General features: G+C 31.9%; 20 protein-coding genes, 1 long non-coding RNA gene and 1 pseudogene across 21 annotated transcripts; 8 read left to right on the top strand and 14 right to left on the bottom strand.

Annotated features, from left to right (window-relative positions):
* Positions 1-6,438: 6,438 nt before the first annotated feature.
* LOC124914569 (malate dehydrogenase-like) lies at positions 6,439-8,664 on the top strand. The gene is made up of 7 exons (XM_047455149.1): positions 6,439-6,598; positions 6,973-7,131; positions 7,236-7,411; positions 7,503-7,780; positions 7,860-7,995; positions 8,092-8,203; positions 8,297-8,664. The coding sequence occupies exons 1-7, from the start codon at positions 6,556-6,558 to the stop codon at positions 8,389-8,391; spliced, it is 999 nt and encodes a 332-aa protein (XP_047311105.1). The 5' UTR covers positions 6,439-6,555; the 3' UTR covers positions 8,392-8,664.
* Positions 8,665-9,316: 652 nt separating this feature from the next.
* On the bottom strand, positions 9,317-12,382 carry LOC124914077 (inorganic phosphate transporter 1-4-like). Its single transcript, XM_047454556.1, has 2 exons — positions 12,270-12,382; positions 9,317-11,064 (listed from the first exon to the last, which is right to left on the bottom strand). Exon 2 carries the CDS (start codon positions 11,050-11,052, stop codon positions 9,439-9,441), a length of 1,614 nt encoding a protein of 537 aa, XP_047310512.1. The 5' UTR covers positions 11,053-11,064; positions 12,270-12,382; the 3' UTR covers positions 9,317-9,438.
* An 11,254-nt stretch (positions 12,383-23,636) lies between these two features.
* On the bottom strand, positions 23,637-25,657 carry LOC124916436. The gene is made up of 5 exons (XM_047457151.1): positions 25,601-25,657; positions 25,225-25,557; positions 25,118-25,159; positions 24,770-24,997; positions 23,637-24,260 (listed from the first exon to the last, which is right to left on the bottom strand). Exons 1-5 carry the CDS (start codon positions 25,655-25,657, stop codon positions 23,637-23,639), a joined length of 1,284 nt encoding a protein of 427 aa, XP_047313107.1.
* A 1,385-nt stretch (positions 25,658-27,042) lies between these two features.
* On the top strand, positions 27,043-28,630 carry LOC124915152 (activating signal cointegrator 1). Its single transcript, XM_047455817.1, has 5 exons — positions 27,043-27,293; positions 27,547-27,690; positions 27,764-27,882; positions 27,962-28,021; positions 28,114-28,630. The coding sequence occupies exons 1-5, from the start codon at positions 27,164-27,166 to the stop codon at positions 28,468-28,470; spliced, it is 810 nt and encodes a 269-aa protein (XP_047311773.1). The 5' UTR covers positions 27,043-27,163; the 3' UTR covers positions 28,471-28,630.
* A 5,014-nt stretch (positions 28,631-33,644) lies between these two features.
* LOC124916434 (ethylene-responsive transcription factor 14-like) lies at positions 33,645-34,031 on the bottom strand. Its single transcript, XM_047457149.1, has one exon. The coding sequence runs from the start codon at positions 34,029-34,031 to the stop codon at positions 33,645-33,647; it is 387 nt and encodes a 128-aa protein (XP_047313105.1).
* Positions 34,032-35,854: 1,823 nt separating this feature from the next.
* LOC124915700 (1-aminocyclopropane-1-carboxylate oxidase homolog 3-like) lies at positions 35,855-37,321 on the bottom strand. Its single transcript, XM_047456464.1, has 3 exons — positions 36,755-37,321; positions 36,335-36,656; positions 35,855-36,107 (listed from the first exon to the last, which is right to left on the bottom strand). Exons 1-3 carry the CDS (start codon positions 37,297-37,299, stop codon positions 35,856-35,858), a joined length of 1,119 nt encoding a protein of 372 aa, XP_047312420.1. The 5' UTR covers positions 37,300-37,321; the 3' UTR covers position 35,855.
* Positions 37,322-38,673: 1,352 nt separating this feature from the next.
* On the bottom strand, positions 38,674-40,193 carry LOC124914105 (1-aminocyclopropane-1-carboxylate oxidase homolog 1-like). Its single transcript, XM_047454584.1, has 3 exons — positions 39,588-40,193; positions 39,194-39,515; positions 38,674-39,101 (listed from the first exon to the last, which is right to left on the bottom strand). Exons 1-3 carry the CDS (start codon positions 40,139-40,141, stop codon positions 38,850-38,852), a joined length of 1,128 nt encoding a protein of 375 aa, XP_047310540.1. The 5' UTR covers positions 40,142-40,193; the 3' UTR covers positions 38,674-38,849.
* Positions 40,194-42,302: 2,109 nt separating this feature from the next.
* On the bottom strand, positions 42,303-47,117 carry LOC124914106 (1-aminocyclopropane-1-carboxylate oxidase homolog 1-like). The gene is made up of 4 exons (XM_047454585.1): positions 46,761-47,117; positions 43,035-43,243; positions 42,638-42,959; positions 42,303-42,556 (listed from the first exon to the last, which is right to left on the bottom strand). The coding sequence occupies exons 1-4, from the start codon at positions 47,076-47,078 to the stop codon at positions 42,305-42,307; spliced, it is 1,101 nt and encodes a 366-aa protein (XP_047310541.1). The 5' UTR covers positions 47,079-47,117; the 3' UTR covers positions 42,303-42,304.
* Positions 47,118-49,531: 2,414 nt separating this feature from the next.
* On the bottom strand, positions 49,532-56,079 carry LOC124916433 (annotated as a pseudogene).
* A 246-nt stretch (positions 56,080-56,325) lies between these two features.
* On the bottom strand, positions 56,326-57,227 carry LOC124914642 (enoyl-CoA delta isomerase 2, peroxisomal-like). The gene has a single exon (XM_047455235.1). The coding sequence runs from the start codon at positions 57,159-57,161 to the stop codon at positions 56,439-56,441; it is 723 nt and encodes a 240-aa protein (XP_047311191.1). The 5' UTR covers positions 57,162-57,227; the 3' UTR covers positions 56,326-56,438.
* A 9,499-nt stretch (positions 57,228-66,726) lies between these two features.
* LOC124915426 (enoyl-CoA delta isomerase 2, peroxisomal-like) lies at positions 66,727-67,452 on the bottom strand. Its single transcript, XM_047456140.1, has one exon. It carries the CDS (start codon positions 67,450-67,452, stop codon positions 66,727-66,729), a length of 726 nt encoding a protein of 241 aa, XP_047312096.1.
* Positions 67,453-76,195: 8,743 nt separating this feature from the next.
* On the top strand, positions 76,196-76,739 carry LOC124916726 (uncharacterized protein At4g14450, chloroplastic-like). Its single transcript, XM_047457479.1, has one exon. It carries the CDS (start codon positions 76,248-76,250, stop codon positions 76,560-76,562), a length of 315 nt encoding a protein of 104 aa, XP_047313435.1. The 5' UTR covers positions 76,196-76,247; the 3' UTR covers positions 76,563-76,739.
* A 4,487-nt stretch (positions 76,740-81,226) lies between these two features.
* Positions 81,227-83,691, top strand: LOC124914629 (protein PSK SIMULATOR 3). Its single transcript, XM_047455220.1, has one exon. It carries the CDS (start codon positions 81,835-81,837, stop codon positions 83,551-83,553), a length of 1,719 nt encoding a protein of 572 aa, XP_047311176.1. The 5' UTR covers positions 81,227-81,834; the 3' UTR covers positions 83,554-83,691.
* Positions 83,692-84,573: 882 nt separating this feature from the next.
* LOC124914631 (AT-hook motif nuclear-localized protein 19-like) lies at positions 84,574-85,597 on the top strand. Its single transcript, XM_047455221.1, has one exon. The coding sequence runs from the start codon at positions 84,743-84,745 to the stop codon at positions 85,586-85,588; it is 846 nt and encodes a 281-aa protein (XP_047311177.1). The 5' UTR covers positions 84,574-84,742; the 3' UTR covers positions 85,589-85,597.
* Positions 85,598-91,442: 5,845 nt separating this feature from the next.
* Positions 91,443-92,628, bottom strand: LOC124916432 (histone acetyltransferase HAC12). Its single transcript, XM_047457147.1, has 3 exons — positions 92,435-92,628; positions 91,810-91,927; positions 91,443-91,703 (listed from the first exon to the last, which is right to left on the bottom strand). Exons 1-3 carry the CDS (start codon positions 92,626-92,628, stop codon positions 91,449-91,451), a joined length of 567 nt encoding a protein of 188 aa, XP_047313103.1. The 3' UTR covers positions 91,443-91,448.
* Positions 92,629-96,511: 3,883 nt separating this feature from the next.
* On the top strand, positions 96,512-100,795 carry LOC124914506 (probable sucrose-phosphate synthase 2). The gene is made up of 11 exons (XM_047455071.1): positions 96,512-96,858; positions 96,939-97,183; positions 97,261-97,324; positions 97,442-98,140; positions 98,227-98,478; positions 98,612-98,788; positions 98,856-98,909; positions 98,997-99,059; positions 99,144-100,127; positions 100,188-100,315; positions 100,383-100,795. Exons 1-11 carry the CDS (start codon positions 96,574-96,576, stop codon positions 100,675-100,677), a joined length of 3,246 nt encoding a protein of 1,081 aa, XP_047311027.1. The 5' UTR covers positions 96,512-96,573; the 3' UTR covers positions 100,678-100,795.
* A 392-nt stretch (positions 100,796-101,187) lies between these two features.
* LOC124914086 (O-fucosyltransferase 1) lies at positions 101,188-105,890 on the top strand. The gene is made up of 9 exons (XM_047454565.1): positions 101,188-101,396; positions 101,489-101,669; positions 102,383-102,461; positions 102,556-102,626; positions 103,210-103,298; positions 104,117-104,240; positions 104,337-104,620; positions 104,730-104,859; positions 104,945-105,890. Exons 1-9 carry the CDS (start codon positions 101,389-101,391, stop codon positions 105,533-105,535), a joined length of 1,557 nt encoding a protein of 518 aa, XP_047310521.1. The 5' UTR covers positions 101,188-101,388; the 3' UTR covers positions 105,536-105,890.
* Positions 105,891-106,000: 110 nt separating this feature from the next.
* On the bottom strand, positions 106,001-107,729 carry LOC124914087 (ER lumen protein-retaining receptor-like). The gene is made up of 6 exons (XM_047454566.1): positions 107,488-107,729; positions 106,936-107,201; positions 106,740-106,855; positions 106,572-106,645; positions 106,418-106,481; positions 106,001-106,303 (listed from the first exon to the last, which is right to left on the bottom strand). The coding sequence occupies exons 1-6, from the start codon at positions 107,576-107,578 to the stop codon at positions 106,267-106,269; spliced, it is 648 nt and encodes a 215-aa protein (XP_047310522.1). The 5' UTR covers positions 107,579-107,729; the 3' UTR covers positions 106,001-106,266.
* Positions 107,730-108,509: 780 nt separating this feature from the next.
* On the bottom strand, positions 108,510-109,631 carry LOC124916431. The gene is made up of 3 exons (XM_047457146.1): positions 109,013-109,631; positions 108,687-108,918; positions 108,510-108,615 (listed from the first exon to the last, which is right to left on the bottom strand). The coding sequence occupies exons 1-3, from the start codon at positions 109,629-109,631 to the stop codon at positions 108,510-108,512; spliced, it is 957 nt and encodes a 318-aa protein (XP_047313102.1).
* Positions 109,632-123,200: 13,569 nt separating this feature from the next.
* On the top strand, positions 123,201-124,618 carry LOC124915075 (PLASMODESMATA CALLOSE-BINDING PROTEIN 3-like). The gene is made up of 3 exons (XM_047455724.1): positions 123,201-123,562; positions 123,660-123,693; positions 124,165-124,618. The coding sequence occupies exons 1-3, from the start codon at positions 123,268-123,270 to the stop codon at positions 124,376-124,378; spliced, it is 543 nt and encodes a 180-aa protein (XP_047311680.1). The 5' UTR covers positions 123,201-123,267; the 3' UTR covers positions 124,379-124,618.
* LOC124915074 (purple acid phosphatase 15-like) lies at positions 124,533-127,196 on the bottom strand. The gene is made up of 5 exons (XM_047455723.1): positions 126,408-127,196; positions 126,098-126,289; positions 125,666-125,999; positions 125,370-125,587; positions 124,533-125,299 (listed from the first exon to the last, which is right to left on the bottom strand). Exons 1-5 carry the CDS (start codon positions 126,655-126,657, stop codon positions 124,650-124,652), a joined length of 1,644 nt encoding a protein of 547 aa, XP_047311679.1. The 5' UTR covers positions 126,658-127,196; the 3' UTR covers positions 124,533-124,649.
* A 6,668-nt stretch (positions 127,197-133,864) lies between these two features.
* On the bottom strand, positions 133,865-134,335 carry LOC124913900. Its single transcript, XR_007096790.1, has 2 exons — positions 134,128-134,335; positions 133,865-134,049 (listed from the first exon to the last, which is right to left on the bottom strand). It is a non-coding gene; the product is annotated as an uncharacterized LOC124913900 (long non-coding RNA).
* Positions 134,336-142,287: the final 7,952 nt, after the last annotated feature.

The following is a 142,287-nucleotide window of genomic DNA, read 5'->3' as shown; positions in this document are numbered from 1 at the left end:
AGCGAGCAGAGCATGCAGAGAGGTCCGTTATACAACTTTACAAGGTAAGCCAATCTACGGTCACAATACAATACACTCTCCACGTGGCAAAATCGTGTAGCCTCAAAGTTTCTTGTCCTTTTCAGCAGTCAATTGGTGCAGCAGCAGAGAATAATAATAATAATAATAATAATGAGATACTATTATTTACTCTATAAGACCTTTAGATAACGACCTCTATATGTTCTTTTCTCCTCTTCTTAGAGCCAGCCAGCCAGCCAGCCAGTCAGCAAGGTCTTTCTTTCTTTTCTTTTCTTTCGGATGTTTACCCAAACTAAAATTTTAACTTATAATAATAATTAGACTTGTATGTCTCAAACCACATCCACATTATTAATTAGTTACTAAAATTGTTTTAACCTATTCACTTCATAATTTTTTTAAATCTTCAATTCAAAACAATATGACTTAAAACATAAATTATTAATTCAAGAGTGCACGTATAAATGTTTTTTTTTTAGTCTCCCTAAAACAAAATTAATAAATCTTACTTTCTAATTTAATAAGATACAAATTAATAAAAATAATAGTAATTCCAAAACATAAGGAAATTTGATCATTTTTTTATTTGAAAATAAAATTACATATTCATTTATATTTTATAGATCAACACAATATATATATATATATAGTCAAAACTTCAACTAATTAACAAAATTATATATATATATATAATAATAATAATAATAAGTTATAATATATATATTTTTAGGTGCATTTTTTCAGGTTTATATGATAACCCTACAATACAAATGAGTAAGATATTATATAATATATTCTAATTCACTCAGAGATTAAAAGTATGTAATATCAATATAGGTTGAATCACATGAAAAATATTTATAAATATGAATATATATAGTTTGAATCATATGAAAATTAACCAAATGCTAATGTCTAAAACTTTTTTTTGATTATAAAAATTCAATCCAATCTTATTAGTTTGATGACAAGAAAGGCATGCCAAAATGGCGACATAGTCTAAAATATTTTTAGAATATATCTTAAGTTGTGATGAATCAAAATAGGACATTAACAATTATTTACTTACCTACCAATCAAACTTTTGTTAAGCATTTCAACACTTGTTTTAGTGAAACACTCAATTTCAATTGTAAAATCTTTTAGGCTAACAGATTTAACCTAGACGGATAGATATACTTATATCAATTTGCTTACTTTAGAGCTACGGATATTTCATCACCTTGTTTTCATAAATTAAAACTTAGAGATCGAGCTTGTCTGTTTTCTACATCAGTTGTTCCTAAAATTCCTTGATTAATTATAAAAATTCCTAATTAATCAAGTTTATAGTCCTTCAAACTAAAAATTCATTAATAATATATAAATTTGAGAAGTTATAAAATTTAGATTATAATATATGTAATATATATATATATATATATATATATTATTCTCACAAAATAAATATATAATAATTTTTATTTTATAATTTAAGATTTGTAAAAACCAAAAATAAAAACTCATATCAAAATTACATAAAATTTAGTTTGTTAAATTTATTATTTCTTTTTGCAATTTAAGATGGATTCACAACAAAATATTATTCCAAGTTTTAGTTATATAGTTAAACAAAATATAAAATAGTTTATATTTTTGTTTTAAAATTTAATATACATACACATTTTTTTTTTAATAATTAATGACTTATTTAATATTTATATATTTATTTAAATAAATAAATAATAACCATATGAAAATTAACCAAATGCTAATGTCTAAAACTTGACATCTTCACCCATCTGAATGGCCCTAACAGGAAGATATCTTTACAAAATTATAACCTAGACATGACCGTTCTTAAAGGATCAGATAATACAATTAAAATCTCATCAGTATTTTATGCTACATTTACATTTAGTTTAAAAACTAAATTGAAACAGACAATAGAACATAAAATAACATTACATTAAATGAAACGTTTAAGCTACATTTTTAAATTATTTTTTTTTTAATTAAAAGAGTGTTAAAAAAATAATGAGGCCCGAATGAAAATTAATTTTTTTGATATTTCTTCTTGCATGTGAACAAAAACTATGAAACAACCTTTCAAACTATTATAAGATGAAATAATATTTGAAATATATTTTAATTATGCATATATTAATAAATTTAATAAAATTTGTTTATTGATCAAATTCAACTAAATCTTTTATGTGTTTGTAATTTAAGATAGTTAAAAAATATATAAATAAAATTAACTTTAATAAAAATGTAACTATAGTTTTTTCAGTTTTATTTTTATATATAAAATAAAATTATTTTACAATTTAACAAAAAAATATATATATAATATAATATATATAATAGTTAAACATCCAAACCATTCTAACACTTAAGTTTTTATATAATAATTACTTATTTATAATATATATTTAATTTTTCTAATTTTATTTAAATTAAGTTATCAAATATGTTGAAATTGTGATTTATTTTTAATAAGACTAATAATTCTAATTTATGTAAAAATATAATATATTTATAATTGTTAAAATTAATAATAATTTGAAATAAAATTATTTTAAACAAAAAAATATTGTAAAATTTTAATCAAATTAAAATTCAAATATATATATATAATAAATTTTATTTAAAATAAATATTTAAATATTTATTTAATAAATATAGAACTAAAACCTAAATAATATAAAATATTCTATTAAGATTAATAATTATATATAATATATATATAAAAAAAATAACCAATATTAATACTATGAGCTTTTCACAAAATAAATAATACTTTTAGTCTATTTGAAAACTATATTCATAATTATTTTTGAAAATTATAAAAATAAAAAGTGAAATTAAATTTTAAATAATTATATATATTATTGTGTTCATAAACATAACAATATTTAAATTTGTTTGTGTAAATTACTTCAAGTTTGCTGAGTTCACCAATAGTAGTTGTCAATCAATGTCCATACACAAGCAATTTGATTGTGCAGCCATTGCATAAATAAATCTGGATAAAAAATTCATGTCATATAATTCAGTCCAAAAACATATAATTTAATCAGTCTCAAAAATCCATTTTCATATAATTCAGTCCAAAAATAAATTATTTTCCCAAAATTATGCCCACTATTGCTATCAAAATAATAGTTATGCAAAAAAATAAATAAATAAATAAATAAATAATAAATAATAAATAAAAAAAATTGTACTTGTTTTTTTGGGTAAATAATAATAATAAGGGTAAATTATTTGGGTGGTCATTAAATTACTTCAATCGCTTACTTTTAGTCTTTAAACTATTTTTTAAAAACAAATCGCCCTTAAACTTTCAAAAATGGTCACTAATGGCCCTTCTGTCTATTTTTCGTTAAACATAACGGTTTTAACTAAAAGCTCTCCAACAATTATGATAGTTTATTTTTGGCCCTAAAACTATTTTGATAGTTGATTTTTAACCCTTAAATTATTTCTCTCCAAAACTATCAATATATTCAACCTTGACTATTTTTTATTTTGTTTAAGGACCAAATTTGAAAATAATTTATTCGATTGTAATCTATCAATGTTGTTTTTGACAATTATAATAGAGTTTTAAACAATTGTAAATTCCTACTTTATTTTTTTTCTTTATACAATAAAATAAAAATTGTAAATGTAATTAAACAATTGCAACATCAATATTAGACAAATAATACTCATTAAAAAGTACTAAAAACATTTATAATCATCTTTTTACATGCTGCGACAAAATATTGCAGTTAAAAAGACAAAAAAAAATTGCTCTAGTAGTTTATAATATTCATATACTAAGCCCTAAAATATTGATTTTTCCATCGTCATCTGCTTTATCCTCTACTTTTGGCTAGTCACTGCAGTTAAAAAGAAAAAGACTATAGTTAAAAAAACAAAAGTTCTACCATATAATGTAAATACATTCAATCAATTAAACAAATCTACTTACATATTGGGTCTCCACCTTTTTAATGCTCATCATTCCTCTTTATACACCTTACAAGTTTTAGCATTGTGCCCTTAGTAATCCTGATAATTCCCACAATCCACAATTACATATCATCACTATTTGCATCTTCACTACTTGTATCATCACTATTTGCATCATCACTAGTTTCCAAATCACAGTTTTCTTCATCATTCTCATTTTCCTCATGTACTTCTTGTACAATACTATTTGAGCCATGTGTACTATTTCTTACTGAAATTGTTGCAATATCCCTTGAATCTTGTGCACTCTTTCTTACTGAAATTGTTGTAATACACTTTGAGCCTTGTACATCCTTTGTACTCCTTTTTACCGGAGTTGTTGCAGTACGACTTTGGCCCCTTTTCGCTCTTTTAACTAGAGTTAGTTCAATTGACAGTTCATTTTCAATCCAACAGTAAACCTCAATCAATCTTCCTTTGTTTACCCACGTACACATATTCATAACATCAACATCGTTTACAATGTTCCTTATGTTACATTTTAAAGGATCATCTGGTTCCACATACGAGAAGAACATATTATTGTTGTCATACCCTAAGTCTTTAACCATTGTTGAATTTTAATTAGAGAAAAATGCTAAACATCTTATCAAGTATATTATATAAACTAGTAACTCGATATTATTTAAACAAGCAGTCTCAAGTTTAAGTGCACTTCGAACTGAAATAGTTTCAGCACAAAACTGAAGTTGTTTATAAGTTACTACAGTAATAACTAGTTCAAATGATCTTTTACCTAACTAGAAGAATCATTACATCATATAAGAAATGTACTATTTTCTTTCCTCAGCAATATATTTAAAAATAATATATCTTAAGGAAGAAAACTAAGAACTAGGTATATAACAACAAATACTTACCGTAAATCGCAATTTCTAGGTCTAATCATCCAAGCCATTGCTCTGATACTATGAACTTTATCCCTCTATAAGACCATTCTCTCGCACTAATCGCAACTTAGGGTTTCTCTACTTCTCTAGTAGACCCTTATCTCTACATATCTATGGAAAAAAAGAAAGATGATATTAGGTAGGTAAGTTGTCGTAGAGAAGATGTAAAGTCAAGAATGATGGTTGAAAATGAAGAGTCATTATGATAATTGAAAATGAAGATTTTAATTAAAGACGTTATGTTGTAACGGAAAAATTCACACAAGGGCTTTTAGAGACCATTTCTGATAGTTTGAGGGTCATTGGTAACTTTTCAGAAAGTTTAAGGGATAATTTATTTTAAAAAATAATTTGAGTGTTAAAGGTAAGCGATGAAAGTAATTTGAGGACACCCAGGTAATTTGCCCTAATAATAATAATAATCTGGTTAGTCTTACTACTGAATCTATAATTAAGATGATTAATTTATCCTAAATTCACATTTATATATGTAATTTGTTAAGAATATCAATTTTAGTAAAAATGAAAATTTAATTTTGATTAATTTAGACTTATGGTGACTTAGTAATTGGAAAGGTTAAGTGGTGGAAGGGAGCATTACAGTAATTAACAACCAAAATAGTACTACCAACACAGTCATCAGTCTAAGAGCTCGTTTGATAATTTTTAGAAGATTTTATTTTTGAGATTTTATCTATTTTTTAAAAATTATTTCTATATTAATCATTTTAAGTTTCAAATTAAAATACTAATATTTTATTTATATTAAATTTATATTTTAAATACAAAAATATTTTATAATTAAAATCAAAATAACTTATTCTTTTATTAATTATTTTTTTACCAAATTCTCTCAAATAACAAAAAAATAAACCAGCTCTAAGTCTATATATGGGTCAATTATTTATTTTGTATATATAGAACCAAATAACAATAAATATATATTTTTTAATTTATAGCAATGAATGTTTAATTTTATTAATTATGACGTTTTATTTTTATACAGGATTTAGATGCGATTCTAATATTTGGTTGAGTGTGAATTGTATCATTTAAGGAAGATTATAATACAACAAAACTAACAATAAGAAAATATTTACTTTCAACTATATTTTTCAAGTAATTATTACAGAAAAATGAAAATATCTAGTATTGGTCTAAATTATTTATTTATTTAATTATAATGTGAGATTTCTAATATATATTACCATATAACTCAGTAGAGTTTTTAAATGACATATCCACTTAATAGAAAATACATACACTTTATCCTCATTTTATTTTTTTAAAGGATAAATCATTTTTCATATACTTTATCCATATAATATTACAACAAAATTTATTTTTAAAAGTGGATATACATTGTGATTACCAAAACCATGTCCTTTTTTCTTTTTAAATCAAAACCACGTCTGTTATAGCAAAAAAAAACATATAAAAAACCATGTCCCGCGTCCCAAGGCAGGCCTAGCGAGCGTCTTATAAAATTCAAAGCGACGTCGTCTTGGTTTGACCTGAAGAATCTACAGCTATATATTATTGTATATCTTGTAGCACTGAAATCGCATCCTCACCACACACACTAACCGTTGTTAAGTCCGTCGTTTTTCACTTCTCCGATCTCCTCTCTTGATCTCCGGCGATGGCGAAGGAACCAATGCGCGTACTTGTTACCGGCGCTGCAGGTATGCTTTCCTCTCATCGTAGCCAATACTAGCTAATTTAATCTCAGATCGCCTTCGGATCTGCTTGATCTGTGCTTCTAGATCTCAGTTAGAATGATCGATTCTACTATTTTTATCTGCTTCTAGATCTCAGTTAGACTGATCGATTCTACTATTTTTATGCGTTTCTAGATCTCAGTTACTATTTGTAGATCTAGGCTATCTAGCTATTATTATTATGCTTTGTGTTCTTGCTCGTGGTTTAGATGAATGGACAAGTCTTAGATCTCTTTTTGCAAATTATTTGCTATCAAAATGACATTCTCAGAAGATTAGGATGATAGATCATGTAAATGTTAACAAGCAATGCATTGATTAACACATGTTTTATGCAGGACAAATTGGATATGCTCTTGTTCCGATGATTGCAAGAGGAATCATGCTGGGTGCTGACCAGCCAGTGATTCTTCATATGCTTGATATTGCACCAGCTGCAGAAGCTTTGAATGGAGTGAAAATGGAATTGGTGGATGCTGCATTTCCACTTCTTAAAGGTAATCTAGATATGTCTTGCTCATTGCATTTCCTGAAGAGATTTTACCGATGTTGATATTAAACTAAGCAAAAAGTTTGTTTTCCATTTCATTTATTGTTTCAGGAGTTGTTGCTACAACTGATGCGGTTGAGGCATGCACTGGAGTGAATATTGCAGTCATGGTTGGTGGATTCCCAAGGAAGGAAGGCATGGAAAGGAAAGATGTAATGACAAAGAATGTATCTATCTATAAAGCTCAAGCTTCTGCACTAGAGCAATATGCTGCTCCAAATTGCAAGGTATGAATAAGAGTTTGAACTTTTGACCTCCCTTTTGGGAATTAGATGATGATGATCTCTAATCAACAATGCATTATTGTTAATCTATCAGGTGCTGGTTGTTGCTAACCCAGCTAACACAAATGCATTGATTCTGAAAGAATTTGCACCATCAATCCCTGCTAAGAACGTAACTTGCTTGACAAGGTTGGATCACAACAGGGCTCTTGGACAAATCTCAGAGAGATTGAATGTTGCAGTTAGTGATGTGAAGAATGCCATCATTTGGGGAAATCACTCGTCAACACAATATCCTGATGTTAACCATGCAACTGTTAAGACAGCAGCTGGATGGAAGCCTGTCCGTGAACTTATTGCTGATGATGACTGGTATGAATAACAAATCAAACAATTACTTTAAAGAAATGAATCAATCCACCACTCAAAAACATGTTTTTTTTTGTTATAGGTTGAATGGAGAATTCGTTTCTACTGTCCAGCAACGTGGAGCTGCAATTATCAAGGCTAGAAAGTTCTCAAGTGCCTTGTCTGCTGCTAGTTCTGCTTGTGACCACATTCGTGACTGGGTCCTTGGAACAGCTGAGGTTAATTTTACATCATCCCTTTATAATTATTATTATTTGTGAGTTTCTTTGAGAAAAAAATGAGATTTACATCCTGTAGATGCATTATTATTGCAGGGGACATGGGTCTCAATGGGTGTATACTCTGATGGATCATATGATGTGCCAGCTGGTCTGATCTATTCTTTTCCCGTCACCTGTAAGGATGGAGAATGGTCCATTTTTCAAGGTATCATCCATCTACCACCCATATCCTATTTATTAGTGATGAAACAAAGTATTTGTTGCTTGTTATTAAACATATTATGTTTAATTTGTTCAGGTCTTTCCATTGATGAGTATTCAAGGAAGAAATTGGATTTAACAGCTGAAGAACTCACTGAGGAGAAGGCTCTTGCATACTCTTGCCTCTCTTGAACTTTGTTCGAGTAATTGGGTCCTCTTTTTAGCCTGAGTTTTGAATAATGCTATTGTCTGACCGATTGAGGACTGGTCATGGCAGGCAATGCAACTTTTTTTTTTTTTCCGTAAAATGTAATGGGATCATGGTCATGGTCTTTTACTGGACAAGTTTATAGTTGTGTTTAATTGAATATCATCATCATAAGCTGGTATTATGAGGCAACATATTTTCAAGTCACTTATTTTCCCATTTGCTATTAATAATAATGTTATACCAATCTTGGTTCATAGTATTATTACAAATTTCCAAAATTATACTCTGCCTACCAAATAACATTTTGTCTATTCAAATTACCCTAATTTAGTAATCAATGATAAACCTTAAAAAATATCATTTTAATTGTCAAAGACTATTCAAAATAACATTACTATAAAACGGTTGAGATTTGAAGTGTTTTTACTCCATACCTTAATTGTTGGTCTTGTTAAATATCAATGTCAAGTTTGAAAATTTTAATAATTTATTAAATATTTATTTTCCAGACATTTAACTAATTCGTGCATTCCTCCAGCATTTCAGGCGTTGATATCTGAAAGTGTCAAATAAGTTATATCTAATAGTTTCAAATTTAAAAGAAAAAGAGTTTCCAACCCTAAACCCTATATTAATCTCTTATTATGACTTTGCGCGGATGGAGAGGGATTCGAACCCCGCTATCCGAACAACCGGTCTTAAAACTTAACCTACAATACAAATGATATGATAAAAGTGGGGGATAAATTGTGTTAGTTTTTCAAAGAAAGATTCATTCCAACTATTGCATCAATAATTTAAAATTTTCAACCCAACCCTTATTTGACAATCAAGCAACACTGAAATTTGTAATGAATGATAGTAAGTAGATAACACATTTTTATATATTATTACTTGCAAAATGTCACAAAAATAAGTAACTAGTATCATATTATATATAACTTAACCGTTCAGACAAAAACTACTTAGGAAATAGGGCGTCATCTTAAGATGTATAAAATAAAGCCTTCAAGTATAACATATAACCATTAGACTGGAACTGTCCTGTTGTCACTCCTAGAGTCCATTTCCAATTCATTGTCATCGTTATTCTCCTGTGCCACTTCCTCTAAAGACCTTCCCTTAGCTTCCGGCACCAAAAACGTGAATATGAATCCCAACAAGTTTACAAATCCTAAAATGATAAGAGCGTTTTTCACTCCAATCCCAGCAGGGTACCCTTTATCTGCCTTCGCCTTGTCCTTGTTCTGCGCAAGGTACAAGAACCCGAACGCGCCAATTATAGCTCCAGCCTTCCCCGAAGCAGCCGATATCCCATGACAAGTGGATCTCAGCCTTGCCGGGAAAATCTCTGCTGGAACCACGAACGTTGTTGCATTGGGACCGAAGTTTGCGAAGAAGAAGGTCAAGGAGTACATCACCACAAAACCAATCCGATTGTCCCTGTGTGTCCAGTGATCGTATGGAATAGCGAGGGCAAACATGAACACCGTCATGAAGAAGAATCCCATCAATTGGATTGTAAATCTACCAATCCTGTCTATAAATAACACTGTGAACCAGTACCCGGGGACTGTGCTGCATAGCGCAATAAGCGTCTGAGCCCTGGCGATGCGGAAAACCTCTTCTATGGCGTTCATATTCCTCGAGTCTGGGATCCACCCGATTGCTGAGAAAATATCCTTTTGGAATAGATTCTGGCTGTAGAAAGCTATGTCCAACAAGAACCAAGTACTTGTAGTTCCAAGCAAATGAAGTCCGTGGCGATGAAGGAACTCCTTTGAAAACAACCCGAACTCCTTCTTAGTACTCTGCGCCAATTGAGTAGCTCTAGCCGGATCCTCTTCCAAGTCCACTTGCAACACCTTCGACATGTCAGCAGCCGCCTGTTTCGCGTTCTTGGCAACTAAAGCCGTGTAACGAGCAGTTTCAGGCATCTTCATCCGCCAGTAATAAGTCATGGCAGCTGGAATTGCACCGAACATGAGAATTATACGCCACACGAAATCAGCCTCCGGAACAACCGATGCAGCGGCGTTAACGATGTAAGCAGGCGCAGGGAATGATGTTTTAAACGCGACAGAGACTATACAAGCCACAGCACCGCCGGCCAAGATCCCAAATCCCTGCATGGCAAAGACTGCAGCGATGAAAGCACCCCGAGTCTTCTTGTTAGCGTATTCAGACATGATTGTGGCTGAAAGGGGATAATCACCTCCAATCCCAAATCCTAACCAAAACCTGAAGAAACAGAGAGTGGCCATGACTCCTTTAGGAGTATTCCCGAAGGAGAGTCCAGATGCGATGGAGCAAATGACCATGATCATCAAGGTCATACCATAGACCCTCTTCCGACCCATTTTGTCTCCAAGCCAGCCGAAGAAGAGCTGACCAGTCAAAGTCCCACAGAAGGCCACACCATTGACTGCAGCTGCTACATTAGGAGGTAGAGTCCCTGGCTTGGCATCGCCTTCATGGTGATAGTAGAGACGACCGAGTAACTTGGTAACAAGCGAGATGCAAAACAAGTCGTATGCATCTGTGAAAAAACCCATTCCCGCAATTATAATAGCTGTGAAATGATACCATTGTGTTTTCGCAATATCAAGAGCATTCAAAACTTGCAATTGTTCTTTAGCCATTCTTTTTCAAACCTGCAAAGCAAAAGTTAATGGATTCAAGAAGAGGAAGATGAAGAAGAGATAACATATAAACAATAAAAGTCAAATTGAATATTCAAATATGTTCTCATAATAATTGTGACTAAGATGTGTTGACTAACAAGTTCCAACATAAGCATGTGTACAAATTTAATATTCAAATCTGGCCATAATATTATTGAGGGATGGTACGATAAGATTGAGTATTTTTTATTTTTTATTTTTGTAAAAGGACTTAAAAAAAATTAAAATATAATGATAAATAAATTATTATTTTTAAATAAAATGTATTAATGAATTTTTTGAAAAAAAAGAAATAAAATGACTATTGATTAGAGTTTAATTTTTATAAAAAAATCTAAGCCAAACAAACTGGTCTATGATAACTCATTTCCTAGCTAGTTTCTTTATGGTCAAATAAAATATGATATAATATATAAATATATAGTCAAGCTTTCTACACACAGTTACAGCCAGCCAGCCCAGCTAACTTTGAAGCTTTAAATTTTCCTTTTAGATATGTAACGTGTGATAGTATTAATTAAATTGAGAGTGGAGGAGATACATATTAAGAAATTAATTATAATAGGAAACCAAATTGAAAAGGTCTTTCCTAAAGAGGATATATAGTAGTAGTATCTTCTATTTATTTATTTTTATAGTATGTGTTGAATACTTTCATTTTTAATACAATAATATATATACTTAAATAAAATAAATTGCCTCACTCAATATAATTTTTAAAAAAAAGTATTAAATTTAAAATCAAATATAAATAAGAAAGTTAATTTTCTCCTCTACTCAATTGAACACAACAAAACTCAAAGAAGCTTTTTGCTTGTGCATGGGGAATAATTAAGCGACCGTTACCGTTCGTATTCAGATAATCAAAAAAAGTAAATCTAATGCGAAAACTAGGTTTTAATTTGGGCTTCAAATCCAATTTCAATTAGAGAAATTATGTACGATCGAGGCCGCCGAATCGACAATTCACAAAGTGAAGTCGATGGATTCGTCTGAATCAAACGTTGCAAGTATTGCATTCATTCATTCATTCAAAAACGAATCTGGATCTGAATTCTGAACCGCAAGCAATATATATGCATCATGATGATTCATTCATTCATGTATATAAACTTATAATAATTACAATGTTATGGAAATGGAAAAAGCAAAACGAGATAATGATATTATCTTACCGAAACAGTGATCGATCGATCGAGTCGCACCTGCCGGGAAGATAAGAATAAGAAGAAGACGACGAAGAAGAAGAAAAGAGAGCAGTGCAAGGAAGCGAAGGGGGTAGAGATTGGTATTTATGTACAGAGAGGAGAGTTCCTCTGCATTGGATATCAAATGGAATATTCCTTTCTTCTTTCCTTCCCCGTCCGATATAAAAGGTAATCCTATCATCCGTCAGATTACAACACATCTCTACACGTGTCAACATCATGTACCCCCAAAGTCTCTAACCTTTTTGCCCTAGTCAACGGCTGCTGCCTCTAGAGATTATGAAATGTATTTGTGGTACTATTTCACTAGATGGACCCCATTGCGTTACGTTTTTCTTTACACTCACCCACCTTTATTTTTTATTTTTTTTATACTATTATTTAATTAGAGTTATTTTAATATTTTATAATTATATGTCTCATCTCATTTAGTATTTACTTTAATATGGAAGTAAAATTATAGATTTTTCAGTGTGAAAGTACAAATTATCTGGGGAAGAATATGCTTTGGAATATTTGTTAAAAATGTATTTATATATGCCAATTTAATTTGATTTCATTCACGTAATAAATATTGATATTTACTATATTTATTTCAAATTTACATGTACATAATCACAAACTCTACATTTGTTAAAATGATTAATTTTTTTAATTAAATCATTTTCTTTTGATTCACTTTCTATTTTTTTTATATAATAATATATAATTTTCACTTAATAGGAATTATATTCAAATGTCTCTAAATTCTCACACGAGATGTCACCTTGATGATGACTCTAAATTTGTTGTTGAACATTAGAATTCTCAAAATAAATAAAAAAGAGTCATCCAAATTATTTTATTTTTAAATTTTTACTATTTTAATTTTCAGCTGTTTGTCACAATGAAAACAAAGATGGGTGACAATTCTTCTTCCAAAATAAAATTGGTCCTTGCATAATATTAAATTAAATATATATATAATTTTCTAAGAAAAATAACGTACTAGAGAAACAAATTACTATATTTGAGTGTTAATGAGCAATTAATAACATCCATCTACTTAAAATGGGGAGGTTTGATCTGAATAAAATCAAGTTTGAATTATTTGTTCTATTGAAGTCTTTTTTAACAAAAATAAAATAAAATTGCAAATATTAGTACAAGAGAAAAACCTAAACAAATGACTTTAAAGTCTACATTTAGAAATAAATGAGTCTAAGATTGAATTCATTTCTTGTCAATTTATACATATTGCAATATATAGGAAGTCAAGCCTCTACAAGATTTAAAAAAAAATAAAAATCAAACTTTGAAACTAAATGAAGAATGATAGAGAATAGGTAGACTTGATAACCAAATTACAAAATGACAATTACTAACAATTTAATAGTGATCATTCCTTTTATTTTTAAGTAGATTTTCAACTAACCAAGTTTGAAAAGCTATAATATGTTTTAAATCGAAAATTGTAGTAATAATGTTCACCAACTCATAAGTATCAATAACATATTTAAAATCAAGTTTCATTTCATATCTATTTCATTGATAATTTAATCATGAAGATCTCAATCTTACTATAGTGATACAAATAAATTATTGTTTATAATAAAAAGTATATATTCCAATCAAATATAATATTTAATTTCACCTCGGTGGTGCATCATGCATTCATGTCGTGTGAATTTGCTATGTTGTTTGTAGTTGTCATTTTAATTTAAAGGAATCCAATTATACTACATGCTTCCAAACTCTTCACATTTATTTTTGCCACTATTAGGTATCTTATTCTTTATATATGACTGTCAATGTTTATGTACCTTTTTTATATTACCATTTTTGTTATCATATCATAGCTGTGTGACATCCCTCATATATTATTTTGATATATTTGTTTTGTTGTTGTTTCAGTTCTTTTTATTTTCTCAAACTTTTTTTAAACTTGTTAATTTGTCTATTTTGTTGTGTTAATTTATCTCAAGGTGTCTTCTACAAGGACACATAATTCTTGAAACTTACCTTTTTAAAATAACATTTAAATGCGAGCACAACAAAAAAAAATGTTTTTTTTTCATTCTCACTAAGAGCTTGTTTGATCTTAAGTTATTTTTTAATATGGGATTATTTGAAAACATCTTGTATGATAATTTTTTTTTTAAAATTATTTAGATTGAATTATTAATATATTTTTATATTTAGAATTTAAATTTAACAAAAATACAAATATTTCAATTAATAGATTAAATGATTTTTTTTATTTCTGAAAATGAAAGTAATGTTATAAAATTTTATATAAAACAAACCCTCAAAAACTACCAATCAAAATTAAATAGAAGAGAAGTTAAATCACACTTTAGATAGAAATTATATATAAAAAAAATCTCTACTTTTTAATTTTTATCTTTATTTATCTGGGCGCTTTTATGAACTATTTTTTTATTTACCTCACTCTTACTTTAACTAACTCAAGGTATTATAGGTGAAAATTAAACCTAAATTTTTTTATCACTAGGTAAGACTTTTGTCATAGAAAAAAAATACAATATTGTTAATCAGAAAAATTAAATTATCTTATTATTAAGTTTAAACCGATCGATAAATAATTAGATACAAATAAACAAATATAGAAGGACTTAGATCTATGTTATTTAAAGTATAACTATGGATAGAGAATGATTAATGAATTATTTGTGTTTGTATACTACACTCAATATATATATATATATGCACATGCTTATTTTCTATATTAATGAAAGGATATTTCCCTTGTAGAAAAAAAAAAATGTATATGTTTTACACAACTGTTCTAAATTCAATGTATAGTATTAGTCATATTGGAGAGTTGACGTAATTCGCATCCTAGCCAAAAAAAAAAGGATCATGATGATATATATTGAATAAAAAACTATCCTTTCAAATAAAATATTGAATAAAAAAATAGTATAGTTGACATCTATGTATAATTTAATGATCAATAATAAAAGACAGTTGGGAATAATATTAAAAAATGTAATGACACTAATAATACATCCTAATAATATAATATATTATTGGCATGCAGATTGCAGACCTACTTTGAGTTGATAAAGTAGAAAATAGAAGCCTACAATTGATTTTGTGTATAAAGTATAAACTATAAAAATATTAGCTTAGATATTTTTAAATTCTTTTATCTACTAACAAGTAACAAATACATCATAATCTCGGCCAGGTTTGTTTACGAGTTATTTGGATCATAAAAAAAAAAGATTATTTAGATGAAGAGACATTAAATATAATGAAAAATAATATATCTTAAAATGAAATATATATATATATATATATATATATATATATATATATGATATTTTAGTAAAAATTTTATTAACTCTCTCCATCTTTTTATTAGACATTTGATTTTATAACCCAATCTAAAAAAGGTCTAATTTCAAATAATACAAAATGAAACACTGAAATCTATATAAAAAAAAAAAGAATTCTAAATTGTCTAATAAAAAGATCGAAGGAGTTAAATTAAAACTTGTTAAACCTAATAATTTGAGATATAATTTATAATAAGTTGAGAAATTAAAAATAAGTTTATTTTTTTTATAAATCTAACCATAATATTTTGATATTGTCTCTTCTTATGAATTACATAACTGAATTCATTAACTAAAATGATAACCGGTAATTTCTGACTTGACACAAAAATACGACACAAACCGAACACAAACAAATCAGGTTAATGTTATGTATTTTTTGGTTAGAGTCGAAATCAGATCGACATGTTTAACTTGGTTAGTAAATAGGTAAATCGGGTCGACCTTAAATGGTCCAAAGTAGACTCGTCAACCCGTTTATAAATTTCTTTTGTAAGTTTTGTGTTTGTGCTTTCTTACTCATTTATTTATAGAGTTTTATGTAAGCGGATTCGTGATTTAGCTTTATTTTTGTTTTATGTTGATATAATTTTATTTATAAATAGAGAGTTATGATAATAATTACATCGAGTTAATTCGGGTTGTTTTTTAGTAGATTCAAATCAATCGGGTCGGGTCTGATCGAGTCAATTACAAATAAACATGTTAGGTTTAAATTATATATTTTAACCCAAATTACTAAACATGTCAAGTTTAAGTTAATATTGTTCAATCCGTTAACATGTCATCCGAACTCGACCTTAATTGTCACCCTAACTAAAATATCCTCTATTTAAAAAAAAATAATTCATTATATCTCAAAAGTTATCCCCACTCAATTTTTTTTTTAAAAATAAACTAAATTTAATTCAATGAACCCAAATCAAATAACCTCTAATGCAATAGAATGACAGATCCACTACCTCTATATTGATTTGACAATGATTACCTTGTCATTGAGTACAAGTAATGTCAAAAATAAGCAAGGCTTGCTTTTGAATTCCCACTCTGCTTATCTCAATATATAGTCGATTCTAATACTCAAATTGTAAAGCTAGCTAGCTAGCTTCCTAGTAGATAAAGTGGTGATCACTTTACTTTATTCTTTTGCTCATTGATTCTATTTTGATGCTCAACTAGATTCTATTCACTCGATCTGCTCTGTTTGAGCACATCTCATTTCTCTTCTATCCATCTTCAGATAACATTGAAACATTAAAATAAAAACACTATATATGTTTATGAGTTAAATGTGACAAGTTTGTTTTGTATGCTTGATTTGAGATATAACTCTTCATTTTCCTTAGAGTTGAAATTGTTGAATAGAGAAATTAACAAAAGAACAAAAGAACGCTTATATTATAAATTGGTCCCCAATGAGAAATTGAATATAATGAATTATGTTCATTCAAATAAAAAAACATATAATTAGGTCCAGAGTTTAAAGTCAAAAGTCTTCTTTCTTTGGTTCTAACCTATTCCTCACCTACATACAGTGGATAACTACCCAACCATTTATTGTTTTTCTTAAATTCAAATTCAAATTCAAAATAAAAATAAAATATTTGGGTTTTGTGTAAATGATTGTATTAATTAATATTTGTTGTGTTTTTATTTGATTTGAAAAAAAAAACTTAAATGATTTATGATAAATATTATTTCTTTTCGATGTTTGAATAAATTAAGACTTAACAAATCCGAAGAGAGCTCTATAGTATAAATAACTTAATATGTCAATCTCATCCAATATAGTTTATGAGAGAAAATAGAAGGTTCTATTGAAAGTTAAAATGATCATCATTCAATTCATATTATAATGAAGGGAATTATTAAATAAATTTTTATTAAATATTGTAAAGGCTTAATCAATATTTATTTATTTATTTATGGTTTAATATCATAATGAATAAAAACAAACAGCTAACTAGTTGGGAAAAGGTAAGCAGACTGCAAGACATTAACACTGTCCATACACAAAGTCATCATTGTTCAGTTTAATTGCGATAGGTATGGCATATATATTGTTTGGTAGAAGTATTTAAGTAACTTTGAGACAAAAAATTAAATAAAATTAAATAGGAGATAGGAATGGTTTTTATTTTTTATTTTTTTAAATATATATATATATATATATTAGTTAAAAATACTTAAAAAATATTAATATATATAAATAAAATAAAAATAAAATGAATTTTTATTTTTTATTATTATTTGAATAATTAAAAGTGGAATAAGGCTTAATAAACCTATTAATAAAGGTGTATTTTTGGCCTAATAATATATATATATATATATATATATATATGAAAAAATTAATATTTATTATGACCTGGCTAGATTTTATTCAACTTATAAACTTATATTCATATTATTATGCTACCTTTGATTGTCCTCAATTTATTGGTAAATTTGATTAAGCTTGTTCTCACCTTTTATTTTTTATATATTAAAATTATATTATATATATTTTTAATATTAAATCCCTTTAATTTATTTTAAATAATTTTAATATATTATTAATTTAATCTTAAATATTAATAAATTACTTAAATTAAAAATAATTTATTTTATATGAATATATTAGCTTCTATACATTTGTATATTATTTATTTTTGTTAGTATATTATTTTTTTATTGTCTAATTTTTATGTATTGTTTAATTTATTTTATATAAAAATTTAAATTTTATTTTTTAAATTATTTTTAACTATTATAAAACTAAGAAAATATATAATATTATTAAAAAAATTAAATTGTATTATTAAATTAATAATTAATAAAATTATATAAATAAGAAAAAAAATAAAAAGTGAAAAAGAGGAGATATGATAAAAAATAATGAGAGAAAAGTAATTGAGATTATAAACTTAAACGATGTAATTTATAAGTAGAATGAGAGATTATAAGTAAAACGAGAGAAATTGAAAGAAAATTGTGTTTGATTATAATTTATTTCGTTAATTTGTTTGTTAAATTAGTGTATCATTTATTACTCAAACACTTCTGATATGAGACTTATAATTCTATTAAAAATTATTAAATGTAAAATTGAAATTAATTTATTTCACTTATATATGAATTATTTTATAGGGAAATTTGATAATATGACCCTAATAACCTAACTATTTTGTTTTTTAACCTCAATAAATTTGGTTTTGTTTTTTAACCTTTTTTTATAATTTTTTCCAATTATACCCCTGATAACCTTTTCATTTTTTAATTTTTTTTTTTTTTTTTTTTCTTTCTTTTTCTTTCTTTCTTTTCTTTTCTTTTCCCTCTCTCCTCTCATTCACTCCCCTCCCGTTGGTCCCCCACCACCCCCCATCCCCCACATGTCCCCCATTTCCCAAACATTCCCTTCTTCCCCAATCACCTTTCTTCTTCCTTTCCACCGCGACCCCACCACCCTCCCTTCCCCCAACTGCCAGCCACCGTAGTCAACTGCCGCCACGCCAACGACACAGCTCCGCGACGCCTGAGACCCAACTAAGACCCCGCGACGACGAGACCATCTAAATGGGTACGTTCATTTCTATCAATCTCATTTCATTCAAGTTATGGTTGAATGTCTGTCAATGTTATGGTTGAAATGCTGGGAAATGCTGGGAAATGATACGTAAACGAAATGCTGTCAAAGTCGGTCCACGCCCCACGCCCCACGCCCCACGCCCTACCCTCACGCCCCACGCCCTACTCCCACGCCCCACGCCCTACCCTCACGCCCCACGCCCAACTCCCAACCCCTACTCCCACGCCCCAACCCCCACGCCCACGCCCCACGCCCAAGCCCCACGCCCCACGCCCAACCCCCACGCCCCACGCCCACTCCCCACGCCCCACGCCAAAGACCCACGCCCCACGCCCAACCCCCACGCCCCACGCCCACACCCCACGCCAAAGACCCACGCCCCACGCCCAACCCCCACGCCCCACGCCCAACCCCCACGCCCCACGCCCACTCCTCACGCCCCACGCCCAACCCCCACGCCCCACGCCCACTCCTCACGCCCCACGCCCAAGCCCCACGCCCCACGCCCAACCCCCACGCCCCACGCCCACTCCTCACGCCCCACGCCCAACCCCCACGCCCCACGCCCACTCCTCACGCCCCACGCCCAACCCCCACGCCCCACGCCCACTCCTCACGCCCCACGCCCAAGCCCCACGCCCCACGCCCAACCCCCACGCCCCACGCCCACAACCCACGCCCACTACCCACGCCCAACGCCCAAGCCCCCACGCCCACTCCCCACGCCCCACGCCAAATACCCACGCCCCACGCCCATCCCCCACGCCCCACACCCACTCCCCACGCCCCACCCCCACGCCCAAGTCTCACGCCCCACCCCCACGCCCACACCCCACGCCCAAGTCTCACACCCCTCGCCTAAGACCCACGCCCCACGCCCCAGGCCCCACGCTCAACCCCCACGCCCCACGCCCAAGCCCAACGATCCATTTATGGTAGGTTTTCTTTTGTACACTAACATTTAAATTTCTATCAATTGCAGATTCCAATTTATATGTTAGCTGTTTTGTCCTATATGATGGTGAGTGGCTGAAAGATGATGAAGGTGTTAGTTCTTTTGAAGCAAATTCTTTAGTAGGTGTGCATCTATCCCGAAATACTACATATGAAGAATTAACTGAAATCGTCTATGATGCTATTCGCGTGGACAAAGTGAGATATGATTTAGTGTTGAAAGTGAAGTATAATTGTCTTTTTAAAAGAGCTCCTCCTGCTGTTATCCGATGTGATAAAGATGTGATGTTCTATGTGCAACATATTTCGACTTCACACCAAGAGCAAAACACTCCTCTTTGTGTATCTTTACTAGAGAAGTCACAACCTTCACACCCAACGGATGAAATCCAAAGAGAGGAGGTTTCTGAATTTGAGCATGAAGATCCACTCCCCCAAAATGACATACACGATGCAGTAAATGAAGAACAACAAGTCCCATTTCTTCATCCGAGTGAATTGGTTGCTAGTACCCCCCCTTTTGAACCCAGGCCAGCCACTTCCCCTATGAGGAAAACATCCATTAATGTTGAGGAACCAATCCCGGTTGAAACACATGCTCAATTAACCCTTGAAAACGGATTGGAAGTGGGTACGTTTTATGAGAACAAAAAAGAACTTCAATTGAGGGTGCATAGATATGCGATGGCTAATCATTTTGAATTCAAAATCGAAAAGTCAACAAAAGTTCTTTGGTTTGTGAAATGTGTGAATGAGAATTGCAAGTGGAGGTTGCGTGCCGTGAAAGGGAAATTTCAAGAGATGTTTGAGATTCGAAAATTACTAAATGTACACACATGCTCAATTTTGACGAGGCAAGAGAATGTGAGGCAAGCACCATCATGGGTAATTGCGGAGTGCATCAAACGTAAGTATATGGACCATCACCATGACCACATGCCTAAGAAAATAATGGAAGACATGCAGACAAATTATGGGTTTAAGCTGAAATATAATAAGGCTTGGAAGTCTAGGGAACAAGCATTAATGGCAGTGCGAGGAACAGTGGAGGAATCATATGGAAAATTGCCATCATATTTGTTCATGTTGGCGAAGAGTAACCCAGGTACCATAACTGACATTCAGACGGATGAGCATGGTCAATTCAGATATATGTTCATGTCTCTAGGCTGCTCAATCAGAGGTTTCAAGTATTGTCGTCCAGTATTGTCCGTCGATGCCAGTTTTCTTAAACACAAGATTGGAGGTCAATTATTGATTGCGATTGCATTGGATGCGAATGAACAACTATTTCCCCTTGCTTTTGGCGTTGTTGATTCGGAGAATAATAACTCTTGGACATATTTTATGCAACAATTAAAAGTGGCAATTGGATTAGTCCCGGATCTCGTCTTCGTATCTGATAGACACCCAAGTATTGCCAATGCTTTGTCCGCTGTTTTTCCAGAAGCACATCACGCGGCATGCACATACCACATCAAAATGAATATTATGGCCAAATTCAAAACCGATAACTGCCATGATGAGTTTGATATGGCTTCACGCGCATATACAGTTCCAAAGTTTCAACTCCATTTTGACAAGATCAAGACCAAGGACCCTCGTATTGCTGTCTATCTGGAAGAGATAGGATTGGAGAGATGGAGTCGTGCATTTTTTCCTGGTTTTCGATACAATCAAATGACAAGCAATTACGCTGAGAGCTTTAATAGTCAGTGCAGAAATGCTAGGAAATATCCCATATCAACATTGGCTGAGTATTTACGAATCACACTACAAGAATGGTTTCATGATAGAAGAGAAAAAGCTTCTAACCACACAGAACATTTATCTCAATATTATGAAAAGTACTTACGTGAACAAGCCGAGAAGGCCAGATTCTACACTGTTAATCCGCTTAACAGATTCGAGTTTCATGTGAATGACGGTGAACATGATTTTCAAGTTGATCTCCAAACTCGAACTTGTACTTGTAGGGTATTTGATCTATCTGGTCTTCCTTGTAAACATGCCCTTGCTGCTGCCCGTTCTCGGAAAACTATTCCTTATGAGTACTGCTCAAGGTTAGAGAATTATTGCATTGTTTAATTCTAAGATTGAATTTATATAACTTAAATGTTTTTTTTCAGGTTTTTCACAACTGAAGCGTGGTGTATGGCATATGTAGATACATGTTATCCAGTTTGCGATGAAGGTTCTTGGGATATTCCAGAAAATATCAAGGAACGAGTTTGTCTAAAACCCCCAATCAAGGTTAAGAAGGGTAGGCCAACAACAAAGCGTAGGCCATCACAAGGTGAGCCTCGTAAGCCACAGAGACGGTGCAACTCATGTGGCGGTCGAGGCCATAACAGGGCAACATGCAAAGCAGTGATGCCTGCACCATCTACTTCAAGACAACAAGTGGCACAACCTTCACAACCGTCACAATTGGCACAACCTTCACAATCTTCATCTTTGCCACATTCTCTAGACAATATTTCTTTTGGTTAAATTGTATCTTTTTGTTAAATTGTAAGTTTTTGCACCAACTGAATTAGTGACTATTCCATATGATGTTTTATATATATATGTAGGTGGTAGTTTTGTCTAGGTGGTATATGTGCAGGTGACTTTTTTTCTGTTGTAACATATCTGATGTGCAGGTGCCCAAAGGCAATAAGTGGGGCTTGGGCGTAGGGCGTGGGCCTTTGGGCGTGGGGCGTGGGTCTTTGGCGTGGGGCGTGGGTCTTTGGCGTGGGGTGTGGGGGTTGGGCGTGGGCCATTGTGCGTAGGGCCTTTGGGCGTGGGTCTATGGCGTGGGGCGTAGGGGCTTGGGCGTGGGGGGGGTGTGGGCGTGGGGGTAGGGCGTGGGGCGTGGGGCTTAGGCGTGGGGGTTGGGCGTGGGGCGTGGGGGTTGGGCGTGGGCCTTTGGGCGTGGGGGTGGGGGTGGGGGTGGGGCGTGGGTCTATGGCGTGGGGCGTAGGGGCTTGGGCGTGGGGGGGGGTGTGGGCGTGGGGGTAGGGCGTGGGGCGTGGGGCTTAGGCGTGGGGCGTGGGGGTGGGGGTGGGGCGTGGGTCTATGGCGTGGGGCGTAGGGGCTTGGGCGTGGGGGGGGTGTGGGCGTGGGGGTAGGGCGTGGGGCGTGGGGCTTAGGCGTGGGGGTAAGGCGTTGGGCGTGGGGGTTGGGCGTGGGATTGGTCGTGGGGCGTGGGGGTTGGGCGTGGGGCGTGGGGCTTGGGCGTGGGGCGTGGGGGCTTGGGCGTGGGGCGTGGGGCTTGGGCGTGGGGCGTGGGGGTTGGGCGTGGGGCGTGGGGCGTGGGGAGTGGGCGTTGGAGCTTTACATATTATTACTTGAATTAATTTAAGGTTTTGTTATACATATTACTGGAAAATCTCATTCATTTGAATCTAACAAAGACAACAATAATTAACTAATTTTAGAATGAAATTTGAAGCAAACAAAATAACTATTTATATTGAATTTAGATCAAGGGTCTACAATTTGATGGAATAACCTTACTGCCCATTTGTTTCTCCAAAAATTCATATTTTCAGTGACCACATTTGATATATCCAATGAGGCAGTAAGGTATTCCAAATGCATAATAGTAAAAACCCCACAGTCCCCACTTTTGGTTGTCTTTGGGACTATGGGGTGTGGTATTATGGAATATGGCATCGCATCCAATTTGATCTGTGGAAACCTTTGTTTATCGCTCGTGCTGAACCCCTGTTCAAGCAAGTACGGCACCATTACACACATTGGTTCCAAGAATGTGTCATATTCATCCTTTGGGAACATATTCTGTTCGCAGTCATATACATATATGCACCAATCTTGAAGATGAATCTTGCACAGGACCCAGTGCTTCTGCTTTATGTTCAAGGGTACGTATATCATATCAACAATATTCCAAGGATTACTTCCTTCACCAATTACGTATTCCATGAGATCGTCGAATTTGTAGCCTGCAGGATTCGGGGTGAACACTTCATAGCGATTACTCATCTTCTGAGATAAATTGGAGTCAGCAATTGAGAAATTTCTTGGATATGTCTTAGGGAACTCCTCAGCCCTTCGTTTCAGTAGATGACAGATTTCATCTATCTCCTGCGAAAAAAATTATAGATTAAGCAAAATTATTAGGTGGGGGTTGGGCGTGGGGGTTGGGCGTGGGCCGTGGGGATTGGGCGTGGGTAGTGGGCGTTGGGCGTGGGGGTTAGGCGTGAGGCGTGGGGGTTGGGCGTGGGGGTTGGGCGTTGGGCGTGGGGGTTGGGCGTGGGCCGTGGGGATTGGGCGTGGGTAGTGGGCGTTGGGCGTGGGGGTTAGGCGTGAGGCGTGGGGGTTGGGCGTGGGGGTTGGGCGTTGGGCGTGGGGGTTGGGCGTTGGGCGTGGGGGTTGGGCGTTGGGCGTGGGGGTTGGGCGTGGGGGTTGGGCGTTGGGCGTGGGGGTTGGGCGTGAGGCGTGGGGGTTGGGCGTTGGGCGTGGGGTGAGAGGCTTGGGCGTGGGGGTTGGGCGTTGGGCGTGGGGGTAGGGCGTTGGGCGTGGGAGTAGGGCGTGGGGTGTGGGGGTAGGGCGTGGGGTTGGGCGTTTAAAAAATAGAGAACAGAAATACTTACCGTATTGTGTAACCATTGTTGAGGCTTGAGCAATCTGTTGAATAAAGAACGATCTGCAGAGCAAGTCGTCAACTCCTTGAAATCCTTTGCATCACTCTTTAACCATTTCTTCAACTCCTTCATCTTTTCCTCGTCAATTCGTAACAAAGGATTAACCTTAACCGGATCATTTAGTTTAAACCCTTTCCCACCAGGGTCGGTGTATTCCCCCAATTGTTTCGACTTCTTCTTTCTCCGAAAACTTTTACCAACAAATTGTGAGGGAGTCAATTGTTTCACCTCATTCTCCTTCTCCTTCTGCTTATTCTTCTCCTTCTTCTTCTTCTCCTCCTCAGTCTCCACAATCACCTCCTCTTTCTTCTCCTTTGGAACATGGGGCAAATCTTCTTCCTGTACAATCAAAAAATTAGATTAATATACATAGTGGAATTGGAATGTAGGGCGTGGTGCAATACCTTGTCATTCTTCTCAGCTTCCTTCTCAACCTCCTTCTCCTTCTCCACCTCCGCCTCCTTTTCCTTGTCTTTGTTCTCCTCCACCTCCTTATTCTTCTCTACCTCCTTATTCTCCCCCTCCTCCTTGTTCTCCTCCACCTCCTTATTCCCCTCTACCTCCACCTCCTCCTCCTTATTCTCCTCTACCTCCTTATTCTCCCCCTCCTCCTTGTTCTCCTCCACCTCCTTATTCTCCTTGTTCTCCTTATTCTCATGCACGTCATCATTCTTCTCCTCTGAGCCATCAAAAACCAATTTGCGAGAGGTTTTTGGCGTGGGGGGCGAATCATCATTCTGCACAATGAAAAATAAGATTAATATATATACATTGTGGAACGTGGGGATTCGCACGTTCTATACCATACCTTGTCATCCTCCTCAGTCTTCTCGTCATTCTCCTTAGTCTCCTCGTCCTCCTCCTCAGTCTCCTCGTCCTCCTCCTCAGTCTCCTCGTCCTCCTCCTCAGTCTCCTCGTCCTTCTCCAAAGTCTCCTCCTCCTCAGTCTCCTCGTCCTCGTACTCGTCCTCCTCCTCCTCATCGTTCTGCAAAATCAAAAATGAAATGAGATTAATATACATTTTGAGGTCTTGGGTGTGGGCGTGGGTGTGGGCGTGGGGGTTGGGACTTGGGCGTGGGGGCTTGGGTGTTGGGCGTGGGCGTTGGAGTTGGGCGTGGGGTTGGGCGTTGGGCGTGGGGTTGGGCGTGGGCGTGGGGTTGGGCGTGGGGCTTGGGCGTAGGGCGTGGGCGTGGGGTTGGGCGTGGGCGTTGGAGTTGGGCGTGGGGTTGGGCGTTGGGCGTGGGGTTGGGCGTGGGCGTGGGGTTGGGCGTGGGGATTGGGCGTAGGGCGTAGGGCGTGGGCGTGGGGCTTGGGCGTAGGGCGTGGGCGTGGGGTTGGGCGTGGGGTTGGGCGTTGGGCGTGGGTCTTTGGCGTGGGGCGTGGGGAGTGGGCGTGGGGCGTGGGGGTTGGGCGTGGGATAATTAAATTTTAATTGTTTTGATCTAGAAAAATTTAGCAATTTGTTTGGGCTAAAACTAATGAGGCTGATTTTGATCCTTTAGTTCTTGCTACAGGTTTCATGTACTTCACTCTTTTTTTTTTCTTTTTTTTTTCTTTTGGTTGACCTTTCTATATTTAGTTATCTGATTTTATAATTTTATATAAAAATAATAATGAATAATCGGTGTAGGATATAAGGAAAGCTTCTTATTTTTATTTTTAAGTTTGAATCTGCAATTTCTGTTATTGAAAAAGCCTCTTTTTTTTTTCTTTTTCTTTTTTTAAATGGCCAGTAAAATCATAATTGTATAAACAAATAGAGAATATCCATTATTTTTTTTCTTGGAAAATTTGCCATAAATTAGAATTACATGAAATGAAGTCTTGATTAAATAAATACAAAATATAGATTGAATTTGAATGTATTAGCTTATAAGATTTGAAATGAAATAATTCATTAGTAGAATAATTAATTTATGTTTAATTTTTTATTTTCTTATATATATTTATATATTTTATTATTTGTTTTTTTAATTATTACTCTGAAACAAAAGTATATAAATAAACAAGTTACCGTTTGTTATTAATAGAGAGAAAAGTGGAAAAAATTACTAATAAAATTATTAACGAAGAGAGAAATAAACATTAAAGTTTAATAAACCCTAATATCTTTACACATATTATTCGATGACAGTTTAATTTAAATTGAATCAATCCTAGTCAAAATAAAAATCGGATTGTTTGAGAACAACAGGGCAAAATATAAAAGTGGAGCATTCATTCCAAATTTCCAACATTAGTTAAATCCAAAATTAAAACGACACAGACGATCTGAATCTCGGAATCGACCCTTTTCCGGCTTGGAGGCGGCGCAGTATTTGGAACCAGCAGAAACCCAGATAGATGGCGAATAGGAGTAGAAGCGGAGATAACTACAGGAACCCCTGTTTGACGATGCATCAGCCATGGGCGTCTCTTCTCGTTTACGGCATCAAGCGCATCGAAGGAAGATCTTGGCCCTCTCCTATCACAGGTACTAATTCATAAATACATAATATAGTTAGGATCGATCAGAGGAAGAAGAACAAGTCTTTGTGGATTTGTTTTAGGGGAAATCTTGTACGTGTTCTTAATTCCAATGAAATTGAACTTCCTTCCTCGTTTATGTGTCTAATGAACGATCAAGATTCAATTTTTGACTTTTGTCAGTCGAATTGCAATCATATCAACAAGCTTATTGTTAATATTCAATAACATTGTAGTACTGTGTTAATCTCTTTATGAAGGACGTCTCTGGATTCATGCTGCTGGTGCGGTGCCAACACCAGAGACAATCAAGGCCATGGAGGATTTTTACAGAGAGATCTATGCGGTTGATGGCATTACAGATCTCAAGTTTCCCCAACATTACCCCACTTCCAGACTCTTAGGTACTTCAAGTTCCAATAATCTTCAACAACATTTCAGTTTGCAGACTTTAAGACTGATTTTGTTTTTATTCAGGTTGTGTTGATGTTGTTGGCTGTGTCACCGGTGAAGAGCTCGCCTGTTGGGAGGAAGTCCCCGAAGGGGTTAGGCTCGAAGCCCTAACATCTTTCTGCTGGTTATGCCAGACACCACAGGTTCTTATTATTCTCTGTTTCTTGTCTTCAACCCGAACAAGAATTTGCATTCATTAGTTTCTGTTTTTTACTGATGCAGAAACTACCTATTCCATTTGAGATGCGGGGAGCTCAAGGTGTTTATAACTTGGAAAGAAGGGTACGCACAATTAGTACTACCAAAGTATATAGTGTTGAATTCAATACCAATACCAATACCAATTGTATTTGATTATTTATTTGAACAAACAGATATTTGAGGCAGCTGTTAGAGGTCTTCGCTTGGTTGAACCACCAATGCAGATCAAGTTCCTTCTTCCGGACCCACAAAATCGATTTTCCTTGAAGCCAGGATCCATAGCTTCCAGGTCTAACAACCTATCCCAGAACGAGAAAGCACCAAACTTGAGTGCAGCCATAGCCGGTGCTCGAGCTGCTTCCACACAGTTCTCCAAGAATAGCAACTTTCATTCAAATTCTGCAAAGGAATCAGATAGATGGGCGCCTGTTTCTTCTTCGACAAGAAGTTACAGGGAAGATGCACCGGTTTCCTCCAGGATATGGAGAATCAAGGAAGAAGCTAATAAGACGGGTCAAAACCTCCATTGACAGATGAGAAGTAAAAAATTAGCTCTGTATTATATATATTAGTGTTTCTGTTTCTAGAATTTTTTCATTGTTGTTCTCTAACTAAGCAAAAGCAAAGCTTGAATGCTAAGTTTACATTCATTTTGTTCATATAAATATGCTAATTATAAGGATTGCTGTGCTTAATTGGAGTGGAAACTGCAGCCTATTTTCTGCCTTCAACTTTTTCCAGATCTTCACAAGATAGTTAGTTGGTTATCATTTTTTATTTATAATATTTCTAAAAATAAAAAATAAAAATTATTACATGAAGTTAGGGTTGATTTTGTTTGAATTTATTAGTTTAGTAGTTTAATTTGCACACTTATACCTAGTTTTAAAAAAATATATCATCTCAAATATAAAATAAAATAAAATATTGAACTTTTATTCTTGAATAACTTTATATTTAGCCACTAAAATATTAATTGCTTACATACTTATTGTACTAGTCTAATTATTTGTAAGATAGTAGGTTATAAAGAATGTTAAGTATAGATATGTTTTTTATTAATGAGTTTGATTGGTTAAATAAAAAAAAAATTGCAATAAAAGGTTTATTTTGTGGTTATAAGCTATAACTGATATTGGTTTAAGAGGTTTGATTATATCAGTTTAATTGTTTTTTTTATAAGTTAGTTATAGATATTTATTTTGAAAGCCTGGGATAGAATTCTAACTTTTTGGTATTTTGGATATCGTAATGTAATGTGTGACATATGTAAATATTAACAAATTTGGTATTATTAATTTTTTTCTCATAACATGGAAAATCAATGAAAATATTGGCAAACTATTTTTATTGACTTTATCTCTTTATGAAAAAACTGAATTAAAATTTGCATTTCCTAAAAGTGCTACAATGATTAATTCAAATTTTGTCTTTTAACATAACCTGTTTTTATGTACTCATGTTCAAAAACTTTAAAAGATTCAGATTATATTTTTGATATATTTAATATAACCAAAATATAATATTTTCTTTTAATATTATACAGAATATGAGTTTAAGTAATAAAAAATATCAATGGACAAAATTTTCTAAGGTAATTACTTTTATTATAGCGACGTAAATATAAATAGTTATGTACAGTGAGTAATATTATAAATAACATTTATTTAATACACAATATTTTAATTTTGACCATTACCAAAACATCTCTCAATTGAATCACATGTCTATTTATACTTAAAATATTAATTATATTTGAAAAAGACTTGTGATATAGAGGTGCCCAAGTTCATTTCATCAATATATAAATATAAAGAGAGAGAGAAAGAAATAATATTTAGGCATATCATGATATGAGATCTAAATTAATTAATCTAATTATATATATATGCTTTGAATAATGACATTATTATAAATATATTGACCCATACCGCATTATAGAAGCTACTACTCCCATGATCTCTTCAATCTTCTAATAGATCTTATGAAATATGATTCCCTATGTACGACACATTCTCCAAAATGTATAATTATAATTGTTATTTCATAACAAAAGTTTAATTACATGAATGTAGCTCGGAAAACAACAAATAATATATAAAAGCAAAACGAACATGGATACAAATTTCAAATGAATTTGATTTGATGTGACATCCTCAATAAATTAATTCAAAAATGACTCATTAATTAATATTGAAGACGACTCAAAAAAATATAAAGTGAGGATACACGAACATTTTAAAACAATGAATACTAGATTCAATTAATGTTTTATGAATACAACCATTTTTTCCCAATATGATCCATGCCTCTTATAACCCAACTATATTACTAGCTAAGGATCACTCAATATTGACATAGCCTCTCAATTAAACATGAGATTCATTTTTAAGGAAACACCTGTTACAAGAAACATCTCGAGCCCCATATATATAGTATCTCAATTTTGGAGAAGAGAAACCTCCTCTTTGATACATTACAAAATTCCTCCAAGGTGACTTTTGTCCAATAGAAAGGCCATTATGAACTGTTTTGTGTTGATGATGAATCTAATGCTATCCTCACTTAGCATCGCTCATATTAAACATTGTTGGGTAACTAAATATTTAACATACAAGAGAGTTATAATCAATGTTCGTAGACAAAATAAGTAGATTAATATATTTTGTGATATGAGACCTATTTATAATTAATTAATACTATAAGAAAGGAAATACATGAAATGAACATTTGCATAGTTAATTAGACATAAATAAACTTATGTTGAATTAGAAAGTCAGTCAAACATAAAATCCAACCACTTTTTAAGAAAGACAAAATATGTATTTTAAAATACAAATAATAATTCCACCTAAGGATAGAAATAGAATATATAGAACGTAATTATTGTCTCTATTATAAGTGAAATTTAAAATAATAATAATAATAATAATAATACATATTTTAATTTGTTAATGCATGTACCTTCATTATTCGACATTAATGATCGATGGTTCTGGAGTACGTATGATAGCGTCAAGTGGCTGCAAAGTAATAAGTTTAATATATATATATTTTTGTACAGTACATATGGGTTTCTAGAATTAACATTATTTCAGTTTACCAAAGAAAAAGTAGTCTCTCTTCTTAGACTAGTGCGTATATAATTAATTAATTAATTAATTAATTAATCATTTGATGCCCTACCCTAAAGGAATTAAACAAAATAAAATTAAAATTGAGACTGCCCACAGAAACATCCATCCAGTACCTGACCATGTTCACACTGATTTTTGGCCTCGCATTATAATGCTCGCATCAGTAATATCAATATATTATTAATGTTGTTAAGCGCCAAAAATATAACAAACTGCTGAGGATTAATTAATAGGATATTTTTCAAAGAATTAAAGGATAACTAACCCATAGTCATGACTCCGCAATTAATAACATAATTAAGCATTTATTAAAGGATTCTTTAAAAAAAGAAAAAATAATTTATTAAAAAATAAAAAGGAGTGGGGAAGCAATTTTGTCGCATTCCTTTTATTCATTAGGTCTGATGGGCGGTGCCTATTCATGTTAATTTCTTTAATAAATTATAAATAAATCCATTATTGAAAGTGTAGGCATATCTACGTTTGGTCCTATTTGAAATGCACTTTTTATTTATTTTATCTCTGGATCATATTTTATTTTATTTTTTGAAAAATGTCTATGTATAATATTATATCTCAAATCATATATATTGTCAGTTACTTATTTTTGAAATATTATATAAAAATATGGTTAACTATGTTATTATTTTTAGTCAGGGTTGGACGTCAATGTTATAAAACTTGATTAGTAATGTAATTAAAATGCGAAAATATAAAAATGAAAAATGATGTATCATATAAAGAACCAACTAAGACAGTTATTTAAAATATTAGCAGTTAGGAGAAATTAAAACCTACCATTTTATCTGTTGACAAAATTAGGAAACAAAGGATAGAAAAGATTCTATTTTCTTTGGTCGTGAGGACAAGAATTGAAATAACCAGGTCCTAGAATATTATATATACTATTCTTCTCATTTTCTTTATCATTCATATTATTATTTAGTTTTATTGTTAGAAAATATGTGCTTTTTTTTCTTTTTCTTTTATTTTTTAGAAGTGGTCAAAATAATAAAATATATGTTGCCACTCCAGTACTATGTATTTTAGGAAAATAGACAATTTACTCTGTATAAAAAAAAATACATAGGTTACCTTTAGCCAAATTTTAGGTGATCGAGGCACTGGCGTGACAAAACAATAAGTGATCTAAGCATTCTTTTTCCTCCAATTATGAAGAAGGAATATCAGATGATGTAGTTGGCTTCTGACTACATGAGTTAATCTGTTATTTTTTAAATTTCAAAGAAAAAGTTATTATTGTCTAATAAAGAAATAGATAAGAAATTAGTTTATTATTAATTTGATGACAGATAACTAGTCATAAAAACTAAGAAGCTAGATTGAGAGCCTTTTAAAGGATTAACTTATTATCAATTTCATATTTGATTGTGTATATATAGTTCCAATTGCAATAAATTTATATTATATATATTATACATACAGTAAATGGAAAATTGAAATATTTAGGGACATCACTAATAAGAATATTAAAAAATCATTAAAGTTAGGAGAGAAATGTAACACTAATTTATGAGTAACGTCTCCAACTTGAATTTTAAAAGAATCATCAATGTTTTTGGGTAGAGTTTACATACTCATTTGAATTACTATTGACCTAAAGTTGTTATGTTACACTGTCCGGAGAATAAATATAGATATTTTTTCAAGTATTCTTTAAATAAGGTTAAATGGTTTATTTTCTAAAATATTGGAAACTCTAGGTGTACATGTTATAGTTGTAGAAGTGAGAGAAACACATTGACACCATTAAATATCTCATAGTTCCATTATGAAAGAAGCATTCAATTAAACTTCCAAATTGGAAAGTCAAACTTTTAACACTAAATAAAAATATATTAAAATGTAAAATAAAGTGACATTAATTTTCATCAATCATAGTTGTTGAAATATATTAAACCCACCATTTTAAATAGACTCAAATGTGATAGAATCTAATCTAGTATTCATATATACTTCAATAAAATAAAAAATATTAATAAATTGAAAAACTAAGATTTCTGTAATCATATGATTGAGATATATATATAATGCTCCCTTTATCACAGAAAATGGTTGTCAAGTTGCAAACTTTATACGAAGTCGATCTGCTGCTTAAAAAGTATTAATTTCTTATGATAATAAATATTTTAATAATAATTACAAAATTGTCAAGAGACATCAAATTAAAAAAATCAAAATAGAAATCTTGTCAGCCTATAGCATACATATTGTTTGATTTAAAGTATTAAATTACATATGTACTTTAGGTTTTAAAATATTAATATTTAAATTTTCTTCAACCAGCCACAATTAACGTAAGGGTTATATAACTGATATTAATTAATTAGTAATTTAACCCGCATATCATCTCCTTAAATGCACAGTGTGTGTGTGAGAGAAAGACAAGAGTAACTCCAAACAAGACCTTTTTCATGATATTCATGACATGATGAAAGTAGTAGACAAGAACACTTAAATATAAATTATTAATTATTCGTTCTGTCAGACAAACGGGGTTGATTGATTAGAAGATATAGATATAGTTGATGATGATGATGATATGATCATGATCTTCTTCTGTTGTTGTTGTTGTTGTTATCATGATCATCATCGGACTGAAGAAGGTCCTCGAGAACCTTGTCATCCAAGTACTCAAACTCAAAGACTTGTCTCCGGGCGGTTCCACCTGAAGAGGAAGCGCCGCTTCTGGTGCCCAAAGAAGGATACTCATGGGGGAAGTTGAGAACGGCCAAGTGGCCTCTCATCCTGTATGCTGCCCTGTCATATGCTCGGGCAGCCTCCTCTGCAGTGTTAAAAGTGCCGAGCCAAACTCTAGCACCCTGATTGTTGGAGTCTCGAATCTCTGCTGCAAACTTCCCCCACGGCCGCCTTCTAACTCCCCTGAATTTCACCTCTCTATCTCCTCCTCCTCCGGCATCACCTCCTTCCATGTTGGCGATGAAGTTGTAGTTGTAGTAGTGTAAATAAGTAAGTAAAGAAGGAGAGTTTTTTTTTTTTTTTTCTCGTTATAGTTTGTTGTTTGTTTGTTTGTTTGTATGGGATTTAGGGAGTTGGAAATGATGTGGGCTTATATATATAGAGCCACATAAGCTTTTACCAATGTATATTGCCACGTGGAGATCAACTTAGGAGCGTCAAAAAAACACACGTGGTTGAGAACCTTCGATTAAGACTCGGATTCTTGGGTCCAATGCACCTGGTCACTGGTCACGGTCAAACTGATGGCTTTGGAAACTCTCCCTCTCTCTCTCTATAATCTAATGATTTTTTTTGGAAGTTAAAAGTGTTGGTTATTCGCTATGCAATCCGTGGGGTCCAGTCCCTTTCTCTTCTTAAAAAAAGAAGACTTATTCTTCACCTCATATATCAACTGTCATCGCCCATTGCATCATTTCAGCACCAATGATGTCATGTTTTGTACTGTTTTTTTTTTTATAATATTTCTTGAAAAATTAAACATTATAATTGGTACTATTCCATCTTCTGCTTTATCATTAATTCGTCCTTGCAAACTTAAAAATGACTTTTTCTATGATGTCTGTAATTTCAAGACATAATAAATGGTTCATTTTTAGTCCTTTTTTAAAATCCACGTGATTTAACTCATAAATATCTATGTTAGGGATTCCTGTTCACCTCACACGGTAAAATACTCATATTTTGATTTTTTTTTAAAATTATTTTGCCATTCCCTTTAACCTAGTTAGTTGTAGATTCTGAAAAAAGAAACGAGTTACTTAGTATTATTAGTTAAAAAACAAATGATACAGATCTATTTTGAAAAGGAGAGTATGCTGTTTTGTTCATTTCTAATATAACTAGAGTAAAACTTCAAAGAAATGTATATTTTTGAACTAAGTTCACACCATTTCTAACTAATTAACTTAGTAGAAATAGAAATTGAAAATATTAAAGTAATATAATGTTTTTTTTAAAAGAAATTAATTTTCAGTAATTCAAAAGAAAAGTTACATATGAAAAATGTGTTTATTCATAATGTATATATTAGCCTTACAAAAATTATATTAAGAATTTAATTGGCTAAGATGATTTTTGTCTTGATGTTATTGACATTTATTTAGTCCATTCTTTTTTCCCAATTAGAACCTATGGATCGCCCCTTAGATGTTGATGGAATTGGATAGGAGAGGTGGATAATTAAGACTTCTTCAAATCTTCTCATTAATTATTTTTCTTTTTCTTAATTCCCCCCTTTTTGTTTTAACTCCAATATTGGTTATGAAGAAGTAAGAGTAGTGTGATCGTTTCAGTGGAAATGTGGAATGTATTGAAGCAATACTTAATTATACATTATTTTATCAATACTATCAAAATATTATATATTTAAACTCATTAGGTGTACATTCCTTTATAATAATATAATTATGCGGATTTATTATTATTTAATGTAATATTTTGTCTTTAACAATTCTTATCATTTTTCAATATACATAAATATTTTAAAAAATTATTATCATAACAATTTTATATAATTTTCACTTAAATTTTTTAACTTAAAATGAATATTATGACTGTGACTTAGTCATTTATCCTCCTCCTCCCGTGTTACAGATAAATAATATAAGAGAATATGTATAACGAGAAAATTTAAGATAGAAATGTTTTTAAAACATAAAATATATTCAATCATATTTCTTAAGTATCGATCACTTATAATAAATAAAATTATAAAAGTATAATACAGTTTATTAATAATGTGTAATTGAGTTTTATCTCTTCATCTTCTTCTTTCTTTAGATCCTAAAGTGCAAGAGAGCAGAAGTACCATCAAGTCCTTTCTCTCCAAAGAACTTAACGTAATCTCTGACCGTGGTTGCCCTGTATTTTGGAGGCTCATCTTCTGATAGCAATTCTTTTATCGGCTCATAAACCTTCTCCGTCGGTGTCATCCCCGTCGTAAAGAAACTCGCCACCGATACCCTCGGCCCCACCCTGTTCGCCACAACTCTGTGCTCCACACTTCTGAACTTGTCATTTGTTATCAGCTGCATGCACCCACCAAACCAAATGTACAATCTTTTTTTTTTGTTTGATTGTAATTTCAAACTGATCAACCGCAAATATATATATATATATATATATATATATATATATATATATATATATATATATATATATATATATATATATATATATATATATATATATATATATATATATATATATATATATATATATATATATATATATATATACTAGAAAGTTAATTAACCTGGAGAAGATCGCCAATGTTGATTACGAGAGCTTCAGGGTTAGGAGGAACGTCGACCCATTGGCCCTCATGAAGGACCTGGAGGCCTCCTATATGGTCCTGCAGTAGGACGGTGAAGAAATCATTGTCTGCGTGCTTTGTGGTGCCAACGGTGAGATCTGGCTCTGGGCAAGCCGGATAGTAGTGTCCTAGAATAGCCAGACCCTCTGCACAATCCATGTCCTTCAGATGCCTTGGACCCAGGCCAAGAGCTTCCGACATTAACTCGATCACATCCATTCCCAATGTCATCACATGCTTCGAATACTCCATCAATATATCTCTTATTTATACATATCCAATCATAGCTTTATTATTTTAGTCTTAGACATTAACATAGATAATAATAATAATTAATCATATCCATTCAAGATATAATACCTGCAAACTTGAGGTAAATCCTCTGGCTTAGGAGGAACAGGGGCCATGTTGCAATAGAAAGTATCCCTCCACTGAGCCGCCGGAGCACTGTACAGGTCGAAATTTGAGTTATATATAAGCACCTTCTTCACGTCTCTAGTGTACAATTTCTTCTTCTCTTCTTCATCTTGCTCGAAGAATCCGAGGGTTCCTTCCAGCATCTGCTTCAGGACGCTCGTCGGAACTCCGTGGTTAATCACCTGGAAGAATCCCCATGACTCGGAAGCCTGACGGACTTGGTCAACGATTTGTCGTCGCCGGGATGGATCTTGGCGAGATCCGGCGAGGTCTATGGTGGGGAAGACGAATCGGTGGGTGTTAACGGCAGCAGTAACAACAGTTGGGTGGATGAAGATTCTAGGGACTTTGGGAATTCCTGAATCGACGAGACCCTTCACTCCAAGCTTGGTCTCATCGAAAATCTTTAATTCACTAGTCCGGTCGACATAATAGTTTACTTCATCACCGGCGGTGGCAACACCGCCAATTGTTCTTGAACCCATCATTTTTATTTGTTCGTATCTTTGATTTATTTCTTGCCAATTGTTCTTGAACCCACCATTTTTATTTGTTCGTATCTTTGATTTATTTCTTCTTAGATAATATACCAGTAATTTAAGAACCATAAAAAGCTCTGAGGGAAAAGTCATATATTTTTTAGCTAGAAGTCAACACTCACCTTCCAAAGTTGGAATTTTCAGACACATTTCGTCTAAACACTCATCTATCATTTTAAAAACAGAATAAAAGATGGCTTATCTCTTAAATCTCTTGTTAAGAGACTAAAAATTACATTTCAATTTCTACTAAAATATCATAAGTTTTAGCCTTAGGGTGATGTCTTCCAAAAAAAAAAACAAAAAAAAATAGAAGGAATAACTGATAATGACAACATTAATAAGAAATGTCTTTATTTGAAGAAGGAATGATAATACTTTTTAATTGAATTAGATAACATAGAAGGAGGCCCAACATTATCGTGAAGATTTTTTTCATTCTAAATTTTGATCATGGTGGAACATAAAGAAGTAACACCAATTATACATAATATTTACAGGCCCAACATCATCGTGAAAGAGTTTTTTTCATTCTAAATTTTGATCATGGTAGAACGTAAAGAAGTAACACCAATTATACATCATATTTATAAACATTAATTATTATCACGTAGGGTATAGTTATAATTTGTAGGTTAAGTTATCTCCATACTATTGGTGTTGAAAGAGTCGTGGAATTTTAAGATTTTTCTTAGATCTCAGTATTTGGCTAGAGTGTTATATGATGAGATTTTGTCGGATAGGTATACAAAAATGATGTATTTATGATGAGTAGTATGTACTGATGAAAGATGAATAAGTGTCTTACATTCTTCTGCATTTCGTGAATTAAATAGTATTTAAAATTTTCTTTTAAGAGTATATTTGGAATATGACTAAAATTTGATAGTTGTTGAGCAATTTAAAATTCATTAATATCATCTTTATGTAAGACAACTTCAAACTTGAATAAATCATGTGCTTTTAATATAAATCCTATTAGTTCAATTTTTGTTTACCAAATTAGCTACTATGAGGGAATAAGACATGTAGAATTAGTGATCATTTCATTGAAGTGTACTAGAAACATTAATTATTTTGGTGAACTCTCATATCAAGATAGGTTTGACAAAATGATAAGAAATGCAATTTGATAGTGGGAATACCTCACAAAGAGACAGTCTTCCCAACACATTTTTCAACTTCCCAATTGAGAGGACTTTGAGTTTATACACCTTCTTCCTTAACTAAGAGGTTCTACTATTTCAGTGTAGCCATTATTACTCATCTAAATTTTGTAACAAGTTGGCATTTTAAGTATAAACACAATTAACTATAGAATAATTGATACTCTCTTAATTGAATAGATCCACGAAGCAATAGGCTGATTATTTATTTTTGAAATTTTTTTTTTTATAATATTATCAAATGACATAATTATACATTAAACTTTATCAAACATATATATATAGTGTAAGCTTTTCAAATAATTCACATGAATTTATTTATTATGAGAGCATTTAAATCCTAAAGTGCAAGAGAGCAGAAGTACCATCAAGTCCTTTCGCTTTGTAGAAGGTAGCATAGTCCCTGACCGTGGTTGGCCTGTATTTTGCAGGTTCCTCTTCTGATAGCAATTCCTTTATCGGCTCATAAATCTTCTCCGTCGGTATAAACCCCGTCGTAAAGAAACTCGCCACCGATACTCTCGGCCCCAGCTTGTTCGCCACCACCCTGTGCTCCACACTTTTGAACTTGTCATTTGTTATCAGCTGCACCCACCAAACAAACCAATCCAAAGGTGCAATCTTTTTTTTATTAATTTCAAACTCAAGCGCAAATACTACAAAGTAAGAAAATGAACCTGCAGAAGATCGCCAATGTTGATGACGAGAGCTTGAGGGTTGGGAGGAACGTTAACCCAATGACCCTTATGAAGGACCTGAAGTCCACCCATATGGTCTTGCAGGAGGACGGTGAAGAAATCACTGTCTTCATGTTTTGGGGCGCCAATGGTGAGATCTGGCTCTGGGCAACCCGGATAATAGTGTCCTAGAATAGTAATACCCTCTGCACAATCCATGTCCTTCAGATGGTTTCGACTCAGACCCAGAGATTCTGACATTAACTCGAACACATCCAATCCTAATTTCATCACATGATCCGAATATTCCACCATAATATCTCTACAATATCCAATCACAGACATAAATAATTATTATTAATAAATAATCATATCCAATTATATGTATATATACCTGCAAACATGAGGCAGATCCTCTGGTTTAGGAGGAACAGGGGCCATGTTACAATAGAAAGTATCCCTCCACTGCGCCGCCGTAGAAGTGTACAGATCAAAATTGGTGTTATACCCAAAGGACTTCTTCACGTCTCTCGTGTACAATTTCTTCCTATCTTCTTCATCTTGGTTGTAGAATCTGTGGACGCCGTCCAGCATCTGGTTCAGGACGCTCGTGGGAATTCCGTGGTTAATCACCTGGAAGAATCCCCATGACTCGGAAGCCTGACGGACTTGGTCCACGATTTCACGTCGCCGGGATGGATCTTGGTGAGATCCGGTGAGGTCTATGGTGGGGAAGACGAAGCGGGTGTCGTCACCAGCAGTAGCTGCTGCAGTTGGGAATTGGAGTAAGGATTGTGGTGGGTGGATAAAGATTCTCGGGACTTTGGGAATTCCTGAATCGGCCAAACCCTTCACTCCAAGCTTGGTCTCATCGAAAGCCTTCAATTCACTATTCCGGTCATATTTTACTTCACCACCGGCAACATCAAATTTGTTGGAACCCGCCATTCTTTTTCTCTCTCTCTCTCTCTATAAACTGATAAACAGACAAAGGATACTGATTGTTTGATTTTAATAATTTCCTTTTTCTCTCATCAAGTTAGTGCATCAAAGTTTTGATCTTTGAATATATCATTTGAGGAAATCTAAAATGATTTTGAAAATATAGGTTACATCCAATTTATTGTGAAATATATCTTTTTATGTAAAAATATGATTTACACTTTAATTTTATATTTGACAAAGTTAATTTTAAAAATTAGAAAACATAAGATTTAATCCTAATTAGTTGAAACATGTTAGAAAATATTTTGTTGTTATTGTTAAATGAAGATTGAGAAAAAAAACAAATGAAAGGAAGGGAAATAATTTTTTTTATTAAAAATTAAAATAAAGTAAGTTGGAGAAACTCACAAATTAAATAAAAGGGGTGAACTTTCACTTAAGAAAAACTACTATTAATTAATTGTATTGATCTCTTATCTTACTAAAGCTATTATGTATGTGTCAAGCCCTTAAACAAAGTACAACAGTCACATATAACCTTTGAATAAACTGCCAAAAATTAAATAAATAAATTGGTTAGGATAAGCTAAAAGACTAATTGTCATTGATTTGTTGAATAGTCATTGATTTGTTGAATATCCTCGTATTAATGATTACAAATTAAGGGTTCTATTGGTATTTAATTTAGTAATAGTTTCATTTGAAATGTGTAAAATTGTTTTTATAATATTAAAATAACTTGGAATTATAAAATTATAATTTAAAGAAATTATATTATTGATGAAAATATGATAAAATTACTTAAAAAATTCTTGTGTCTTCGTATTTTTAGTGAGTTTATTTAATTGAATAACAGTTTTCGGTAAAATTGATATCAATACTTGTCGGTTAACTGTTTTGTAAAATAAAAAGCAAAACCATATTTTAATCGAACTAGTTAACAACCGGTTGAACACCACTAGTTTCCACTAAGCTTTTTTTTATCGAACAACTATTAATGTTGTCAGTTAAAAAAATTAATTGATTTACTGCAGGATTAAATACAAAAACAAAATTGAGTCTCGAAACCGAGAAAGAGTTATTCTAATTAGATTTCATTGAAATAATTATTATCTCAAATGTTTATGAGATTGATGGTGTGAAAAAATTAGTCTTTACGTCACTATTGGACTCTTGGTTGTGTCATATATTATTTTAGTGAGACTAAATTTTGAAAGATGGATAAGTGGATTGTAAATATCTATGTAATTAGTGGTTGTGTGGTTGAGATCTTCTTAATTCACTAAGGGCGTTCTCGTGAGATTCTTTTGGTATTATGAAAAAAAATTGTATTATGATAAGTCGTTGTCGTATGTGAAATTAATGGATTGCTTACTTTTGCATTTTTAAAGGTGACTATTATCTGAAGTATTTTGTGAATTATAATTAAGATTTACTAGATGATGCCTAAATTATTTGTTAGTTGCTGTGAAATTTAAATTAAGGCGACTGATATGACATGAATAAATTATTTGTTGATTACCATCTCGATTATTTTCTGGTACACTATCTAGTTCGAGTGAAATCGTTGAATTTTCAATAATTATTGTTGTACGATGTGGATCATTCATGATACTATTATTATGACGTATTCTAATATTAGTTCTGGTAACTAGTGGAATAAGTTGTTACGTTATAAAAAATTATTATCTCAATAAACAAGAGCTGGATAAGACGCTCATAATCCTAATGAACCAACTTAAAAATGCATATACAATTTCTCAAATATACAATAAGTTGATTACCATGAGATGAGGATATGGTCCATGAAAAAGAACCAAACTTTATAGACCAAACCGAAAAAGGAAAATTAAATCAAAATCAATAGGACAGAATTACGAGTCTATATAAATATGAATGTCAATCTTAGAGCAACGATGCTCTCATAAAGATATAGGCTTTTAATTTATTTATTTTGTATCAAGTCACATGTTTTAATCTCATAGTTTTTGTTTTAGCTTCTACTATTTTGGGCTATTTCTAAGAATTTTATTACGGTTTTATAAAAAAACAAATCTTATTAATTGAAAAAGTAAATTATTTGAGATTTACATGAATAATTGAGTATTATCAAATGACATTAACTATATATTTAGAATAAAATCACTGGAATAAGATGGGCGCATTTCAGATCCTAAAGTGCAAGAGAGCTGAAGTACCATCAAGTCCTTTCTTTGTGTAGAAGGTAGTGTAGTCGCTGACCGTGGTTTCCCTGTATTTTGGAGGCTCATCTTCTGATAGCAATTGCTTTATCGGCTCATAAACCTTCCCCGTCGGTGTCATCCCCGTCGTAAAGAAACTCGCCACCGACACCCTCGGCCCCACCCTGTTCGCCACAACTCTGTGTTCCACACTTCTGAACTTGTCATTTGTTATCAGCTGCACCCACAAACCAAAGGTCCGATCTTTTTGTATTAATTTCAAACTCATGCGCAAATACTACAAAGTAAGAAAATGAACCTGCAGAAGATCGCCAATGTTGATGACGAGAGCTTCAGGGTTGGGAGGAACATTGACCCAATGACCCTTATGAAGGACCTGAAGGCCACCCATATGGTCTTGCAGGAGAACGGTGAAGAAATCGTTGTCTGCGTGCTTTGGGGCGCCCACGGTGAGATCTGGCTCTGGGCAAGCCGGATAGTAGTGTCCTAGAATAGCAAGACCCTCTGCACAATCCATGTCCTTCAGATGACTTCGACTCAGACCTAGACCTTCTGACATTGACTCGAACACATCCAATCCTAATTGCATCACATGATCCGAATACACCACCATAATATCTCTACATCCATTACCAATCACAGAGACATAAATAATTATTATTAATAATCATATCCAATTATATATATATATATACCTGCAAACTTGAGGCAGATCCTCTGGTTTAGGAGGAACAGGGGCCATGTTGCAATAGAAACTATCCCTCCACTGAGCCGCCGGAGCACTGTACAGATCGAAATTTGTGTTATGCCTAAAGGTCTTCTTCACGTCTCTCGTGTACAATTTCTTCCGATCTTCTTCATCTTGGTCGTAGAATCTGTGGACGCCGTCCAGCATCTGCTTAAGTGATGCAGCGTGCGTGGCTAGGATGAATCTTTATCAAGATTCGTTGATTCTTACGAATACCGAAAGTCGATAGATATTGAGGAAACCTCGTTTTCTGATTAATAATCTTCTTCTCCTACAATGGAATACCTTCAGGGTATTTATAGGACTTACACGTATTAAATTAGGAATTACGTCTAATTACAATTTAATTACACTAATTTAGGATATTCCTTCCATAACAAGAATATCCCTACTTAATTTAGAATATCCCTTGTAATCTCTTCCTTAATTAGAATATATATTATAATCCTTTCCTTGATTAGAATATATCTTCCAATCCCTTCCTTAATTAGATTATCTTCCAATCTCTTCGACTCGCACCGCATCATTCCCCCCAGGGTAGAAAAGATTCGTCCTCGAATCTGGAACCGCATCATCCTCATCAGAAGAAGACTCACCCACAAAAGGAACAAGATGCTTCACATTGAACACATCAGAGGTACGCACATGGCTGGGAAGGCGTAAACGATAAGCATTGGGGTTGATCTTCTCCACAATCTCAACAGGACCAATCTTCTTAGCAGCAAGCTTGCTATATTCATGAGCTGGAAAACGATCCTTAGTCAGAATAGCCCACACAAAGTCACCAACTTCAAAATCAACAGCACGCCTTCTCGAATCAGCCTTCTCCTTGTACTTGGCAGTAGCAGCAACCAAGCGGTCATGAGTGGTCTGATGAACCTGAGCCAACTGACCAACAAAATCCGCAGTAGTGGAATGAGGACGCACCTTGCTGGGCAGCGCTAACAAATCAAGAGGAGCACGCGGAGACAGCCCGTAAATCACATGGAAAGGACTGAAACCAGTGGAGCGATTAACAGCATGATTGTGAGCAAACTTCCCAATGAAAGGGCGAAGAGCCTGGTTCATCATACGCATAAAGGTGCTAGGAGCATTCGACAGACCACACGGCATAACCAGCCACTCATATAAGCCCTCACGAGTCTTAAAGGCAGTCTTCCACTCATCACCCATGCGAATACGAATCTGATGGTATCCACTCTTGAGATCCAGTTTGCTAAACACAGAAGCACCACCCAACTGATCCAACAAGTCATCCAACCGGGGAATAGGAAACCGATAACGCACTGTAATCTTGTTGATAACACGACTATCAATGCACATACGCCAAGACCCATCCTTTTTTGGGGAAAGAAGGGCCGGGACAGCACAGGGACTAAGGCTCTCTCGAATGTGTCCCTTAGCCAGCAAGTCCTCCACCTGTCTACGCAACTCTTCATGTTCTTTGGGACTCATGCGGTAATGAGGACGGTTGGGTAGGGCAGCACCTGGAACCAAGTCAATGTGATGCTGGATATCACGCAAAGGAGGCAAGGCACAAGGCAGATTCTCAGGAAAAACATCTGCAAACTCCTGTAACAGCGGCTGCACTGGAATAGGCACCTTAGAACTAGCACCACAGGTAATCAGCGAACAAAATAGAGCAAACACCATGCCCGATTCGACCATGGCGGTCTGAAAAGGACCCCGAGACAACAAGGTGGTAGGGGGGGACGCATGATGAGTGGGGGCAGCACCCTTCTTGGGCTGATTTGGCATCAACACAATTTTGGTACCATGAAATAAGAACGTGTAGGTATTAGCACGCCCATCATGTATAACAGAATGATCAAACTGCCAAGGGCGACCAAGTAAAAGGTGACAAGCATCCATAGGAACCACATCACAATATACAGCATCACGATAATGGGAACCAATGGAAAAATTAACAAGTACGCGCTTCGAAACTGTAACATCCGTACCTTGACTCAGCCAGGACAAGCGATAAGGCTTGGGATGAGGTTCAGTGGACAGACCCAGCTTCGAAACTGCAACCTCAGAAATCACATTCTCACAACTCCCAGCATCAATGATGAAGGTGCAAACTTTGCCACCGATGGTACAAGTGGAATGGAACAGATTATTGCGTAACCACTCGTTGTCAGGAGCACGAGGGGTTAAACATGATCGACGAATCACCAAAAGGGGGCCAACATCACCAGAAACATACTCCTCCGCTGCCTCATCATCATAAACATCATACACTGGGGCTGAATCTGAAGGAAGAGCAGAGTCAGTATCATCCACCTCAGTAAAAAGACCACGATTGGTGGACTTTGGGTTGCGACACTCTGCTTGGCGATGGCCAACTTCACCACAATTGAAACAACGCAAGCCACCGGGACGTCCTTGCGGGGGGGCTGTAGTGCCGCGAGGGGGGGCTGGGGTGGGATGGGCCGACTGGGAAGAAGAACCAATGCCACTAGTGGGGACAACCTGTTTTCCAAAGCTACCCGAACCGCGCCTGGCTAGCTGTTTCTCAGCCTGTGAAGCACGCTGATGTGCCTCAGAAACAGTCAAGGGATCAAACATATTCAAAATATCCTGCAACTGGAGGCGAAGGCCACCAATATAGCGAGAAACCAACTGGAGAGGGGACTCAGACAGGTCAACACGAGCCACAAAGGTGTAAAACTCAGTGGAATAGTCATCCACGGAACGAGAACCCTGACGAAGATTCTGGAACCGCTGGTACAGGTTACGTTCGTAATTATATGGTAGAAACGCAGCCCTAATATGCTTCCTGAATTTGTCCCAATTCGTGAGCTTTGCCTTACCATGACGAACACGTGTCTGTTTCAACTGCTGCCACCATGCTTGTGCACGACCATGTAAGCGGATCGTAACAAGGGGTACACGACGATCTGCAGGAACTTCCTTGAAATCCAGAATCTCTTCAACCTGAGAAAGCCAATCAATAAACTCTTCCGGTGATAGACTACCATCGAACTTAGGGATGTCCACCCTGAAAGCCTGCTCCCAGCGATGATTGGGGCGTTCAGGGGATCGATTCCGAAGACCACCGAAGGGGTTTTCATCTGTCATCGTAACATCATCTTCAGGGTGGTGCATGTGCATAGATGCATCCATCCGCTGCGTCAACCATTCAACCTGCCGCTTCAAATCGTCGTTATCACGGCGAAACTCAGCGTTTTCACGTCGCAACTCAGCAAGGTCACCATCATCAGCACCAGGGGTAGGGTTGCGCGGCTGTCTTCGGGGCGGCATACCTCAGGGTCGACTGGAAACTGATACCAACTGATGCAGCGTGCGTGGCTAGGATGAATCTTTATCAAGATTCGTTGATTCTTACGAATACCGAAAGTCGATAGATATTGAGGAAACCTCGTTTTCTGATTAATAATCTTCTTCTCCTACAATGGAATACCTTCAGGGTATTTATAGGACTTACACGTATTAAATTAGGAATTACGTCTAATTACAATTTAATTACACTAATTTAGGATATTCCTTCCATAACAAGAATATCCCTACTTAATTTAGAATATCCCTTGTAATCTCTTCCTTAATTAGAATATATATTATAATCCTTTCCTTGATTAGAATATATCTTCCAATCCCTTCCTTAATTAGATTATCTTCCAATCTCTTCGACTCGCACCGCATCATTAAGGACGGTCGTGGGAACTCCGTGGTTAATCACCTGGAAGAATCCCCATGACTCGGAAGCCTGACGAACTTGGTCAACGGTTTCACGTCGCCGGAATGGATCTTGTCGAGATCCGGTGAGGTCAATGGTGGGGAAGACGAAGCGGGTGTCGTCGCCAGCAGTAGCTGCAGTTGGGAATTGGAGAAAGGATTCTGGTGGTTGGATGAAGATTCTCGGGACTTTGGGAATTCCTGAATCGACCAAACCCTTCACTCCAATCTTGGTCTCATCGAAAGCCTTCAATTCACTATTCCTGTCATACTTTACTTCACCACCGCCCATTCTTTCTCTCTAAAGAGACAAAGGATTCTGGTGTTTGATTTTTTACTTTTTCTATCGATCAAGTATGAAGATACTAAATATATAAATTTAGTAACCTCGGTTAGAGAGCCAAATTTGTCTATATATAATAATTAATAAATAAATAAAAAGAAAATGACAATGAACAATGAATAACAAATTCATCTTTGAATACTTAGGCTCATAAGTGTCAATAATTGATGGACTCTCGTGGAATGAGTTGTGAATAAAAAAGATAGACGCATCACATTTGTTTATTTGTGGTTCATATTACTTATAAGTAAGAATTTTAAATATATTCCGACATATTTTATTGTTATCCATGAATGTTTCGGTCTTCGAATTAATCTAATAAATTAGACATGTTTTTTTCAAATTATATTTCGAATAGAAGAATGATAAGGTTGATAAAAGTGTTGAGAGTCCAGAACTTGTGATCTTTCATGAACATATTTTGGTATGTAAGTAAGTCTAAAATTACGATTCAATGTTTATTAGGACCCGATTATCATTAAAATATAATTAATTGTGTGGAGGAAAAAACTAAAATAATCTCGAAAAGGGTCGGTTAATTCTCATTAAAAGTGTGTTGTCATCTATACTCACATATATGATGTCGTTATTCATTCTCCCCAATAGTGTATGGTAAAAATGGAGAGAATAATATGTAATTTTTTATGAGAATCTTCTAACTCATCATTTTGTCATCTAGTCAGTTGGGATAAAATTAAATATTTTAAAAATCAAGGAGGTCTAGATATTCAAGATCTTATTTTTTTTTTAATAAAACTCTTCTATCAAAATAGTGTAATAGATTTACAATGGAGCCAAATAGTCAGTGTCTTTTAAGCATCGATAATCAGATGTAATTATGGTAATGATTGATCTGGTTGGTTTACCGAAATGTCTAATTATCCAGCGAAGTGTAACATTTGAAGGAAAATTTTTCATATGTAGAAAAATTTTCGTGAGCAGTCTAGATTCATTGTGATTGATGGTTTTTCGATTAGATTTTGGGACGACATTTGATGTAATATCAAGAGTCTAGATACGACGTATCATGAGTTTGTTTCCATTACTATATGTAGAAATGTCATAGTTAAGAATATGTTTGATCACCGGTCTTGTGAATTCGCTAACCGAATTAGATATAGAAGGAAATTAAACATTATGGAGACTTCGTCCCATAATAGAATTTAATTTTTGTAGGACGTAAACAAGTGTCACTGTTTAAATAAGACATTATATGTTGACAAAATATGGATAGTTTCCATGTGGATAATTGCTACAAGTTGTTCGCTAAAATAATTTCATATGATTTTTATTGGGAAAACTTTGGGAGTTAAAGATTTCATTCGAGATCTCATTATTTGCACTAGTAGGAAATACATCATTAGCGACGACATAAACCGTCGCTAAAAGCCATAACGCTGACGCTAAAAATTATTAGCATCGACGAACAAAACCGTCACCCGTCAATCCTTACAAGTTCGTCGTTAAAAGACGAAAAAACGTCAAACTTTCAATATAGTTGTACGATACATATCATTCATAATGTTATTATTATGTGACATCTTCTGATATTCGTTCTGAAAAATGTGGAGTAGGTTGGTGAGTTATTCATTCTTATAAAGATCTATTATATCAATAATCTCTTTTTAACGTGTTTTTAATTTTTCTATGTTTTTATTTTTAATTTTTATATCGTGGTGCGGAATCAATTCTTATAATTGTTAATATTAATGGACCATTTTAACCCAATAAAAAGAAGTTATTAGATGTTTACATTTAGTAACGGTTAATTTAATTATTAGCCCTATTGCAATTTAAGCAATGTTCCTGACTCATAATGTTCACTATTCAAGAGGTCTACATCATCAGTTTATTTATGTTTAAAGATAAGATAATTCCAAGGAATGAAGAAAAATCAATACCTTTAGAAGACATGTATGTTTGTTTGTAGAAGCTGATGATCCTAATGAACTCAGATCATATCTCAGAGGGTGAACTTATATCTTGTTGAACCAACTTAAAAAAAGAAAAATAAGTTAATTCCCATGACATGAGGATATGATACATGAAAAAGTACTAAACTTTATAGAGTAAACGGAAAAAGGAAAATTATATCAAAATCATTAATAAAGAAAGAATTACGAGTCTATATAAATATGAATGTCAATCTTAGAAAATGAACAATGATGTGCTCATAAATATATGGGCTTTTAATTTATTTATTTTGTATCAAGTCATATGTTTTAATCTCATATTTTTTTTATAGCTTCTACTATTTTGGGTTATTTCTAGAAATTCTTTTAAGATTTTAGAAAAACAAATCTTATTGATTGAAAAAGTAAATTATTTGAGATTTAGACGAATAATTGAGTATTATCAAATGGCATAAGTATATATTTACTATTTAGAATATTATATAAGATCGGAGCATTTCAGATCCTAAAGTGCAAGAGAGCGGAAGTACCATCAAGTCCTTTCTCTGTGTAGAAGGTAGCGTAGTCCCTGACCGTGGTTGCCCTGTATTTTGCAGGAGGTTCTTCTTCTGATAGCAATTCCTTTATCGGCTCATAAACCTTCTCCGTCGGCGTATACCCCGTCGAAAAGAAACTCGCCACCGATACCCTCGGCCCCACCTTGTTCGCCACCACCCTGTGCTCCACACTTCTGAACTTGTCATTTGTAATCAGCTGCACCCACCACCAAAGGTACAATCTTTTTTTTATTAATTTCAAACAGATCAACCGCAAATATATACTAGAAAGTTAACCTGGAGAAGATCGCCTATGTTGATGACGAGAGCTTCAGGGTTGGGAGGAACGTTGACCCAATGACCCTTATGAAGGACCTGAAGACAACCCATATGGTCTTGTAGGAGGACGGTGAAGAAAGTATTGTCTGCATGCTTTGTGGTGCCAATGGTGAGATCTGGCTCTGGGCAAGCCGGATAATAGTGTCCTAGAATAGCCAGACCCTCTGCACAATCTATGTCCTTCAGATGCCTTGGACTCAGACCTAGACCTTCTGACATTAACTCGACCACATCCAGTCCTAATTGCATCACATGATCCGAATATTCCACCATAATATCTCTACATCCATTACCAATCACAGACATGAATAATTATTAATAATCATATCCATTCTATATCCAATTATATATATATATATATATATATATATATATATATATATATCTGCAAATTTGAGGCAGTTCCTCTGGTTTAGGAGGAACAGGGGCCATGTTGCAATAGAAACTATCCCTCCACTGAGCCGGCGGAGCACTGTACAGATCGATATTTGTGTAGTGCCTAAAGGTCTTCTTCACGTCTCTCTTGTGTACAATTTCTTCCTATCTTCTTCATCTTGGTCTGTGGACGCCGTCCAGCATCTGCTTAAGGACTGTCGTGGGAACTCCGTGGTTAATCACCTAGAAGAATCCCCAAGACTCGGAAGCCTGACGGACTTGGTCCACGATTTGACGTCGCCGGGATAGATCTTAGCGAGATCCAGTGAGGTCTGTGGTGGGGAAGACGAAGCGGGTGTCGTCAGTGTTAGGATTTGTATCTCCTAAATCCTACCAACTTGAAAACAATCTGTAAAAACACAAGAAAGAAGAACACAATAACACACAGATTTATAGTGGTTCACTCAAATTGAGCTACATCCACTTCAGCCACCACCAGATTTACTATAAAGAAGAAGAAGGAATACAGAGTTTTTGCCTCACACTTTATCTCTCTAGAATTCTGTCTACACCATGTAAACCCTTAATAATTACATATTTATAGGGTAAACATTCAGGTAATAAACCTAAATAACTTTGGTTAGGCCCAAGCCCAAAACCAAAAAAGATAAACCCAATAAACTCTAATTAACAATGTAGAGTTTATTATAAGTGTAGGCTCCATAACTCAACAATCTCCCATTTGGAGACTAACTTCATCATCTCTCGATCGATAGTGGCTTTTCATTCGGTTTCTTAACGAAGAAGACCAACTGAAGTTGCACACAACTTCAGTTTCTCATTTGTCACAGTTTTCGTCAACATATCAGCTGGATTTCACTCCCGGGAATCTTCTCAAGAGCTAATACTCCATTTTCTAAAGCTGACCGGATGAAATGATAACGAACTTGTATATGCTTCGTCCTGCCATGATAAACAGGATTCTTTGTCAAATGAATGGCACTCTGACTGTCGCATCACAACACACTTCCCTCGTAGTCTTGACCCAATTCTCGCAAAAAAGGTTGTAACCACATCATCTCCTTAGCAGCTTCTGTCACAGCAACATACTCTGCCTCACAACTAGAAAGAGCAACAATCTTCTGCAATTTTGAAACCCAACTGATTGCAGTACCTCCCAAAGTATAAATGTACCCTGTTGTGCTCTTCCTACTATCAACATCATCACCATTGTCAGCATCAACATATCCTTCCAAACCCATATTAGACTTTCGAAAACAGAAAGCAAGACCCGTACTTCATCTTAAGTATCGTAGTATCCACTTTACTGCTTCCCAATGTTGTCTACCCGGATTGCTCATGAATCTGCTAACAACTCCCACTGCATGTGCTATGTCTGGTCTTGTGCAAACCATCGCATACATAATACAACCAATGACAGAGGCATACAGAACAGTTGCCATTTAATTTTTCTCCTCCTCTGTTGAAGGCGGCTGATCTTTAGATAGTCTGAAGTGACTAGCTAAGGGGGTAGTAACTGGTTTTGTATCATACAAGTTGAACCTGCTAAAACTTTCTTCACATATTCTTCTTGTGAAAACTTGAGAACTTCTTCATCCCTGAAAATTCTCATCCCAAGGATTTGTTTTGCAGCACCCAAATCTTTCATTGCAAACTTTTCAGACAACTCATTCTTAAGCTTGTTAATCTCATACAAGCTTGCTCCAGCAATCAACATGTCATCAACGTAGAGAAGAAGAATAATGTACGATTTATCAAACCTCTTGATATAGCAACAATGATTAGCTTCACACATCAAAAAATTGTTACTTTTCATGAAGCTATCAAACTTCTTGTACCATTGCCTTGGAGCCTGTTTCAAACCATACAGACTCTTCTGAAGCTTACACTCAAGCTCATCTTTTCCTTTGATTTCAAATCCTTCTGGTTGTCGCATATAAATTTCTTCATCTTGATCACCATGAAGAAAAGCAGTTTTGACATCCATTTGTTGAAGATGAAGGTCTTCTTTCACAACCAAACTCAAAATAGTTCTAATTGTCATCAATTTAACTACTGGAGAGAAGATTTCATTGTAGTCAATACCTTCTTTCTGTTGAAATCCTTTCACAACCAACCTTGCCTTGTACCTCATGATTTTATCATGTTCTTCTTTAATCCTGAAGATCCATTTGTTGTGAAGTGCTTTCTTTCCTTTTGGTAGCTCAGTGAACTCCCAAGTCTGATTCAACATCAAAGAGTCCATCTCATCTTTCATCGCAGACTCCCACTTAACCGATTCATCAGATTGTATTGCTTCCTCATAGCATTCAGGTTCACCTCTATCTGTCAGCAAGATATAGTTTAGAGATGGAGACCACCTCTCAACTGGTTTTCGATTCCTTGATGATCTTCTCAACTGTATAACCGGTGTTTGCTGATTTACCTCTGGGGCCACGTTCTCAACGATTTCATCTTCAACAACACATTGTTCTTCTTCGACAACCGGTATATATTCAGCTGAAAATTCTCTCAAATCGATTGTACCAGTCTCTTCCAACTTGGAATCACCACATGATGTCTTCCCAACACAATCTTTGTAGAGAACCTGTTCATTGAAGATAACATTTCTGCTACGAATGATCTTCCGATTTTGATTATCCCAGAAACGATAACCAAACTCGATATCACCATAACCAATGAAAAAACATTTATTAGACTTTGGATCAAGCTTGCTCCTATCACATTCATTAATATGAACATATGATAAACATCCAAACACTTTCAAATAAGAAAGGTTTACCTTTTTATTTCTCCAAGCTTCTTCAGGAATTCTGAATTCAAGAGGAACAGAGGGTCCCCTGTTTATCAATTAGGCAACAGTATTAATAGCTTCTGCCCAAAAGGTTTTAGGCAGCCCTGCATGCAATCTCATGCTTCTAGCACGCTCGTTCAATGTTCGATTCATTCTTTCAGCTACTCCATTCTCTTGAGGCGTTCGGGGAACAGTCTTCACCATACTGATCCCATTCTCAGCACAATACTCTTTGAAATTTGAATTGATATATTCACCTCCGTTGTCGGATCTCAAGCACTTAACTTTCTGATTTGTTTCATTTTCAACCAAAGCCTTCCACTTCTTGAAAATAGCAAATACTTCAGACTTGTGCTTCATAAAGTAAACCCATACTTTTCTTGTTGAATCATCTAAAAAAGTCACATAGTAGTATGATCCGCCAATAGAAGAAACAGGTGCAGGTCCCCACACATCAGTGTGTACCAACTTTAGTCTTTCTTTCTTGAGCTCTTCCCAGAATTTTAAGAAACTCACCCTTTTTTGTTTTCCAAGAATGCAGTTTTCACATAACTGATGTTCAACAGACTTCAGTTCTGGAATCTGTCCATTCTTCAAAAGTATTTTCATCCCTTTTTCGCTCATATGGCCCAACCTGCAATGCCATATCTCACTGTTCTTCGAGTCATCAATTACAACAACAACTGTTTCTCTGCAAGTTGAAGTCGTGTATAACGTTCCAGTTTTGTGACCTCGAGCAACAACAATTGCTCCTTTAGTCACCTTCCATGCACCATTTCCACAACTGAAATTGTGACCTTTTCATCAAGTTGTGTAACAGAGATCAAATTGCGCATTAAACCTGGAATGTGTCTCACCTTATTAATCTTCCAAACAGAACCATTTGTCATCTTCAATTTGATGTCACCAATGCCAACAATATCCAGTGGCTCACCATCTGCGAGATAAACTTTCCCACAGTTTCCAGCCACATAATTCTCCATTAATTCTTTGTGAGCAGTGGTGTGGAAAGACGCTCCTGAGTCCAAAACCCATGAATCTATCGGGCTATCAACAGACAAAAGTAACGCATCAGTGACAGATTCTGTAACAACGTTGGCTGCATCATTTTTATCATCACCGTTTTTCTTCGGTGCTTTGCAGTTCCTCTTCAGATGACCCTGTTTACCACAATTCTAGCACTCAAATGTCCTCCCAGACTTGGACTGACTCCTCCTGCTCCTTGACATAGATCTGCTCTTACTTCGGTTGAAATTTCTAGCATTACCTCTGCTCCTGTTTTCCACATTCAGAGCAGAACCTTTGAACGTTTCACCAGAATCAATTTTACGAACCTCTTCAGCAAGAATACGATCTCTAACTTCAACAAATTTCAGTTTAGCATTTCCAACTGAATTACTAATTGCTGCCCTCGTAGGTTCCCAGCTATTTGGTAGAGATGCTAACAAAATCAGGGCACTAACTTCATCCCCAAAATCAATCTCAACAGATAGCAATTGATTCACAATTGTATTGAATTCATTCAAATGAGTAGTGACAGAAGTACCATCAACCATTCTTAAGTAAAAGAGTCTTTTCATTAAGTGTACCTTATTGTTAGCAGATGGTTTCTCATACATATCAGAAAGAGCTTTAATCAGACCCATGGTGGTCTTCTCCTTTGCTACATTGTGAGCAACTGTCTTGGCTAGCGTCAATCGGACAACTCCCAAAACCTGTCTATCAAGGAGTTTTCATTCAGCTTCATCCATCTTCTCTGGTTTCTCACTCAAAGGAACATGAAGCTTCTTTTCATAGAGATAATCTTCAATCTGCATTCTCTAGAAGGCATAATCTGTCCCATCAAATCTTCCAATCCCATGTCCTATACTATTCTCACTTGCCATTGTTTCCAATGCTCAGATCTAGCCTAGTTGCTCTGATACCAGTTGTTAGGATTTGTATCTCGCAAATCCTACCAGCTTGAAAACAATCTGTAAAAACACAAGAAAGAAGAACACAATAACACACAGATTTATAGTGGTTCACTCAAATTGAGCTACATCCACTTCAGCCACCACCAGATTTACTATGAAGAAGAAGAAGGAATACAGAGTTTTTGCCTCACACTTTATCTCTCTAGAATTCTGTCTACACCATGTAAACTCTTAATAATTACATATTTATAGGGTAAACATTCAAGTAATAAACTTAAATAACTTTGGTCAGGCCCAAGCCCAAAATCAAAAAAGATAAACTCTAATTAACAATGTAGAGTTTATTATAAGTGTAGGCTCCATAACTCAATAGTCAGCAGCAGTAGCTGCAGTTGGGAATTGGTGAAAGGATTGTGGTGGGTGGATGAAGATTCTAGTGACTTTGGGAATTCCTGAATCGACCAAACCCTTCACTCCAACCTTGGTCTCATCGAAAGCCTTCAATTCACTATTCCTATTCACTCCAACCTTGGTCTCATCGAAAGCCTTCAATTCACTATTCCTATGCCATTTTTTCTCTAAGGATTATGGTGTTTGATTATTTTCTTTTTTCTATTGGTCAAGAATGAAAATAGTAAATATATAAACGAGAAATTATTGGAAAAGTGAATTTAAGAGATGAAATGCGAGGTAAAAGGCTAAAAAAGTTAAATAATTTATCTATATTTCCTCGTACTATTCCAACCCCAAAAAACCAACCCGTCTCATCCTTCCTTCCCCAAATTTCATTTCCTATTATCCTCGGTATAAATATAAATTTGGAAAGCCAAATTTGCTTATATAATAATAAATAAATAAATAAATAAAGGAAATGACACTGAAGTCTGAACTATGACTAACAAATTAATCTATATGATAGCAAGTATCTGGATAACATGAGCCCAAGAGAGATCTAGGGTTTGTAGGTCTCAATAATTTATGGGCTCCATCATCTGCGTATAAAGTCTGTCTTATAGATAGATGCTCAACCACATTCTCACCCTCGGCCGGCCCCATCACTCTATGCTCTCAACTAATTGTAATTAAAATCCATGGACAACACTATATGTTGAAAATAAAAATAGAACACTTGCCAACTAATTGTGTCATTAATTTGTTACCATCTGCAAAATTACAAAATTCCTAACAAAGCTATTAATTTCTTGCCTGCAGAAGATCCCCAAACTAATATTAATTGTAGATGAATTTATCTTCTTTTGTGGGTTTGTGGTTTTGAATTAATATAGATAGAGCCATCACATGTTGGAATGTTTGGTTTTTCTGAAACTGGTAGGTAGACTTTTATTCAAAAGAAAAGATGGTAAAACATTGCAGCAGCAGCAGCAGATTAAGAAAGAACAAACAAAACTTATAATTTAGAGTCGTGGAGAGGCAATGACTGTCTTAGTGGTCAATCCAAGGACGGCACATAACTCGGGATATATAGCCTTTCGTATCTCCGAATAAACCTCCCCGTTCCATCCTTTCTTAGCTAACCCTTCTCCCATTCGCACCGCAGCCTCCATCGCCTCCTCCCCAGTTCCGTGTTCCGATTCGACCAGACCCATCGCCAACGCCTCTTTCGATTTCACCTTCACCGCCTTCAGCATCACATCTCTCATCGCACTCGCCGATCCAATCTTCGATCGGAACAGACCCGTGAAGTAATCAGGAAACGTCAATCCGATATCAAGCTCGCTCATATATAAGACGCACCGATCACTCTTCATCGTTACGTAATCGTGACTCACGGCCAGGACCATGCCTGCCGCCGCCGCGTGCCCTGCTACCACCGCGATCGTTGGGATCGGGAGGGATATCAGATCCGCAACGGCTGGCTTGAAAAGGTCAACCATTTGGTGAAGGCGATCGGTAGCGACAGCTTTATCACCGGCGGATTGGGCCCATGCGATGTCGAATCCGTTGGAGAAGAATTTGCCTTGGGCGGAAGTGACCAGGACGGTCCCAGGGGTTGCCTGTTGTCGGACCTGGGAGAGTTGAGATCGGATAGAGGCAATTAGGTTAGGGTTCAGGCGATGCTCATCGTTGCCGGTGAGGGTCAGGAAGAAGATGTTGCCGCGTTTCTCTAAGCTGCACATCTTGATGATGATGATGGATCCTTGGGGTGTGTGCTCAAAGATAAGAAGGAGCTTTTGAATTTGCTTTGATTTCTTTGTCTTTATTTATAAATGAAAAATGTCACCATTTTCAAATAACCCCTTCAATTATTTCTATTTATTTTAAATATCTCTTACAACTTTTTTTCTCTAGGTCTTTCTAATACGGTACCAGTTTTGATAACAGTAATCTTTGTAAATATTATATGATTTTATTACTAAACTATTTCCAATCATAATATATTCTTTTACAATTCAGTAATGATGATATATATCCGAATATTTGAGATAAAATTCAATTCAAAATTATTATTGAAAAAAAATTATATGTCAAAATATTTGGATAGTTTAAACAATTTATTTCAACAGGCAGTAGTTGTATGGTTGATTTTAAGATTGTTAAATATTTTGGGGACTTATTTATTAGTATTATTTACTCGTCTTATGAAATTGTTTTTCTCACTATTTTCTCATATTAGGTGAACTATAAATGCATTTATTCGTCTGCAATTTAGCAGTTTGCAATAGTTTTTTCATTGTCATTGTTTCGTTGCAATGTTTAAATAGATACACTAAGCTCTATATTTATCTGGCTTAATAGGTTTAATTAATTTTATGTTTATTTTAATGTATACAAAATTTATTCCAATAAAATCTTTTAATATTTATAAAATTAAAATTAAAATGGAAAATTATTAGCTGAAGTTCCTATTATTTTTGTTATTTGACTTAATTATTTTAAAAAAAAAACTTGAGTATAAACTAATAAAAGTTAATTTATAACGTATATATACTATTAAAAATTGGCTTATCTAGTCTCCATGGTTAATTGTTTTTTAAAAAACAAATATTTATTAATTAAATATTTATTTATTTTTTCTTTTTTTTATTACTTAATTTTTTCCTTTATTTCTTTTTATTATTTTTATTATTTTTTTTGTCTATTTTTTTATTAATTAATTAATTTATATATTTCTTTTTACTATTTTTGTTTTGTTATTTTATTTTATTTTATTTCTTTTTATATAACATCGATTATTTTAAAATTAGTTGGTCTCATTTAGAGATTAATTTTTAAATATTGTAATGTATAAAATAGTTCAATATTTTGATACTCTAATATTTTCATATTTTACTTAAGAATTTTTATTAAATAACTAGGAAAATTTCCGTGATACACACGGATAAACAGATAAGAAAAAAACAAAATAAATTAAAAAAATTATAATAATATTTATTCAATGTTTAAAATTATTAAAATAAAAAATATAACGCTCTCATTCCACATTTTATTCACTTCGATAAAACAACTTATTTTCTCACATGTTTCATCACATATTTTTTCCGAATGAATCCCTCATCTCGTGACTTTATACTTTCATTTTGTCAATCAAATATTTGATTCATATTTTTTAATAATTAGCATCGTGACCTCACACTTTGGTCATTCAAATATTTAATTCATATTTTTTAACCACTTTCAAATGATATCGGTCTATTATCCCTCGACAAACCACATCTCAATCACACTTGGTTAAAGGTTATACTTATTTTGTTAGGTTGCAAGTTCGAAACATACTAATAACATTTTTAATTTTATTTTAAACCGTTTTAAGTTTATGAGCGGGTCAACCCACAATCCGACCCAAGTATTCATTTATTCTCACATAAATATCTAAATTAACCACAACTTTCGACCTGGCAATCCGGAAACTTTAAAAATTATATATATATATATATATATATATATATATATATATATATATATATATATATATATATATATATATATATATATATATATATATATACTAGTTAGTTAAAAATTTGAACTTTTATTGTTAAAATGTTTTGCGTTCAACAAATTTGGTATTAAATCTTAAATATAAAGTGTTGTTAGCCTTTTTGATTAAAATGTTGTACTTGTTTTGTTTTGTTATGTTGCAAGTTCGAAACATACAAATATTATTTTTAATTTTATTTTTAACCGTTTTAAGTTTATGGGCGAGTCAAGCCACAATCTGACCCAAGTATCCATTTACTCTCACATAAATATCCAAATTAACCACAACTCTCGACCCGGCAATCCGGACACTTTAAAAATTAAGCATCATTATATATATAGGGATTACTTGTATAATTTTTTTTTTCAAGAAATTTGATTATGTACTCGTCATATTTATTTTATGCAAAATGGAGTAAAAATTACAGGGGACAAATAAATATATTATTCTATAATTTAACTAATTAAATATTATAATAAATATTGAACTACTTTATATATTACAATATTAAAGTATTAGTCCTTAAAAAGACTAAATAATTTTAAAATAATTTATATTGATATAATAAAATTAAAAATAGTAAAAAAAATAAAAATAAAATAATCAAATAATAAAAAAAAATAGTAAAGGAGATATGACTTAATTAATTAATAAAAAATAAAAAAAATAGTAAAATGAGATAAATAAATTAATTAATTAATAAAAAAATAAGTAGAGTAAAAAAATAAATATTAAATTAAAAAAAATAATTTAAAAAAATTAAACTAAATGAGCCAATTTTTAATAGTAGGTAAATGAACTTTTATTAGTTTATACGTTTAATTTAATTAGTTTTTTTATTTTATTTTTATTTTATAAATTGAAATTTATTTGGTAGAAGATTAGGATAATTTTTAATGAAAAATTATTTATTTTATTAGGATAACTTAGTTGATTGTGTTTATAATTAATGTAACATATATCCAATTAAAAAATAATAATTATTATATCACATATGCTTTGGGATGTGCGCATAAGATAATGTTAGGTTTTATGCTTTGGGGTGTGTGCTCAAGATAATAGGTATTTTTATTATTACTATTCATAGTTTCTGAATAACACATTTATTTTTTTTTATAAAAGTTTAAGATAGTCAAATTATACATAATCCCTTAAAGTATTTGTCAATTTACAAATTTCTCTTTAAACTATTATGTTCTGATTAGTAAAGCCTCTATTTTTTTATTATAAATTAAGTTGTTAACGTTAAAAATTACATTACAAGTTATTTTTGAAAATGTTTATTTTTGAAAATTATTTCAATAATTTAAGAATTATTTTAACAAATAATTTTTTTTCTGATCTAAATATAGACCATGCATATTTTGAGGATGATTCTTGAATTCTCACATATAATTATAATATTATTTATTATTATTATTTAGTAAATTATAAATGCTTCTAAACAAAATAGTTTAGTGTGGGAATTTATGAGTGAAAATTGGAAAGAAATGATAAAAATAAGGAGGGAGGGGTTAGTTCGATGTTACGGTCGTGTAGGTAACAAATAAAGAAGGTGATGCTTCACTTTTGTATATATATATCATTTTATGAGTGAAATACAAACACTACTTATATGCATAGAATATTCTATGCTAAGGCAGCGCCACCTATAAAGAATAAAAAAAACAACAAATACTTTACAAAAATGTTTTTATTAGGTTTTCTTCACTATTTTTTTTTATATATTTTTATAAAATTCTTCAATATTTTCATATTTCTTTTAATATATGATTAATTTTTGCATATAAATAACTTTTACTATTTTTATGGTTTTAACTTTGTAATGATGGTAACAACATTTTTTTAAATGAATTTTCTAGATGTTTGATAAATTGTTGTCTACTAAATTTTTTTTTTTATGTAGTACTATCGCTTACATTTAATAAAGAAACTATGTAAAGCATGAGCATATCTAATAAACGAACATCTAACGTGCTTAATAATTTTGAATAATTAATTTCTTAATATTTATTTATTATAAGTTTGCCTAACTACTAAGTACTAAGGAGCATGTGCTATAAGAAAAAGTCAAAAAATTGTACCAAAACTTTTCCTACCTTGTACTTTTTTTTAAACTTTATTTATTTTTAAATTTTTAAAAAAATATTCATTTATATTATAAATATAAAATATCGTTTAAATATAACACCAAAATATTAATTACATTATTTTTTTTAAAACTTTATTAATACGTGTATATTTTATTTATAATTATATATTATTTTGTATAATTTATTTACTATTGGTTGTTTTAAAGAATTTTATCAAAATTATTTGTGTATGTACATTCTTTATTCCTTAGTCTTTAACTTCACCAGCCTACTTAGTATATTTAATAATAAGTCATTAGAATTTACCTATAAAAATTGCTAATATTCACGCAACTAAATCACATATAAAAGTAATGTTTATATGGCTTTGAAGTAATTGATTATTTGAGTTGACACTACTAATAAGAGGTTTTACTAGTGTCAAATGTCAATTATGAAATTGATTTACTTTTAAAGTGAACTAAAAGGATGAAAAATAATACATGAGGTATACTAATAACTATTGAATAAACTAAATTAAAATTAAAATTTTATTATATTATATTATATTATAGATAGGGATGGATATAAGAGCTTGTATTGAAAAAAGAAATAATCACAATTTTTGTTGTATGATTTTCCAAAATGTTCATTCACGTTTAAACTTAAGTTAGGTTTGGTTGGCTATCAAATCAATAAAATCAGTGGGATTGATTAATCGATTTCATCGAAGATTTAAAAAATATAATATAATTTCGGCCTCGTGCATGATTATATAAATTATAAACTGAGGTTTAAAAATGAGTGTTAACAAATGAACATATAAAACTTATTTATTTATATATTTTTAATTACATTTCTAATAAATTGAGTAAATTTATTTTAACTTACTACAATTTTAAATAAAACATTTCTATAATTAAATAAATTTAAATAGTTGGTGAAATCAAGATGAGTTTATAAAAGAAATTAATAAAATATTATCATTTGAAGTTCAAACTTGGAATGATTTTATTAAAAAGGACTTTAATTATGAGCTGAGCTATTTGAAGTTCGAACTATTCATTATTTTTTACTCGAATTATATGGCAAATATATTATTTTTATTTAATTACAACTCACTATTATTTGAATTCAAATAAAAATTCATTCTCTCCTCCCCATTCTTTATCGACTTCTCCTCTACCCATCTTCTTCTTCCATCCTTTCTTCTTCTATCTACTTCTTCAAAGAATCACACTCATATATATTATTGTATCATCATTGATCCAAAAAGACATGGTCCATATTAGGAGATCGAAAAAGACATGGTCCATATTAGGAGATATTGCAGTTAGCCATGCTTATCGGTTCACCTAATAGTTAGAAACAGTTTGTGCCCAAAAGATCTGATTGTCTTGATAATGTGTCATTAAGGTTAATTCTTATTTATTGAAGAATTCATAAATGTTAAAACAATCTAAGAAATGATTAATGTTGTTAGAAATGTGCTAGTTAATGCTAGTTTTTTTTATACCAAGAAACATGTTAGATTCTAATACTCAATTATTCATTGTCCTCAATCTAGTTTTCAGGTTCGGTTATATTTTATTCATTGCAAATGAAATACATAGATATAGAAGCATGAACTATTTCTTTAATTTTCAAGGGTTAGAACGGATGTTCAATTCTGTACAGTTGACACCACTATAATGGCTTTAACTTACTTTCCGGGAAGAATGTCAATTTTATTTATAAAGTTGGAATCAAATATCAAATTTATTTATAAAGTTCTAAAATTCTATATGTATATAAATGTGTCAAAATTATTTAATGTAACAGAATGACTAAAACGACGTTAAGTTTTTATCCACGTTGATATTTATTTTATATATTTTCTTTAACCTATATTTTATATTTCAGATAAACCTTTTCTTTTTATTTAATAAATAAAAGTTTTCTTCTTCTCTCTTTTCACTGACCTCACCCACCCATCAACTTTATCCCTCTCTTCATCAGCAGGCGCTTGCCATCATCTTCATCCCATCTCTTCACCGGCAGACGCCGCCGTCGTAACCAATTCAATCACCTTATAGAACTCAACAAACGAATCTCAATCTCCATAGAATGTCGCCGACTGGGTTTGCTATTCCTTTTTTAACTAGATCATTCCTAGACATGATAATACAACTTGTTTTGTGATCTGATCATTGGATGGATCAGTTTCGATCAAATAGTATCATAATATCGAGGAGCCTGTGTCTTCGGCTCTAGGAGAGATCGGATTCAGTGATTGAGGATCTAACTAAATGGATTTCAAAACCCTAGTTGAAGCGATCTTCGATCTATTTTTTCCTTTATGAAGAACAATCAGAAACAAGGACAAACAATCATTATATATTTTGAATACCAATTTATTCAACTTATTAAAATCAACTTCGATTATAATCAAAGCTAGAATCTCAATAACCGTTTCTAAAAGCTCAGTTTCACTTTTCAAAATTCTAACCATCGCAGGTGCCATATCAGATTTAACCGCTAAAAACTCACTGTTCTGATCCGAAAACCTAGCAAAATCGGAAATTGCAGACAAGTTACTCAAATGAAATTCAGAATTTCTATTTGATGTTTCGCATTAAATATATAACTTGTTGCTTTGAGTCTTTGAGTCTTTAACATCAATTATGAAGAACATAAAGTGGAATTCGGAGAGAGACGGCGAAGTAGGTTTAGGGTTTAGTGGATGAGATTTTGGAGATTGAGATTTGGATGAGAAGAACATGGATCGGTGAAGGTGAACAGAGAAGAGAAGGGAATTTTTATTTATTTATTTACTTTTTATGTATTATTTTTATGTATTATATGTAAAGTAAAAGTATGTTTGAAATGAAAATAATAGGTTAAAACAAAATAATAAAATAAATATCTACATGGATAAAAAATTAATGTTTGAGACATTCCGTTATGTCAAATAATTTTGACACATTTTGACACGTTTATATATATACATAAATAGAATTTTACAACTTTATAAATAAATTTGATATCTCCGTCCAACTTTATAAATAAAATTGACATTCTTCTCCACCTATAATATGAAAAAAAGAGAATGAATGAAGCTTCATAAAGTCTATTAATCTGAGAATTATTGGTGATTAATATATTAAATTGTAATAAGGAGATGGAGTATGGTTATCTAGATAATGAGATGGAAGAAGATGAGTTTGTGGAGGAAAAAAATTGTGTGTAAAAGGAAGAGAGAAGGAGTTTAGTTTGAATTAATTAATACAGATAGAATTAAATAAAAATAATATTATATCATGTTATTTAAAACAAACGGAGTAAATGTCAGTTTGTGGAAAAGACTTAATTGACAAAATAACGGATAGTTCGAATTTCAAATGACTCAACTCAAAGTTTGAATCCTAATTAGTCTCAAATAATAATTGGACTATATAATAAACTCATACAACTTGGTTAGATCAGTTAAAATCATTTATGTGTTCTTTTTATAGGTTGAAATTTTCAATTTTATTACCGTACGTCCTATTAATTGAGAAATAATAGTAAAATGTTTCACAAATAATTTACATAATTTTCTTTTTTTCTTAATTTAAAAGACAGCATGATCTTGTTCTTCATAGTTATGCGTTCCATTTTTTTTTTGTGTGTATGTATATTGACACTTTTAATATTAGTAAATTTTTATAATACTGTATATAAAATATTCTAGAGTACAATAATCTCAATTTTAATTTTGTTATGATATGTATGTACGTTCTGACTCTTGAGTGATTTATGCATGATTAGACTATCTTACCTAGCTAATTTAATCTTACAAATAAAGTAAGAAAACTCTTTTTTTAGGGAAAAATGTCAATTTTATCACTTAATTATAATGGAATCATAACAAAATTAAAATCGAGAAATATCCACGTATATCACTGAACTAATTTTTGTTCGTTCATACCATTGAAGTTGAGATTAATATTCATCTATGTCACTACTCCACCAAACCTCTAACCCCGTTAAGTTTCTGTTAAATGAAACGACATGTGAAATTGATATGTCATCTTTTTCAATTAATATATTGACATGTCATCTTTTTTAATTAATATATATTATATATTTATTTATTTAAAATTCTAAATAATAAAACATTTACAAATCATTAATAATTTCTCTCTCTTGTCCTAATTAACTAAACCCACAATTCTTCTTCTCTGATTCACCTAATCAATCAGATAGATTCACCTTTCTAAAACAGAGATAAGTAAATTCTATCTTGATAATACATTCTTGTTGATAATATAAACTCTAATCAATCAGATAGATTCATCTTTTTAAAACAGAACAATAATCCATAAATATAGGAAGAGAAAGGAGAACAAACTCTTAAGAGATAAAGAAACATATAGGAAGAGAACAAGAACAATAATCCAGAAATAAGCCTTCAACAGAAAGAAGAAGATTTGTAAACTTTATTACCTGTCATCATTGTTCATTGTGAACTTTGTTTGAGACTGGTCGAAGTAAGAATAAAAAGTTGAGGTCTAAGGCTCAGCTAAATGTCAAAGTTCGTCGTGGTATGGTTTTGAAATCAAAATCTCATCTCACATTGCCCTCAATTCTCTCGCTAACTCGTCAGTCTCCCTTAGGTTCCTTTATTTGAGAAATCGAATCCTTTGAAGAACAAGAATCGGAGAAGAAGAATGATGCGTTTAGTTAATTAGGGCACGAGAAAGAAATTGTTAATGACTTTGTAAATATTTTATTATTTAGAATTTTAAATAAATAAAAATATATATAATATATATTAATTAAAAAAGATGACATGTCAATATATTAATTAAAAAAGATGACAGGTTAATTCTACTTGTTGTCTCATTTAACAGAAACTTAACGGGGTTAGAAGTTTGGTGGAATAGTGACATAGATGAATATTAATCTCAACTTCAGTGCATGGTATGAGCGAACAAAAATTAGTTCAGTGATATATGTGAATATTTCATTATAGTTCAGTGATAAAGTTGACATTTTTTCCCCTTCTTTTTATAATTTAATTAACAAAAAGAAAACTAAACGCATAAGGTGGCTAGGTAAAACTATTACACAAGACAATAAACTTATAATACTGAACTTTTTTTATAATTTTAGTATTATATATTTCAAAATTTGAAACAGAAATATATATTTAAAAAAAATATTATAATAAACTATAAAATTATAATTTAATTTCAATTCATATATGAAAAAAGAATATAATAAAAATAATTTAAATATTATATTATTTTCCTTCACTAGAAAATATAAGGTCATGAGGAATTAAAGTAATTATAATTGGATGGCTCCTATAGAAAGATTTGATTATAAAACTTCTTATTTACATATTTACATTAATATCTCATTTAACTAAAAACTTAATAATACAAATATGAATTTAGTTTTAGGTGAATTAAATACAATTTACAAATGAATTAAGGCACATTTAAATAAGGGATACTATAAGATAAAAAAAAGTGTGAATCTTATTAGTCTAGTCTAGTGTAAAGTCATTCACTTTAAACACCAAACTATATATATGAATATCATATATATATGATTTATTGGTGTATTATTATTATTATTATAAGTTCACTACTTGGAACCTATTATTTCGATTTTATTGTTGTGACTGCATAATCAAAATTCCAACAATTTGAATTATTGAGTTCAGAGCCGCGGCAAGGCAATGACTTTCTTAGTGGCCAATCCGAAGAGGCCACATAGCTCGGGATATAGACCCTTCCGTATCTCCGAATACACCTCTCCCTTCCATCCTCTCTTCGCCAACTCTTCCCCCATGCGCACCGCAGCCTCCATCGTCTCCTCCACACTATCATGCGCCGACTCTATCAAACCCATCGCCGCCGCTTCTTCCGCCTTCACCTTCGCCGCCTTCAGCAACACGTCCCTCCTCTTCCCCGGCGATCCAATCTTCGACCGGAACAGCTCCGTGAAATAGTCCGGTATCGACAATCCGACTTCAAGCTCGCTCATATAGAATACGGCCCGATCACTCCTCATCACAATGTAATCGTGACTGATCGCAAGAGCCATGCCTGCCGCCACAGCGTGGCCTGTTACCGCAGCAATAGTCGGGATTGGGAGAGATATGAGATCTGACACTAGAGGCTTGAAGAGATCAACCATTTGGTAAAGACGATCTGCAGTGGAATGTTTTTCATCAGAATTAGCTTGGGCCCAGGCGAGGTCGAATCCGTAGCAGAAGTATTTGCCTTGGCCGGAGGTGACCAGGACTGTGCCAGGGGTTGATTGCTGACGGACGACGGCGAGAGAGGATCGGATAGAGGCTATCAGATTCGGATTCAGACGATTCTCGCCTTCTCCGGTGAGGGTCAGGAAGAAAATGTTGCCGCGTTTCTCTAAGCTGCACATGATTAATTTGGCCAGGTGTGTCGTCGGTGTTGTTTGTCTACGGCTAATGTTCTTGCTAGCTCTCTTTATAACAAAAAAAACCTATGAAATAGTCTAATTCTAATCTATTCTTTTCATTCCTTCAACTATTAGTTTTTGGTTGGCCAAAATGATCATATATAGCTTTGATCTAAAAAAGTCCGTTAAAAATGTCGTGACTTGAGTTTCACTTTTTAGAAAGAGAATAATTTTAAATTTGTAAATGCTATAAATAGAAATAATATTTGTTTAATCACTATCTAATTTTGTTTCAATTTATAGTTTCTATTCTCAATTAATAAATTATACCATATGAGTTAGCTGGGATTTTACACACACACACTAAAATAAATAAATAAATAAAAAATAAAAAAAATCAAATATCAAATTGGGTTTTTTTAAATATTAAATCATTCAATTCATTAAATAAAATATCAAATTATTTTTTATTTAAATATTTTTTATTTATTAAAAATAAGAATATTTAAATAATATACATAAAAAAAATAGTTTTTCTCAAATGATATGAATCTAAGTTTTTTTAAACCAATTTTTATCCTAAAAATCCAACATCAAAGTCTAGGGGTGCATTTAGCGCCCAATAATCTGTTAATGTAATTTTGCGTAATAAGTTAACACAAAAATATATAATTAATATATTTTGTGTTTAAATACAATTTTTCTCTATATCATTCCTCTAGAGATTAAGTTGGGACGAATAAACTGAGTATAAACTAAATCATATCAAATGTACATAAAAATAAGTTAGAGTGAATAAGCTGAATCCAACAACGGATCCATGATTAAGAGTTGGGATGAGCTTAAAAAAATAACGATAATTTTTTGAAGAAAACAATAGATAAATGTAAGTTTTACCATTTTTTAATAATTAGATAAATAAACAGTTAATTATTTTATTGAATTTTTTTAAGAAATTAAGGTAATGTCACATTTTGATGTAATTTTTTTTCTAGGTAGACTTCGGTCCACAGTCTTTACCTAGATCCTTCCATGACTAAATCAAACTTACTTTTTAATAATATAAGTTCAACTTTTTAAAATATATATATATATATATAATTTTTTAAAGTGTCTAGATTGCTAGAATTGTGGTTAATTTGGATATATATGTAAGAGTAAATGAATACTTGGGTCGAATTATGGGTTGACTCACCCATAAATTTAAAACGGTTACGAATAAAATTAAAAATATTATATGTATGTTTCGAATTTGCAACATAACAAAAACAAATATAACCTTTTAACCAACTAGGCTAATAAGATTTTATATTTTAAATTAAACACAAAAATTGGTGAATACGAAACTTTTTAACACTATAGTTCAACTTTTTAACTAATTAATTAAATATAAAATATAAAATGTCATCACTCGTGCAATTGCACGAGTTACATACTAGTATTAATCTTAATAGCGTTGTATGGCACTGGTTTGATTAGCTAATACTAGTATTAATTTTAATAGCGTTATATGACACTAGTTTAATTTGTTCAATAAGTTTGGTTTGATTAGGTAGGGTTTGGCAAATGATTCTTTCAATAGTTAGTATGATTGGTACTCTATCCGTAAGGAGTTTTTATTTTATATTTATAGATTTGATAGTGTGATATCAATTAAATATTATTACAAGGCTGGCTTTATATATATAAACAACTGTCATAGTTTTAGTTTTTAATTGATTATATTATTTATTATGTGAATTGAACAATTAATCAGGAAAAATAATTGAGTTGAAGAATTTGTAAAAGGGAATGGTTAGAAAATGAGTTGCCCAATCTAATTGGCAAAAATTTTTTAAAAAAATTATCACTTCCCTCTTTCTTTATATTTTTTTTTTCTGACCAATGAAGTGTGAAGTGATGATATGTCTTTCCTTCCCATATAACTTCTCATTAATCAAAATCACTCTAAATAAAAACATCATTTTATATTCTTAATTTATATTAAATAAAATAATTTTAATATATATATATATATCTTCAAATAGTGAGTGAAACTCTCATGGATACTCATAACTAGTTTAATATGTGGTTTATATAAGATATTAAAATTTAATTTGATTGTGTTATGGAAATATGAGAATTTAATAGGTTAATCAAAATGAAGAAAAAAAAACAATTATACTAATAAGTTCTTACTATTTGCCATGATGCTGAAAGAATAAATAAAAAATATATAAATTATAATGGTATATAATTTAATAAAAAAAAAAACAATGATATGAAATAATACAAGGTTGTTATAAATAATATCTTAATTGATTTACATACAAGTACGATTAAATAAGAAAAAAGTACCAATTAACCTCTCAACTTCCTTCTAGCACCCTCTCTCACACAACACATTTTCTCTTTTAAAAATGTGCTACAATAAAAAATTGATTTTTTAAACTTCTTAATAAAACTTAAAATAAATAGATTAAGTGACTGTTTTCTATATATATATATATTTTTCAAAAGGAAATTGTAGTTATAACTTTTGCTTTCAACACAAATTGACAAATTTATCAAAAATAATATGTGCATTAAAAATCTCATAGACTTAAATAAGTTTGGACGTTTGGTACTAAACAATTTTATTTTATTTAAACTTTTAAAACTAACAGGATCTTCAATTTTTGTTGCATTTTACTCATATGAATCGAATACAAAATATTAATCTTTAAAAATAAAAACAAAAAGTTTAAATGTGCTAACAATGTTAATTACAAGGTCTTTATATATATATATATATATATATATATATATATATATATATATATATATATAAAAAGTGGAGGGTAGGAGTTTGTCTTTATTAAATAAATTAGGCAGCATTCTTCCTCAAAGTTAGGCTGTTTAAGCCACCAAATTAAATTAAGGAGGATAAGAAAGGTAAAGAGGTAATTTTGCCACTGAATAAGTTAGTATTTTCTATATTAATACATGAACTTACATTTGTTTTTATCAATTAAAATTTATTATTGTATTCATTTTAGTTCATATCATAGTTTTTTTTTTAAAATTAATTTCAACACTTAATTTTTTATTATATTTGAAAAGAAAAATGATAGAGAGCGTGACTTGAGACAGCGATTGGGAGAGCGATGCCTACGTGGGTTGACATGTGGAATATTCTCTCTCCTATTATTAATTATTTTCTCTCCTATTATTAATTATTTTCTCTCTCTTTCTATTAATAATCGTGAGAATAAAAATATTAGATAAACATTTATTTATAATTATTTATAAGTAATAAAACTAAAGAAATATTAATAAGTTTAGAAAAAAATAATAAAAAAAAGAAAAAAGAAAAAAAAAACCATAAAAAATATTTGATAAATAAAGGAATTGAAAAGTTATAAAAATAAAATAAAAATAAAAGAGATAAATTCATAATTCAACTAATCAGTGATATTAATTAGGGTTTAGAATTTATAATTTAGTATTTAGTATTTAGGATTTAGGTTTAGAGTTTGGGGTTTAAGGTTTAGGGTTTAGGGTTTAGAATTTAATAAGAGAGAGAAATTATTTAATAAAATGAGAGAGAAATTAATTAATAAAAGGAGAGAAAATATTCTATAAAACGTGTTTTAATTATTATTATATTTTTATTTATTTATTAATTCCACCTGTCAACCCACGTAGGCATCGCTCTCTTCCAGTCGCTGTCTCAGAGTCGCGCTCTCTATCATTCCTCATTTTCCCAGTCGCTGTCTCAGAGTCGCGCTCTCTATCATTCCTCATTTGAAAATGAGGAATGATAGAGAGCGCGACTGTGATACAGCGACTGGGAGCGCGATTGCGATTGTCTAACAGGTGGAATTAATAAATAAATAAAAATATAATAATAATTAAAATACGATTGTAAAATAAATATTCTCTCTCCTCTTATTAATTAATTTCTCTCTCCTCTTATTAAATAATTTTTCTCTCTATCTCTACAAATTAAATTATCTCATTTATCCATATTCTCACGATTATTATTTTACTCATTTATTTGAAATTTTTTATCTCTAATTTAACGGTTAAAATAACTCAATAATTTACAACAAACTCTCACATTAAATATTTTAATAATATGTTTAAATAAATTCTAAACCTTAAATCTTAAACCCTAAACCCTAAATCATAAACTTTAAACCTAAACTCTAAACCTTAAATCCTAAATACTAAACCCTAAACCCTAATTAATATCACTGGTTGAATTATGAATTTATCTCTTTTATTTTTATTTTATTTTTATGACTTTTCAATTCATTTATTTATCAAATATTTTTTATTTATTTTTTATGGCCTCTTTTTTCTTATTTTTATTATTTTATATTATAAAAATTATTTAATAAGAAGGGAGAGGAAATAATTAATAATAGGAGAGAGAAAATAATTAATAATAGGAGAGAGAATATTCTACCTGTCAATCCACGTAGGCATCGCTTCCCAGTCGCTGTCTCAAGTAGCGCTCTCTATCATTTTTCTTTGAAAATATATGGTCCACTGGTACAATGAGATTTTGAAATTATTACATAGCTAGGAAGACCAATATCTGGAAAATTTCGTCCCTCCTAAATTGTTTGTTCACACATATTTTATCTTAATTTTTTTATGAGGAGTGATAGAGTGAGGGAATTTAGTGAGGGAATTTGGTGAGGGAATGACGTGTCATTACCTTCATTTGTTGAAAATGTAAAAGTGGGAGGAAAGAGAGAAAAGAGAGAAATTATTTGATTTTTTCAGCGAATATTTCCCTCACCAAATTCCCTCACCAAATTCTCTCACCTAATCATTTCTCTTTTTTTATTTGGTCAGATATTTTTCATCAAATATTTTAAAATAATATAAAAATATTAGTTTTTATTATTTAATTTTATTAATATTAATTATTATATAGAATGAATTGTAGAAAATAATTTTATTTTAATTAAATAGTTTATAGTATAAGAAGGTTAATCAGAATTATTTTAATTTAACCTACTAATAAAAATTATATTTATAATTAATAATAATCCTATTATTATTTTATTTTAGAAACATTATTATATGTAATAATATCCACACAAATTTTATCCACATAAATATTGAATTTTTCTATTATTAAAGATATTTTCCACGGAAACACAGCTGGTGGTATTTTACAGGTCCGCCCGTCTGATGTAATTTTTTTTCTCATGATTTTATCCTAAAACTCAATAATTATTATTATCCATTATTTCAAACATAATAATATTTTCCTCTGCATCTTCCTTTTCCCAAACTTAGTCATATTATCTTGATACTTTTCAGAATAGCATCAGACCCCTTAGACATATTCAGAACTCCATTTCACAATTGAACCAAAATCCCTTACTCTTTAACATACTTAGAGATGTTAAATTCTTAGTAATAAATGAAACATGTTTAACCTCATCCAGTGTACAAAATATATCATCGTATGTCCTAATCTTGATTGAGTCAATCACAACTGCTTTATAAACAGAATTATTGGTCATAAAAATACTACCACCATCTATCTATTTGTCAGATTCGAACCACTCTTTTTGAGGACATATATGATGCGAAGCTCCATAATCAAGAACTCATGCATCATTTTAATGGGTGTGTCTATCTACTACTAGAGCAATATCATCATCAGATAATGTATTATCTTCTGCAACAGCTACAGAATTATAAAATAAATTTATGTGGATTTTTTTTCAAAGGATATTCATTCTTCCAATGTCTTTTCTCTTTGCAGTAATTACAGATATCAGTTGGCTTAGGACCCTTCGAAGTAAACGACTTGTCGCGTTTCTTTTCTTTCTCTCGCCCGTTACCTCATCTAGTAAACAACCCTAAAGCTTGATTGTTTGTAATTGTACCAGCCGGCATATGGCGCAGATCCCTTGAATAAAGAGCAAACCTAACATCTTCCAGATTTATTGTATCTTTCCCAACAATAAAAGATTGGACAAAGTTTTCTTATGATGGAGGCAAAGATACATACAAAATTAAGAAACATCCTCATCATCAACCTGAACATCGATATTTCTTAATTCTAACATAATATAATTTAATTTAATTGATCTAGGTGTTTTCTGATTTGCATACCTTTCAGGATCTGTAGGGTGAACAAACGTTGCTTCAGAAGTAACTTGTTGATTAGCGACTTCGTCATACAAAGATTCTCCAACTTCAATCATAACCCAATGGACTTCTCTTCATCTGATACATCGATGATTACATCATTTACAAGGCACACCATTATTATTGAATGTACCTTCTACTCCAGTATGGCCATCTCAACGATTATATCTGTTTCTGACGACACTTATAGGTCATGTTGTTTCAGTAAAGCCCGCATCTTGATCTGTAATAAGCTAAACTTGTTTCTCCTTATGAACTTATCGAATTTAATGTTTACTACTGCCATCTCAATTGAAGAAAAAACAAACGATCAATTTAACATTGCTATGATACCAATTTTTTGTAACAGAATGCAATAGATGACGTAAACAATAAAGAATGACACAGATTTAACGTAGTTCACCAAGATAAAATTTGGGTACGTCCACCTAGAAGAGAGAAACTATTATTGAGAAGATTGTTACAAAAATGATAACATAATAAATTATGGTTATAACATGAGTATATATAACATTCGATCCCCTAAAATTACCCTAATACAAAAATCTTAACCAATAAAGATTTTGGGCTGGTCTATTAAAGAAGCCCAACAAATCAAGTCTATTCAACAATATATATACTTTTAAGTTGTAATGTTTTTTTATTCAATTGTCCTTCTAGAAACCAATATATAAAAATTGCATGGAGACATTGTAGTTTCACTTTCATTTCTATACCAATGACTTCATTCAGATAAATTAAGAAAATAAAAATAAAGTAGTTCATCGCTTATTAAGTTCTTACAAGTTTTTTATTTAGTAGAGTTTTAGTTTACTTCAACAAACTGAGGTTTTCATATTTTTAGTTAAGTCTGGTTTGTTTTCTACATTTTCATGTTGATTTATTTATTAGATATTTTTAATGTTGGTTTATTTATAATAATATGTTTAGAAGAACAAAGTAAATGATAAAAAATAAGGGAAGAATGTTAATTTTATTAAAATGGAGTATTCATATATATCATTGAACTAATTTTTGTTCGCTTATACCACTGAAGTTGAGATTAATATTCATTTATGTCACTACTCCACTAAACCTCTAACCCCGTTAAGTTTCTGTTAAATGAGACGACATGTGAAATTAACATGTCATCTTTTTTAATTAATATATTGACATGTAATATTTTTTAATTAATATATATTATATATATTTTTATCTATTTAAAATTTTAAATAATAAAAAATTAAAAAGTCATTAATAATTTCTCTCTCTTGCCCTAATTAATTAAACCCACCATTCTTTTTCTCCGATTCTTGTTCTTCAAATGATTTGATTTCTCAGATAAAGGAACCGAAAGGAGACTGAGGACAATGTGAGATGAGATTTTGATTTCAGAACCCTACCACGACGAACTTTGATATTTAGCTGAGCCTTGGACCTCAACTTTTTTTCTTACTTCGAACAGTCTCAAACAAAGTTTACAATGAACAATGATGACAGGTAATGAAATTTATAAATCTTCTTTTTTCTGTTGAAGGATTATTTCTGGATTATTGTTCTCTTCCTATATACTTCCTTATTTCTTCAGAGTTTGTTCTCCTTTCTCTTCCTATATTTCTAAATTATTGTTCTGTTTTAAAAATGTGAATCTATCTGATTAATTAGGGTTTATATTATCAACAAGAATGCATTATCAGAATAACAATTACTTATCTAGAAGAAGAATGGTGGGTTTAGTTAATTAGGGCAGGAGAGAGAAATTATTAATGACTTTGTAAATATTTTATTATTTAGATTTTTAAATAAATAAATATATATATATAATATATATTAATTAAAAAAGATAAAATGTCAATTTTACATGTCGTTTCATTTAACAGAAACTTAACGGGGTTAAAGGTTTGGTGGAGTAGTGACATAGATGAATATTAATTTCAACTTCAGTGGTATGAACGAACAAAAATTAGTTCAGTAATATACGTGAATATTCCATTATAGTTCAGTGATAAAATTGACATTTTTCCGCTAAAGTTAAAAAACTTACCCCAGCTTAATTAATAATATATCTGAAACCACGTGTGTGCCCATAATATTCTTCTATGGGCAGTAAGTCACCACGTAACTCAATTACAGCCGTTTGATGATGTTTTAAATCCATCAAACTATACTATAGTAGTGAAAAGGTGAATTATTGTATAAACTACCATTTTTATACATCATTTTTATATCACATTAATATATATATTTTTTTTTTCTTTTTTAGAATGTTATTAACCATTCTAAAAAATTACTATTATCTAAAAAAACTATTTAAATTCAAAATTAAATTTATTATAAATTAATAATGTTTATAAATACCTTTCATTAATAAAATATATTAAAAAGTTAATTTTATAATTGAAGTGGCTAAATATTAAAATATATTTACGCCTCCTCAGCCGAAAGCCTGGCAATTACATTATTAAAAATATATAAGTAAATATTAAAAAAAAGTGTGAAAGAGAAGAAATAATTAAATAAATTTGATTAGCAAAGACCGGAAAACTCTAAACTTTGACTTTGACCGACCTCCACCTATATATATATATAATCTCTCTGTTTCTATTCTATTATTATTATTATTATTATCATCTTTCAATCTAAATCTAAATCTCATATCTTATCTACTACGTACGTTAATGGCTGAGACGAAGACGAGAAGTTCCGGTGCACGGCGGCGACAATCCAGTCGACTACAGAGCAGGGCTCCGGCGTCGATAAAGATTAGTCCTCTCTCTAATTGGAACGTTGTCATTCCTCTCCTTTCGCCACTCGTGGCTTCGCCGGAGGCGCGTGACTGGCCGGAAGAGGTTAGAAATCAACCGGAGAAAGAGCCGGAGGAGAAGCCGGTCATCTTCAAGAAATGGCAGCATCCGGCGGCTCCTTTTTCCTACGAATCGACTCCTCCTCTAATGGTGCCTTTTATTTGTACTGCAGGCAGCAGCCAAGGATAGGTCGTAAGTAAGTACACATATATATGTTGTATACACGTTTATATATGTTATGTACAATCAGTCAGTCCACTTTTCATTTGTAGAATTTTATATTTGTTTTCTCACTCTTTATGATTATTTGTACAAAAGCCTCTCAGTTCTCGTCAATTTTTCTATACAAGACAGAGATTGTATATAGTAAGATGGAGACGAATAGGAAAAATATCCCTCTACTTTCCTTAGGCTTGTTCGGTCCAGGTTATTTAAATAACCTGGAAAGAGAGAAAAATGATTATTGGTAATGATTGGTGATAATTTTAAGGAAATGATGATGTTTTTTTTGGTAAAAAGTCTTAGAGGGGTATTGATATATATAAATAAAATAAATAATTATAATTTAAAATAAAGGGTATTTTAGTATTTTGGTTAATGACTTGATTGATCTGAAGGATGAGAGGGAGAGTGAAGTGACAATTGATTTGGTTGGGTTATTTTAAAAACTCAAATACGAACAAGGCCTTAATATACAAATTGATATATATCAATCAAATATTTAATTATAATTAACAACTAGATAAAACTAGATAATATTTCTAACAGATATTATGATTAGTCGTATATGTCACGAAAATGTTGAATCGGTAACTCATTTATTTTTGAATTGTCGATGAGTGATTTGTATATATAGTCTTGTGTGAAGTATTATTGAGATTCATTGAGTGATACACGAGTCCTTAATTAGGTAGTTTCAGCAAAATTTGAATTGATGCAAGGATATGTTTTGAGTTACTATCTAAATTATTTTGATATGTTTTGAGTTACTATCTAAATTATTTTATTTAGTTAAAAGAAACCGTCGAACTTACTTATATGCCAAAATCCTTTTGAAAAAAATAACAGGGAAACTACAAATAATTATTTTAAATACATAAATGTGTGTTAGGTGCTTTTATTTGAATTAATCATGTGCTAAAAGTATGTTAGATCTTATTAGGGGAGCTTAATTATCACCAAATTTCTTTAAAAAAAAAATCAATTTTATCTGTAATATTTTTTTGTGGAAAATTATTTTTATCCATAATATTATTTAACCTCGAGATTGTTTTCATATTAAAACTAAATGTTCAATAAGTCTACTATTCTTTGAATACTTGTATTTTATCCAATTTGTTTTCAAACATAATCTTATTAAATAGGTTTTGGATTTAAAATGTGTATCATGTTACCAAAAATTAGTGTATTTTGTAAGTAATATTTTTTTTTCATTGATCTTTAAAAGAAGCGGACTAAATTGAACTTTGAATGTACATATAGGCGGAAAGAAAAATTTGAATATATAACTTAAAAAGTTAGCAGATTAATTTGAAAAATAAAATAAAGTATTCCACTATTATTTAATTACAACACAAAAAAGTCTTATAATTTTATTTCCAGGCATTCATACTGCAATAGTATAATTGCATATTTGACCATGTTAGAATATAATTGCGTTTTGACCTGTCTTATCTTCTTACCGATTACTATTAGCAAATCAACATTGATCATTTTTTTTTTATTAATGTTCCCACCTGTCTGTCTGAAAAGAAAGAAAAATGTGTTTTGAAATTCTCTTCTTTTTCATCAATTATTATTGAATAAATATTTTTTGGAATTTATTTTTGAAACACAAACAGAATTTTGTTTTAAAATAATAATAAAAAAAAAATTGGTGCAATGATCCTCCTATATATGCAAATTAAAATTTTAAATAAGTCCTAATTAAATTTACCAACTTTGACTGATTATTGGCTATCATTGTTAACTTTTTTTTCTTTCTTTCTTTTATGGGATGGGTGTCATCCAATTATTAGTTCAACAATCAATTCGACTTAAGATAGTTTTGATATTGCTTCTTAATTTACTATTCTAGTCTTAATTGATTACTTTATTTCATTTAATCATTTCAGTTTCTAAGTATATAATAATTTATCAATACTTTTATAGCATGAAAATATCATTACAGTAAAATAAATATATTATCTGTTTTAGCAAATCTAAACACGGCATGTTCTCATAAAATGAAAGAGGAGTGATAGAGCGAGGGAATTTAGTGAGGGAATGACGTGGCATCACCTTCATTGGTTAAAAAATGTAAAAGTGAGAGGAAATAGAGAAAAGAGAGAAATTATTTGATTTTTTCAGCGAATAAGATAATGCCACGTCATTCCCTCACCAAATTCCCTCACATAATCATTTCTCAAAATGAAATATGTGTTTTATAATTATACCCATCGCAAAATTATGGCTAAAGCCCTTAAATCACCTACCCAAACTTAGTCATAGACTTTTTACTTAAATAAATTAATATGAAACCGACAATAATGGAAAATTCAGTGATTGTTTGAATTTAATTCAAAACAAAATAATGTCAGTACTTTAATAATAACTTCATCCATTGCATCATCTGAATTATCAATATTTTATAAAAATTTAAAATATTAAGTAATAAAAATATCTTAATTGTCTGACATAAATATTCAAAATTAATTACTATAAAAAAAATCAAAATAACCCTTAATAAAAAACAAATTGGATTTAATTCAATTAAATCAAATATTTGTTCTGAACTAAAATATCTTCATTTTATTCCTGGTAACATTTTAAAATATTAAATTCTTATTCGATCACCCCCTAAGTTAATTAAGTTTCTTTTCACAACGAAAATGTCAAAGTTTAAAATCATTACTATTCTTCTATCATAGGTTTATTTAAGAAAAAAATAAGTAGGTAAAATGTTTTTAAACTATTTGAATAAAATATCAATATCCCTAAGTATAGTTCTAATTTCTAAAACGAAACTAGCACTTTCCGGGGATACGATAGTAGAGTACTTTAAAATATATAAAGAATAATTAAAAGTGTTTTGGTTGATAAATAAAAAAAAATGGTTTATGTGATTAGATTCAAATAAAATATTAAATAAACCACATCAAACAAGTCCATGAGTGTTATATGGCAAACTATAACATGAAACTTGTAACGATGGACTCTTCTAAGTGAAAAAAACTTTTAAAAAGCTAAAAGAGTGTATGTTTTAATTCTCAGGTCTCAAAAGAATAAAATAAATATATGACATATATTTTTAATCCATAACTCACTTAATTAGCTAAAATGACTTTCATTTTTTAAAGCACTAAATCTAATATATATTAATATATATATATATATATATATATATATGTTATATACATAGCTTGTGTTGTACTTAAAAACAGGAAAATAAGATAGAAAGCGCCATATAATTCAAAATTTGAATAAGAAAGTAAGCTTATGAGATCTAGGTTATAAATTTAGAATAAGGTACGCACGTAACGTAGGACCCAACTTAATGTTTTTTCTACATTTATCATCAATCCCCAAAATATTCCTTCTTAATTCATGGCTAAGCTTTGTTTGATTCCAATTTAAATGATTTAGCAAATCTCATCTTGTCGATCAATATAAAGAGTAACATTTTGTTATATTTTTTAAAGTATTTGTTCATATTATCATTTGTATTTTCTATTTGTGTTTATCTGTCAACCTTTTTTTTATTTCTTTTGACTACAAAATATGCGAGAAGGAAGCTATATATAAAAAAAAGTACCAACTCCCACTAAAGTCTGTTACATCACATACATTCTTCTCTCTTTTTTCCTCATAATATATATATAATGAGAAACCACCCCCATTTTCTAATTAATTTAGTACCAATTTCATATAGTGGCACTATGAAATGTTAGGCATACTACTTTAATTAGATTAGAATAAATAAAAACAGTGTTTGAGTGTCATTGATCAACCAACATTAAATTAAACGCAACAAAAGTTTAATCAATGAACCTTTTATGAAAGAAACAACACATAAAGAAAATATAATTACTGGTTAAAAAAAATCAAAATAAACGAATCTGGCGCCCAACCATATCATTTTTGAGGTATTGATTTCAAATCTAATACAAATAGCATACTGTCTGTTCTGAGTTGTGACAAGTACTTTATTATAGATTCCATTTTTTTTAAAACTTTTAATAGTGAAATTGAAGAATAGATTGAAATAAATGGCCGCTTAAAATCATTAAATGGAGTTCAACAACTCAACTCCAGCTCTTCTCCTATATTTGATGATACCCACCTTCCAATTCAGCCCCACTTCCTCAATAAAAGAAAAATAACCCTCTGCCCTTCCTACATACATTATTCATCGCGAAAATCATAGTTTTTGTGTAAACTAGTTTTTATATGATTTGGTGTTTGTAAATTTGGTTGGAGTTGTTCTGAGAGTTGAGTTGACATTAGTTTTAAGGTGGGACAGTTGACTACTTGTTGTTAGAAAAGGAATTCAATTAGATTTGGTTGGTTAGTTAGTTGTCTCATTCGTTTTCTATATAAAATTTAATTTGTATTACCATTCACCATTTTGAAAACAAATCATCCAAATATAAACTATAAACAAATGGAGAAATAAAAACTAGTTAAAGATAAGATTTTAAACTAATACTATTTGAAATGTCTTCTATTTTTGTAACATATAAAATACCCACACATTATATTTAGAAATATTAACTTTTTTATTATTTTAATAGAACACAAATCTCAATTAATTTTATTTTTGTTTAAAAAAAATTGGAGGACCAGGTTTGTTTGATTGTTAAAGAGAAGAGAAAAGAAAAAGGGAGAAAGAAGTGCGGAGTTGGGTTGGATGGAAATGATGGAGCAGTTGCAGCAGCTGTAGCTATCTTCAAACTCTTCTTCCCCCCGCCGTTCCAACTCCATTTTCTTCCCCTTTTCAAATAATCCTTACAACAACAATTTCAAGACTTCACAGAGCAAAAGAAAGAGAAGAAATTTAATGATTCCCGTTTAGCGAGCGAGCGATCGATCAATCGATTGCCATCCCCTTTTTCCCTTCACTCCATCGTCGTCACACCTTCCTTTCTCAGCTCTGTCTCCTTCACTGCGTCGTCAAGTGCCCATTTCAATCGATTGCTATCTCTGCTCCTCTTTTCACGCCACTTTAAAATGCGATTCCGCCATTGCAGCAGCCTTTAATACTCCAAACCCACGCGGATTCACACCTTGTCTCTACTTTCTCCAGCACTAACTTCATTCTCCACCATCTTCCCCCTTTGCATCATTCACTGCAAATCTACCCACTTCAGAAATAATCACTCTCTTTGACTCTCTCTCTCTCTCTCTCTCTGCCTTCTTCCGATCGATTACTTTCCAAATTTCGGAATCAGATCTAGGTTCCTTCCTGGATGCCGCAAGGGCGATGGTGGCTCAGCCCTCTTTTCTCAAGAAAATGGGAAACCAGGTAAGTTCGAATCTCAAGCATACTTTCCTCGCAGAACCCACTAAGAGAACAGAAAGCATTAAACACCCAGTAAACAGAGAAACCATAGGAATCTTATCCTTTGAAGTTGCCAATGTTATTTCCAAAACCGTTCATCTCCACAAGTCCGTAACCGACCGCGAGGTCTCCAAACTAAAAAACGAGATCTTCAAGTCCCAAGGAATGAAATACCTCATTTCCTCCGATGAGTCTTACCTTCTAGAGCTCACCGTCGCAGAAAAACTCGACGACCTGAACCGGGTCGCCGGCGTTATCTCAAGGCTGGGGAAAAAATGTTCGTTACCAGCCCTTCAAGGGTTCGAGCATGTATTCGGCGATCTAGTTAGTGGGGCAATCAATGTTAGGGCATTGGAGTTTTTAGTCAAGGACATGGAAGCTATGGTGAAGAAAATGGAGAGGTACGTTAGCTCCACCGCGAAGCTTTACAACGAATTGGCGGTTCTGGATGAGTTGGAGCAGGCATTGAAGAAGTTTCAGCTGAATCAACATGAAGAGAGCCGGAAGGTGTTCGAACAAAAGCTCATGTGGCAGAAACAGGATGTGAGACATCTCAAGAACATTTCTCTCTGGAATCAATCCTATGATAAGGTTGTAGAATTGCTGGCCAGGACTATCTGCACTGTATATGTCCGGATTCGATTAGCTTTCGGAGATGCCATTTTCATGAGAGAATCTTCTCCCGGTTGTTCCGTTTCCCCTTCAGAATTCAACGACGGTGTCAGTACTTACAGCTCAAGAACAAGTTTCCGATTAGGCGCGGTTGAAAGAGCTGTGACTGATCGAACCGTGAGAAATAGCAAGATGCATCCTTCTTCTCGCAGGCCTGAGGTGTCTCTGTTTCGAGCCGAAGATTTCAACTTCGCATGTGGGACTGGTCCAGGAAGATTGTTCATGGAGTGTATTAGTTTGAGCAGTTCAATTTCAGAAGACGATGAAGAAGAAAATGACATGAATCGCAGCCCAACATCGGGCTGCTGTAAATGGAATACACCGAATTCTGCCTCGGTTCTGAACAGAGACCACATTGGGACAACAACAGGTAGTTTTTCTAAATGGAATACAGTACCAAATGCAAATGCCTCAGTTCTGAGCCCGAAAGGTAGGCTGTCGAAGTACGCCCTTTCGTCAACAGTGGGTGGGTCGGCTCTGGCACTGCATTACGCAAACGTGGTAATGATTATAGAGAAATTACTTCGTTACCCACATTTGATAGGGGAGGAAGCTAGGGACGATCTATACCAGATGCTTCCGAGCAGTCTGAGAATGTCTTTGAAAACGAAGCTGAAGTCTTATCTAAAGTCTTTGGCGATATTCGACGCTCCCCTTGCCCATGATTGGAAAGAGAAGCTGGATAATGTTCTGAACTGGTTGGCTCCTTTAGCGCATAACATGATAAGGTGGCAGAGCGAGCGTAACTTTGAACAGCAGCAGATCGTGTCTCGGACGAATGTTCTTCTGCTACAGACTTTGTATTTTGCTGATAGGAAAAAGACTGAGGAAGCTATCTGCCAACTGCTTGTGGGATTGAACTATATATGTCGGTATGAACATCAGCAGACTGCTCTTTTGGATTGTTCTAGTAGTTTTGATTTTGATAATTGTACAGATTGGCAAATAGAAGACCATCATCATCCATAGATCAGATCAGATCAGATCTTTGCTGCTGCTGCTGCTTTTGTTTTGTTTTTGTTTTTGTTGTTGTTGTGTCATTGAAATTGGAAAGAAAGATATTTGGTCACTCAGTAACTCAGTATATATATTTATTTAGCTGTATTCCTTCTTCATATATATCATATATTATTATTATAACATCTGTCAGCCCCCAAATCTTAACTCCTTCAATCTGATTTGTTCGATTCTGTAAGCTTAGAGATCATTTTGTATTCAACCTAGTTTCTCAGGGACTAAATATACAACTTCCGCATGCTCACAAGTAACTAAAATTGACCAATAAAATAACCGGATTAAAGGTCAAGCTTTATTTAGATGAAAGTATTAAAGTTTGACAAACATTTCAATAAATAAAAATTAATAGCATGGTACATTTGGTTTTGAAATAATAGTGTTATAAATAATGACAAGTGATATGAGTATATCACTAACTAAGTAGTTGATTGTTGAGAATGATACCTACCCAAATCATTTATATCACATACTATTAGTGGTAACAATATGAAGTTTTGGTTAATTTTTTTTTTGTTCATCTTAGTTTACCTGTCTTCTTCTCTGTATCTTGTAATTTGATTATCTAAGAGTTATTTCAAGTTTACGAGTTATCTCGAGTTTAACAGTTTTGGTGTCGCAGCTATATAAGATTAGTTCGATGCTATCAATCGGGCAAACAGTCATTAACTTTATGCACTAAGACAACACCACCTGCTCAAAAGAGATAAGAAAATCAATAAACAAGAGGGTTATGATTCACTTTCGTGTATATGTATGACATGCTTGAAATATAAGCCGTAACTATACTCTATATTGGTAACATCGAAATAATCTCTCTATATGGATTTGATTTGCAAAAGGAGGCCCGCCCAGGTCACAAACAAACCAACAGAAGTTTTGTTTATTCTTTTCATATTCTTCTTCTTCTTCAGCCCCATTTTAGTTTTGCATCTCTTCTTCAATTCCCCCCACTCAAATGGTTCTCTCTCTCTCTCCCCTGTCATATCTTCAGTTTCCTCTTTTATAATCTGATTCCCATAACCTTCTCCTTCTATCTTTATCCCTCTCTTTCTCTCTCTCTCTAAATTCAGTCAAACACTTAAGCTTGATCAATTCTTAATTATTACTGGTTTATATTATTAATTCACTGGATTCCCTAATCATGGCCAATCGGTGGTGGACGGAAGTCCAATTGGGCCTGCAAGCGGCGACGGTGGCGGGGGCAGCAGCCAAACAGAATGGAAAATCCTCCGAAGAAGTAGAAGAGGAGCCCAATGAAGGTGCTGTCGTTGGACCCATTCGGAGACCCAGGGGCCGGCCGGCAGGGTCCAAGAACAAGCCGAAGCCACCGATCATCATCACACGTGACAGTCCCAACGGTCTTCGTAGTCACGTGATAGAAGTTTCAAGCGGTGCTGACATGGTACAGAGTATTTCCCGTTTCGCCCGCCGGAATCAGCGTGGCGTCTCTGTTCTCAGCGGGAGCGGGACCGTTACAGGCGTCACATTACGTCAGCCAGCTACACCAGGAGCCGTTGTAGCCCTACAAGGAAGCTTCGATATTCTGTCCCTAACCGGCACCTTCTTACCTGAACCGGCCCCACCCGGCTCAACCGGCCTCACCGTCTATCTGGCGGGCGGACAAGGCCAGGTAGTGGGAGGCTGCGTCATGGGCCAGTTAATAGCCTCAGGACCGGTCATTATTATAGCCGCCACATTTTCTACCGCAACTTACGAGAGATTGCCTATAGACCAATATGAACAAGAACAAGAACAAGAAGAAGAAGGCCAAAGCTCAGAACAGGGTAAGTTACCGGATGCTGTCGGCGGCGGCGGCGGAGGATTGGGTTTTGCGGCACCATTTATGCGGCCCATGTACAATTTGACACCAAATTTGACGGGAAATGGTGGGCAGCAACTTATTACCCAAGATGGAAGCTGCTTCCCTAATTGGACTCATCATCATCATGTTCGTCCTGATCCTAATTATAATTATCAACTGCAATGAATTTGTGTGTGTGTGTATGTTTGTATGTGTGGGTATTGGTTTGTCTTTGTTTTGTTTAAACTTCTGATCATATATGTGTTCCAATAAATAAAAAAAGAAAAAAAAAGGAGATGTCTGTTGGTTGTTCTTCATCATCATCATCCTTTTTTTAATTTGTTTGAGATCTTTGTTGTGTACTTTAACTTATTTGAAAGTTTACTTCTTATATTAATATTATTTTTATAATTAAAATAAAAAACAGTTAAGCTAAAAGGGGGTTTAGCTCACATGTATAAGTTAAATATGAGGTGGTAGCAACCTTAATTGTCTTATCAATTAATTGTTTTTCAAATGATTAAGTAAACCTCAGATAATATAATATGATGCCTTAATTAACAACCTTTCAAAATATTATTTGTATGTATGCTAATATTAAAAGATTTTGGATAATATTCCTCACCACATTATATAATATAGTTTTTGATTAGTTTTATATTTAATTAGTTAGGTTTTGGCTTTTATTTTTAACCCTACTTCTCCTCTAAGCTTACATACTATTTTTGATAAATACTTTCTTCTAAACTTTTAACTAATATTCTATCATATATTTTCTGTTATATTATTACCTAATATTTTATTTCCTTATTCTAAAATACAGCAACTTGAGCATTTGTCCCAATAAAAAATAAAATAAAATGAAGATCCCTTTTTTTTTTTTTTTTTTTTTTTAAGTCCATGAATAAAATGAAGATCCTCTTGAAATAAAAAAATTATGAATAAACCGAAGGAGTTCTTTATCTTCAAACGTACGTGGTTCATCCTTTCATTCCCCATGATTTAATTATATTATTGTTGTGCATTATTTTATTTTGTATAAAATATAATTTTGTTAGCAAACAAATAAAATATGATTCAAATATTAACATCGATAACTCTCTCCCTAATCGAACAAATGTAGTTCTTTAAAAGAAAAACACAAGTAATTTAAATATTATTAACAATTTTTATTTCTGAAAAATAATATCATATAGATACCTAGATAAAACATTTTAAATGAGAATTAAACTCGTGATATTTAATCTATAAAGGCCAACTTTTAAAATAAATTGAGAATTAACCCACGTGACTTTGGTAGTTATAAGTATAAAAAATCTTATTGGTAAAAGATCAAATATCTCATATCCTCGTTAAAAGTGTCTTGAATTGAGTTTTTTAAATTAAAAAAAAAAAAAGTAAAAAGAATGTCTTTATATATAGTCTTGCCATTTTTATCCTCTTCATTGGTTTACTTTTGGTCACCGGATTATGTCATGAAAAAGATTAAAAAAAAAGAGATGTAAAAGAATTGATAGAAATATCAGTAATTAAAAAAAAATAATGTTGAAGAATGAATTGGAAATACTAGAAGTTATTGAAAGGCTTGATGATGGCATATCAAGATCAAAGAAGGAATGTGTAAGAATCAATATTAATATTAAGATGTTAAGTTAAAGTCCTTTCTCTCTTAATTAATTTGATTTTTAGTTCAAAGTTGAAAATACAATGTTTGGATAAATTTGAATATGTTTATATATTTTTATTTTAATTAAAAAAATTAACATGATTATAGTGCTTTACTTCTATTGAAAGAATTATTTATTTTAGTATTTCTGTTTATATTATTATTCTGACTTTTATTTGAAACTTGCCAGGATTGAAAATGTATCAGATTTGTTTGGGAATAACATTATAATGTGAACAAATGAAATTTTAAAACATAGGCACCCAAATTATTTATGGCTATAATTCTAAATAATCTGTAAATTCCAAACAAAAACAAAAACTTGTAATTACATTACATTAAAAACCAATGACATATTAATATACATGACAAACTGAAAGAAAGAAAAAAAAAGGTAATCAAATGGATCCCTAACTTCACTATAAATAAACCAGCAAAATCAAATAATTCATCAACCAGATCTATTCGATCCTTCTTGAAAATCGATCCCCACCTCTCCCAAATATTTTTATTTATTTTTAATTTTCTCTCTTTGTTGGCTACTTATTTATAATTTAATATAAAACTATATATATATAGCTAGCTAGTTTACAAATTCCTTATTCTTTCTAAATTCAGTTTACAATGATGAGACCTAATTTGGCAACTATCATTTGTCCACAAATAATTAAACCCAAGCCTTATCCTAAAATGAATTAATATTTAGTTTAACTTAATCACGTGAATTGTAGGGCAATAAATTAATTAGAAAGGTATTACTTACTTACTTACTTACTTGCCCTTTGATATAATCATATAATTTCTTCGCCCAATCTTATAAATATTAGTAATTAATAGTAATATTTCAAATAAGTTGGTTGAAACATATTTATCTAACTAATGAAAACCATTAAATAGGGATTAACGATTAAATGGGAGTGAGCTTATGATATAAGAGGGGGAGGACCCCCATCACATGTCTTCACGTGTCATTGCTAATCAAGGCTTAATATATAATAAGATTAGCAACTTGGGCAAAGCATTCCAACGTTAAAGTCACAACAGTGGCCCCACTTCTGTCTGATAATTAATTAGTGGATCAATTATTTAATTAAAAGTAATCATCTTCTTCTAATTCAATTTGTTAAATAAATGTAAATGTCATTTCATAAATAATTGAGATGCGGTCTAAAAAAACAACAAAGGTTCTAGAAACAAAATTAAGAACAATTCAGATTGACACTTTGAAAGTGCAATTGAATTGATCCGGAGAAATATTTTTTCATTTTCTTTTGTTACATAATCAAAATTCCATGTGTAATTAATTAAAATAAAACAAAATGGGTATAATTATTTGTTTGATTCTTATTACTTACTACTTTGGTAGATAGATGATAAGCATGATAATTAATAAAGGTAGTACTTTTAGAGAAAAAGCAAATGTTGTGTGTATGAATGAATGATTAGATTAGACTAGATTAGTGATGGGTATTGAGAAATGAAACCCACTAAAAAGGGCATTTAGCATTTAGCATTTAGCTGCTGCTTCTTCTTTTACAGGTTTATTGTCGTGAAATGGAATTAGGTATGGGGAAATTAATGGTGGGGGTAATGGCACATCACATTATGAAAAGACCTCATTTTGCCTATGTTCGTTCATCTTCAAATCCCCCTCTGCCCCCACTATATATATATATATATATATATATATATATATATATATATATATATATATATATATATATATTATATGCCAATATCAAATATGTAATCTCTTGTTATTTTCAATTTTTTTAGAAAATAAACTGCAAATATTTGTTCTTAATTTATTTTCATCTAAACACGAGGTATATGAGAAGTCTATTTGTAATTAATTAGGTTAATTCAAGTATAAAGAGTTTTGCTTTAATTTGGTTATTAACTTTTATCAAAAACGACTTAAGTTAGAGTGAGATCGTGCTAACTTACCCAAGATATTAGATATTAGATTATGATTTAAAAAAATTAATAAATAGTCTATTTATGTTCTCATTTTGTATATATATAAATAAAATAATTTATTTTAAAACAAGGGAAAGGTACATAAGTGGTCCGGTTGGACTGCACTAATTTTATATATGCTATGCTTTGAGTGATATTTTAGGATTCAAATTTGATATTGTAGTGACTCAATAGAGATATTAATATATAAGAAGAAATTGACCTCAAGTTCTATTATATATGTATAAACCCTTATATTATTTTGTAAAGCCCACTTTTAATGAGATGACATAATTCTCTCAAATGGGCTTTTTCCATATTTTTCTTTTACTCATAGCATATTAGAATAATGTTTATTTTTTTCAAGAGTTATAATTTGTTTTTATATATTTTAAAAAAAATATATAAAATATATCTGATGTCAAAACAAAATGTTCATTCCTTAGCAAAGTTGATACTATATATGTGTAGAGAAAATGGATTGAAGTTTAAAACAATAATGAATGAGCGTAAAAAGTTTGGTTACTTATATTAACATTGAGAAATAGCTTAGAATATTTTATGACTTTTCTGTAATGTATTCATATTCTCCTTCACCTATCAATCATAAACAAATTAGGTCCCCCACTTTAATTTAATTCACAGTAATATTTTTGTTTAAAACTTCAAGTATCTTTTAATTGATTCGGATCGAATCTTTATCATAAATAATTTTGTGAAGTGCTTGTATAAATTAAACATTGTTCAAAATCAATAAATGAAAGTAAAAAAAAAAATAAAATTGAAAACCAAAATAACACCCACAAAGAAATCATCATGGTCAACCAAGACTAGATAACTCGGGAAGAAATCCTCTATCCCAAATTTCATGTACCAAATGTTTTAACTTAATTAACACATTCTGATCAAACATAACTTCCTCGGCATTAAAAAATAATATCATTATATAATAATAAATAAATAAAATCACAAAAACATACCTTCTTCAATTATGACCTAATTTGAAGTGGAAAGGTACTTGTGTGAAAAAGGACTTGTCACAAATTAATTAAGACAATCTTAAGGAGATATAGTCTAGTTTAGGGAGGCAAATATGCAAGTTGTCACAAATTAATTAAGACAATCTTAAGGAGATATAGTCTAGTTTAGGGAGGCAAATATGCAAGTTGTTTGTGAGCCGTTTAGTCAAAACTCGACTTAAGTTTGACTTTGTCCAAGTTTGAGTCGAGCTCGAGCCTACTCGTTTAATATTCAAGTCGAACTCATTTTTTCGAGCTGGATAATAAATAATATATTTTTTTTTTTGTAAAATTTAATTTTAGTTCAAGTTTTTCGAGTTTAGCCGAACTTATAGATAAATAGTCGAATCGAGCTCAAATTTATAAACTCGTTCGAGTCGAGCTAAAAAATACTTAATCGAGTTAACTTCTTTGCAGCCCTAATCTGGTTGACGATGCTTTTATATTTCTAAAGATATGATTTTGCTGCCACGTACTTATCGGTCTAAAATATTTTATTTTTTTATTTTGTTTTTTATTTTTTTATTATGAAAACATCGTTTCATAATAATAATATATTTTTATTTTGGTGAAAGTAAACTAAAATACTGTTTTAAAATTATTTAAATATAATTATAATCCATTCATCCTAAATTATGAAGAAACAACTCAATAAATATTAGAAAAATCAGAAGATATTTATTTGATTAGTAAAAAGACATTATTATTTTTTAGTTGCTGGATTCAAATTGTGATTATTCATCGTAACATTGGGCATGGAACCATAAAGGTTAGTTGACCCAGAAGAATCGGCAATATTGTCAATCCCATGCCCATCACCTGCCAACAAATCGGGAGAAATGAAAAATGCAGAATTTTGGATAATTACTACTAAAAGCAACACAAAACATAGCTATAGTACCTAGCTTCATGGACCTTTGAGACTGATCATAGTGTTGTTGTTGTTGCATTTGCCTTGACAAAGAACCATAAGGTGCGGCATTTGAGTAGCCTTCAGAAGTTCCAGGAGCATTTACTACTGGTTGCATATTATTTCCTACTGTACCAAAGCCAAGATTCTGCAGTATACGGCTGTTTTGACCACCAACATGTTGTTTTTGTTGTGCTGATTGATCAGCATTTGAAAATCCACTAGCATCATTAGTAGAATCCAACTTCACGGATGACTGGGTATTAAATCCTGTTGTAGGGCTTGACATTCTTTGCAAACCAGTTGATGGTTGTAACATGTTCGAACTGGGATGTATAGAGAACTTTGAAGAAGACTGTTGATACATATTAGACAAAGACCCTGCAAAAATTGGTACAAACAAGCAAATATTACAAAACATTTAATCGATCTGATCAGCACATAATTCAAGATTCCATGAAATGAACAGAACTAATTGTTATTAAAGGTCCATTAATTACCAGATGCACCAATGCCATTGCCTCCATTGGCAGCCATGGAAGAGTTCATGGATGATGCTGCTGCCATCATGTTTGGATTGCTGCTTTGAGGCATAACAGGAGTTGGAATCATTGTTCCAACAGAAGAAGAAGAAGAAGAAGAAGAATTGACCACTTGTGAATATTGTTGGTTATGATTTTTCGTAGGAGAACGTTTGATCAGGCCATGCAAGCGAGTCTCTAATGTATCCAAGTTCAGATATTCCTCCTAGTATATTGATCAAAAGAACACCACCATCATCAAAAGTGTATACAACTAGAAGTGAGGAAAAGATCAAGAATAAAATAAAATTAAATTAATTAGTGATAACAACCTTGGTAGTGGCAGTTCTGAATAGACCCTCCTCCAAGCGTTTTACAATATCTTGTATCTTCTTGGATTGTATCTCCTGATTTGATTGTCGTCGACGACCCTGTATTACCATTTGATAGCTGGAAAAAAACAATAGATTAAGTCATCAGAATTTTCCCGCAATAGGAAGCTCGGCTTAACATGTCATAATGAAAATTTTGCATAACATGTAACATACTGAAATACTAGAAAACTCCGATTTGTTACTAGTCAATGGAAAACCTAGGATGCAAATATTCACCCCAAAAGTGCAGGACAGCTAGCTTTTCAGAACACAATCCATAAAATTGAAAAAGGGTGTGAGGGGAGTTAAGAGTGGCAGATATGAAGAATTGGAAACAAGTGATCATTTATTGTGTTAATAACATATCATACAGAATAACAATCTGTTCAAAATAGATTCAACCTTTCATGGTACCTAGCCTCATTACCCTAACTCTACCCGAGGCAACAAGAATAAAGAAAGAAAGAAAGAAAGAAAGAAATCAAGAAATCAAGAAAGAAGTAATGAAGCGTCTCAATGAATGAAAACAGATAAAATGAAGAGCTTTAGTTAACAGGAATGGTGTAAGAGTAAAACATCTTACATCTTATCGAGCATATATTTGCGCATTTTAAAAGTCTCGTGATCCACTGCCGGTGTACTACGATGCTCACCCAAGTTCTGAATCTGATTAGGAAGAGACCCACTATTGTGTTGAGATAGCTCAGACAACCGACTACCGTCTTGATTCGATACCTGCCCGGAGATTTGGCCTGACATTTGTGCATGCAAATCCATATGTAAACTGTAGACCCTAATTAAGTAGCAAGGTTTATAACAACAACAAATCTAATCTAAGGCTTGTTCTCTTTGGTTTCAACAAAAACCTAACCAAAATCAATTTTTAAATCAATCACTTCTAATAATCTTATCACTTCTTTCACTAACCAAAATACTAAAATACCCTCTATTTTAAATTATTTATTTTATTTTATTTATATATATCAATACCTTTTAAGTTTTTTTACCAAAAATAATCATCATCTCCTCAAAATCATCACCAATCATTATTTATTTTCTTCCTCTAAATTTTTTTAAAAACCTGAATCCGAACAAGGTCTAATTAACTGTCTCATGCTAACAATGGGACAACGGATTAATTGTGTAATCCGCAAACACACTTAACTATTTAACCAAGTGCAGAACTTGCCGAATTACAGGCTCAAATCCAGAGCCTTAGAGTGAATATTCACCTCTTAGTGCCGCTAAACTTAAATAAGGGATAAAACGCAACAATTAAGCCCAAAAATATCGATAATCATTTACCAAAAGATTGATGCTTAATATGATTTTTATCATTTCCATCATTTATCAGGAAATTGTATGCTTATCTAAAGATCAAACAAAAAAACCCTTAATTTTTCGAGCACAAAATGTTGAAAGCTTTCCCAAATATTCAATCAATATCTTATTATTCAAATAACCTAATATACAAAATAAATTAGTACAACAAAGTGTCATGTCACCTCAATTCAATTTAATAATAGGAATCCTAACATGTTTTCACTCTCATTTATTTTAATATTATTAATTATTTAATTGTTAAACAATTAGTAATAAAATTTATTATAGTCGTTTTTTGGAATTATTAGTAATTGTATTTTGATAATTATATAAATACAAATTCAATCATTTTAAATTGTAATGCAATGAGTTGACATGAATATACTTCTAACTAAATTGGTTTTAATACAAAAATTTCGGTGAAATGCGACACCTTGACTTGGCATTATTTTTCATCAAATTGAACATTTTACATTTTGTGTAGCGATGAACAACATTCTACATTTATTATTTGCGCATCTTGCAATAATAAAACTTTTTTCACGCTAGACTATATTTTCAATCACTTATGCAATTTCTTTAGAATAATGTTTATTGACTTTTACTTTTAGAAATTCTTTCTCCGACTTGTTTTTCAGAGTATTGTTTTGCATACGTGACCATTTGTTTTTGTCACTAATTATTATTTTTAAACATACTGACATAATAAAATGTTTTGTTAGCAATAGCCATTACTTTAGGTAAAGTTTCATTAATTAATTTTGCTATTGAAGTTAAATAGCCATTAATTTATTTATAATTTTAATATTTCATTTTGCCAAGAAAGAGAACTAACTAGCCATTAATTTAGTTAAAGGTTTAGTATTTATATTTTCCATTGATAAGTAACCATTACTTTAGTTAAAATTTTCATATTTCAAGTTATGAACGAAGATAAATAGTCGTTACTTTAGTTAAAATTTAATATTTATTTTAGTCATGGTAGGAAAGTAGCCACTATTTTAATTAAAAATTTATTATTTTTTTCTATCTAACTACTCCTTTAATTAAAACTTTAATATTTTATTTTGTTATTAAAGAACCGTAACCTTTAATTTAGTTAATGTTTTGACATTTCCTTTTACTTACAAAAAAAAAAATAGTCATTACTCTACTTAATATAATATAAGTAGCAATTACACTTAAAAATTTAATATTACTCTTTCCAATAAAAATAATTAGTTATTATTTTAATTAAACGTTTAATAATTATTTTTGTCACTCAAGATAAGTAGTCATTACTTTAGTTAAACTTTTAGTATTTTCTTTTGTCATTCAGTAAATTATGTATTCCTTTAATTTTTCCGTTCAGATTTAAAATATTGCGACGTATATTGGAATATCATTGAATAATCTCATAGACACTCATTTTACGACTTTCTTTATTCTATTTCAAAATTATCTTTTTGGTTATATATTCTTATTTTAATCGCAATATGTATATTAATTCGTAATAAAAAACTATGAAATTGTCTTTCCTGCTTTTTAAAACTATTTAGTAAAAATATTCATAATAACTAAATTCAATGAAATATAATCACAACAAAATTATTAGTGTACATATTTTAAATTTCAAAACCAAAATATTATTTAAGACATTAACATTTGAAGAACTGCATTGTCTTGTTCTTCAACCCTTATAGAATTTTCAACAACACAAGAAAACTAGTTACTTTTTAATTTTTTCAGAAATACATTTCCTTTAATCATATTAATTGTGGCTTTACACAATTCTATTCTAATAAAGATTACAATGCTGAATCACTAGATTTGTTGTACATTACGAGACATTCATCTACAATAAATTCAGGGAGGGAGACGATATAATTGCTTTAAGGTAAATGTATTAAACACTTACCTGGAATCAACCTCTTATTTCTATAATTTTATTTTTTTGTATTTGTATATTTTAATTTATTTGATTTCTTTATAACATTGTATTTATATATAGTTTATGTAGTTTGAAGACAATATCATATATATACTTACTAATTTTATAGTCTTCCATTCTTTTCCAACTTTCATTTCTATATTATCAAATTTTCAACTCACATAACTTAATCATGAACTTAATTTTATGGAGATTTATAACTTAATGATCTCAAGTTATTAATTGGATACCCTCTTTGACCACATTTTTATTTTTATTTTAGTCTAGCGACAATAAGAGGTGAATATTCTCACCCTAAGGTCTTGGGTTCGAGCCCGTCGTGCTTAATCCGTTGTCTCATTTTTAATCTCTCTTATAACTTAGCGGCAACAAGAGGTGGATATTCTCACCCTAAGATCATGAGTTCTATCTTCTAGCCTCACGACAACAATATGTGAATATTCTCACCCTAAGATTCTAGGTTCGAGCCCGTCAGACGATAAGTTATGCGCATAATTAAATGATTAAGTGTGTTTGCGGGCTATGTGTTTAATCCGTTGTCCCATTTTTAATCCCATTTTTTAGCCTATCGATAATAAGATATGAATATTCTCACCCTTAGGTCCTAGGTTCGAACCCGTAAGACGACAAATTTTGCGCATAGTTAAATGATTAAGTGTGTTTGTGAAATATGTGTTTAATCCATTGTCTCATTTACCCCACCAAAGTAGCCTAGTAGTAATAGTAGGTTTAAGAGACCAAAATGTCACGAGTTCGATTTTATCTAAAACCACTTTAAGTTTAAGTGAGAGTCATAATTGTGAAGTGTTATGCTAGTTCTCCTTTAATTTTCAAAAATAAATAAATTATTAATCGGATATTTCACCTTTATTATCTAATCATAAAAAACAAAAAATAAAAACAAATATATAGTAATGTTAATTATTTTATAATAAATTTTAATTAAATGTATTTTATTACATTAATACATAGTGTCGTTACTTAAACTTGTTAATTAGAACTGTTCGGTTGATTGGCATAGTATACTTGCACTTTAAATAATAAGAAAACTCTCTCATATATATATATATATATATATATATATATATATATATATATATATATATATATATTTTTGAAGCATTCTAAATAAATCTTAAAAACAAAAACTCAAACAAAGGTGGAAGGCTTAGCGAATCTATCGAAGCGGCTAAAGACTAGGTTTGAGCTCTCCCGACAATGACACGTGTCCATACCTGGCCCCACTATCAACCGCCTAAGTGTTTTCTCTCTCTCTCTCTCTCTACACGCACTCTCCTCTCTGTTCCAATTCCAAAACTTCACGAGTTTCTCATAACACTAACGGTGAAACATATCATCATCTTTCTTACACGAGATCCCCAAAACTTATCCCTTCTTCATCCACGATCCCCCTATTTGGTTTCAATTTTGAAAGTTTTCGCAATTCTAGGGACGAAATCAACAATTAAATGGCGGGTAATGAGTGGATTAACGGCTACTTAGAGGCGATACTTGACAGCGGTGGTGCGGGGACAATAGAGGAGAACAAGGCGCCGGTGCCGGTTAATGTCACCGATGGAGGTCATTTTAATCCCACCAGATATTTCGTTGAAGAAGTTGTCACCGGCGTCGACGAGACCGACCTTCACCGGACATGGATCAAAGTCGTCGCCACTCGTAATACCCGCGAACGTAGTTCCCGCCTCGAGAACATGTGTTGGCGCATTTGGCATCTTACCCGCAAAAAGAAACAGGTTTATTATATATATTTCTCAATTAATTCTTCTTCTGTTATATCCATCCGTCATCATTCGCCCAACTTTACTGCATGCAGTTGGAATGTGAAGATCACCAAAGGCTGGCTAACAGAAAGTGGGAACGTGAACAAGGCCTCAAAGATGTAACGGAAGACATGTCCGAGGATTTGTCAGAAGGTGAAAAGGCAGATGTTCTTGGTGAACCAATGGCCGCCGCGGCCGCAGGAGGAAGCCCCAAGAAGAAGTTTCAGCGCAATGTTTCTAATTTGGAAGTTTGGTCAGATAGCAATAAAGAGAAGAAATTATACATCATTCTCATCAGGTATAATAATAATAATAAGTAAAATTTGTTGTTATTGTTGTTGTTAAAAAAAATGAGAATTCCCACTTCAAAACCAGTTTGCACGGTTTGGTACGTGGAGAAAATATGGAGCTTGGGCGCGACTCCGACACCGGTGGTCAGGTCTTTCTTTCAATGTTTTTAATAAAACTCCAATTTCATCAAGTGTCTCTCTGTCTGTCTGTGTTTCTTATTACACTGATAAACAAAATAATATATATATATTTATATGTATTCTAGATCAAATACGTTGTAGAACTGGCAAAGGCACTCGCCAGGATGCCTGGCGTGTATAGAGTGGATCTTTTCACCCGTCAGATTTCCTCCCCTGAAGTCGACTGGAGCTACGGAGAACCCACGGAGATGCTCAGCACAGGACCCGAAGATGCAGACTGCATGGAACTGGGAGAGAGTAGCGGCGCTTACATCATCAGGATTCCCTTTGGCTCCCGTGATAAGTACATGAGAAAAGAGCTGCTCTGGCCACACATTCAAGAATTCGTGGATGGAGCTTTGGCTCATATTCTCAACATGTCCAAGGTTTTGGGCGAACAGATCGGGGAAGGACATCCAATCTGGCCTTACGTTATCCACGGACACTACGCGGATGCAGGGGACAGCGCTGCTCTTCTCTCGGGTGCTCTCAATGTTCCCATGGTCTTGACAGGACATTCACTTGGGAGAAACAAACTGGAACAGCTTATTAAACAAGGCAGACAGTCCGAAGAGGACATCAATTCTACTTATAAGATAATGAGGAGGATAGAAGCTGAAGAGCTTTCTTTAGACGCTGCAGAACTTGTTATCACAAGTACTAAACAAGAGATCGACGAACAATGGGGGTTGTACGATGGTTTCGATGTCAAGCTCGAGAAGGTTTTAAGGGCGCGTGCCAGACGAGGCGTTAACTGCCACGGCCGTTTCATGCCTAGGATGGCAGTAAGAGTATTTTGTTCCTTCCATTTCATTCCTAGTAATAACTTTTTCCCCATAATAATTAGTTATTGTCTCATCTTGTCATGCAGGTTATCACTCCAGGTATGGACTTTAGTAATGTAGTGGATCAAGACGAATCAGAAGCCGAGGGAGAACTAGCTTCACTTGAGGGCTCTTCGCCAAGAGCCGTCCCTCAAATATGGTCGGAAGTAATGCGTTTCCTGACAAATCCCCATAAGCCAATGATACTGGCATTATCCAGACCTGATCCGAAAAAGAACATCACCACACTTGTGAAAGCGTTTGGAGAATGCCGCCCCTTAAGAGAGCTTGCTAATCTTGTAAGAGATTCATCATCGCCATTCAGATGTTTCGAAACTGATCAATTGTATTATTATTATTATTATTATTATTATTATTATTATTATTATTATTATTGAGTAACTTTGAATGAATGCTGGATGCATTATGCAGACTCTTATAATGGGAAACAGGGATGATATTGATGAGATGTCTGGCGGAAATGCCAGCGTTCTAACCACGGTTTTGAAATTGGTTGATAAGTACGACCTTTACGGGCAAGTCGCATACCCTAAACATCATAAACAATGTGATGTACCTGAAATATACCGCTTGGCTGCGAAAACAAAGGTTGTTTTTATGCACTTTCCTTGAACTGTCTTATTTTTTATGTGTTCTAACCAACCATATATTGTAGGGAGTGTTTATAAATCCAGCCCTGGTTGAGCCTTTTGGACTTACCCTTATTGAGGTTGGTTGGTATAATTTTTGCATCTTTTTTCTATTACTTCTGCCTGTCTTAATACCGATATGGTTAAATAGTGAGTATTATGATTAGGCTGCGGCTCATGGACTCCCTATGGTGGCTACCAAAAATGGTGGTCCAGTTGATATTAATCGGGTATTTTTCTCTTACATTCGGGATCATCGTTTTGGCTTATTATTAACTAACATGGTCCCTGGTTTTCTTGTTATTATTTATTAGGCACTGAACAACGGTCTGCTAATTGACCCACACGATCAGCAAGCGATTGCGAGTGCCTTGCTTAAACTTGTGTCGGAAAAGAACTTATGGCACGAATGCAGGAAGAACGGATGGAAGAACATACACCTATTCTCGTGGCCCGAACACTGTCGGACATACTTAACGACAGTGGCTGCTTGTCGGATGAGACATCCTCAGTGGCAAACGGACACGCCTGCGGACGATTTCTCCTCCTTGGAAGAGTCGCTATCCGATTCGCTCAAGGACGTTCAAGACATGTCCTTGAGGCTTTCTATAGACGGGGACAAATTAATGTCGATCAACGACTCACTCGATCCAGCCGCGGGAGATCCTGAAGTGAACGAACATGTAAAGAAATTACTGAGCAGGATTCAGAAACCGGAACGAGGGCCTAATCAAGATTCTGAGGTGGGTAATAAAGCGGTTGATAATGTGCCCGGGAAATACCCGATGTTGAGGAGGCGGAGAAGATTGATTTTCATTGCGGTTGATTGCTATAACTCCGACGGGTCGCCGGACAAGAAACTGATTAAGATAATACAGGAGACGTTTAGAGCGGTGAATTCAGTATCCCAGACTGCTAAATTCTCCGGGTTTGCTCTCTCGACTGCGATGCCTATCTCGGAACTGACGGCGTTCTTGAAATCGGGGAATGTGAACATAAACGACTTCGACGCGTTGGTTTGTAGCAGTGGAAGTGAAGTGTATTACCCGGGGACTCGAAATCAGGACGGGAAACTTTACCCGGATCCAGATTATGTGTCTCATATTGATTACCGTTGGGGCTCTGATGGATTGAAGAAAACAATCTTGCAACTGATGATCAATTCATCCAATGAAGGAGAAGAGAAATTATCATCTTCTAATTCAAACAGCAGCAGCAGCAGCAGCAACTTCATCGAGCATGATAATCAATCGAGTAACTCTCATTGTGTCTCGTACCGAATCAAGGATCTCAGCAAGGTAGATATATTATTTGGTTTTGCTCTCAAATTAGAATTAATTGATTGCATAATAATGCAGGCCAAGAAAGTGGATGATCTAAGACGGAAGTTGAGAATGAGAGGTCTGCGTTGCCATCTTATGTATTGCAGGAATTCGACAAGAATGCAAGCCATTCCTCTACTTGCATCCAGGGCACAGGCCTTAAGGTTGTTGATATTTCTCTGATGAAATCTTTGATGAAAGTAGTTTATAATAATAAAATGGTTGCAACAGGTATCTGTTTGTTCGATGGAGATTGAACGTGGCAAACATGTACGTAGTTCTTGGTGAAACAGGGGATACTGATTACGAGGAGTTGATATCGGGGACTCATAAAACACTGATAATGAAGGGAGTGGTGGAGAAAGGTTCGGAGGATTTGCTGAGAACTGTGGGCAGTTATTTGAAAGCTGATATTGTCCCCGAGGAGAGCCCCTTGGTGACCTATGCCACCGCCGCCACCGGAGAGATCAAGGCCGAGGCTATCGCCGAGGCTCTCAAACACGTCTCCAGATCATCTGCTGCATGAAAAATAAATCATCTCTTTTATAATTTATATTCAGTGTAGTAGATTAATTCATTACTATACACATTGGAAAACCTCTTTTGTTTCCTTTGTATTATTTGTACTACTACTATTATCAATTCTGTTCCCCTAAACAATTATATTTATAAAATTTAACATTACTTTTTCTCTTTATTATATAATTACCATCAAGATATATTAATTTATTTTTGTTATTCTGCAAGTTGCAATTTTATTACAACTTTAATAATATAATTTTATTTCCTGTAAATTAAATATAAATTATCAAATATATTTATACAAGGGTTTAATTAATGTCAGGTATTTTACGGAGTTGATTAATTAGGTACCTAAAATAGTGTTTAATAATAATTTATGATATTCTAGGTTCTAATTTAAATCTTATAATTTTTTAAATTAAATTAAATTAAATTGGGAAAAAATGAAGAAGAAGAAGAAGAAGAAGAAAGTTGTTATTATAAGGTCAAGGCGTATTAAATAAAGAACGGACGGGATCGAGATCCGATTAACTGAACCCGCCCAGATACACGGTTACGCACCTCTGGTTTGATTTGAATGCTAGAAGCTTCACAACGAAGAAGGATAGAGGGAGAGAGTTCCAATTTCGAAATACTCTCAGCGAAATCGTCACTCTCTGAAGAGTAAAGACGCAACAGACAGGGCATTAATCCAAGCAAATATCGATCGATCGCAATGAGAAGGTGAAATTTCATTGCATACAACAGTAACTAATGTATTTATGCTTTCTTTGAATAATTATGAGCAACTCATTACTCGGATCTGGTAATTGCAGACCTGGCGAAGCGGCGATGATGTTGAAAAGAGGACAAAATCGTCAGCTGAGGCAACTGTCCGGAGGGATCAAGAGCCTTTTTGGGAGATTGTCTATTGCAGCGTTTGTTCTCATGATCTGCACTCTCTCGCTATTATATACTACCAAAACAGATACTAACCAATCTTTATCTGGATCTCAGGTCAGTTCTACTTCTCACTTCATTTTGTGCTACTATTTCAATCTTTTGAATTCATGTTTACATTCAATACTCCTCTTGCATATGCTAAACTAAACAAGGTACAACTTGCTTATAATCAATAATGCATAATTGTCAACTTCTGTGAGCAAAATGTGCTAAAACGGCATACAATTGAGCAGGAACAATGTCTTTTTGTTAAATATGCAATATAGCTGACATATTATCTAATATCTCCATATCACAATTCTGTCTCAATTTCTTTACATGTAAATTGAAATGAAAGGGAATATTAGACATTTGGCTGTTTCTCAGAGAATTGAGTATGTGAATAAGTATCTTGTCAGATACTAGCTGGGACGATGCCTCAAGTTTGATTCTGGAATGTCTATTCTTTGAATTAGCTCTTAGTTAGATCTTGTCTTCCTACCCAAAGAAATTGTCGCGCTAAAATACAAACATGTGACTTGAGACTATTATGCTGAACCAACTTATCGACAAGATTCTTTCTATGCTTGTATATTTACATGTTTGCAACATCTAGAGTTGACACCTTTTGTGGTCTGCCTGATCCTATGGTTGGTTTAGGAAATGAGTGATTTCTTCCCTTATGGGTTTATATATATGTATGATGGCATGATGGGTAGCTATGCCATAAATATTCAATTATTTCAAATACAAAGAGTTAAGAATTTGATTGCTGAATGTCGTTACAGATACATCCAGAGACTCTTTGGGAGACTGCCGCTGCTGATGGTTGGAGGCCATCATCAGCTCCACGGTCTGATTGGCCACGTTTGTCTTCAACTCTTTCTCTAATATGCTTATTTTGAGTAGTATAGTGTTATGTTGACTTCAAAAGTTTTACAATGTGTAATTTTCGTCACAGCTCCTCCAAAAGAGACCAATGGCTATCTGAGGGTTCGATGCAATGGTGGTCTGAATCAGCAACGTAGCGCGGTTGGTATCAATTTTTACATTAACAATTACAATATCACCGTGCATATAATTTTTGGGCTACTGCTCTATTTTATTAACTACATATGGATGTACCATAGTGAAAACAGCTAAAATCTATAAGGTTTCTTTGTTTTTATTGATATAAACTCATTTATTGTTTTTGTTTTTCCGCTTAGTATACATTAGATCCAAGTTCCCTGGCAATACATACTACTATATCATTTTCTTTTACATTCTACGGAGATGGCATGCATGTATACCAGATATGAAGAAATTGATACATTTGTGTCTTCTAGGTGGTTGTCAATGGAGTCTGAACACATATTGGTTATTGATTATTTGATTCAATGATATTAGCATCTAGATTGTTCTTCTTGAAGCACAATGATTTTTTAGATGGACATGCAATAATAATTATATTAACTTATTGAGGCATTCTTTGGGTATATATTATGTTTTCTTTCCATTTAATTTTATATGCTTTTATCTTTTCTAGAAGGAAACTCCAGTTCATTCATATGGGCTCAGCATATAATATAATTTCCCAGAATCTAATCTAACTGATACAATTTTGGTGGTCTAGATTTGTAATGCTGTTCTTGCTGCAAGAATTATGAATGCTACACTTGTGCTGCCTGAACTAGATACAAATTCGTACTGGCATGATGACAGGTACCTGCTTCCATCAGTTCTGGTGCAACTTCTGCTTTATTTTTTTTATATATATCTCCTATGGTTTCAATTGTTAAGAATTTCTTCTTGTCAATTGTCTTAAACTGAAGTTTTTAATTGACGATGCAGTAAAGTAACATTGACCATACTAGTAAATAACTTCTTGAATTGGATATGAAATCATTCTGCCATATATTTGGTATCTGTATCCAACAACTCTGCTGCAACCACATCTTTGACTTATCAGTTGCCTTTTAAGCCTATTTTACATTGTTTATTTTTCTTAAGGATTTCTTCTACTCAAAATATTCCATTGCTTTATACCAAAATCTTCATGTAAGAGGCTAAAGGAAAAACAATAGCCATATCAGTAATAACTGAAACATGGTATTGGAAGAAAAAGATGCTTGCTTTATTCCAATAATAATACATTGTCTTCTGTAATAAACCAAGTACATAGGTACATCTTGAATTATTGTCATTGTGTTAGAAAACCTTAGGTATATCATAAGTTCTTGGTATGTCTCTCGTACGTTGAAGGAACAATTTATGTTTTTCTTTCTAATATTTCAAGGACTACAATCTTATATAATGGTCAATGTGGAAGAAATTATGGTTTCATTGTCTTCCATTCTCGCAATTTTGATATTACCTTTTAACAGTTGACAGTTGCTTTTCGGATATTTGTCCTAATATGTTCAATAATTCATTTCTTATTGCCGTTTGAATGATATTTTCTTGTCACTTATTCAGTTGTTTTGCTGATTTTCTACATGAACATTTGTTGGGAAATGCAAATATTATTTGCAAATGCTCAGAGGTTTCCATGGTATCTATGATGTTGACTATTTTATCAAGACTTTGAGGTATGATGTCCGAATAGTAGAAAGCATCCCTGAAAGTAGTAAAAATGGAAAGGTCAAAAAGATAAAAGCCTTCCAGGTACTATACTTAAGTCATTGAGTTATCTAAACAATATGTAGCCTCATGGTTTCATGCTTAGAAAAATGCTTGAATGTTGAGTCTTTGAAAATTCAGCTTCACCCTGCCAGAGATGCTCCTCTCAGCTGGTATACAACAGTTGCTCTGGAGAAGATGAAGCAGCATGGAGCTATCTATCTCACTCCCTTTTCACATCGTTTAGCTGAAGAAATTGACCATCCTGAGTACCAACGGTTAAGGTGTCGCGTTAATTACCACGCACTAAGATTTAAGCCGGATATAATGAAGTTAAGCAATTCGATAGTCAGTAAACTTCGGGCTGAAGGACACTTCATGTCAATACATCTTCGCTTTGAGATGGACATGCTTGCATTTGCTGGGTAAGTTACTTTCCTTGTTAAACTACAATATATTTTTTAATCCATATTGTAAGTTCTTCCATACCCAGTTTTAATTACATTTCTAATACTGGCTGTATAATTTTTGTAGCTGCTTCGATATCTTTACTCCTGAAGAACAGAAACTCCTGAAGAAGTATAGAGGAGAAAATTTTGCAGAGAAGAGGCTCGTGTATAATGAGAGGAGGGCAATTGGGAAATGTCCTTTAACTCCAGAAGAGGTAATGACCTAAAATTTTATTACTCATTCAAATTTTCCTGACTGTTAGATCAATTATATATTTTCGAGACCAATCATTTATGCAGGTTGGTCTTATCCTTCGTGCAATGGGTTTTGAGAATTCTACTAGGATCTATCTTGCTGCTGGTGATCTATTTGGAGGAGAGCGCTTCATGAAGCCTTTTCGTTCCTTATTTCCTCGCCTTGAGAACCACAGCACAGTTGAGGCTGACCAGTTATTTGACAGCTCTCAGGGCCTGTTAGGATCTGCTGTTGATTATATGGTTTGTCTTCTTTCTGACATCTTCATGCCAACATATGATGGTCCAAGCAATTTCGCCAATAACCTTTTGGGCCACCGCCTCTACTATGGTTTCCGCACAACAATCCGCCCAGACAGGAAAAATCTTGCACCTATCTTCATTGATCGGGAAAATGGAAGAACAGCTAACTTTGAAGAAGCTGTTAGACGTGTGATGGCCAAAACAAGTTTTGGGGGGCCCCACAAGCGTATTTCGCCTGAATCTTTTTATACAAACTCTTGGCCTGAATGTTTCTGCCAAATGTCAGCTAAGAATCCTGCTGATCAATGCCCGCCAGATAATGTGTTGGAAATCCTAGATAAGCAATTGTGGAGTACAAACGGGCATTCAAATTCAACATCCACCATTGAATAGGATTTTTACGTTTATTTTTGCTAACTCGATACGTGGGTGAGGGTATGTGGCGATTTGCTAACCCAGCTTATCATGTATGTATGTAAGTACACCTGGGCTGGGTCACCGAAGAATGATGCTTGCTCAAGCATGAGTTACTATAAGGAAGAAGAAGCATTGAGAACAGGCAAAGTTATGAGCAGATTATGAACAACAAAAACGTGATTTTTCCATTGGAAGTTTTTTCTCTTTGATTCATTCATGTTACAGTCTGTTTGTCTGTGTAAACTATTAGGATAAATAACTTTGAAAGCATTTGCTTCCAATTTAGTCTGAATTCAACATTGTGTTAAGCTTGTAGAGTTTTGTTGGTATATTCCACTCTTCCATCCACATCAAGGCAATTTGGCTTATTTGATAATGTTCATCATAGAATATATTGCAGCTACAAAGAACATCTCCTTCCTAATGCTACTAAAAAAATGCTACAGAAAATTATGAATTTGGTATCAACAGTATTATAGGATAATATATCTTCTTCATATCTAAGCAAATACACTGTCTCTTGCTATTATAGTCTATTATAGGTTGATGCTGTGCTAAAATGCAAAACACATGTTACCAAAACAACAACAAAAATAAAATAAAAATAAAACATGTCCGTCCCAAAAGGAAAATGCATCTATAAGTCTAGACGCTGCCTTGGAATTTTTTGATGTCCTTGGGACTGCTTACATATGAATCAAATAAGCTTAAGCAGGTAATTCCAGCTTTGAGTTGTTCTTCCAACTGAAGTAGGTCAAAACAAAAACAAAAACAATCAGTCATGTGGTCTAATTAATCTATATATACTTTTGTGAAGAAATACTCCATGTTTTGTTTTTGAAATTAAGGGTTACCTACCTTTGGAAATAGTAGTAGAAGAAATCAGCATAAAGCAATGTCTGAACAAGCCCAGATATCCAAACTGCAAACATAAAAAAGAGAAGAAGCTTTCATATTTTCAGGATCAAGAATTGAATTGGTATTTAAAAATTAACCCAAGCTCAGAATCTACCTATCCAATGAACATAGTGTGGCTCAGTGAAATATCGGTATATCCAGTTCAAAACGTATAATGCCCTGTATCCTCTGTAGTACAGTTAGGAAGAAAGATTTAAATTATATATGTTTAGAAGAGGAAATAAAACATGTTGATATCTATCTATCTATGTATCTGAATTACCCAAGAAGAAAAACATATTGACCAGTCAAGTTGTCAATGTTCCTTGTTCTCTGCAACATGACTAGCTGAGGAAGTATTGCAACAGCTTCCAGATACAAGGAAAATGTCCACATTACCTGATACACAGAGTTACATACAATGTAAATATATAGATCCCAATTTAAGAAAGAAAAGAAAGGGTGTTTGGTTGTTTGACCTCTTTGAAGTTGAACTTCTCATGTATGAATAAGGCCAATAGAAAACAAGGAATCATTAGAAGGAAATGGTGGAAGGTATCCTGTTCTTTATCGTATGATCTGCGCACAATCTTGTGGCGCCTGATGTACCAAATAATTGAGAAAGAGCTTGCCAAGAATATAATCTTCATCAAAGTGTTGTAAAGAGATATATAATTAGTAAACAAGTCCAAGTAACGAGCCACGAAAACAATTGAATACAGCTCTTGAGTCTTGAGCGAAATGCCTGCAAATTGTAATACACACATTCATTCCCACATCACTACAACAAACAACAACATCAAGCTTAGATCTAAATGATAAGCTAACCAATCAATCATACCATACCCATCTCATCATCAATTAATCAATCAACCATACCCATTTCATCATCAATTAATCAATTCAATGAATCATAAATAAGCTGGAAACTGTAATATCTAATTTGTATCCATGTAACTAAGTAAGTAAGTAATTAAGAAATTTATGCATGAATTAGATTCAGCTGAGAAAAAGAGAGGAAATGAACAAACCGGCACAAGATTTAATGGTGTGGATCTTGAGAAGCAAGACGAGGATGCTGGCGAGATGGGTCATATCCGCGGCTAATCGAAATATATTCATTTTTGTTTGTGCTTGAGGAGGAGTTTACACAATCAATCTCAATCGCTACACCGCCAGCCGCAAAATGTTGGCTTTATATAAATCAATCAATCAAGCAAGCAACAAGTTTTTTTCTTTTCTCACCGATCTCTCGATTAAGAAAAAGAAAAGAAAAAAAAAAGGTTGTATCTGGATTTTTCTTTCTCTTCTCTGGCTAATCGAGCAAGAAGAAGAGAGCAGTGATGAAATAACGGGCGAGTAACCTTTATCCAATTACAATTTGACACGTCATAGCTGTGACGTGCTAACAGAGTTCTTCTTCTTCTTCGACTTTCACCGTCCCCTTTCCCTCCCCCAATTTTATTACTGTTTTGACCTTTTTTTATATTTTATATCAACATTTTCAGAATCTGTTTTCATTTGTATAAGAAATTGACGGTCTTCGATTTAATTATAATTTTTATATTTGATAAATTGACAAAAATTCAAATCATAATAATTTTATAATTCTCAATTTTACTATTTAATTATATATTATTTTAAATATAATTTTCTGAAACATAAAAAATAAAATTATATAGTTTTCAAACATATATATACAAATGCACAAGTTTATTCCTGAAAAACAATTTTAACACATTTGAAACCTAAAATATTAATCATATAAATATGACATTACTATCATTAAGCATTCAGGACTATAACTTAATTAAAGCAAAATATTACAACACATAATGTGTTTTGAATCCTTGTCAAAATACAATTAGCATTCACAACAAAATGACTACCTCTCACCCAAACTTTACAAAAAACAGAACAACCACACAACACAAACACATGCATTCAATCATCATCATCATTGGCAAAAGTAAAAATAAATGTATTTAAATCTAACAATGATTAATGGTTTGTGAAGCACATTCTAATCCAACTCCTAATAGGGTTGGTTTACTCACCTCATCATGTTTCTCCATTTGTCCTTCAAATCAACCTCAGTCCTCTCTTCAAAAATATCTTTGTAATGTTCCAAGATAGACTTCCAATTCCCATGCCCAAATCTTTATAAGAAACAAGAATAATTCGATCAGTATAAAGTATTATAAGAATCAAAAATACAAAAAATACATACTTTTTAACACCATCTCGGAGAGTGTCTTCTTCCAAATTACTCCAAAATTTCCTTCTTCTTCTAATACTCGAACTCCCACCTTTCCTCTTCAAGGTGGGAAGAGAAGATTCACCCTTCTTTGTTGTATCATTAATAATTTTCTTATTTGTCTCATCCTCCTCATCATTATCTTCTAAATTTATTACTTCAATTGTTTTCTTTTTATCACAACCATCATTCCTATTCCTCTCATCTGTGAATCATACATAATATGCATATTTAAACTAATGTAATAAAATCTCCAAACAATTTCAATATATATATACAAGAATATTGTTCTATTATACCTGCAGAGATCTCAATCCCTTGTAAGAGTTGTTGAATACCTTCCATCTGGGCCACTCTTTGAAGAAATGAAGGACCCATGTTGGACCGGACTTCGTTAATATAATCCCTTAGAGACTTTAGAGACTCGTAATTACTGTCTCTTAATATCTTCAAAGGATCATCTTCACAAAGATGACTGCAGGTACCGTCCAATAAGGATGCCTCCATTACATGTTTCCATTCCAGTAGGTCCTCACAAACGAGCCCATTAGAGTTATTAATCATTGATTCAATTTTTGTCTTCCACAATACATTGACGGATTCAATGTATTTCTCCTCACTTTGTTTCAGCATGTTGACCGTGACATCCACGGCCACATCGCAATATGCCGTCTGGAGGGCATGAGAAGGCGGCTCTAAATCCACCAGTTCTTCCATCAGCTCCAACATTTTATGAGAAGCCACGCCGGCAGATTTGGATATCTCCGAGACGATGGCTCGAATAAGCATGGCCTTCTTTAAGCTGGGGTCGACGACGTTGACAGGGAGAACGAGATCAATAACCTTCTTCAAAGTTATATCACTAATATTTGTTGTGACTAGAAACTCCACGATCCATCGAGAGATATCTGCATCCATTGAGAACAAGTTTCCAACAACTTGGAACCCTAAATAGTTGTGAAATAGGGTTACAGAAAATAAATCGTGTTTTACCGAATGATCAGCACAAAAAAAAGATAAACTTTTCAAAGAAGAAGACGAAATGTTAGGAGGGGAGAGTCTTTCTTCTTCTTCTTCTGTTCGAAGAACAATGAGAGAGATGAAGGTTTTCTTCTGTTTGCTTACTCTAGTGCGAGCACATCACCATGCCTGACAAATCAATATGATGATTTTGTTTTGTCCAGAATTTTGAATAATCTATTTGGAATATGTAATTAAATAATTAAATATTATTTTATTTATTTAATTTTAATAATTAATTATTTTATTATTATATTTCAAATTTCTTTATAAAAAAATATATACTTTTTTAATTTTATACTAAATAAAATTATTAAAATAATGCACAAATTATTACAATCACAAGATGCATTGGTCTTACTACCCATCAAACGATAATCACAATATAAGTTAACTAAACTATATACTAATACCATATCTACAATTAGTATTCTTATTTTATTAATTAAAATAATTATATTTTATTTACTATTAAATAAAATTAATATAGTTTAGTGGGTTACATATAACGTAAACTAATCAAGGATGAAACATAGTTTCTGATTATTTTTTTTTATGCTTTGTGTGAATGGTCTATTGCTGCCGTCCTACATTAATAGTGATTATTTTATGTTATAAACAGATGCAATTGAAAAATAAAAAAAAATATTAAATAAAAAATATTTTGATAGATAAAATGAGTAATGCAATTAATAAATTAAAAAATAAAAAAATATTGGATTTTTGGGTAAATAAATAATATCAAATATGCTACATTGATGATGATTTAATTAGTTTCAGTTTACTCGAAGAGTCACTCATAAATATCTAATTAATTGGAATAATGATATAAGTAATAATAAGTTGCAAAGTATATAAGAATACAATAAGACTCACTCAATAAAACATAAATTATAAATAAATATGAGCTAAAACATATATGTTATTATTAACCGACACTACTAATTAATTACTATCACACTGATATGTCTTTAATATGGGTCATCTGTTATATATACAATGATATCATTAATGTTGTAAAATAAGAAGAAAAAAAATCTTGAAAGTCGGCTGCATATTCATGTCCCCAGATAGATGGATTTTGAGAAAGTAAATTATATACAGAAGGAACCTTACACTTTTTACCCATAATACAACAATGATACAATCTTATTCTTGGAGACATTTTGCTAATGTAAATTATAATTAGGTTCTTCAATTGTCCAATTAATAGGAAAAAATACTCCCCATATAATTGGATTTCTCAAAAGACAAGGTTTACAAACTCGTCTTGTTCTTGAACAATAAGAGATTAGTGCTTATTTGGAGGCTGAGTTGATTACAAAATAAGTATTAATTTTAGATTAATTGATTGTCTAAATGAGTAAGAATTGGTATGAGTACAAATAAAATTCAAATATTAACTAAAGTATTCCAAATTAAAAATCAATTACAGACTTCAAATAATCTTGTGAATCAAGTAAAGTTTTGTTGCATCTTATTACCATCTATCCAATTTTATCTATATATTCAGGTGTGGCCAACTTGAGCCCAACACATTTATCATATACTTAAATTTTATTCAGTCAATTTGTCAGTATTTCTCATCTATGAACTTTTCCAAATTTTTATAATTCCTCCGTGCATAATTTTTTATTTATTATTATTTCTTTTAACCATACCAATTCGATAGATATCGAAAGACATAAACAAAGCTCGTTGTAAGAATTAGAGAGAATTCTTGTTGCAAAGATTCACACATATAAATAATATAGAGTAGTATAAGTTATATATGATTATTGATGTTTGATATAAATTATAAGAAATGATATATATGATTTATAATTTTGTATTTAATATATAATATAAAAATGTAATATAAGTTGTATAAATATAAATTTAAAATTATTATTATTATTATTTTTATATTTACTTACATTATAAATTATTGTACTGTTATTATTTAATAATTAATATAAGTTTAATTAAAATTTAAAAAATTAATTATAATATAAATTATAAATTATATTTATTTAATTTAAATATTATTAATAATTGTAATAAAATAAACAATATTATTTATAATATAAGTAAATATAAAAAAAAAATTAAGAAAATTATTGTTATAAAAATAAATAATTATTTTTTAACTAAAATATTAAACTATTTAAAAAATATATTAAAAATTGATTATATATAATAATATTATTAAAACTAAATAAAGTATTTTAATAAATTATATATAATATTAATAAAGGATTTATATTGATAAATTAAAAATTAAATAATATAAAATTAATTAGAGAGACTAGTTACTATTCTATGCTAAATTATATAAGAATGTAAATTTATCTTAATAGTAAATATAACAAATATTATGTTAAAAAATAAATAGTGTTATATCTATTTGTAAAACCAACCCTTATTATTATTTTTTTAAATCCATATTAGTTCTGGAGTTATTTTAGGCGGTTGCTAAAACCTTTTGCTACTTTCGCAACAATATATTAACCGTCGGATTTGAGCTCTTTGAATACTTATGCAAAATTATATTACATTTTTATAGTGAAAAAAATGAATAAACAAATTATATTTACATTTTTATAAATATAAATTAACCGTAGGATTTGAAAATCCTAAAAAAAAAATGAATAAACAAACAAAGCTGAGTCTAAACTAAACTTTTTGACGAATTGACAGATGCCTAAAAAGTCCTCGGACTGGTTTATTTGACCATAACTTGGTTGTGGGTTATACTTATGCCAAGATTTTTACTTAAAATTTATATATTAAAAAAAAATATTTTTAAAAAATTATTATTAATCAAATCCTCAATTCATTACTTAAAATGGTTTTTATTTTTCAATTATTTAATTATTATATATTAATACATTTTTTTTAAAATTAAAAAAAATAAAAAACTCAATATATTTTTAAGTAAATCATAATTTATTTAAATAAACCCAAGCAAACCAAACAAGTTCTAAAAATCTCTTCAATTCATTCTCCCAACTACCAAGACTAGACTAGACATTAAATTTGCTTTGAAATTAGATATATAGTATTATAAAAAGGAAGTGAATTCATTGGGTTTGAAGTAGCAATCCCGTCCGTATAACTAACGAAGATCATATGATATGGATTCTTCAACTAGGATTAGGATTAGGATTAGGAAGCAGCAGCAGCAGATCATTGTAGCGATCATGATCATGATATTGCTGCTTCTCTCTCTCAACGCCGTCGCAGCCAGAAATTTTCCTTCTTCTTTTTACTCTTCACCTCGAGGTAATAATTATTTATTAATTCATTATTTTTACCTCCTCATCAATTCAATTCATATGTAAAGATAAATGATTTAGTTTAATTATTTTTAACTTGTTGATTTATCAAACAGGTGATAACCAATGGGATAAGGGTCACGTTTATTTGGGCAATCATGCTTAATTAATGTAGAAACAACACCTTATAAATTAAAACACTTTGTCTTAATGTCTTTTTATCTACTATATATTATTGTGTTATAGCTATAATAAGTGAATAAGATCATCATCATGCTTAATTAATGTAGAAACAACACCTTATAGAAAAACACTTTGTCTTAATGTATTTTTTATCTATTATATATTATTATGTTATATGTATAATAAGTGAATAACATCATAATTCATGTGTTTTTATCTTTTCTTCTTCTTCTGTTTGCTTACTCAAGTGCAAGCATCATCACCGTATGCCTGACAAACCAAATCACTAATGATGATTTTGTTTTGTTCAGATTTTTAGATAATATTATTAATTAATTTAAAATATAATTATTTTATCATTATATATTATTATTTTATTTTGGATTTTAACTGAATTTTGGATAAAATGTTTATTTGATTTTACTTTTAAAAAAATATTTTTGAAAGTTTAATGATTATTTTATGTATTAAAAGGTGAAATTAAAAATTGAGAAAAAATATATTAAATAAAAGATATTTTGATAGATAAAAGGAGTGAGATGATGAATGAATTAAAAAATATAAAATATTAGATTTTTGGTTTAAAAAAAACTAATATCAAACCAGCTATTTTGATGATGGGATTAGGGTTACTATTATCTTTCGAATCATGACTGATAAGATTTAATTAGTTTCAGTTTCCGAAGAGTCACTCATAAATATTTTAATTGGAACAGTGATAAAAGTAATAATAAGTTGCAAAGTATATAGGAATACATTAAAACATAAATTATAAATCCCAGATAGATAGTAAAAAAAACCTTGAAAGTCTGCTGCATATTCATGTCCCAAGATAGATAGATTTTGAGAAAGTAAATTATATATATAGAACATTACAGTTTTACCCATAATACAACAATGATACAATCTTATTCAAAAGAGACATTTTGCTACTGTAAATAATTAGATTCTTCAATTGTCCAATTAAAATGAAAAAAAACTCCGCCATATAATTGAATTTCTCATAGGATAAGGTTTACAAACTCGTCTTGAATAGAGATCAGTGTTTATTTTGCGGCTGAGTTGATTACAAAATAAGTATTAATTTTAGATTAATTGATTGTATAAATGAATAAGAATTGATATGATACTTGAAAATTTAGTAGAAATATTAACTAAAGTATTCCAACTTGAAAATCAGTTAAGACTTAAAATAATCTTGTGAATCAACTTCTGAACTCTATTACTAAACTTAAATTTGTTCTTATATTTTTTACTCACTTTAACATCTAGTGCATGATTATTAAAGTTTTGTTGCATCTTATTATCACCTATCCAATTTTTGTATAATAATTCTTAGTATCTATATATAAAGGTGTGGCCAACTTGAGCACAACAAATTTATTATATTATTAAATTTTATTTAGTCAATTTATTCGTATTTCTCATCTATGATCTTCTCCAAATTTCTATAATTCTTCTATGCATAATTTTTTTTTTTTGCAATTTGTTAAAAAATAGCCATTTTTAATATTATTATTTTTAACTAGTACCAATTTCAAAGATGTAAAAAACATAAACAAAACCAATGATGTCATTGTAAGTAAAATAATTTTAATAAATATAAATATATATTATAAAAAAAGTTTCTTCCTTTGTACTCATAAGAATTATATATTGCTTAACATAAATGAATTTTTAAACGATTAAACTTGAGTAGGTAATCACAAGCGAGAAGAATGTATAAATTAAGCGTCGCTAAAAGTATAAAAAAGTGCTTATATACATTTTATAAACTAAGATTATTACTCTTCTCACTGTAATATACTCACTAATTTACAGCGTTGTAAATGACTATTTTTGTTATGAACCTGTGGAGAAATTTTATCGTTTCTTAGATCATCGTATAAAATATAAATGAATTGTGATAGAAGAAAAGAATTTTAATGTAAAAAAATTGCAAAAATAAATGATGGAAAAGAATAGCTAAAAACACATCCTGAATCCAAATTCAATTGATTTCCATGAGACCATAAACTGAACTTCATATTCTTATATTTTTTGAAAAAAAAAAAAAAATGTCGCTTAAAAGAAAATAGATTTAGTGACGCTTATTTTAATTATAGTGGAGTTATTTTAGGCTGTTGCTAAAACCTTTGCTACTTCCGGCGACAATATATTAACCGTCGGATTTGAACTCTTTGACGATGCTGTTATGCCACCGCAAAGCTAAAACAAAACTCAATCTCTTAAAAATCACCATATTTTAAATAGATCACAATTAATTTAAATAAACAAATTATAATCTATTCATTTCCCCCACCACCAATATTAAATTTACTTTGAAATAATTAGAAGGTGGCCTCGTGGTGGTTATATATAATATTTATTATAAAAAGGAGGTGAATTCATTGGGTTTGAAGAAGCAATATTAGCTTTGAACAAATATTGATTCCCGTTACAACGAAGATCATCTATCGATCGATCAATGGATTCTTCTACAAGGATTAGGATTAAGAAGCATCGGAAATCTAGTCTTAATCTCATTGTAGCGATAATGATATTATTGCTGCTTCTCTCTTAATGCTGTGAAAGCCAGAATTCATCCAGACGGCGGTAATAATTTATTAATGAATTATTTTCACCTCCTCATCAATTTATATGGAAACAAAATTGTGAACTCATTTACTTAATTTTGATTGTGTGAACCACTTTGTATTTAATTTAGTTTTTTTTATTAACTTGTTGATGATCAAACAGCTGATAGCGAATGGGATAAAGGTCACGATTATTTTCGCGACAATTATGGTTAATTAATATAGAAATAACACCTTAACCTTATGTCTTGTCTTTTATTTTTTAATTAATATAGAAACAACACTTTAACACTATGTCTTGTCTTTTATTTTTATCTATTATATATATATATATATATATATATATATATATATATATATATATATATATATATATATATATATATATATTATGTATAATAAGTGAATAAGATCATCATGTGTTCTATATATGTTGGCTTCCTCCTCTGTGCCCTGTTTAAGTGGCTAATTGTCTATTCTCAGACTCTAAGTTGTATGGATAAAAATAAATGTTTTGAATAATATATATATATATATATATATATATATAACTCTTTATTTAAAATCATGTTTAAGGAACAAATAATGTTTAATTAAAATTTATAGATCATCTGATGTAACAATTATATTTGACATAACCGGCCGGCTACAAGCTAGTCATGTTAATTATTTATATATCTATACCTAGAATTATAAAAAATAAATAAATAATTTGCAATAAAAAAAAGTCAAGAGTCAAGATCAACGGTGGGAGCATAGGACCGTTAATAATATGGGTCATGGGTGGTAGGGCTGAGCATTTGGGTAAAACCAATCCGTTTTACCCAATCCATAATAGAACCAAATTAAATTTGTCCAATCCATAATCCAATCCATTTTCCTAATTAATACGGATTGGATACGGATTGGATTGGATATGGTTTGGACAATCCAAACTAAATAATATTCATATTTTTTTGTTAAGTTTCAACTTAATATTATTCAATAATAATTTTTATTCTATAATTCACTAATTTTATTTATAAATAATAAAAAAATGAAAAAGTGAATTAAGTATGTTATATATATATATATAAGTTTATATTTATTTATTTTTATATATTCGACAAATTTTTTTTACTAATTTAATTAAAGAAGTTTTTATCATTCATACCAAATAAAATATAAGAGTTAAATATTTAATTAAATATTATAATTAAAATATCTTAAAAAATTAAAATTTTACTGAATTTGACATATTTTTTACATCCAACTTTATTAATTGATCATTCATAGTTTAATAAATCCTAAACATCATACCTGTAGATCATATTAACAATAAAAAATCTCAATTTTTCTATTTTCATTAAAAAAATCTAATAATAATTGAAAAACTTTCTTAATAAAAACAAATCAATTAAAAGAAAAAACAATAAAAACAAATACACAATTAACTAAACAAATCTTAATCCAAATCAAATTTACAAACTTAAAAAAGTAAATTCAACAATAACATCATCAAGGAGAAGTTTCACTTCATCAAGAAATATCTCAAAAGTTGATTTCATCCCACCGAAATTAAAATAGATTAACAATCTCTTTATCAACATTATCAACAATCTCTTAAAAGGTAAACTCAACAATAACATCATGAAGTAGAAGTTTCACTTCATCAAGAAATATCTCAAAAGAGTATTTCATCCCACCAAATGAATTAAAATAGATTAACAATCTCTTCGATCGATCTGTGACATAATCAATATAAAAGTTGCTCTAAAACAATTAGTTTAAACCAAATAAAAACTATTTAACAAAAAGAATGACAACGTTTCAATTTATATATACCTGCAACTTTATTTGACTTCATTTGTGATTTGACGATTATCACATTTCCATTATCGTCGAATCAATAAGTAATTCTGACAAATCTGTAAAATGAAACAAATTAAATTATATAAAGTAAAAACATAAATATTATAAAATCTTATAAATAGAATAATATAATACCGTTATCTAATTTTTCCATGTTATCTATCTCTTCAGCAATGTCTTCAAGAGATGGAGATGCACGAAGCCAATCTTGAGCGCATATTAGACTTTGAACAATTCTTGGAGTAAGTGAGCTTCTATACACATTTAAAACTCTTCCGCCAGTACTAAATGCAGACTCTGAAGCAACGGTGGAAATTGGAACAGCTAATACATCACGGGCCATTTGTGAAAGGATAGGAAATCTATGATAATTAATTTTCCACCATCCCAAAACATGAAATCCATCAACATCTTTTTCAGTATCTTCATTTAAAAACTTGTCTAACTCTGACTTTGTTTCTTCACTCCCGGTTTCCATTTTGTGCCTTTTGTAACGCATCGTCATAGTATCTTTCATTGGTGTTGACGTCGATACCAATTCACTTACTTGTCCTCTTTCACTTGTATCATTGGATGAATTCAATGCATCTTTGTATCCGTTGTATAATTCGTAAATAGCTTGTTTCACTTGTATGCTCATTCTTACTCCAATGACTTCACCGTACATTTCTTTTAAAACAAAATCGACATAATCCATCTTTTGTCGGGGATCAATTATAGCAGAGATAAAAATCAACTTATTCATCTTTTCTATGTCTCCCCAATACTTGTCATATTTCATTTTCATCCTCTTCGCCATATCGCGTATATGACAATCATCACTCATTTCACAATCTTGCAATATGCAATGAACCGTACTAATCTCATTTAGAAAACTATTGCAAGTCACATATGCAGAACCCGATACTCGTAGAGTAAGCTCATAGAAATGTTTCAACATGAAACAAAATGCCCGACTATATGTCCAATCATCAACATTTGGCATTCCAGCCCCATTATCAAGGTCAAAAAAAAGAGTAGCATCTTCTCTTTTATACCTATCAAACACCCTTTCAAATTTTTGAGCAGTGTCCAACATCAAATAAGTCGAATTCCAGCGAGTTGATACATCTAAACAAAGCCATCTTTTTGATTGCACCTTTTCTAGTTCGGCAAATTGTTTAAATTTAGCCAGTCTTGATGGAGATTGACGCACATATCGTACTGCACCTCTAATTCGACTTATAGAATCATCAACTTCTTTTAAGCCATCAGTAACTATTAAGTTGACAATGTGGGCAATACATCGCATGTGCATCAATTTTCCTTCTAAAATGTTAGTTCCCCAGTTTGTAAAAGTTTTCTTCAAATATGCCACTGCGGTATCGTTAGAACTAGCATTATCGACAGTTACGGTGAATATCCTATCAATGCCCCAATCAATTAAACATTTCTCCACCGTTTTACCAATTGACTCGCCGGAGTGACTTGAAATTGGACAGAAACATAGTATTCTTTTCTTTAACATCCAATCAATATCAATAAAATGACCAGTTATACACAAATAATTCACCTTTTGATTTGAAGTCCAAGTGTCGGTGGTAATTGAAACCCTTTGATCATTGTTCTTGAAATAAGTCATTAGTTTCAGCTTCTCAATAATGTACAAATCATAACAATCTCTAGCCACTGTCCATCGAGATGGAATAAGAAACTTAGGACAAGTGTATGACATGAACTGTCTAAATCCTTCACCATCTACAAAGGAAAAAGGAAGTTCGTCTATGATAATCATACGGGCCAAACTTTTGCGTGCTCCATCTTGATCAAATTTCCATGCCGGAGGAGTACCCTTCCCTTTCAAAGGATTTTCTGGACAACTATTTAAATGTTGTTTTAGAGTAGTTGTTCCATTTCTCGATTGTGCATTGTAAACCTTCTTACAGTGCATGCACCTAGCCATCTCATTTCCGTCATCATTTACAAATCTTTCATAATGCATCCAAACATCAGATCTTGGTTTCATTTTTTTCCTTTGCGTCATTGAATTTGTAGAACCAGAAGCATCATTACTCATATTATTTGTGACACTCATCGACTCTTCAGAAATTAGTGACATCTTGTAACGAAAATTCGAGCAGAAATTAGGAAAGGGTCGCAACTTTGTTTGCTTTGGTATCCTCCTTCAGTCAGATAACTCCCAAATTGTGCCACACGAATCCGTTCATATAACTCCTAAAATCGAACATCAAATTCCATTGGTCAGGACTTATTTGAAATTGGTTATCTTCCACCTAATTAATCTCAACATTGAATTAGATGAAAAAGAATGGAGACAAACAACCTTTTGCAAGACCAGGAATACAAATCAGCCATGCCTCTTCTCCTGGAGGAGATTCAACCAACCGATTCGATAATATCTGTATAGACATTAGGCAAAATAACAGTTGATCAGTAAAAGTATTTGGAGAATAAAAATAATAATAATAGTAATATGAATGGATAAATGATGTTCCTGCACCTCTAAAATATCAAATTTTCAAATAGGATCATTGACTAGTAGTAGTTAGGCTCGTGGATAAATGTATATGGGTTGTGGGCTTGTGGTTAAGATCACTTATTTCACTAACTCCAAATATAGAGAATGCGTCTGACAAGTGGGCTTCAATTGAATTTCAAAGCCATGGATGGAGACTTCTGAGTTCTGTTATGACTAGAGGATTTAGAACCTAAGGCATGCCAAGTTTGTTACTTATTGATGAATTTTGAAAACAGAAAGAAAATAAAAAAAATTCTTGCATAAATGCATACAAAAATCTCGGTCAAGAAACAATGCAATGAGTTGAATCATACATAGAAAAGGGAGTCCCCTTTCCCAAGTAAAAGGTCTCACTCCTTTTTCCTAGTTTCAGGACTTTATAAACTGCTAATAGCACTTAACTTTTGCTACTTAACCCAAGTTTTGAATGAAACGAGTTCTTATAAAGAAACAAAAACAAACTGGTACTGGTCAAAGACTAATTAATTGTTACGGTCAAAAGCTAGAAAAGATTCATTCAACATGCCTTTCTACCCTATCTACAAAGTAGAGCTTTGTAGAGCACCAGTAGCAGATTCTTGAAATTTCAAGTTAAGTTGAATATATTTAAGATAATAAGCAGCCAATGTGTTAGGTGTATGAGAAACAATAATTTGTAAAAACAAAACATAAAACTACATCTTAAGTCTCTCAATACATCTCTAGGCTATAAATAATGAAACTTTCAAGTTCTACCAGCAGATCTAAGGAAGGAGAGGAAAGAAGAAGACTCACGACTCCAGTTGGGGAATAGGTCGTGATGGTGAATTTTTGGTCACTCTGATAGTCCCCTGTATTATAGATTGGGGAGTAGGACCTGTATAGAAGATCTAAAGACATGAAATTGGAAATGTAATCAGTACAAAATTGAAACAAGACCCAAATTCGTGGAGCTAAGAAGGGTAGAGAAAACAATAATATTTCTTTACACTTACCAGTAGGACTAGAAAAGAAGCATTTACCGGATGAGTCTTGACTATTGAACGACCTAGCAAAGGTTTCCGATGAGGAAGACGAATCAACCGGATATGTAAAAGAAGAACTTGACTGTTGAGCGAACTAGCGAAGTCGCCGGCGAGGAAGTAGAAGTTTTCCGATGTCTCCACAATCGCCAGTCGACAGTCGAATCTTGAATCTGTAGAAAGGGGCCGGTGTTCGCCAGATCTGTAGAAACTAGAAAGAGGTGAAAACTGAAAACTGTAGAAAAAAAATAAAAATATTCTCTTATTTAGGTAAATATATATATATATATATTTTTTTAATCAGAATTATTTTGGATATATTGGATAATCCGAATCCAATCCGAAATATACTCGATCCGAATTTAATCCGATCCGAATTAAATCCAAACCGAAATAGTGAATCCAATTTAACCATTTGTATTTGGTTCGGATTGGATTTTGGATTAACCCATCCAATGCTCACCCCTAATGGGTGGGTGGGGAGGGACCCGGATCCTATCTTCTACAGTCCTCCTTGTCCACTCTACTCCTCGTTAATAATTTGCCACATATAAATAGGAGGTTTAGCAAGCATTATTTGAGTAATTATTATTATAAGGAAGATCAATATCATCTATCGATCAATCGATAAATGGGTAATTGTACTACTAGGAATAGGATTGGGAAGCAGCAAAACAGCAGTTTAAGGCTCCTCCTCCTAATCTTGGTTGTAGCGATATTCATGATGCTGCTTCATGCTGTGGCATGCGCCAAAGAATTCCCTTTCTCAACCCATCTTTATTATTGTTGTGATTTTAATGATACCTGGCCAATTCGAGGAAGGTGTTACCGATCTCCATTACCTTGCAATTCATGATTGATATAAATCATGCATATAATTGTAAGAAGCTATCGATTGAGCCTTGAGGTCACTCGGCTATCTATCATATATTTTGATTGTATCATGATAAAGTCATGAATGCTTTCTTAATGTTCTCATATGAATTATTGGCTAATTTTTCTGTTTGGTCCTGTTTTGTTTGTCTTCGATTGTACGTACTATGCATGCTTGTAATTTTTCTTTTTAATGTAATTTCATGAATGCATTTATATCCTGTTTTTATTATTTTTGTGAATGTACGTGGACTGCAATATTTTATTTACATAAGTAAAATGTTTATTTATTTTCAACAGAAAAATAAAAATTACAGTATAATAATGTCGTATCATTAAAATTGTCTGAGACTTTTTCAAATAAAATAATTAAATTTTGAAACTCAACATAGTTAACTTAACTTAATTACAAAATCAATTTTAAATAATTAAGTTGTGAAAACCCAAATTCATAACCTCAATGACATCCATTCTTATTTTTACCTTATTATTGAGTTAAACCAGCTTCCTTCTTGAATAAATAACAAAAAAAACCTAGACATACCTGCCCAAGAGCAAGTTCATGTGCTAGGGCAAACTCATTGACTCTTCTGTTTAATTTCTCTTTTGTGAATGTCTTGGAATAGTCTAACCATTATAGTACGTTGTAGCATGTTATTTTTACATTTAACTTACTAAAAAAACAATTTGTCATTCATTCATTCTAAATTAGAATGATTTTGAATTATATAAATATTATTGTTATGCATAGGTCAATGACATTTTCGATCAACTCGGTTGAATAGTTGTTTTCTTTCATTTAGTTGTTTGATGTTGTTGTTGTTTTTGTATTAAGTATATATACTTCATCCCAGTGTCTCAACACAATGTTCTTAATTTTAGCCATTCCCAAGTAGTCACACATCACAAGAAAGACTTCAAATTCATCCAAACAAGTTAGTACATATTTGACACTACCATCTTGATTCCATTTTAGACTAATTAAAACAATTTTTGTTATAATTTTACAAATTTAAAGTTTGAGTCTTGGGAATGCTGAATCGGGCCCAATTGTTATTTAATTTATTATAAATGAAAACTTTGATAAAATATATATATATATAAATCGAAGCAAAAGGCGAAGGAAGAAGAGAGGAGAAGATTGAAAACTATTTATAAGTGGTCTCTATCGAATATGCTTTATTTCTCTTTCCCCCCGCCCCCCGGTTAACTTTACCAACTCACTTCCCTAAACCCGATAGCAGCACATTTATAACATTCGGCCGGCTAAGTACTATGGCGGCAGCGCTAGTACTGGTGGTGGTGGTAGCTGCAGCCATCCACGGCGGGGAAGGGGCGTGGTGCGTTGTGAGAAGCGAAGCTAGCAACCAGGCTCTGCAAACGGCTATTGACTACGCCTGCGGGTCAGGAGCCGATTGTGTGCCCATACAACCGTCTGGTCTATGCTACTTGCCAAACACGATCCAGGCCCACGCATCTTACGCCTTCAACAGCTATTACCAACGCAAGTCCAACGCCCCTGGCTCCTGTGACTTCTCCGGCTCCGCCACCCTCGCCAAGACCGATCCCAGTCAGCCCCCAACCATTAATTTTATTCAATAATTAATATATCCTCCTTCAAATTATTTACTAATTACATATTCCTCCTCCATCTCCTTATTGTCTAGGTTACGGATCGTGTGTCTTCCCCGCAAATCCAAGGTATTCCCACGTCCTGATCTTATTTTTTATAATCATATACTTGCCTATCTTTGATTAGCATTCTTTTTCTTCAATCAAACCAAATAATTACATTTGATTACTTGCCTTGGTCGTTGTTTTGTTTGCATTTTCGAGAAAATAATCGATGAATACTTTTTCTTACGCTTTTCACGTGTTTCAATGCATGACACAGCTAGCGCATCTGGGCCGTTCATACTCTGTTTGATTCTCTATCTGGTCCAGATTGTCTTTTGGTTTTTTACTTTACTTTTTGACCGTTGGAGATATGCTCTCTCATGGGTTTCATCTAACGGCTAGTGTATATCCTTAAAGTTGATTGTTGTGTCCAGGGGAAAACAAAAGAAGTACTAGTAACTGTCTCGGGAATTGCTTGAAAAAACCAAAAAAAAAAAAAAAAAATATTGGATCTGCATGCTGCCAAAATTTGAATTGGTTTTGCCAAATTTTCAGCACTGCTGGAGCGACAACCTCAGGAGGAGGAACGACTCCTACAATCCCAGGATTTGGAGCAGCGCCGCCGCCGCCGCCAACGCTGCTTGCACCGCTCATGGGATTGACAACACCCCCTCCTCTAGGACCCGACGATGACACAAACAGTGCTTCTGCACCTTCATCATCTTCAATCACAATTTTGGTGGTGATGGTTTTTCATTGTCTTTCTTAATTATCATCAAAGAAGAAACATTAATGCCCCAATTTGGCATCAATGAAGCATGCATAGCAGAAATGTCCAATCTCTAGTAGGTAGATATTAATTAACTTACATCCTTTGATATTTATTTATTGCAAGTTAGGAAACGAACTGATTAGTATTTATATTCGATTTCTACTAGAGTATTGTTCTCCTTATAATATACCCAACCTGAAATATATACATTTTTTCTTACATTCTTCAAACTAAAAACAAAGAAAAGAAAAGAAAAGAAATATAACAACTAGCTGCTGAAATATTGATCAAACTCAATCCCCTGTTTCCTAATTATCTTCCTCTTCCCACCAACAACTGGGCACCTTTGAGGATCCCTAATCACATAAATCTGATCACCAGCCATTTTGTACATGTCCTTATTCCTATACCACGTCCACAGCGCATGCGTATCGTTCTTCACCTCTAGAATTCCATGGCCAAAGCTGGTTTCCCTATATGCACTAAAATCGGGCTGCTTATCCCAACAGAATTTTCCAGCTGCAGGGCCTACCGTGAAATTGTACGCACAAAATCCACCTATAATCTTTTCAACCGAGCGAGAAGGATCGGGACAGTTATCCGGATCATCTGCGTGTGGTATCGCCATTTTCTCCCTATTTCCACCGTCTCCAATTGTTATATGCACAGGTCCACAAGGATCCAGCTTATAGTTATAGACCCTGTTCGATCTCTCGTAAGCATGTACATGTCCATTAACCACCAAATCGACGCGATGTTTATACAACAAATCTTCAAAGGCTAGTTTCATGCACTCTGCTTCTCTGTAATGTGCCTTGTAGCTATTGTACCAAGGTGGGTGCCAACTAGCCACTAACCATGGCGTTCTTTTCCTGTCTACTTTCTCAAGGTCTCTCTTCACCCATTTGTATTGATCCCCTGATATCATTTTATTTATAATTAATTAAAGAATCTTAATTTGGAAAATAATCAAATAACTGTTAGTTACCGGATTTGTTATAGTTGATGTAGGCTCCGAGCATTAAGAAATGTATGCCTCCAGCATCGAAGGAATAGTACATTGTCGAGGAAGAACCACTTTCTTTAGACGGGAATGCAAATCGGGTGTTGTATGCTGCAAATGATACGCCCCCACCCTGTTGTTCGTGTTCATGGTTTCCTTCCACCGCCATTATTGGAACTCTGGACAACAGAGGCTGCATAAACCTGGGACACGAAAAACGTTGAACATCATGACAGTTTTGTCTGTTTGTTTGTTTCAATCATTAAATTTGTTTTTTTTACCTTCCCCAGTAATCCCAACGAGGCTGATAGGTTTCGTGAATTGGAGAGTGTGGGAATGAGCAAGAGTAACAATCAGCTCCAGTACCATTAGTCAGATATAAATTAGCATAGGTTGCATCTCCAACCAAGATGACGAGATCAGGATTATTGCTTGTCAAATGACTGATCGTGGATGTCGTGTTGTAAGTAAGACCCAGGTCTCCAACCATGGCAATTCTACTAGGGTAGCTTCCAGGACTTGATTCAGGCATAGTCGTAAAATGATAAACTTTGCTCATAGCTGCTACAGAAGGATCGCCACATCGATAATAATATAATGTTTTAGCCTTAAGGCCTGCAATCACACAGGGGATCAGATCATCCTCAATGATGATGACAAATTCATAATTAATCTTGAAGAAGAAGAAAATTATAAAAATAAAAATAAAAAACCTGTTAGACGAACATGGTGTATGATTCCGGAGGTGTAATTTTGAAGGCCTTTAAATGGATAAAGTTGGTTGTAGATTAGAGAATTGCCCTTTGCCTCATTAGACAGACAATCTCTTGATCTTCCGAAATGAACAATGCTTCCTACAGTGCTGGGATCTAAAGGTTTTATAGACATCCCGATTTGAAATTCTCCTGCAAAACAAAACAAAACAAATGAATTCAAATTTATGACAAAACCCTCCCTAGTAGTAGTAGTAAAAGATTGAGAAAAAAGTAATTGAAAATAGAAATGATGGATGATTAATTATACCGGTGACCCATGAAATCCAAACAGAGTCATAAGTTGTAGAAAGAGCGAGAGATATTTGTTCAGGCTCGAATCCCTTAACATTCCTCTGAACCCGGGGATCAGTATCGGGCAAATCAACGGCACTTCCTCTGAAACTATCGTCTAGCGGGATCGTGACGGGTTTAAAAGGGCCGTCAAGAGTTGTGGGGATTGTTTGAAGAGCAGCTGCAATATTATTTAGAACAAGAAAAAGAAGAAGAGGCAAAACCATGACTAAATATTAGGTGGAGGATCAAGAAGAAGAAGAAGAAGGAGATGTGGAGAAAATGCAGAACGAATGCAGGTGCGACGTGGCGTGGCGTGGCGTGGCGTGGGTTTCTACAGGCGTATGTGCTGCTGCTGCTGCTGCTGCTGCATATTAGCTTATAACATCTTCACGTGGACAAACGACGACGGGTGGTTCTGGAGAAGGAAGGGGAGAGGGTTTGGAGAAAGAAAAGTGGAAACATGTCGAAATGGGGGGTTGCTTGATCACAATAATAATTATAAAGAAAACAAGAACAAGAAACAAAACCCAAAGAAAGAAAAATGTGTCGTTGCCGTCGCGGACTCGCCGTCGGGCGGCGCCGTGGCTGAGATAAACTTGATTCTTTCAGAAAATCGTGACGAGATCTTTCAAGATGAGAAAACAAAATCAATAATGGGATCTTTCCTCCTTCTTAAGGTTGGCTCGTTTCTTGTGAACGGATGGATGGATGGAGGGAAAGAAAGAAAGAAAGACCCTTTAAAACTCTATTGTTTTTGGCACATTTCTCGCTCAATTGTGTAAGGCCTTGTTTGGTTTTCAAATAGTAAACTATAGGGCTAGTTTGATTTAGCTATTCTCAAAAACTTATTCGATAAACCGCTTAGATGCTGAGTATATATCATTCTTAATTGCTCATAACTATTCGAACTTATTTGTTAAACGCACAATGTCTTGTTTGATAGTGTCTTTTTTTTTTAATAATTAGGAATACTTTTGAGAAAGTTATGTTTTTTTGGGTAAAAACTATTAAAATTTATTAATATATAATGATAAAAAGAAAATCAAAATAAATTGTAATTTTTTGTTTGATTATTGAATTGAATGATATGATTAATGTGATTGAGATAAAATGAATAAAATAATATTTGAATAAATTGATATTATTTAAAAAACTCAATAAAAAAATAAAGAATGTTTGATTTTATTTATTTATTTTGTTCACTGTATAACAATTTATCACACAATTGTATTTATTTAAGTTTATAAGCTGAATTAAATTTTGTATATAGTTTTAATTTTAGAAAAAAAATATTATTATTAATTTTGTTTCTATTTTATTTTATTTTTATCACAATATATTTATTTTTAATAATTTAATTCATCAAATAATATTTTTTTAATAATTTATATTAAAGTGTTTATTTTTCAAATGAACCAATTAATCTCAATAAGTTGTTTAGGGTTATTTAAATAAAATTTGTTTATTTAAAATGTATTAATGGATATTGATTTTGAGTATATATAATAAAAAAAAATTTTAAAATAAAAAATATTTTAATTAATGAAGTGAGAAAGAGTGATTAATGAAAATAAAAAATAAGAAAATGTTTTAGCAATCTTTAAAGAATTCACTTTAATTATATAAGATTTTGGTTGAACTGAAATAATCTAAATTAAATAGAAAAAAAGTGAATTGATCAAATAAATTATTGAGAAAAGATTTTAACACATTAAAAGTGTTAGATAAATTCATACCGGTTCAAATAAACCTAACTTAAACAAACTTCCTACGCAGGAACAAAGAACCGGACCGGATGAACAAAAGAAAACCAACTGAAGAAACCGAACCGGTCAAGCTACCAAACCGATCAAGAGTATTCGGTACGTGACCGCACAGAGGAAGGATCGGCCAAAGCCTAAAAGCCAGATCCATCAAATAGCCGATCAATCCTCAAGACAAACATAACCGGAATAAGCCCGGTCACTTCACTATCAAAAGATATTCGGCCAAGTCAAGCGGCCAACCTAGGCCAAGTCAAGAGGCCGACCTGCACAAGAAGACACTTTGGGTATCTGTTGAGAATGATACCAAAGGAACAGACTGAATACTTCCATATCCATGCAAGTCTGAGGAAAGACTGTAGGCTGCAGAAAACAGTACTACCGGATCTTTCTACTTCGGGATAAGTCAGAAAGGAAATCTTCAAAGTACAGACAACTGTCCAAGCAGACAGTGCCTACATTGAGTAAAAGACAAACCCAACAGGTTTGCTTTACAGACCGGCAGGTCTGAAACAGGATGCCAGGTCTGAGATTGACCGTCAGGTCTGAGGAGAAGACCGCAGGTCTGAAACACTGAATCACTGCATCTCTGATCAGCCAATCAGATTCAAGGCTTCGAAATATGACCGTTGGCATATTTCACCTATAAAAGGAGGCAGTTGCAGAAGAGTAAATGCGGGACATTAAGGCAGTTACTAAGTGAGACAAACATTGAGATAACAAAAGCTAAGTGCATTTACTACAAGTGATAACAGTGTGGTATTCTAAGAAAGCCTAAGTGCAAAATTCTAAGTGTGTGTGCTACAATCTCAGTGTGAATTGTAAGAGTGTTATCGAGCAGGAAATAAGTCTCGATCGAATTGTATTTGTATTCCTTAGTGAATATCCTTCTCGCGGTTTCGAGAGGAAGGGGTGACGTAGGAGTTTTATCTCCGAACATCCATAAAACTCTGTTGTGTTATTTACTTTCTATTGGCTTCATTACATAACCGACTAACTTAACCATACCGCTCCAAACCGACTCCATACTGACCATACCGAATATCCAGATAATCGAAACCGACCCACCATTCTTCAAATCTCCATCATCCGAAACCGATTCCGCCTATCATACACGTGTACCGCTTCAACTTGAAAGCAAACCTCTTCCGCGCTTGAACCTAGTTCAAGGGTTTGTGACAGGTTGTGTAGTATTGAAACCCCGGTGTTAATCTCTAACCGGATTAACCACCACCCTACTAAGTGAGAACCGCTAACCGGTCCAACCCCCGGTCCACCAGCGGCGACCTAGATCCTAACAAAAAGAAAATCAACTATTTGATTTATTGTAGTTTAAAAAATAACAGATTAAATATGTAGTCCGTAAACACACTTAACTAAGCGCATAACGCCTGACGAACTCGAACCCAAGAATTTAGGGTTAATACCTAAGAATTTAGGGTTAATATCTACCTCTTATTGCCGCTAAACTAGACGAGAAGATTTATTTTAGTTTATAATTCTAATAGAATAAAAAAAAAGTTTATAAAAGTTCATTTTATGTATTTTTTAATTTTTATTTTATGATCTTATAACACCACAGCAAAATGATCAATAAATCGAAGTTAATTGTCTAAGATTTTTTTAACTGTTTGATTGTACATCTCGATGTACAAATTAAACAACCAAACCATTACACTTTTAACTTTGGTATCAGATATAGGTCGGTTGATAGGATCATACTAAGAATTAGAGTTGGGATGGAATTAGGGTTGTACAACAACAAAACTGAAAAATTGATAAATAAATTAATTTGATCTTTATATCAGTTAACCGGTTCTAACGATTTTGGTTATAAAGTATTTTTCAACCGGTCGGTTAACCGGTAAATCGGTAAAAAATTAATTATACATATATTTTATAATTTATATTTTTTTTAATATTAAATATATTAATAATTATAAAATTGTTTTTAGAAAATAATTATAATTTAAAAGGATAGAAAATAATAGAATAGAAACAGGAGGACTGACAAATAAAAGTTTTGAAAAAGAGAGTTTGTCTTCATTTTTAATAATTTAACCTAAATTATGTCTTTATTTTTTTTTCATCTATAAATATCTATTAGTGCCTTAAATTCTCAGTGACAACTAGAGTTGACAATAATGAATTTAATATTTAATTAAAAAATTTGAATTATAGGTTGATGGTTAGTCGACGACCGGCCAGTTAAATGATCAGAACCGATAAAACCTGAATCGGTAAATACCGGTCGGTTAACTGATTTATAAATATAAAACAAAAGTAGACTTAATTAAAATCGATTAAACAATTAATCAACCGGTTGAAATCCCTAAATGAGCTTGAAAAAAAATTGGGACAATGTAAATAAAATGAGTGAATGACAAGTTTTTCCATGTTTTTAAAATTGGAAAAGAAAATAATGAATTAAAAATGATTTTTTTTTTTAAAGAAATTAGGAGACAAAATTCAAACCTATTTAAGAGCCTCTATCATAAATGGGCGCCTTCTAAAATTCTCAGAGATTTGGTTGGACAGTGAGTGAGGAAAATCTCTATATATATTCTTGTTCTTATCTATATATATTTATGTAATCTACCTTCACAAATGAAAACAACTCCGTATCGATATTGCTGCCATAACGTAATATTTTCTACAGAAAGCATCATCTATATATTTTAACAAAACTAATTAAAGCGAATTAATTATCTCTCAAAATTAAGGAATCTTATTCTTACGTCCATGTTGTATTAATGGAAATCACGTGACTCTTTAGACATTAAGAAAGAAAGAGGTACAGACTTATTTTGTATATTAATTCATATGTATAACGAGCATGCATAAATATATTACTAAGACCATCTCCAACTCTACGGCAAAATAGGTTTGGAGTTGCCCATTTTGCTCCAACCCTACGGCATCCCAGCGGCATTTTGCAGATCCGACAAATATGGAGAGAGAAGCCGGCAAATTTGGCGTACTACTATTCATCACTGCAATTAGGCATAAAATGTAATCATGTTCAACTTTTGTGTTTCTTTTAATTAAGGATTTCTTTATTTATTTTTATATTAAACATTTCTCTAATTTTATATATTTATAATCTTTAATATATAATTTTTTATATTTATATATAATTTATTTAATTATTTAATAATTTATTTATTTAAATTATATTTATGTGTATGAATTGTTAATTTATAATTAAATTTTTTTTCATAAGCAAATAAGAATAGGTTGGGGTTAAATTTATAAAGTTGATAAATATATAAATAATATTAATAAAGTTAAAAAGTTGGTATAAAAAAGAATATTCTGAGAATATTATTTTGAGTTTGGAAATGAGTTTTTGGGTTGGAGATGGATTACTGTTTGATGTGATGTTTACTGCATTTTTGAGTTGAAAATGGTGTTGAGGGTTGAAGATGGTCTAATTATTTGACCCCAAACATGTCATAGTTTTCATTCCGCTGGAGACTAATTAAATGATCTGATCTGCAAACCCCCACTTTAACCCCAGACAAGGGAACATATATATTCTTAATTGAAACATGATCTGATGATTATATAATTATACATTAACATATAATATATATATAAGAAATACACATTGAATTACGCTAGCTAAGCTAAAACTAAGCTAGCTACATCAACCATGATGATAACCGTGTCCCCATGGGTCAGCCGTTGAAACTAGTTCTCGTCGTCGTCCCTTCAACTCATGACCTGTTTAATAATTCAACCAAGTTAATTATTTATAAACTAATAATTATTATATATATTTGATCAGATTAGATTAGTATATATAACCTGTGTGATCAGCAGAAGAAGAAGAAGGGAATTCTCTGGCTGCCGTCGTAGCAATATTATTATTAAGAGAGATGAGAAGCAGAATCATGATCATGATCGCCACAACAACCATTTGCTGCTGCTGCTTCCTAGTAGTATTATAACCCATTATTGATTGATCCTTATAATAATAATAAATCACATCTTATTTATTTATACACAGAAAAATTAGTTCTCTCTTAATTGGCGGGGAAAGATATGAATGACTACGAGTTAACTAGATCCCACTTAATGACTCACCTCCTATTTGTTATATAATAAATATTAATTAATTATCAATTCAGCAAATTTTATATCTTTTCTGGACCCCCAAATTAATTATTATAGCGAATGGAGTGGTGGATATGATTCGGGTCCCCACATTAACTACGACTCTTTCTCAAATTAATAATTAAGTTCTCTTTAGATTTTTTAAAAAACTCATCCCAAATCAATTTTCCAATCAATCACTTCTCAACAATCAAATCACTCATTTCATTAACCAAAATACTAAAATACCCTCTATTTTAAATTATTATTTTTTATTTTATTCATATATATCAATACCCTTTAAGTCTTTTTACCAAAAATAATCATCACCTTCTCAAAATCATCACCAATTATTACATTTTTCCCTCTCTAGATTTTTTCAAAAACCCCAATCCAAACAAGGCCTAAGTTACAAAAAAAAATCAAGACTTTCATTGTAAACATGCATGTTTGACTTCATTTTATATATATCACTCACATCATTTTCTTTTATTTTATAATTATATTCACGCATCATCATTTTAGATATTTTCAAACTCTTCACCCAACATTTCATTTCAACTCATTTCAGTCTTTTTTTTTGGTTTGGCACAACTACAGATGACTTTTGTAGTGTTAATTAGAGGATAGGGTAACTTAATTGTTTGGCAAGACAAATTTAAATCTTAATTGGTTTGAATTAATGTGTGGTCCATATAAGAGTAATAATTGGTAAGTGCTCCTCCATTGATTTTAATATATTTAATTTGGTTGGATAAAATAGATTTTCTAATTAAACATTGTCTGCAAAAGAGAGGATGTCCAGACATGGGAATGGTGCTTATACAGTACTTTAACAAATATTACTTTCACACGCACACAAAATAAGATTTTTTCAAAACATTAAAAAAGTGCCACAAGGATTTTACCATTGCAAAATAAAACAATAGCGAAGCATACAAAAACAAAGTCCTAACTCGGGAGAGGAAGAATGTTGCTCCGTAAAAGTACATAGTTATATCGCGCTTATGAAGCACCCAATAAAAACGTTTTTTAACTATTAATTTTAATATTTAAATGAATGCATTTAAGCAGTTATTTATGTATTTAAGATTGCCAATGGTAAATCAACACAATAAATAAAAGACCTATTAGAAAATAATAGAATAAAGAGGAATTAAATTTGGAAAATGTGGAATACATAATTCTATACTACTGACACATAAATTTAAGAAGTTAAGGATCAATATATGTCGGAAAAATATTTAACGTCACATACATTTACAACGATAATAGATTGTTTGATCTGGGGTAGTTTGAAAAGAATATAGGTTAAGCTTAATTTTTTTAGATGTCCTCGGTAAATCAAAATAAATGTACTTATTTTTTTTTTATAAGAGTGAAGCTAAATAGTTAATAAATATCTTAATGGCCAGTAATTTTTTGGGCTTGAAGTGTAATTTGTAGTCTATTGTTAAAGAAGATAAGTACTAGATATTTGATGAATTAATATGAGATAGCTAAACACGTTCTACAAACAAATTTCTTTTTTCAACCTGGTTTGTTTGATGTCTAGGTTGTATCACTTAGGTTCATAACAAAAACCCGTTTTTATTTATTGATTCAATTAACTTTTATCTTATTATACATTATACATAACACATAGACGCATAATTAAGTGATAAAAAACAACATCAATAATTAATCAATCATGAATATAACCATGACCCCATGGGTTATCCATTCTCAGTTCTCGTCCCTCCACTTCGAATTCACCTGTTAATTTTATCATCAACAATCCGAATTCACAAATAAGGTCTAAAGAATCATATAAAGGATTATTAATGAATTTACCAGCTGCATGATCAGAAGAAGAAGAAGGGAATTCTCTGGCCGCCATAGCAATAAAAGAGAGAAGCACCACTATCACCATTATTACAAGTACAATTAAACTGCTCTTCTTCCTTGTAGTAGTAACAGAAGCCATTGATGATCCAGATCCTTACTTATAATAATAATTTATTATGTGAATGAAATATTATTACTTACTCGCATCCTATTTATATACACACACGTTACGAGGAATGAGGATATTGAAAGAATTAATTTAATATATATTATATATATAGACTATATATAATGTGGAAGAGACCACTAGTCAACAAGGCCACTTAATTACTAGTGGGTTAAATAATATTTGTCGCTCTATTGCGTGCCCATTGTTGACTCATTTCCCACTAAAGGCCAAGCCAAGTTTAAAATCAAAATTTACATGAATAAATTATCTATCATAAATAAAATCCAGAGAGAAAAACAAATTAACAAGACTCTAATTCATCAGTCGTGATAACCCTAACAAAAACAATTATGGTATTTTGACACATCTATATATGTTAGAGAAAAATAAATTTAAAATCGTAAATAATTAAACCTAATAATATTATTATTTTCCTCTTCAACAAGTTCCTCTAATAATAATACAAATTAAGTTTTTCTCATTAAATTATCGTTTAAATTTACTATTCGATTCAAACTAGCCTTTCAAATCGTTTACCTTTTGAATAAACTATTCGATTAAAACCAGCCCAGCCCTTCATATCGTTCATATCACATTAGAACTTTTTTTTATTTCAATCTTTGATTTTATTTTAGCTATACGGTTCGTCAATTTTTATGTGAATTTTCAGTTTCATTTGTTGGTGTCGATTTTTTAAAATCTTTATACGCGTTAAAAATAGTTCGTTTAGTCGGTTATAATTTTGTTTTGGTCTATTTAGTTAGTTTTTAATCATTAAAGAATTAAAATATAAAAAGTAATTTATGAACATATTTTGTAAATAAATTGTTTAACTTTTTTTTAAATCACTAAAATTTTAAAAAAAAGTTATTTGATTTTAAAAGAATAAATATAATCAATTATTAGATATTAAATAGAAAATGAGTTAAAAAGAGTAAAAAAATAATAAATAAAAAATATATATATATATATTAATTACGATGTTCAGATTTGCTTCATAAAAAAAAATTACAGTAGAAATGTAATATACTTCCTAATGTCATAATTTTTTTTAATTTAATTCAGTATTTACTTATTTAATTTTAATTAAATATTTGGTTTAATTTAATTTAAATTGTCAACCAATTCGGATATAATACATAAAAGAAAGAGTTAATTGGGAAGAACTCAGTTCAGCCGATTTTTTAACGATTTGATTTTAGTTATGCCATAAAATCCATACTCAAACATTTTGAGACGAGTCTTTTTATTTATTATTTTTAAAATTAATGTAGAAATAGATTAGACAATTATATTAAACTATAATTTCAAATGAATTATTACTTTGTATCAAAGTAGAAACTATTCTAAAATCTACTAATCTATACTGATAAGAATAAAAAAGAAATTTGAACGAGGAAATGAAAATAAGTTTTATCACTAACATATTATTCTCTTTTTTATTCCATTCCCCTATAATTACTATTCTTGAAGTGTTAGATTAAAAAATCTCACCTATTTATTTATTTTTCTAAACAAAATATTAATCTAATACCTACAATCATTTCATTAATTTCAACACGCTTACCTATTTCATCTAAATTGGTAAGATTGAGCCAATTAATTTATTTGAAGTCAGCGTTCATATTGTGATAAAATGATATGTTAATAGATTAATCATTAAAAATAATAAAATAATTTTAAAAAAAAAGGACATAAGTGGAAATGTGTCACGTGCCTAACAAGTGACAAGAAAGTGCGCAAATACCTAAGCTTTCTGTAATTTAATATATTATTTATAGCTCACGTTTGATATAAAAAAAATACATTATTCAAGATTTAAAACATAACTAAACTTTAATTGAATACGATAGAACTCAAGTTCAAACTTTAAATAATAATTAAGAAAAACAAATAGGAGAGAAATATTAAACAAATATATATTATGAGATCGAGATAGACTTTAACACAAGCATGCACATACTTTTTTTTTATTTCTCAAATTCACAACCACATCTAAATCACTTTTGAATGAAAAAAAGGACTCATATAAGGTACAATTGCCAGTAAATTCCGAGTACGACAAATATTGATTTCGATTACTTTACCCAAAAGAAGGTTGAAAGAGACGAGTTTACTATTGCCCTTTTTCCTACAGCAAAAAGCGGTTGGGGTCCCACGTTTCGACGAATAACTCATCATCGTCAATGCATTTCCATGGTGCTAATAGATTCCAGTTAAAATAGAAAGGCATCCCCTAAAACCAAACTCATACATGCATGCCAGGTAGCTTGAAATCCTCTCAAGAAAATAAGCTGTATTATCAGACCCGACAGCAATAGGAATGATTTAGTTAAAAAAGGAATAGCAAAAACAGTCGGCGATATTATTTGGAGATTGAGATTCGTTTATTGAGTTCTTGAATGTGATTGGATTAGTTGGTTGCGGCACCGTCTTGCTGGTGAAAAGAGGGATGAAGATGATGTTGGGTTGCCTGCTAATGAAGGGAGGGAATGAAGACGACTGTGGGTTAGGTCGTTGGGGACGGTGAGAAAAGAAAAGAAGGGAAAATTTTATTTATTTAATTTTATATATTAAATAAAAAAAGAATGTTTGTTTGAAATGTAAAAAATAGGTTAAAAATATATATAAAAACTTAACAAAGTCGTTTGACGCATTCTGTTATATTAAATAATTTTGACACATTTTGACAAATTCATATACATAAATAGAATTTTACAACTTTATAAATAAATTTGACACTTACTCCTAACTTTATAAATAAAATTGATATTTTTTCCATTAATATATATATATATATATATATATATATATATTTAGTTTAAACCAAAAACTTAAATCAAACTGGTCTTAACTCGCTAAGGTCAGTTAGGGATGTAAACGAACTCGCGAGCTATTTAAATTTCGTCTTGACAAAAAGCTCGTTCGAGCTCGTTCGTTAGTCTTAACGAGTCGAGCTTAGGCTCGTTTAAAAGCTCGAAAATTTAAACGAGCCGAGTTTGAACTTCTCGATATTCGGCTCGTAAGCTCATAAACATGTTTGTTTATAGGCTCGCTTATGGGCTCGCGAACATATTCGTTTATAGGTCGCTTATGGGATCGTTAATATGTTTGTTTATAGGTTCGCGAACATATTCGTTTATAGGGTTAATAAATAATAAATAGATAATTTCTGAAGTTCTTTTTTTTCTACAAGGGTAGAAGGATATGATAATTAGCCAAGCTTTCATATATCTCTTTCATCTAGCCATGGGTTCCAAGGTTACGACTCACTAAGGTTTCAACCCTCTTTTCTTTCTCTTTTTTGCCAAGCTCTCTCGTCTAATAGTCTAATAATAAGTGGAAAGTAGAAATCAATGGTTACGAATAATCTTAGAGGTGAGATTTCATGTTTTATAAAACCAGTTTGGTTTTGTGAAAATCAACAAAAATTTTAAATATTATTTTAGGTTTTATTTCTTAATTAGTATATTTGTTAGGATTAACCGGCGAGTTCTCGAAGTGTTTTAGATGCAGGGATCATCAGCCTAAGGCTGAACAACAAAGAGGTGGTGAGAGGCTCATTTGGGTCACCTGCAGTCAGAGTCGGCCCTAAGTTTTGAACTACCTTAGCCCCAGTAGAAAAAAGTTTGATACATTTTTGTTGCCCTAAGCCTAGTTTAAAAAATTTATAAAAAAAATGATTTTTAGTAAGACTTGAACTCATAAAAAAATAAAAATAAAACATATAGTTTTTATTTTGAACTATTAAATTACAACATCTTATATTTAAAATTACGATAAATTAAACTAAATATCTTAATATTTTTTAAGAGAAATGATATATACAACACTCTTATACAATATCTGTATACATCACCTATCTATTTGGCAAGAAAAATAAAATATTTTCTCTCTTTTGTATTTTTTTCAAAATATATTTTTTTTTTCTTACCAAATTAGGTAGGTGTTGTATGAATGTTCTGTATATATCATTTCTCTATTTTTAATAAATGAGCTTCCCTAGAGAGTTGGTTACCCTAACCCAATGACTTGTCGGTCTTACCCTAAGGTCAGCCTTGTTTGCAACACCTAAGAACTTGAGAGGCACTTCTAGGTTTAATTATAAATTTTATAAACCATGTAAGATTGTTATAAACCAGATAAACAATCTTACACTAAACGAGCTACAGAGGAGTTCGAGTTTTTTACGGAAAGCATCATTTATTTTAACTAAACTAAATAAAGCGAATTAATTACCTGTCTTAAATTAAATTAAGGAATCTTATTCTTACGTACTCCCATGTTGTATTACTAGCTATTAATGGAAACCACATGACTCTTACAGACACTAACAAAGAAAGAGGTACAGACTTATTTTGTATATCCTTGTTTAATCCATATTTAATGAGCATGCATATATATATATATATATATTACCTAGCTAATTATCTGACCAAACATGTCATAGTTTTCATTCTTAATTAAAACATGATCCGATGATTATATAATTATACATTAACATATAATATATATATAAGAAATACACATTGAATTACGGCTAATTAAGCTAGCTAGCCACAACAACCACCACCAGGATAATAAGGATAATTATAACCGTGTCCCCATGGGTCATCCGCTGAATCTAGTTCTCGTCGTCCCTTCACTTCACCTGTTTAATAAAATTCATCATCAACCAAGTTAAGTAACTAATTAATATTAATAATAATAATATTATAATTATTATAACCTGTATGATCAGAAGAAGAAGAAGAAGAAGGGAATTCTCTGGCTGCCGTCGTAACAATATTATTATTAAGAGAGATGAGAAGCAGAATCATGATCATGATCGCCACAACAACCACTTGCTTCCTAGTACTAGTATAACCCATTATTGATTAATTGATTCCTTATAATAATAAATCACATCTTATTTATATATATATATATATACACACAGATTATCTCTTGTTGGTGGGGGGGAAATTAGAGATGACTGGCTACGAGTTAACTAGATCCCACCAATTAATTACTCACCTCCTATTTATTATATATTAATTATCAATTCAGCAAATTTAATATCTTTTTTGGACCCCCAATTAATTTTAATAGCCAGTGGAGTGGAGGATATGATCCGGGTCCCCACATTAACTACAAGTCTTTCCTCTCAAATAAGTAATTAAAAAAATCAACACTTTGACTTCATTTGATATCACTCGCGTCATTTTCTTTTCTTTTATAATTATATTCACGCATCATCATTCTAGATATTTTCAAACTCTTCACCCAACATTTTCATTTCAACTAATTTTTAAGTTTTTTTTTTTTTTTTGGCACATGCAACAAAGATGACTTTTGTAGTGTTAGAGGAGAAGGTGGTAACTTAATTGTTTGGCACACCAAAATTTAATCTTAATTGGTTTGAATTAATTTGTGGATCATATAAGAGTCTAATAATTGGTAACTATGTCACTTGTTTGTGCTCCTTCATTCATTTTTAATATATTTAATTTGGTTGGATATAATAAATTTTCTGATTAAACATTAATTGTCAAAGAGAGGATATTGTCCAGACTCCAGACATGATCAGAATGGTGTGCTTATACACTTCAACAAATATTAAGTTCACAGGCACACAAAATAAGATTTTTTCCAAACATTAAAATTACTGCCACAAAGATTTTACCATTGCAAAATAAAACAATACCGAGGCATAAAAAAACAGGGTCCTAACTCGTAAGAGGAGAATATTGCTCCGTAAAAAGTAGTTTTACCTCCGTTATATAGCACCTCATAAAAACGTTTTTTAACTATTAATTTTAGTATTTAACAAACGCATTTAAGCAGTTATTTATGCATTTAAGATAGTTGATGGTAAATCAACACAAAAAATAAAAGACCTTAGAAAATAATATAATAAAGGAATTAAATTTGGAAAACGATGAATACATAATTATATAAGCAAGGTAGATTAATTACCTGCACATAAATTTACAACGATAGGGGATCACTATATATCAGTAAAATATTTACCGTCGCATAACTTAAAAACAAAAATAGATCACTATAGGTCGGAAAAATATTTACACAAAGTCACATACATTTAGGCCGGTGAAAATATAGATTTAAGAATTTGAGACTATATTTGGCTATGTTTGTTATGATATACAAAACTGTAGATATAGCATAACTATATCTACAGGAAATTATAAAAGTTGTTTGGATTATTAATATTTATATGTACAGTATTATTCAAGTATTATTTATACATTGAATGAGGTACAAAATAATACCTACTAATACTAGTTACAAAGACAGTATAAACTTTAAAAAAACATTAATATTCTTTTTCTACTTTTTACATTTTTATTTTTTTTATTATATTTTAAAATATAATAATAATAATAATAAAGTATAAGTTCATATTTATTTATATTTAACTGTATATCATCTTTTAAATTTAAATAATAATAATAATAAATAATTACATAATTTTTTATTTTTTTAATTTATATATATATATATGATAGAAAATTTATATTATTTTTAAGTATAAAAATTTAAAAATTATAATTTTACATAATTAAATATAATAATTAATAATTTTAATTAAAAATATAAAAATGATATACATAATTAATAATGTTAATTAAAAATATATAATTATTAAAATTTTAATTTCTTTATTATATTTTAAAATATAATAATAATAATAAAAAATCGTAACTAAATATTATTATTATTAATTAATACAACTTATATAAAAAAAATTTAAAACTAATTATAATTATACATTTTAATTTCAAATATTATTTTATAAAATTATTATTACTAATATTTTATAATTATATAAGTTAAATTATATATAAAATATGATAAAACATGTAACAATATTATTTATTTTAAAATACATTTATACGCATAATTATATATTATATTTTTATAAATTTTAATTTAATTAATAATACAAACTAATTATAAGATAAATATTAAAATAATAATTAAAAATAATTTATACAAATTTAAGGGTAAAATAGTCTTTTTATACTTCTTACTAATTTTTTATATCACCAACCAAACACTCAATAATAAAACATATATAATTTATACCTCTTTTATATTTCCAACCAAACGCTAATAACTTATATAATTTATATCTTCTAATACTCTTAACAATTTATATCCCTCTATAATTTATACCATATAAATAATACTACCTACCAAACACTACCTTATTGTACCTTATTGTAGTGACATGTACAAGTTGGGAAAATATATATTTGTTGAAAATGAATTAAAGTGATGGTAATCATGCAATATACGGGTGGGTTCGGTCGGTAAGTCCAACAAACTAACGGACTAGGGCAACTCACACCTAAGATAGCCTATTTGTTAAAAATTAATAAAAGTTTTAGTTAAATTTATTAATTTTTATCAAAGATTTGTTTAGCACAATTTTTCAAGAAGAAAAATAAAAAAATATTTGGTTATGTATTCAAATCTCACTAAAACAATTTAATTTTTTAAATTATTTAAACAAAAAGTAACTTAAAAAAAATTGTTGTTTATTAGGGTCGGCACTTTACGGCTTATCCATGAACTCGAGACATTAGATGGACTTCTCATCTCTTTTCATTAAAGAATTATAATGATCTATTCATTTATACAAATATATGAGACAATTCACCAAGGTAGTCCATTGATAAAAGTCGGTTTAAGAGACCAAAATGTCACTAAATCGATTTCAATTGGAAGCGTTTTGAGTTGAAGCAAATAGCCATAACTGTTAGGTACAGAGCAGGGTCGGCCCTAGGGTAAGCCCGGTAAACCCCTGGACTAGGGCAGCCCACTGTAACCCATTTATTAAAATTAGATATTTAATTAAATATATTGTAATTTTAAAGATAAATTTTTGTAGTTTAGTGTTAAAGATAAAAATTTAAATTTTGTATTTAGTTATGAGTTCAAATCCCACCAAAATCCATTTTTTTATTAGTTTTTTAAACTAGTCCTAGGGT

Source organism: Impatiens glandulifera, chromosome 9 (genome assembly GCF_907164915.1).
Source record: "Impatiens glandulifera chromosome 9, dImpGla2.1, whole genome shotgun sequence".
In the NCBI taxonomy this organism is placed as follows: Eukaryota; Viridiplantae; Streptophyta; class Magnoliopsida; order Ericales; family Balsaminaceae; genus Impatiens; species Impatiens glandulifera.
Note: the sequence above shows the minus strand (reverse complement) of the source record. Positions and strands in the feature narration are given on the sequence as shown.

What these genes read in the sequence shown, in the direction of transcription:
- LOC124914569 (XM_047455149.1), top strand. Translation starts at nt 6,556, where the DNA reads ATGGCGAAGGAACCAATGCGCGTACTTGTTACCGGCGCTGCAG. An exon ending in ACTTGTTACCGGCGCTGCAG is followed by an intron (nt 6,599 to 6,972) that starts GTATGCTTTCCT and finishes TGTTTTATGCAG; the next exon opens with GACAAATTGGATATGCTCTT. An exon ending in TGCATTTCCACTTCTTAAAG is followed by an intron (nt 7,132 to 7,235) that starts GTAATCTAGATA and finishes TTATTGTTTCAG; the next exon opens with GAGTTGTTGCTACAACTGAT.
- LOC124914077 (XM_047454556.1), bottom strand. Translation starts at nt 11,052, where the DNA reads ATGGCTAAAGAACAATTGCAAGTTTTGAATGCTCTTGATATTGCGAAA.
- LOC124916436 (XM_047457151.1), bottom strand. Translation starts at nt 25,657, where the DNA reads ATGACGAGAAGACTGAGGAGGATGACAAGGTATGGTATAGAACGTGCG. An exon ending in TAGAACGTGCGAATCCCCAC is followed by an intron (nt 25,558 to 25,600) that starts GTTCCACAATGT and finishes TTCATTGTGCAG; the next exon opens with AATGATGATTCGCCCCCCAC. An exon ending in CAAAGGAGAAGAAAGAGGAG is followed by an intron (nt 24,998 to 25,117) that starts GTGATTGTGGAG and finishes TTTCGGAGAAAG; the next exon opens with AAGAAGTCGAAACAATTGGG.
- LOC124915152 (XM_047455817.1), top strand. Translation starts at nt 27,164, where the DNA reads ATGGCGAATAGGAGTAGAAGCGGAGATAACTACAGGAACCCCTGTTTG. An exon ending in GGTTATGCCAGACACCACAG is followed by an intron (nt 27,883 to 27,961) that starts GTTCTTATTATT and finishes TTACTGATGCAG; the next exon opens with AAACTACCTATTCCATTTGA. An exon ending in TTTATAACTTGGAAAGAAGG is followed by an intron (nt 28,022 to 28,113) that starts GTACGCACAATT and finishes TTGAACAAACAG; the next exon opens with ATATTTGAGGCAGCTGTTAG.
- LOC124916434 (XM_047457149.1), bottom strand. Translation starts at nt 34,031, where the DNA reads ATGGAAGGAGGTGATGCCGGAGGAGGAGGAGATAGAGAGGTGAAATTC.
- LOC124915700 (XM_047456464.1), bottom strand. Translation starts at nt 37,299, where the DNA reads ATGATGGGTTCAAGAACAATTGGCGGTGTTGCCACCGCCGGTGATGAA. An exon ending in GATTTACCTCAAGTTTGCAG is followed by an intron (nt 36,657 to 36,754) that starts GTATTATATCTT and finishes TGTATAAATAAG; the next exon opens with AGATATATTGATGGAGTATT. An exon ending in ACATTGGCGATCTTCTCCAG is followed by an intron (nt 36,108 to 36,334) that starts GTTAATTAACTT and finishes GGGTGCATGCAG; the next exon opens with CTGATAACAAATGACAAGTT.
- LOC124914105 (XM_047454584.1), bottom strand. Translation starts at nt 40,141, where the DNA reads ATGGCGGGTTCCAACAAATTTGATGTTGCCGGTGGTGAAGTAAAATAT. An exon ending in GATCTGCCTCATGTTTGCAG is followed by an intron (nt 39,516 to 39,587) that starts GTATATATACAT and finishes TGGATATTGTAG; the next exon opens with AGATATTATGGTGGAATATT. An exon ending in ACATTGGCGATCTTCTGCAG is followed by an intron (nt 39,102 to 39,193) that starts GTTCATTTTCTT and finishes TGGTGGGTGCAG; the next exon opens with CTGATAACAAATGACAAGTT.
- LOC124914106 (XM_047454585.1), bottom strand. Translation starts at nt 47,078, where the DNA reads ATGGGCGGTGGTGAAGTAAAGTATGACAGGAATAGTGAATTGAAGGCT. An exon ending in ACGGAGTTCCCACGACCGTC is followed by an intron (nt 43,244 to 46,760) that starts CTTAATGATGCG and finishes CACGCTGCATCA; the next exon opens with CTTAAGCAGATGCTGGACGG. An exon ending in GATCTGCCTCAAGTTTGCAG is followed by an intron (nt 42,960 to 43,034) that starts GTATATATATAT and finishes TAATGGATGTAG; the next exon opens with AGATATTATGGTGGTGTATT.
- LOC124914642 (XM_047455235.1), bottom strand. Translation starts at nt 57,161, where the DNA reads ATGTGCAGCTTAGAGAAACGCGGCAACATCTTCTTCCTGACCCTCACC.
- LOC124915426 (XM_047456140.1), bottom strand. Translation starts at nt 67,452, where the DNA reads ATGTGCAGCTTAGAGAAACGCGGCAACATTTTCTTCCTGACCCTCACC.
- LOC124916726 (XM_047457479.1), top strand. Translation starts at nt 76,248, where the DNA reads ATGGCTGAGACGAAGACGAGAAGTTCCGGTGCACGGCGGCGACAATCC.
- LOC124914629 (XM_047455220.1), top strand. Translation starts at nt 81,835, where the DNA reads ATGGTGGCTCAGCCCTCTTTTCTCAAGAAAATGGGAAACCAGGTAAGT.
- LOC124914631 (XM_047455221.1), top strand. Translation starts at nt 84,743, where the DNA reads ATGGCCAATCGGTGGTGGACGGAAGTCCAATTGGGCCTGCAAGCGGCG.
- LOC124916432 (XM_047457147.1), bottom strand. Translation starts at nt 92,628, where the DNA reads ATGGATTTGCATGCACAAATGTCAGGCCAAATCTCCGGGCAGGTATCG. An exon ending in AAATATATGCTCGATAAGAT is followed by an intron (nt 91,928 to 92,434) that starts GTAAGATGTTTT and finishes GTTTTTTTCCAG; the next exon opens with CTATCAAATGGTAATACAGG. An exon ending in TCAGAACTGCCACTACCAAG is followed by an intron (nt 91,704 to 91,809) that starts GTTGTTATCACT and finishes TCAATATACTAG; the next exon opens with GAGGAATATCTGAACTTGGA.
- LOC124914506 (XM_047455071.1), top strand. Translation starts at nt 96,574, where the DNA reads ATGGCGGGTAATGAGTGGATTAACGGCTACTTAGAGGCGATACTTGAC. An exon ending in TTACCCGCAAAAAGAAACAG is followed by an intron (nt 96,859 to 96,938) that starts GTTTATTATATA and finishes TACTGCATGCAG; the next exon opens with TTGGAATGTGAAGATCACCA. An exon ending in TTGGACTTACCCTTATTGAG is followed by an intron (nt 98,910 to 98,996) that starts GTTGGTTGGTAT and finishes TATTATGATTAG; the next exon opens with GCTGCGGCTCATGGACTCCC.
- LOC124914086 (XM_047454565.1), top strand. An exon ending in TGAATCAGCAACGTAGCGCG is followed by an intron (nt 102,627 to 103,209) that starts GTTGGTATCAAT and finishes TTGGTGGTCTAG; the next exon opens with ATTTGTAATGCTGTTCTTGC. An exon ending in GTCCTTTAACTCCAGAAGAG is followed by an intron (nt 104,860 to 104,944) that starts GTAATGACCTAA and finishes TCATTTATGCAG; the next exon opens with GTTGGTCTTATCCTTCGTGC.
- LOC124914087 (XM_047454566.1), bottom strand. Translation starts at nt 107,578, where the DNA reads ATGAATATATTTCGATTAGCCGCGGATATGACCCATCTCGCCAGCATC. An exon ending in ACACTATGTTCATTGGATAG is followed by an intron (nt 106,482 to 106,571) that starts GTAGATTCTGAG and finishes TTATGTTTGCAG; the next exon opens with TTTGGATATCTGGGCTTGTT. An exon ending in TTCTACTACTATTTCCAAAG is followed by an intron (nt 106,304 to 106,417) that starts GTAGGTAACCCT and finishes GACCTACTTCAG; the next exon opens with TTGGAAGAACAACTCAAAGC.
- LOC124916431 (XM_047457146.1), bottom strand. Translation starts at nt 109,631, where the DNA reads ATGGATGCAGATATCTCTCGATGGATCGTGGAGTTTCTAGTCACAACA. An exon ending in AGGGATTGAGATCTCTGCAG is followed by an intron (nt 108,919 to 109,012) that starts GTATAATAGAAC and finishes TATGATTCACAG; the next exon opens with ATGAGAGGAATAGGAATGAT. An exon ending in CTCCGAGATGGTGTTAAAAA is followed by an intron (nt 108,616 to 108,686) that starts GTATGTATTTTT and finishes TTTCTTATAAAG; the next exon opens with ATTTGGGCATGGGAATTGGA.
- LOC124915075 (XM_047455724.1), top strand. Translation starts at nt 123,268, where the DNA reads ATGGCGGCAGCGCTAGTACTGGTGGTGGTGGTAGCTGCAGCCATCCAC. An exon ending in CCTCGCCAAGACCGATCCCA is followed by an intron (nt 123,563 to 123,659) that starts GTCAGCCCCCAA and finishes CTTATTGTCTAG; the next exon opens with GTTACGGATCGTGTGTCTTC. An exon ending in GTCTTCCCCGCAAATCCAAG is followed by an intron (nt 123,694 to 124,164) that starts GTATTCCCACGT and finishes CCAAATTTTCAG; the next exon opens with CACTGCTGGAGCGACAACCT.
- LOC124915074 (XM_047455723.1), bottom strand. Translation starts at nt 126,657, where the DNA reads ATGGTTTTGCCTCTTCTTCTTTTTCTTGTTCTAAATAATATTGCAGCT. An exon ending in ACACCATGTTCGTCTAACAG is followed by an intron (nt 126,000 to 126,097) that starts GTTTTTTATTTT and finishes GTGTGATTGCAG; the next exon opens with GCCTTAAGGCTAAAACATTA. An exon ending in CGTTGGGATTACTGGGGAAG is followed by an intron (nt 125,588 to 125,665) that starts GTAAAAAAAACA and finishes TTCGTGTCCCAG; the next exon opens with GTTTATGCAGCCTCTGTTGT.